The sequence below is a fragment of the Pseudophryne corroboree genome, chromosome 4, assembly GCF_028390025.1.
Source record: "Pseudophryne corroboree isolate aPseCor3 chromosome 4, aPseCor3.hap2, whole genome shotgun sequence".
NCBI classification, from domain to species: domain Eukaryota; kingdom Metazoa; phylum Chordata; class Amphibia; order Anura; family Myobatrachidae; genus Pseudophryne; species Pseudophryne corroboree.
In genome coordinates this window covers 852563816-852707994 of record NC_086447.1, presented here as the reverse complement: position 1 = coordinate 852707994, position 144179 = coordinate 852563816, and positions in this window count along the sequence as shown.

Here is a 144179-nt window from a genome sequence, read left to right as displayed (position 1 = left end):
AAATACAGGAACTGATCTGGCAATAACTCCATCATCGTCCAGTCCAAAACACATCAACTGACCTCCTGTGTGATCAGCAATGGGTTATCTAGTTTTTGGGGAGGGAACTTACTCATTCATGATGAGTCACTAGTCTCTTTGTATATGCTAAACAGGTTCAGCCTTGGGGACGTCCAAAGGGGCTGGCCGGAGCTTCCTGTCCACTACCTGTTTGGAATATCTATTGTTCTAATAAAAGTGATTTTAGCTTTTATACATTTAATCATAATTATTTGTTGCAATGTCCTACAACTTAATAACAAGTATCAAATGAATCTACACATTAATCTGGTTGCTTTAATAGTAAATATGACAGGTCTATCTTGCTTCGTTCAAATAATACACATACATGACATTACTTCAGTATATAATTTTAAATCATCATGATGTCTGGCGCTTGATATTATTATTATTATGTACTGTATGAAATAAGTGTCGAATCCATCTCTGTGGCATGTCCGTGTAAATGTGTGTGTTACCATATATTGATGTGCTCGCTGCACGTATTTGCAAGTATAGCAACTCATAATGTGTGTAGTTTGTATGTTCTTTTTATGTAATATTTTTGACTTCGACAGTCCACCCTTTGGCAGCAAACAATTACTGCCATCAATTATTAACATAAGAAAAAAAATATTTCATACAATAATCGGTGACCAAGACACAAGTATGTATGCATTTCGCAAATCAGACACTTGACTATATTTGGGGAAGACAGGGAGGAGGACGAGACATCCTCTATATGCACTCGGCGGTCACGGGACCACTGGTTGGGTGTGGGACAACATTCAACCTATAGAGTATGCTGGGACAGTGCTTTGGCCTATAATGTCTGATTTGCGACGAACATTTCACATATACATGTACCTACGTCTTTGTACACTGATGTTTGGATTCGATTGAGGTTCTGCTGGGTAGATGGAGAAGACACAAACAAATCGTGACAGTGACATATAAAATTTTCATGATCTACATATTCCTAACATTTTCTGAACATTGTTTCCATTTCTGGAACGTATGCTAGGTCTGCTTAATCATTGAACAAGGGTTATAAGTAGTGTCCTTCCTAAATAACATAAACCTTCGGAGTTAGGGGAGAGCCACTCATAAACCTTTCTTCCACATATATTAATGAGCTCTTTATCTGCAATGTGTGAATAGCCATTGTCTGATTGTTCCTGATTACCTCTGAACTCCATAAATACTAGAACTTTGATTTTTCTCTGACTTTAACAAACTGATCGGCTAATCCTGGGATCCTATAAGGAAATCACTCCTTCCTCCAGAACCGGTTCCAGTCCCAAACTTGACTCCTCATAAAAAAAAAAACCTCACAAAGATAGAATATCCTGAAAGAAAATGTTTGTCAGCGGGAAAGAGAGAAAAGAGAAATAGAACAAAACAACTCTTGTTCATAACAAATCAATTACAATGACTGGTCTTTCTGCAATCCTTTAGTACGCTCAGGTAGTGTTCAACAGTGCCGCCTCTCAGTCTTCACGGAACAGAGTCTCTGGTGATACTTTTGCGATCTCACTCCATTTACGAGTTCCTTCCCGACTACCGACTTTCCTGCAATGGGAATCGTGGACCCAAGTCTCTCTCTCTGCTTCTTTCACTGGGATAGTGCTGTCAACAAAACTTGGTATGGTCCTTCCCACCTGTCTATTAGGCAACCTGAGCGTAATAACAATCACACAGTCTCTTGGTTCACAATCAAGACAGTTAGTATTTGGCATACCAGCAATCAACAGTTTCAAGTTCTTTTGTCAAGTTCTCAAATGCTGGCTCATCTCAATAAGGTACTGTACTGTCACCTCATTGGTGTATTTCTGATCATTGTGCGGATCAATCATGACATGAGGTTGTCTTCCAAAAACAACCCAAAAAAAAGATACAAATACCAAAACAAAAACAAAAACAAATTTCGAAGAGGGTGATTCATTGAGTGAAGATCTGGGAGTGGTTCCGAAGCTACAGAATACTAGTGGCAGTATCTATGATCACAATAGTACAATTTCAAGCTTTGCTCCTACTTCTAGGGGTACCATTATCTACACACAAATTTCTGCGCAATTTTTTCTTTGCGGTAAACACAGCAGCATCCGTGATGGCAGGAAATGCCTCTACCCAGTTTGAGAAAACATCAGTGCACACCAATAAATAACAATAATTCCTAAAGGGTGTTAACTGTACGAAGTCGATTTGTATTTCCTGAAAAGATCCGTCTACAGGAGGGATATGGGATGGCTCTGTTGGTATTGCTTTACCAATATTCTTCCTCAAGCAAGCAAGACAGGTCATTGCTGTCTTACCTGCATGAGAATAGAATCCTGGCGCACACCAGTAGGCTCTCATCAGCCTGCACATACCCTATTTGCCTAGATGAGTCAGACCGTGTGCAACCTCAGCTAGACTTGGAAGGTATGCTCTGGGGGCTACTGGCTTACCGTGTCCACCTGTCCACAGTCCTGAGGACTCCTGGCCATACCCCTTTGTCCTCCAGACTGCCTTTTCCTGTAGGGAACACAAATTTTTTGTATCTTAATTTAACTGTTGTGTGTTTGCAATGTAGAGTACCATGAGCATAACTCAAAAAAAGAAAAAAGAAACATCTCTAGAGGAGAGAAAGAAGAAGAAAATTAAAAAGAAAATGTCAGGTTTGCCATTAACCAACAGGCATATCAGTGTCTATACAAAATTTCCCTTCACCAGTATTCCCATTCTCCACCCTTTGTGCATGACAAGGCACACTGCAGTAATACTGGTGTTATGTGCTGTTGAGATATACTGGGTTTGGGCAGAACTCTGAAGGACCTAGCATGTGGAGTTTGAACTGTAATTGGGTCCATGTATTGTACCACCCTGTGTGAACGCAAAAGATGAAGAGGAAACTGTAGAGAAACAGAATAGAGGTTGGTGACATGAGTTTGTAGAGGTGAAGAAGATTTTATAAAAATTTGACAACTGGATTGGGCACTACGGGGAAGTGATTCTCTACTTGGTCTACTCCCCTTAAAAAAATTCTGTGTTTGTCGTATCGCTGTTGGGACTATCCCAGCCATCAATCCAGTGTCCTGTCCATCCTAAGTTCATAGGGAACCCGGTATCTGTGAGATAATTTCCTCTACCTGTGATGGACATGCATCTAGAACAGTAGAATGCGACATTAGTCTTCGTGGGTGTCTAACATACTTTGTACTTCCTGAGCGGGAGCACAGTATATGTATATCATATCTAACAAAATTAAGTTAATCAGGGGCCATTTCTGCTATGAAAAAGAAGTAAAAGTTTAGAGGCCCCATCTTAACCCCAGCAAGTTTTGTCAAAGGGTAATGTTGCATTTATTTTGTTCTTCCCATTAGCCGAATCTGTGTTTTCTATATCGCTTATGATTCCTTACTATATGTACCCTGTTCCCGTCTACGTGTTTAATAATGTGGCTTGTGTTTTCTGTCTAGGGGATCTATATTGACTATGTGTCCTACTACTCCTACAATCTCTGGCAAAATGCCCTTCCTTCCTACAAGTGTAACATATTATTGACCATTAGGGATCTGGGGTTTGGACTGATGGGTCTTTCCTGTATGTGCCAGTATACTTACCGTCCTCAACCTCTCCACCTGTTGTTCTCTGCGCCTAGCACTATTCTTGTGATGTTCAATAGCACACTATCTAAGATTAGCTACTGTGACCCCTTTCCAATTTTGCAAAGAAGTCTGCACCCTGACACTCAATGCCTTATTCAGCCCGTCCATTTGCACAGAGACAGCCACCTCCCATTTGCCGAATTAGTGTTTACCAGTGGTCTTATCCAGATGGAGAGTTTCTATTACTGCAAGAGACAAAAACAAAAAGTTTAACAAGCTTCAAGGTCATGCAAAGTATTCATTCAATCCTCATCCCGTATTAAGGGTCTGTACATGTTCCAACAAACATTTCCGAGCTCATCTTGACTAGGGGCATTACTAGGAATGAATACTTCTTATATGGTAACTGAAAGAAATGCGCTGGGGTTACCTTGTCCCTGTCCGCTTTCCTACTGGCAAATACTAATGTGCGGACAGGTTTTTCTCCATTTCTGACGTTACTTTCTTGATTTTTTTGTTTTATTTCTTTTTTTTTTGTTTTACTATATATGTACACGAATAATACCATACTTACCTGTTCCACTGGTCTCAGCCACTTCCCCCACAGGCTACTGCTCTTCTTTTACCGGTTGGATACTCCTCTGGGTGCATGAGAAATAGCTGACAACAATCAGGTCACCTTCTCCTCCTAAATAAAACTTCAACATTCATTAGTACATATATAGGTTACAGTCATATTTTTCATACTTTTATTATTTTCTATAGTTTGTATGCTGGCCATAACTGCTTCCACATCTACATATGGCGGTGTACTTGCATTCTCATTTTTTTTCTTCCTACCTGTTTATTGTTGCTACAAGTTCAAACAGTTCTTATATTTCCATTCTTGTCTTATATGACTTTGGTTAGACATACCACCTGCAATACCTTAGGATCAAACTCACCAACCCCTCTTGCTGCCACAGGTTTAAACAATTTGTATGGCTGACCCTTTGTTTTCGGGATTTTATCAGACATATTCTTATCCTTAAGTTCTGCAATACCTCTGGTTCAAAGCTTCCCACCTTAGGGAATGGTACCCTATCTTTGTCAGTCATACATAACCATTCATTGCAAAAAGCCTCCGTGTGTGAACCATACTTTTCACACATAATAAACCTTGCTGACCCTCTCGGTCGCAATTCTCACCTTCTCTGTCCCGAGTCTGACCTTCTCGGTCCCAACTCTTCTTCAGCCTGAACCCTAGCTACCAAACGCCCACTGCTTGTGCAATTGGATCCCATCGCGGACTTTTTGCCAATAAATGCAATCCCCAATGCACACCGCAAATAGATGGTGAAAGACACCTAGCGCTTTCACTCGCTCCTTCTCCGCTGAGTACCACGACTCACTCCAATAGTGAACACCGCGAACCCAGTGAGGCACACCGCGTACCCAGTGAGGCCCTATTGGTTTCTATTTACTGGAAGTGTTAGGAGTGACTTACCTTTTCCAGTAAATCTGCCGCTGGAGATTTTCCTGAGAGAGACCAGCGAAAACTCCTATACACTTTTTTATACACAAATCACGCTTGCGTATGCTCTGTACAGCACTAATGATACCGCGATTTTATGCAAAAGCTCGTAAAAGGGGTATCAAGTTGCGCTATGTATCGCACCCACAAGCGTGCGGTCCAATCGCACAGCGTATAGGTACTTGTTACCTATCTGCCATACAACCATGGGTCAATGTACAAACTGTGACCCTCAGCTCAGAGCGTAACAAAAAACCTTTTTACTTCAATACTACACAATGCACAATTCCCTATTACGCTCCTCTGCAAATCTCCTCACGATTTGCGTATTAAACCTTAAACTAACATGAGTCAGCTGCCTCACGCCACCAAGCCTCCACTTACTTGATGTACCACACTACGGGATCCCGAATTCCCTGGGTTCAATATCCACTCACTCCTACGTTCGCTCACTCAAATACACTTTGGTTTTCTGTACAGAAAATTTCAATTCATTCAGAAAGGCAGCTTTACCCCAGAGGCAATACAGTTTAAACAAAAGTTTTATACTAATCTGCTTTAGAAACCGGGTAGTTTTGTGCTATTGTAATAAATGTCTACTATCCCATCTTTGATCTAAACGACACTATTGTGTAATTTGTACTTAGCGCCCGCATTCTTACGCACTTTGCGTACACACGCGACCGTGCGTGTCTCTTACGCTGCGTGTGCAGTCCTGTACTTTGTCCGAGACACATGTACAAAACCCTGCGTCCGCAATAAAACAAATCACACAGCTCTATAAATGTGAACAATACTAATTACTATTGCCCACTAGACACAAATTGTTCTGTATAAACTTTTATGCAGACCTGCGTTTGTGTCTTTACACTTACTTCCTTAAAATACTGTTATTTCTCTGACGTCCTAGTGGATGCTGGGAACTCCGTAAGGACCATGGGGAATAGCGATCCGCAGGAGACTGGGCACAAAAGTAAAGCTTTAGGACTACCTGGTGTGCACTGGCTCCTCCCCCTATGACCCTCCTCCAAGCCTCAGTTGGATTTTTGTGCCCGAACGAGAAGGGTGCACACTAGGGGCTCTCCTGAGTTGCTTAGTGAAAAGTTTAGTTTTAGGTTTTTTATTTTCAGTGAGACCTGCTGGCAACAGGCTCACTGCATCGAGGGACTAAGGGGAGAAGAAGCGAACTCACCTGCGTGCAGAGTGGATTGGGCTTCTTAGGCTACTGGACACCATTAGCTCCAGAGGGATCGAACACAGGCCCAGCCATGGAGTCCGGTCCCAGAGCCGTGCCGCCGGCCCCCTTACAGAGCCAGAAGCAAGAAGAGGTCCGGAAAATCGGCGGCAGAAGACATCCTGTCTTCACCAAGGTAGCGCACAGCACTGCAGCTGTGCGCCATTGCTCCTCAGCACACTTCACACTTCGGTCACTGAGGGTGCAGGGCGCTAGGGGGGGCGCCCTGAGCAGCAATAAAAACACCTTGGCTGGCGAAAATACATCACATATAGCCCCCAGGGCTATATGGATGAATTTTAACCCCTGCCAGATTACACTGAAAAACGGGAGAAAAGGCCGCCGAGAAAGGGGCGGAGCCTATCTCCTCAGCACACTGGCGCCATTTTCCCTCACAGCTCCGTTGGAGGGAAGCTCCCTGGCTCTCCCCTGCAGTCACTACACTACAGAAAGGGTTAAAAAAGAGAGGGGGGCACTAATTAGGCGCAGTATAAACAATACAGCAGCTATAAGGGGAAAAACACTTATATAAGGTTATCCCTGTATATATATATAGCGCTCTGGTGTGTGCTGGCAAACTCTCCCTCTGTCTCCCCAAAGGGCTAGTGGGGTCCTGTCCTCTATCAGAGCATTCCCTGTGTGTGTGCTGTGTGTCAGTACGTTTGTGTCGACATGTATGAGGAGGGAAATGATGTGGAGGCGGAGCAAATTGCCTGTAATAGGGATGTCACCCCCTAGGGGGTCGACATCTGAGTGGATAAACTGCTGGAAGGAATTACATGACAGTGTCAGCTCTTTACAAAAGACAGTGATTGACATGAGACAGCCGGCTACTCAGCTTGTGCCTGTCCAGACGTCTCATAGGCCGTCAGGGGCTCTAAAGCGCCCGTTACCTCAGATGGCAAATACAGACGCCGACACGGATACTGACTACAGTGTCGACGGGGAAGAGACAAATATGACTTCCAGTAGGGCCACACGTTACATGATTGAGGCAATGGAAAATGTTTTACACATTTCTGATAATACGAGTACCACCAATACGGGTATTATGTTGAGTGAGGAAAAACTACCTGTAGTTTTCCTGTATCTGAGAAATTAAATGAGGTGTGTGATGAAGCGTGGGTTTCCCCCAATAAAAAACTGATAATTTCTAAAAAGTTATTGGCATATATCCTTTCCCGCCAGAGGTTAGGGTGCGTTGGGAAACACCCCCTAGGGGGGATAAAGCGCTCACACGCTTGTCAAAACAAGGGCTCTACCCTCTCCTGAGATGGCCGCCCTTAAGGATCCTGCTGATAGAAAGCAGGAGGGTATCCTAAAATGTATTTACACACATACTGGTGTTATACTGCGACCAGCAATCGCCTCAGCCTGGATGTGCAGTGCTGGGTTGGCGTGGTCGGATTCCCTGACTGAAAATATTGATACCCTAGATAGGGACAGTATATTATTGCCTGTAGAGCATTTAAAAGATGCATTTCTATATATGTGTGATGCACAGCGGGATATTTGCCGACTGGCATCAAGAGTAAGTGCGCTGTCCATTTCTGCCAGAAGAGGGTTATGGACACGACAGTGGTCAGGTGATGCGGATTCCAAATAGCATATGGAAGTATTGCCTTATAAAGGGGAGGAGTTATTTGGGGTCGGTCTTTCAGACCTGGTGGCCACGGCAACAGCTGGGAAATCCACGTTTTTACCCCAGGTCGCCTCTCAACATAAGAAGACGCCGTATTATCAGGCGCAGTCCTTTCTTTCCCATAAGGGCACGTGGGCAAAAGGTTCCTCATTTCTGCCCCGTGACAGAGAGGGAAACGGCTGCAGAAATCAGCCAGTTCCCAGGAACAGAAGCCCTCCCCCGCCTCTGCCAAGCCCTCAGCATGACGCTGGGGCTTTACAAGCAGACAGGGAGGCAGTGTTGGAAGCCATTCACGAGCTGTATTCCCAGCAGGTGATAATTAAGGTACCCCTCCTGCAACAGGGAAAGGGGTATTACTCCACACTGTTGTGGTACCGAAGCCGGACGGCTCGGTGAGACCGATTTTAAATCTAAAATCTTTGAACACTTACATACAGAGGTTCAAATTCAAGAGAAGGGGACTACATGGTGTCTCTGGACATCAAGGATGCTTACCTTCATGTCCAAATTTACCCTTCTCTCCAAGGGTACCTCAGGTTTGTGGTACAGAACTGTCACTATCAGTTTCAGACGCTGCCGTTTGGATGGTCCACGGCACCCCGGGTCTTTACCAAGGTAATGGTGGAAATGATGATACTCCTTCGAAGGAAGGGAGTTTTAGTTATCCCTTACTTGGACGATCTCCTGATAAGGGTAAGATCCTGGGAACAGTTGGAGGTCGGTGTAGCACTATCTCAGGTAGTGTTGCGACAGCACGATTGGATTCTCAATATTCCAAAATCGCAGCTGGTTCCGACGACTCGTCTTCTGTTCCTAGGGATGATTCTGGACACAGTTCAGAAAAAGGTGTTTCTCCCGGAGGAGAGAGCCAGGGAGTTATCCGAGCTAGTCAGGAACCTCCTAAAACCGAGCCAAGTCTCAGTGCATCAATGCACAAGGGTTCTGGGAAAAATGGTAGCTTCCTACGAAGAAAACCATTCGGCAGATTCCACGCAAGAACTTTCCAGTGGGACCTGCTGGACAAATGGTCCGGGTCGCATCTTAAGATGCATCAGCGGATAACCCGGTCACCAAGGACAAGGGTGTCCCTCCTGTGGTGGTTGCAGAGTGCTCATCTTCTAGAGGGCCGCAGAGTCGGCATTCAGGACTGGGTCCTGGTGACCACGGATGCCAGCCTGCGAGGCTGGGGAGCAGTCACACAGGGAAGAAATTTCCAGGGCTTATGGTCAAGCCTGGAGACATCATTTCACATAAATATCCTGGAGCTAAGGGCCATTTACAATGCTCTCAGCTTAGCAAGACCTCTGCTTCAAGGTCAGCCGGTGTTGATCCAGTCGGACAACATCACGGCAGTCACCCATGTAAACAGACAGGGTGGCACAAGAAGCAGTCAATGGCAGAAGCTGCAAGGATTCTTCGCTGGGCGGAAAATCATGGGATTGCACTGTCAGCAGTATTCATTCCGGGAGTGGACAACTGGGAAGCAGACTTCCTCAGCAGGCACGGCCTCCACCCGGGAGAGTGGGGACTTCACCCAGAAGTATTCCACATGATTGTAAACCATTGGGAAAAACCAAAGGTGGACATGATGGCGTCCCGCCTAAACAAAAAATTGGACAGGTATTGCGCCAGGTCAAGGGAACCTCAGGCAATAGCTGTGGACGCTCTGGTAACACCGTGGGTGTACCAGTCAGTGTATGTGTTCCCTCCTCTTCCTCTCATACCAAAAGTACTGAGAATTATAAGACGTAGGGGAGTAAGAACTATACTCGTGGCTCCGGATTGGCCAAGAAGGACTTGGTACCCGGAACTTCAAGAGATGCTCACGGAGGACCCGTGGCCTCTACCTCTAAGAAGGGACCTGCTCCAGCAAGGACCATGTCTATTCCAAGACTTACCGCGGCTGCGTTTAACGGCAGGGCGGTTGAACGCCGGATCCTGAAGGAAAAAGGCATTCCGGATGAAGTCATTCCTACCCTGATCAAGCCAGGAAGGATGTAACCGCAAAGCATTATCACCGCATTTGGCGAAAATATGTTGCGGGGTGCGAGGCCAGTAAGGCCCCGATGGAGGAATTTTCTTCCAGAAAGAACTGACTTCAGTTCCTGAAGTTCAGACGTTTTGTAAAAGGGGTACTGCATATACAGCCTCCTTTTGTGCCTCCAGTGGCACCTTGGGATCTCAATGTAGTTTTGGGGTTCCTAAAGTCACATTGGTTTGAACCACTTGAATCTGTGGAGTTAAAATATCTCACATGGAAAGTGGTCATGTTGTTGGCCCTGGCCTCGGCCAGGCGCGTGTCAGAATTGGGGGCTTTATCCTGTAAAGGCCCTTATCTGATCTTCCAGACAGGGCGGAATTGAGGACTCATCCTCAATTTCTCCCTAAGCTGTTTTCAGCGTTTCACGTGAACCAGCCTATTGTGGTACCTGCGGCTACTAGGGACTTGGAGGACTCCAAGTTGCTGGACGTAGTCAGGGCCCTGAAAATATATGTTTCCAGGACGGCTGGAGTCAGAAAATCTGAGTCGCTGTTTATCCTGTATGCACCCAACAAGCTGGGTGCTCCTGCTTCTAAGCAGACTATTGCTCGTTGGATTTGTAGCACAATTCAGCTTGCACATTCTGTGGCAGGCCTGCCACAGCCAAAATCTGTAAAAGCCCATTCCACACGGAAAGTGGGCTCATCTTGGGCGACTGCCCGAGGGGTCTCGGCTTTACAACTTTGCCGAGCAGCTACTTGGTCAGGGGCAAACACGTTTGCTAAATTCTACAAATTTGATACCCTGGCTGAGGAGGACCTGGAGTTCTCTCATTCGGTGCTGCAGAGTCATCCGCACTCTCCCGCACGTTTGGGAGCTTTGGTATAATCCCCATGGTCCTTACGGAGTTCCCAGCATCCACTAGGACGTCAGAGAAAATAAGAATTTACTTACCGATAATTCTATTTCTCATAGTCCGTAGTGGATGCTGGGCGCCCATCCCAAGTGCGGATAGTCTGCAATACTTGTACATAGTTATTGTTACAAAAATCGGGTTATTGTGGTTGTGAGCCATCTTTCCAGAGGCTCCTCTGTTATCATGCTGTTAACTGGATTCAGATCACAGGTTGTACGGTGTGATCGGTGTGGCTGGTATGAGTCTTACCCGGGATTCATAAATCCTTCCTTATTGTGTACGCTCGTCCGGGCACAGTATCCTAACTGAGGCTTGGAGGAGGGTCATAGGGGGAGGAGCCAGTGCACACCAGGTAGTCCTAAAGCTTTACTTTTGTGCCCAGTCTCCTGCGGAGCCGCTATTCCCCATGGTCCTTACGGAGTTCCCAGCATCCACTACGGACTATGAGAAATAGAATTATCGGTAAGTAAATTCTTATTTTCAAATTTACCTATATAGCAACAAATGTATCCTATTTCACACAGATCTATAATGACTCTAGCAATAATCAATAACTTAAATGATATGATTCAGATTGCATAACTATCTTGCATAACATACACTGATATAAATATACACATAAGTATAATAATATTATATATATGTACCATTCACTGGTCTCCTATGAGACACCTTACCTCTTATTTGCATATCAAAGCTATTTGCTTTTCCACTGCTAAGAAAAAGCAGTTACACAGGTTAATTTGCATTTCAATGGCTATCCTATAGCAAGCAGATTCTACAAGTCTTGGAAGGAAAAAGAGAAAAAACAAAACCCTTTCTTTCCTTTTTCTATCTGTGTGCAATTTTTTTTTACCAAGCCAAGCATTTATCTCACCATTTACTCTCACTAGGCCCAACTGAAACTATTTGTAATTGACTAGGGCATGGGTTAAATAAATGCATTGGTAACTCATAAATGGAGTTTGATGTGACCAAGGAAACTGATTGTTCTGAGCAGAGTGAAAATCAGCTATTTAGAAAATTACCTTCCTAAAATGGCCACTGCTCCTCCCCCTTCCACATCCATGAGGTTTACACAAAATGGTGGACAGGCCATGTGGTTAGTCAAAAATGGAGTACAGACCATGCGGCTTCCTTTTTTACAAAGAAATCACACATTATACAAGCACCAGAAGTTATTTTAGGCCTGAGTTAAAAAAAAACAACTATATCAAGGCTATGCAGCAACTTTTAAATGTACTTTTACCTACTTAACAGATAAACAATCCAATCTGAATCAAACACAATATGACTTATTTGAACTTTGTTTTGCATCAATAAAAATAAATTTTAGCATCTTAAATATTATGAGAAACGCATTGTCCCTTGAAATTTCATATCATTGGCTTACTGATATCACAACAATACACGTGGATGTTATTTTCATCAGCGTCGCGTTGCGTCCATCGGAGCCGGTCGATTACAGCCGTGTTTGTAATGTACAGTGCATCATTAAGACCCTGATATTCCGTAAGAGCCCCCATCTGTGAATGCCAAATTGCTTTCTCACAAATATTTAAAATGCCCACTCTAATATATACTGCAGATGCCAGGCGCGTCTTATTACCATATACAATAAAAGTGCACTGTACATCGCAAAACACTGCATCCCATAAGAGAAAACAATACACCCACACATTATCTGCGTTCCAAAGCTCATTGATGTATATATTTGTTATTAAAAGAATATGGATTCAATATATATTACAATGTACAGTATACCTATAGTTACATGGTTACACTCACACAGTAAGCAGTTAAAACATACAGTTACATACAGTTACATACATTTACATACAGTTACAGGAAAGCGATACAATTACCATATCTTTCAATGCATCCTCCTCTTAATATCTCTCTCTCTCTCTCAGCAAATAAATACAGGAACTGATCTGGCAATAACTCCATCATCGTCTAGTCCAAAACACAGCAACTAACCTCCTGTGATCAGCAATGTGTTATCTAGTTTTTGGGGAGGGAACTTACTCATTCATGATGAGTCACTAGTCTCTTTGTATATGCTAAACAGGTTCAGCCTTGGGGACGTCCAAAGGGGCTGGCATGAGCTTCCTGTCTACTACCTGTTTGGAATATCTATTGTTCTAAAAAAGTGATTTTAGCTTTTATACATTTAATCATAATTATTTGTTGCAATGTCCTACAACTTAATAACAAGTATCAAATGAATCTACACATTAATCTGGTTGCTTTAATAGTAAATATGACAGGTCTATTTTGCTTCATTCAAATAATACACATACATGACATTACTTCATTATATAATTTTAAACAATCATGATGTCTGGCGCTTGATATTATAATAATTATGTACTGTATGAAATAAGTTTCGAATCCATCTCTGTGGCATGTCCGTGTAAATGTGTGTGTTACCATATATTGCTGTGCTCGCTGCGCGTATTTGCAAGTATAGCAACTCATAATGTGTGTAGTTTGTATGTTCTTTTTATGTAATATTTTTGACTTCGACAGGGGGTTAGGGAGAGGAGGGAACCCCCCTTACTCACTCCTGTTGGCTTCAGAAACTTTGGGATCCCGTTGTCTGTATTACGACAGCTTCGATCACACTCGTCGGCAAATCCTACTGTTCCCATATCCCGTCTTCTTACATCTTCTCCTTAGACCTATATTTCTTCTACTCTCTACTCAGCCCATACGTACAGAACATCAGGTACACAAAGCAGCTTCCAGTTCCCCTAGCCATATAATAAAACCTTCCTGATATCTGAAAATGTGCTGATTTTTTTGTTTAAAAGTATATTCAAATAATTAGAGATGTGCGGCTGGCACTTTTCATGTTTTGGTTTTGGTTCTAATTCTACTTTTGTGTTTTGGTTTTGGCTTGGTTTTGCCAAAACCACCCTTTCGTGTTTTGGTTTTGGATTTGGATGATTTTTGAAAAAAACATAAAAACAGCTAAATACACAGAATTTGGGGGTAATTTTGCTCCTACGGTATTATAAACCTCCATAACATTTATTTCCACTCATTTCCAGTCTATTCTGAACACCTCACACCTCACAATATTGTTTTTAGGCCTAAAAGTTGCACCGAGGTGGCTGTATGATTAAACTAAGCGACACAAGTGAGCGGAACAAATGCCTGACCCTTCTAGGAGTGGCACTGCAGTAGCAGACAGGATGGCAGATTTAAAATATAGGCCCCAAACAGCACATCATGCAAAGAAGTAAAAGAGGTGCAATGAGGTAGCTGGATGACTAAGCTAGGTGACACAAGTGTGTGGCACAATTACCTGGCCCTTCTAGGAGTGGCAATGCAGTGGCAGATAGGATGGCAGATTTAAAAAAATAGGTCCCAAACAGCACATCACGCAAAGAAGAAAAAAGTTGCACCGAGGTAGCTGTATGACTAAGCTAAGCAACACAAGTGGGCGGCACAAACACCTGGCCCATGTAAGAGTGGCACTGCAGTTGTAGACAGGATGGCACTTAAAAAAATTAGGCCTCAAACAGCACATCATGAAAAGATGAAAAAGAGGTGCAATGAGGTAGCTGTATGACAAAGCTGAGCGACACAAACAATTGGCCCATCTAGGAGTGGCACTGCTGTGTCAGACAGGAGGGCAGATATAAAAAAAGGCCCCAAACAGCACATCATGCAAAGATGTAAAAGAGGTGCAATGAGGTAGCTGTATGACTAAGCTAAGCGACACAAACAATTGTCCCATTTAGGAGTTTCTCTGCAGTGTCAGACAGGAGGGCAGATATAAAAAAAGGCCCCAAACAGCACATCATGCAAAGATGAAAAAGAGGTGCAATGAGGTAGCTGTATGACTAAGCTAAGCAACACAAGTGTGTGGGACAAACAACATGGGACGTGCTGGAATTTGCCCAGATGTAATATACGCACAATATTGGTGGCACATGAGAGCGTACCTCTAAACCACACACGGCAAAACCTGTAAAATTAATTTGGATAATAATAACCCTTTTATTTGGAGCTATTATAATAATATGCAGCACAGACGAGCATACCCCTATACCACACAGGGAAAACCCTGTAAAAATTATTTGGATTAAATATTAATAACCCCTTTATTTGGAATAAATAATATACAGCACAGGACAGCACCACTGAATTTATATGGCAGCACCACTGGACTGGATATATACAGAATTATATGGATTTATATGGAATTATACGGCAGAATCACTGGAATTATATGGCAGGATTACTGTAATTATGCGGCAGGATTACTGGAATTATATGCCAGTACCACTGGAATTATACGGCAGAATTACTGTTATTAAACGGCAGGATTACTGGAATTATATCGCAGGATTACTGGAATTGTACACCAGTACCACTGGAATTATATGGCAGGATTACTGTAATTATACATCTTGATTACTGTAATTATACGACAGGATTACTGTAATTATACACCAGTACCACTGTAATTATACAGCAGGATTACTTTAATTATACGGCAGGATTACTGGAATTATACGGCAGTACCACTGGAATTATACGACAGGATTACTGGAATTATACGCCAGTACCACTGTAATTTGCGGCAGGATTACTGGAATTATACGGCAGGATTACTGGAATTATACGACAGTACCACTGGAATTATACAGCAGGATTACTGGAATTATACACCAGTACCACTGGAATTATACTGCAGGATTACTGGAATTATACACAAGTACCACTGTAATTATATGGCAGGATTACTGGAACTATACGCCAGTACCACTGGAATTATACAGCAGGATTACTGGAATTATACGGCAAGATTACTGGAATTATACGGCAGGATCACTGGACATATACGGCAGTACCACTGGAGGATTACTGGAATTATACGGCAGGATTACTGTAATTATACACCAGTACCACTGGAACTATATGGCAGGAATACTGTAATTATACACCAGTACCACTGGAACTATACGGCAGGATTACTGTAATTATATGGCAGGATAACTGGAATTATACGACAGTACCAATGGAATTATATTGCAGGATTACTGGAATTATATGGCAGGATTACTGGAATTATACGACAGTACCACTGGAATTATATGGCAGGACTACTGGAATTATACGGCAGGATTACTGGAATTATACGCCAGTACCACTGGAAATATACGGCAGGATTACTGGAAATTTACGCCAGTACCACTGGAATTATATGGCAGGATTACTGAAACTATACGCCAGTACCACTGGAATTATACAGCAGGATTACTGGAATTATACGGCAGGATTACTGGAATTATACGACAGTACCACTGGAATTATACAGCAGGATTACTGGAATAATATGTCGGTACCACTGTAATTTGCGGCAGGATTACTGGAATTATACGGCAGGATTACTGGAATTATACACCAGTACCACTGGAACTATACGGCAGGATTACTGTAATTATACGGCAGGATAACTGGAATTATACGACAGTACCAATGGAATTATATTGCAGGATTACTGGAATTATATGGCAGGATTACTGGAATTATACGACAGTACCTCTGGAATTATACGGCTGGACTACTGGAATTATACACAAGTACCACTGTAATTATATGGCAGGATTACTGGAACTATACGCCAGTACCACTGGAATTATACAGCAGGATTACTGGAATTATACGGCAAGATTACTGGAATTATACGGCAGGATCACTGGACATATACGGCAGTACCACTGGAGGATTACTGGAATTATAAGGCAGGATTACTGGAATTATACACTAGTACCACTGGAACTATATGGCAGGATTACTGTAATTATACACCAGTACCACTGGAACTATACGGCAGGATTACTGTAATTATATGGCAGGATAACTGGAATTATACGACAGTACCAATGGAATTATATTGCAGGATTACTGGAATTATATGGCAGGATTACTGGAATTATACGACAGTACCACTGGAATTATATGGCAGGACTACTGGAATTATACGGCAGGATTACTGGAATTATACGCCAGTACCACTGGAAATATACGGCAGGATTACTGGAATTATACAGCAGGATTACTGGAAATTTACGCCAGTACCACTGGAATTATATGGCAGGATTACTGGAACTATACGCCAGTACCACTGGAATTATACAGCAGGATTACTGGAATTATACGGCAGGATTACTGGAATTATACGACAGTACCACTGGAATTATACAGCAGGATTACTGGAATTATATGTCAGTACCACTGTAATTTGCGGCAGGATTACTGGAATTATACGGCAGGATTACTGGAATTATACACCAGTACCACTGGAACTATACGGCAGGATTACTGTAAATTATACGGCAGGATAACTGGAATTATACGACAGTACCAATGGAATTATATTGCAGGATTACTGGAATTATATGGCAGGATTACTGGAATTATACGACAGTACCACTGGAATTATACGGCTGGACTACTGGAATTATACGGCAGGATTACTGGAATTATACGCCAGTACCACTGGAATTATATGGCAGGATTACTGGAATTTTACGGCAGGATTACTGGAATTATACGCCAGTACCACTGGAATTATATGGCAGGATTACTGGAATTATACAGCAGGATTACTGGAATTATACGCCAGTACCACTGGAATTATATGGCAGGATTACTGGAATTTTACGTCAGGATTACTGGAATTATACGCCAGTACCACTGGAATTATATGGCAGGATTACTGGAATTATACACCAATACCACTGTAATTTGCGGCAGGATTACTGGAATTATACGCCAGTACCAATGGAATTATATGGCAGAATTACTGGAATTATACAACAGGATTACTGGAATTATACAGCAGAATTACTGGAATTATACAGCAGAATTACTGGAATTATACGGCAGGATTACTGTAATTATATGGCAGGATTACTGGAATTATACGCCAGTACCACTGGAATTATACGCCAGTACCACTGGAATTATATGGCAGGATTACTGGAATTATACACCAGTACCACTGGAATTATACTGCAGGATTACTGGAATTATACACAAGTACCACTGTAATTATACGGCAGGATTACTGGAACTATACGCCAGTACCACTGGAATTATACAGCAGGATTACTGGAATTATATGGCAAGATTACTGGAATTATACGGCAGGATCACTGGACATATACGGCAGTACCACTGGACATTTACGGCAGCACAGGGTCACCACCACTGGACAGATGCAGGACAATACACCACCACTGAACGGATGCAGCACAACACAGCACCCTATACAGCAGCACTGGACATATGGCAGCAGAGGACACCACTGTGACTGGTCACTGGACTGACTGATGCACAGGACACTACTACTGGTCTGATGCAGGACAACACAGCAACACTTTAAGGGACAGCAGCAGCACTGGACATATGCCATCAGAGGACACCACCACTGTGACTGGACTGATGCAACACAACACACCACCACGGAACTGATGCAGCACAACACAGCACCACTGGATAGCACTGGACATATGGCAGCAGAGGACACAACACTGTGACTGGACAGATGCAGCACAAGACACGGACACTGAGGACACTGAGAAAATGGAGACACGTCCTCTCTCTACACTCTCCAATGCCGGAGTGAAAATGGCGGCAATGCGGCGAATCTGACAGCGGGATGATGACGTTTTGCCTCGTTCTGGTTTCCTAGTCAGGCGGGAAAACCTGAGCCTGACTCGGTCGGGCTTGGAGCATGGAGTCCGGTAGGGTTCAGTTCTCTAAAAACCGAACCCGCTCATCTCTACAAATAATGAAGCTGATTTTAACTAGATTAGTTTGATGCTGCTATTAACAACGGGGCAGGTACTGCAGTAGTGCAAATACTGCCATGAAATATGTATTGTGATACTCCCCTCTCTGGAAATTCTGCATTTGCCCCGCATACATACCCAATTGTGATGTAATTTAAAAAAAAAAAATTTGTGACATGAAGGTGGTTTTCCTCCTCTCAAAAAGACTTGTTATTTTCCACATATTAAGAAATGCCAGAAAAAAAACAATTGGTCTAATCATTCAGTGGTGCATTTTATAGGGGAAAGTACATTTTTCTCGACACAATACGACTAATGTAATAATAACATTTAAATAAAATGGGTTCTCATTTTCATAATTGATCTAACTTACCTACTTCTAAGGTCTCTCTGTGAGAAGCCTAGAGAGGAGATGCTGCTGGCCACTTCGGGGGCAGGCAGGGATGTCACATGATTAGGCCCCACCCCAGTCACACAAAAGGCCATTATTTGCAAGTCAAATGGGTGGGAGTGGGGCTAAATGATGAAATATAATGTTATTTAGCCCCGTCCCTACATAAAGAGCCATTGTCCCAATGACATTGTCCCAATGTATTAAGCTTTACAAAGTGATAAAGTGGAGACAGCTAAAGAGTGATAAATGACCATCCAATTATCTTTCTAAACAGTCTGTTACATTGCAGTTAGGAAAATGATTGGCTGGTCATTTATCACTCTTTGTTCTTCTCCACTTCATCACTTTTTAAAGCTTACTACAATTGGGCCACAATTTCCAGAATAAATTCCTTATGCTGCTTGCTACAATAGATCATCCTCTCCTCCTCCGCACACTCCAAAACGTTGGCCTCTCTAGCACCGTCCTTGACTGGTTTACCTCTTACCTCACTAACCGCTCCTTCTCTGTGTTTGCCTTCGGCACCACCTCACACCCTTCCATCCTTCCTGTTGGTGTCCCTCAGGGCACCTGTCCTAGGCCCTCTACTGTTCTCCATGTACACCTCTTCCCTGGGTGTGCTCATTAACTCCTTTGGCCTTCAATACCACCTCTATGCTGATGACTCACAACTCAACCTGTCATCTCCTGATCTGTCCCCCTCTGTCCTCTCTCAAGTCTCCAGCTGCCTCTCTGCCATCTCCTCCTGGATGTCTGAGCATTCTCTGAAGCTCAACATGGACAAAACTGAACTCTTTATCTTTCTCCCAGCCAAAACAACACTCCCTACAAATACAGTATCTCTATCACTGTTGACAACACAATGATCTATCCTGTTCCCCAACTCCGCTTCCAGGGCGTCACTTTTGACTCCTACCTCTCCTTTGCTCCCCACATCCAAGCCCTGGTGCAATCCTGTCGGTTCCAGCTACGCAACATTACTCGCATCAGGCCATTTCTCTCCCAGAGTGCAACTAAACTTATCATCCACTCACTGGCCATCTCACGACTCGACTACTGCAATGTTCTCCACACTGGCCTCACTTGCTCCCATCTAGCTCCCCTTTAATCTGTCCTCAACTCCGCTGCTAGGCTCATCTTCCTCTCCCGCCGCTCCACATCTGCCACTCCCCTTTGACAAAATCTACACTGGCTCCCATTCCCCTACAGTATCCTCTTTAAACTCCTCACCCTCACATACAAGGCCATCTCTAATTCCACTGCTCCCTATATCTCCAACCTCCTCTCCCTTCATACTCCCTCCCGCTCACTACGGTCGGTCAATGAACATCATCTCTCCTCTGCCCTGGTCACTGCTTCCCATGCATGAGTTCCAGATTTTGCCCATGCTGCACCCCTTCAGTGGATTGCGCTCCCCCGCTCCATCAGACTCTCCCTGACCTTGCAAAGCTTCAAACGGGCACTGAATACCCACCTATTCATCAAAGCGTACCCCTCTGATGCATAACCTAGTCCTTAGGCAGCTCCTCCATCCCCCTGCCCCATGCCTTGAACATCTCTGCTTTGCTTACATACTGCCACCAGGCTTCATCCCGCTTGCTTGCACCTCATGTCATCTGTCTTTCACTCCTCCCCACTAGATTGTTAGCTCTTCAGAGCAGGGCCCTCTTTCCTCTTGTTGTCAAAGCCCTCTTCTCGACACATTTCACTCGCAGCTCTTACATCTAAGCTGTATTATGTTTTGAGAATTGTGCTGCTCTTTGTTACCTGTACTCTATTTTTGTTATTTATTTATTGTAATGCTAAGTTTTGTCTCCCTGTACTGTCCGTTGTACGGCACTGTGATACTCTTGTGGCGCCCTAAAAATAAAATGTAATAGTAAATAATAATAGGAAGTGCACAGGATGTGGGAGATTTGGACACTTTTTCATGGGCGTGACAAATCGTGAGTCTCCCGCAAGGCAACTATGTCTAAAGTGTACCTAGCATATAATTTAGTAGGTAGTAGATACAGAGGTGTAGCAAGGTGTCATGGTGGCTGGAGCAAGGTATGTTCCAGAGCCCCCCCTCCCCTGTACTGAATTGGTGGCATGGCCACCAGGGCCAGTTCTAGACCTTGTAGCACCTAGGGCAAAAGTTTCCTTTGGAGCCCCCCAAAAACACACATACTGTATACACACCACCAGGTCAAACATAGTGCGCGCCAAAGGCGCGCGTCAAAAAATAGGAGCATGGCTTCATAGGGAAGGGGCGTGGCCACAGTTATGCCCCCTGTAGTTATGGACCCAGTAGTTCTGCCCCCTGTAGCTGTGCCCGGAGTAGTTGTCCCCCCTGTAGCTGTGCCTCCTGTAGACTTGCCCCTAGTAGATGTGCCCATTTTAGCTGTGCCCCCTGTAGCTATGCCCCTGTAGATTTGCCCTGACAGAAACAACCAGGAAAATATAGAACAAATTATTAGACAACTAGAGTTGTGTTTCCCCACTGAGTGCAGAAAAATTTTCTCCATAAAATAGAGGGAAAATGAAATGACATCTGAATACATCTGAATACTACCATCAGGACCTGCACATAATAGATAGATACATGGGGGTATCAGATACAGGGAACGATGCGAATAACAGGAAGGTAGCTGTTTCTGTATTAATGGACGGACTCAATAAGACAGTAAGGGACAGGGTACAAACATCTTTGCCTAATTGGAAAGGGGTCACAGTAGCTTGTCTTAGAGAGTGCGCAATTAAACATCACCAGAATATTGTTAGGCGTAGAAAACAACAGGAGGAGAGGCTGAGGATTGAACTTATACAGGCCCTTACACCAAAGTCTCATCAACCTAAACCCCAAAACACGGATAGTAAGAAAGGACCTAGGATATGCTACACTTGTAGGAAGGAAGGGCATTTTTCCAGAGATTGTAGGTATAGTAGAACACATAGCCAATATAGACCCCTAGACAGAGAAAACAAGCCACGTTATTAAACACATAGACGGGATCAAGGGACATATAGTAAGGAATCACGAGCCATATAGAGAACACAGATTCGGTTACTGGGAAGAACAGAATAAATGCAACTTTACCCTTTTGACAGAACTTGCTGGGGTTAGGAGGAGGCCTCTAAACTTCTGCTTCTCTCTCTAGCAAAAGTGACCTCTTCGTAACTTTACAGGAGTTTTGTTAGAGATGGTATACATATAGAGTGCTCCCACCCAGGAAGCACAAAATATGTTAGATACCCACGAAGACTAATGTTGCATTTCGCTGTTCTAGATACATGTCCATCACAGGTAGAGGAAATTATCTCAAAGATACCGGGTTCCCTATGAATTTAGAATGGACAGGACACTGGATTGATGGCTGGGATAGTCCCAGTAGAGATATAACACACATAGAATTTTTTTTTTTGGGGGGAGCAGACCGATTAGAGAATCATTCCCCTTAGTTCCCAATCCAGATGTCAAATTTTGTAAAATCTTCTTTGCCTCTACCAACTTATCTTTTACTAAACTCTATGTGATTTGTCCTCAAAGTTTCCTCTCCATCTCTTACGTCCACCGACAGAGTTACAGTTCAGACGCCACAGGCCTACTCGGTCTTTTCAGAGTTCTGCCCAAACCCAGTATATCTCACCAGCATAGGAACACCAGTATCAGTGTGCCTGGTCATGCACAAAGGGTGGAGAATGGGAATACTGGTGAAGGGAGACTGTGCATAGATACCGATATACATGATGGTGTGACAGCCTGATGGTGAACGCAAATCTGACAAATTTTCTTTTTATTATTTCCCCTCTCTTTTCACTTTCCACAGATGGTTTACCTCATATAACTGATAATACACAACAATTAAACACATTGAAATGCAAGATTTATGTTCCCTACAGAAAGGTCGCTAACCCAGAGAGAACTCATGACAAAGAGCAGAGTGTAGAGAACATCGTATCACTGGAGTGTCTGTTCCGGGAAAGCTGAGAGTCAGGACTGTTGAGACGGCACCTGAGCGCGGAGAACAACAAGACCAGAGGCGGTTGTCGTACCAGTTTTTCTTTTTTTTCTCCATCTCCCCCTACACTCCTTCTCTTCTTCTCTTTCTCCCCTCTTCTTGTCTCCCTTCTCTTCCCTTAACAAGATGGACCTACCCCAAGAGACTGCGTTTCGGGTTTTCCTGTTAATCCTGTTGTTGACCAGGACAGTCTGTTTCGGTGAGGGTCCCAGAGAGGTCGAGCAAGGACCTGGAATGGGTTCTGATGGCGAAGATGGATTTGTAGAATCTTAAGAGCGACACATTACTCGAGCAAAGGCGAGTATCAGAAAGTGCTCTGGTAGTCAAGGAGCTCGGAGGCACTGTGAAGGGTTATTGTCTGAGGAAAATTGCATTTGTAGGAATTATGAGAATATAGTTGAAGATGGGTGCATCCAGAGATGTCAGTCCAACCTTAATATCGACATGGACCGTCATCCGTTGAGTGATTACCACTCACTAGTGGGTAAGGTCTTAAACCAGACAGAATGCTGGGTGTGCTCACAAGTACCTCAAGGTCAGAGCAAGTCAGGATTAGTACCATACCCTTTAGCAATAGATGAGGTACTCGAATTACGGGGTGGGTGACCGGTGGACAAGAAATTCAATATTTCTAGGCCCCCTAGTTTGAAGCTCCACCAGTATCAAGTAGATAGATCCTTATTATGTTTCAATATTTCCAATTACCGAAAACCGGGAAATTGGGAAGTGGAATAACCAGACAATGACCTTTTCACACAGAGCTGATAGGATACCCATAGACCCTGAACTTGTACGCCAAATAGCCAACAGTGGAAGGTATTTTTGGTATAGGTTTACTCGAGAAAGCAAGACCGTGTGGGTTGGAAAAGTATCACCAGGGTACTGTGCTCATATCATCCAGTCCGATACTTGTACTGAGCAGATGGGAGAACTAGGGATTGGGTTTTTCACTTGGAAAGTTTGTAATATGGTAATGTCGTATTCTGTCCCCTATGTTCTCCCCGATGATGCCTATTTCATATGTGGGAGGAAGGCGTACAAGTGGCTTGCCCCAAGCTCAGAGGGATTGTGTTATATTGGAAGAGTACTGCCAGAGGTCATGACCATAACCCATGATAAGATGAAAGATGTTCACCGCAGTGCTCAGGCTCCTTATTCTCATACTCACTATGAACACATCGTCAAGAGACACCTCATAGATAGGACAGAGCACGCAGCCTCTGATTTGATCCACGAATCCACCGGGATTCAATTCCTTCTCGCATTAGACATCACCCGTACTGCCAGAGGAATTATAAATTATACGTATATCCATGCGCTAGCGAACTTGATAGATAATATCACTGAGATGTATGACGACACCTTCAGGTATACGGGAAGGGAGTTACAAGCTTACAAGAAGGAACTGATTTAGCACAGGATGGTCCTAAATTATATCACAGCCATGACGGGTGGGTACTGTGTTACTCTGGCAACTCAATATGGTGTGAAGTGCTGTACATATATCACGAACAGCACTGACGACCCCACGGAGATCATCGATCAAAAGATAGATGATATCTTGCAGTTGAAGTGGGAGTTCCGGAGGAGATACAACCTTACCCTGACCGCTGTGGGTAATGAGCTGACCAGCTGGGTCTCATGGTTGAACCCACGAAATTGGTTCTCAGGATTAGGAGAGTGGGCTCAAAATGTTATTATGAGTGTAGGGAAGTTTCTCCTTTGTATCCTGGGAGTCGTCATAATTATTGGCTTGATATTTAGGTGTGTTCGAATTCTGACGCGGTGCAAGCACGGCACAAATTTGATGAGTCTAAGGAGCGAGGGCATTGTTATAGCAGCAGATTTAATTTACGACCCATCCATAGAGACAGTGTTATGACAAGGATTGTAAATTAATTCCATGGCCTGTTTCTTTCACCCGTTTTTCTTTTGTCTCCCCCTCTGCCCAGATACACCCATCTGGAAAAAGACATTAGCCCTACCCAAGAATGTTTATGTAAATGTTTATGTGAATGTATTTTAGATATGTGTCTTATTTTCATCTCTACAAACTTCAGTTAATGACACACATAGTCAACAGGTGATATCCACACATACTAGCACTCACATATGTTCCCCCTCCATGTATCATCAACTAAATGTGCACCCCATTTGTTGGAACAAGAAGCCGAAAAGAGCACGGTAGTGTTTGTAGGCCCACTTACAGACCCTTAATACGGGATAAGAAGGATTTAATGTATACTTCGCAATACCTCGAAGCTTATCTAGAACATATACGGCACAATGATACATGCCCCTCAGACATGGATTCATACATACATGCTTTTTACTATCCCACTAGGTCATACATTTCCCACCTACAACTCTTCCCGAATCATCCAAGCTTTTGTATATATTGTATAGGTAATATTTTTTTTCCTGTTTATTGATTAGTTAGTGGCAGTTATTGATGACTGCCAAAGGATGGACTGTTGAAGTCAGAAAATATTACAAAACACACATTACATACAAACACCACATAGGTGGCCTCCGTGTGCGTGCGTGTTCGGCTGTGCGTGCACATATTCGCAAATTGCTTATGGTCGCTCCCGCGGTCCTGTGCATTAGAGCGTGGTATGAGTAATTACAGTGGAATTTGTACTCTCATGGAAAAGCCACAAAGACATATCATAAATCTAAGATATATATTGTATAAATCCCACACTGTCTGCTTTTTCTTCTAAATACTAGCATGAAGATCAGTCACACATAAATTAAAACTCCCAGAGACTAAAATACAATGGCCTTATTTACACTAAGCAATGAAATTCTATGAAGAAGGCAAACACCTTTGTTTACTAGGATAGCCGAGTTTCTATTTAAAACAATGAGTACTGGATTGTCATTGTCTCACCTGAAGACAAAAACAAACGAAGAGACAATACCCAGGAACCGAAGCGGTTAGAAAATCAATTAACAATAGCTAACCAAAACACAAACCAGACATTTAGAAATCTAAGATATTAAAATTCATAGTCTAAACTCTTGGATATGTATGTGTTTGTATGTATGTATATATATATATATATATATATATATAATTCCTAACAAATTGGGCTAGCAGGAGTATGTGTGTGTGTATATATATGTGTATATATATATATATATATATGAGTATATGGATATATGTGGATATATGTATATCTTGAGGATTGAATTAGATAATCATATCATGTGTGGGATCATATTGTTCAGAGTCACGTAAACATTAATCTGGTGGGAATAAGAACATTATTATATATTACCACATTAAGTTATTAATAATACCAGATTTATGTATGATTAATGTGATGGGTTTAACTGGTCATGGGGCGGGAACTCAGATGCAAACAACAGAAACCACATCTCAAGTCCTAGTCATCGCCCACTTCTTGAGCTGACCAATGGTCCCCGGTGCACAGGATATGTCCCACCCCCAAACCAATAGAAGAAGAGGACACAGTGTCTATTGTATTATGTTTTGATCTACTGTATAAAGAGCCAGCTGCAGGCCAGGTCACTATCACAGACTCTGAAGGTCATCACCCGTGATGACCGAGGACCGGACCGGGTAGCGCAAGCGATTCCAATCACGTATGTACATTGACTGTAGCCATTTACTCTGTTAAATTGTAGTGTATTATTTGTATTGTAAACCCCCTTTCAGCAATAATCCACTGTGGTGTCGGAACCCAGCGGTAAAATCACAATTGGTGTCGTGTCTTCATTGCCCTGCTAAGGTTTAAAGTGTTTTATCATTGCATTACATTACTGCTAAGGTTTAAAGTGTTTTATCATTGCATTGCATTACTGTAAAGGGTTAAAGTGTATCTCTGGGTGTGCGCACGCTGTTTGTACTTTGTACCCCCAGCGCGGCGTTTGTACGCCAAGTCCGTACAGTGATACGGGTACTCCGTACGCAAACAGTGTATAAAGTACGTAGCGTGTGGACTAAGGTTAGCGGCCGCAGCGGCTCCATGGTAAAGTGTATTCTAAGTGTGTGTAAGGTATAGCTTTCATTCCTGTAAGATAATCAACATTATCATTGTGCCCCCTGTAGCTGTGCCCCCAGTAGTTGTGCCCCCTGTAGCTGTGCTCAGAGTAATTGTGCCCCAGTAGTTGTGCCACCTATAGCTGTGCCCAGAGTAATTGTGCCCCCTGGTTTGTGCCCCCTGGTAGCACCGCTTACAAAGAAAAACAACAACAAAAAAACAATACTCACCCCTGCTCAGCTCCTGTGTCCCGACTGCTGCTGCTCTGTCTCCGCAGTCCCTCTGCATCTGGCCGTGTCTCCGCCGGTCTGAAGTCATGACGTCAGACACCCGTGCGTGTGAGGTCACCACGTCACACGCAAGGGAGCATGGAGGGGAGCCCGGAGGGAGGGAGAGAACTGACACAGCTCAGGCTCTCAGCTGTCGCCCTCCCTACGCCTCTGAGTAGATAAATATATAATAATGTTACACAAGAAACAATAGTAGATTACATTCTAGAGGGGATGTTGGTAAACACAAAGAGGGGGCGAGAGAGTGTATCTGCATTGCAGCCTAATTAGACAGCCTGAGGTATTATATTTGACAAAAGTCAGGTGTGTGCTTGGCTGGAAAGTGAGTACTGAGGAGAGGAAGGATAGAATGTCATGCAGACATGTACAAAGATGAAATATAAATTTACATCGGAGACACACAAACAGTTCCATACATTTATTTACCTGGTGTCTATTCAGATACAGTATCTGTAAAATGTACGTTGTGTTTAGGTGACATGTCCACTTTAAATTAACCTATTTTTGTAGATATTATCAGGGCCATTCATATATAAAAGTAACACGAGATATAACAGATATCTCTGGCTTACCTTTCAGCCCCGATCTGGCCCCGCTGTCCCCAAACAATTGTATGGGGGGGGTCAAAATTCCACAAGCTCCAAAATAAAAACAAATCTTCAGAGCTTGCCAATAGGAACATTTGTCTTCAGATGGTGCTGATTCCTGCACCCCATCTCCTCTCTGTAGGAAAGAGGTCTGTGTTATGAAAAGGGATCCTTTTGGATCCCTCCGACCCTATTTGTCTCCCTCCTCTTGATGCCACCTTCTTCGTGTGCATGCGTGTACCCCAGTATATGCATGTGAACTAGCACTGATGATTCACACGTTTCACTGCTACAATACCAAAGTAGCGGTGATAGGAATAGTAGATCCAGCTGATTTTTTAGAAGTTGAATGGCTCCGTTGCTGTAGGATACACCGCCAGAGGCAGAGATGGGAGTCAGCCGTCCCTGGGCACCGTAATACTGGCTACCTCCTCCCCCCCACCCCTCCCTGCAGGCAGCACCAGCAACATGCTATAAATGGAAAGAGGAGGGACCTGCGACACCCTACACCCGCAGCCTACAACCCGCAAACACCCCCAGCTGCAACCCACGACCCGCGGCCTGCAAACCCCCTCCACACATAAGTCACAACCCGTGGGTCACAGGGGGGTTTGCAGCTTACAGGTGGGGGGTTGTGGGGCCACCATTAATGAAAAAAGTAAAAAGCATGCCTAAACAAGAGGGGGGGGGGGTGCTACTGTGTCGCCCCCAGTAGCTGCCGCCCCTAGGCACGTGCCTCATGTGTTTAGTGGGGCATCCGCAACTGTCTGCGGCTGCAATGAATATGCCCCTAAGACATAAATTAAGCTAACAAAGCAATATTTAGTATTACACAAATGTTGATCTTTATAGAGTATATATAAAAAAAATAATGTTCATTTAAAATAATTAACACAATAACCAGCAACCATTTTTAAAGCCTATAACAAAATCATTTTGATGCAAAAAAATGTAGACATATATCTCAAGACAGGAAAACGTTTTCATCTTTGCAGCACAGAAATACCTACTGGATAAAGCAATTATTGTCTAAGTTACATAATAATACAGATCCATGTCTTGTGAGTCTACATTGTAAGAGAAATGTAATGGTTTGAAAAGAATAAATGTCAAAACTATAACGTCTGCTCTACGTTTCTCTTAGTTTTGCCGTTTAGAATCCGTTTTTTCCTAAACTACATTCTTGGCTTTAACGCTCCGGTAAATTCATACAAAGTTGGCCAAATGTTGCACAGAAAGAAAAAAAACTGCCAATGATAAATTTATGGCGGTAAGTGTAATTGATTGAGCTCATTTCCTACTTACGATGAACATATAAAAGATTAATAGTGAAACCCAATGCTCATTGACAGACAGTACGTGGCTTCAGCCTAAGCTTGCAGTATTTCTTCTCACTTTTTTCATTACCAGTGTGCCCAAAGGAAAATTACTACAAAGGTCACTGCAGTAGAAGACAGTGCCTCATACTTCCCAGCCCCAGCAGAACATACAGCCTTGCCATTTAAGAGACAGCAGGCTTTAACAATAATCCTGATGCAAGCATTAACTCTAATCCGGCTGCCACTATAGCTATTGATTTTCTGTTGTATTGTTCTTTGATTTCCATTTTGGTTATTTAATGAAAGAATGATGGATTTTTGACCTTCAGCGTGTGCGTTGGCAGGACTGGTATTTGATAATGTCCTGTGATGTGGTGCAGGATCCTCAGGGTCTTGGGTTTTCTGTATTAAACTCAAATTTGTAAACCGTTTGCAAAACACAGATTACAAGCACTTCGCTTTCATCGCTAATGAGGGTTAACTCAGGTTAAGAGCTAAATTAATAAAGGATTTAATAGGCTAAATAAAGTTTTTCAATTAATTTCTTTATAACATACATCATTTATTCCACGTACTGTATGTTTTATCTGTTGCAGGCGACAGGACCTGGCATGTGGTATGTGGGGGTCATTCCGAGTTGTTAGCTCGCTAGCAGATTTTAGCAGCATTGCACACGCTAGGCCGCCACCCTCTGGGAGTGTATCTTAGCTTAGCAGAATTGCGAACGAAAAATTAGCAGAATTGCGAATAGAAATTTCTTAGCAGTGTCTGAGTAGCTCCAGACCTACTCACAGATTGCGATCAGCTCAGGCTGTTTCGTTCCTGGTTTGACGTCAAACACATGCCCAGCGTTCGGCCAGCCACTCCCCCGTTTCTCCAGACACTCCCGCGTTTTTCCCTGACACGCCTGCGTTTTTCTGCACACTCCCAGAAAACGGCCAGTTTCCGCCCAGAAACACCCACTTCCTGTCAATCACACTCCGATCACTTCAACGATGAAAAATCTTCGTTCGGACGTAAGTAAATCTATTAAGTTTTGTGCTAAAATACTAACCGCATGCGCACTGCGTACCATGCGCATGCGCATTTTTGCCTTAATCGCTCCGTTGCGAAAATCGGCAATGAGCAATCAACTCGGAATGACCCCCAGTGTCTCACATCATTATTCCTGTGAGAGTAGCTGGGAAAGTTTTGAAGTACAGTATAGATTGCTCATGCCTGGATAAATATGGTTGGCATTTATCTCCAGTTGCACCCTAAATTGTATTCATAGCCTTCTGGGTTTTTTTGCATTTAGGTCACAGACAGAATCTAATGTTAGGCGCCGTAGATGTGCCTAGGGGCAGAAGATACTGAGAGGTGGCTGTAACCCTGCACACTGCATACGGGTGTGTTAAACAGAAAAGGAAAGTGAATGATAACTGATAAGTGTGTATGACAGGAAAGGACTGTGCTAAGATAAGCTGCTCGATCACAGGCACAGTTACACTATGTAGGCGAGGAGGAGGAACAGCTGGGATCCCTGGGTCAGTTATAGATCTCTCCCCCCTCCTATCTCTCTTCTCTGGTCAGAAAGTTCCTTCGATATGAAACCTGATACTCCTGTGACTCTGCTTGCAATGCATACTGTCCTGCTAACATTCTGACAGCCTGGTTCCGCTGCTGCACAAGAGGGAGATTTAATGATGTCAGTGTGCTCCAGAAAACCTCCCTCCAAACCCTTAATCTAGCTATGCTCTGGTGGTGCATAGGTCAGACTCTGAAGTCACAGTCACATGACTGCCAGTACCCTGTAGACACGACTTGAACTGCTGCAACTGTAAGGAGCAGCTAAGTCAGTGCTGAACCATCAGGGACAATGGGGGTAATTCCAAGTTGATCGCAGCAGGATTTTTGTTAGCAGTTGGGCAAAACCATGTGCACTGCAGGGCAGGCAGATATAACATATGCAGGAAGAGTTAGATTTGGGTGGGTTATTTTATTTCTGTGCAGGGTAAATACTGGCTGCTTTATTTTTACACTGCAAATTAGATTGCAGATTGAACACACCACACCCAAATCTAACTCTCTCTGCACATGTTAAATCTGCCTCTCCTGCAGTGCACATGGTTTTGCCCAACTGGTAACAAAAATCCTGCTACGATCAACTTGGAATTACCCCCAAATGTGTCAACAGTCTAACTAGTGAAGTGCACCGGAAATTTTTCGGGTTTTGTGTTTTGGTTTTGGATTCGGTTCCGAGGCCATGTTTTGGATTCGGACGCGTTTTGGCAAAACCTCCCTGAAATTTTTTTGTCGGATTCGGGTGCGTTTTGGATTCGGGTGTTTTTTTATAAAAAAACCCTCACAAACAGCTTAAATCATAGAATTTGGGGGTCATTTTGATCCCATAGTATTATTAACCTCAATAACCATAATTTCCACTCATTTTCAGTCTTTTCTGAACACCTCACACCTCACAATATTATTTTTAGTCCTAAAATTTGCACTGAGGTCGCTGGATGACTAAGCTAAGCGACCCAAGTGGCCGACACAAACACCTGGCCCATCTAGGAGTGGCACTGCAGTGTCAGACAGGATGGCACTTCAAAAAAATAGTCCCCAAACAGCACATGATGCAAAGAAAAAAAGAGGCGCAATGAAGTAGCTGTGTGACTAAGCTAAGCGACCCAAGTGGCCGACACAAACACCTGGCCCATCTAGGAGTGGCACTGCAGTGTCAGACAGGATGTCAGATTTAAAAAATAGTCCCCAAACAGCACATGGTGCAAAGAAAAAAAGAGGTGCACCAAGGTCGCTGGATGGCTAAGCTAAGCGACACAAGTGGCCGACACAAACACCTGGCCCATCTAGGAGTGGCACTGCAGTGTCAGGCAGGATGGCACTTCAAAAAAATATTCCCCAAGCAGCACATGATTCAAAGAAAAATGAAAGAAAAAAGAGGTGCAAGATGGAATTGTCCTTGGGCCCTCCCACCCACCCTTATGTTGTATAAACAGGACATGCACACTTTAACGAACCCATCATTTCAGCGACAGGGTCTGCCACACGACTGTGACTGCAATGACTGGTTGGTTTGGGCCCCCACCAAAAAAGATGCAATCAATCTCTCCTTGCACAAACTGGCTCTACAGAGGCAAGATCTCCACCTCCTTCTCATCGTCTGATTCCTCACCCCATTCACTGTGTACATCCCCCTCCTCACAGATTATTAATTTGTCCCCACTGGAATCCACCATCTCAGGTCCCTGTGTACTTTCTGGAGGCAATTGCTGGTGAATGTCTCCACGGAGGAATTGATTATAATTAATTTTGATGAACATCATCTTCTCCACATTTTCTGGAAGTAACCTCGTACGCCGATTGCTGACAAGGTGAGCGGCTGCACTAAACACTCTTTCGGAGTACACACTGGAGGGGGGGCAACTTAGGTAAAATAAAGCCAGTTTGTGCAAGGGCCTCCAAATTGCCTCTTTTTCCTGCCAGTATACGTACGGACTGTCTGACATGCCTACTTGGATGTGGTCACTCATATAATCCTCCACCATTCTTTCAATGGTGACAGAATCATATGCAGTGACAGTAGACGACATGTCAGTAATCGTTGGCAGGTCCTTCAGTCCGGACCAGATGTCAGCATTCGCTCCAGACTGCCCTGCATCACCGCCAGCGGGTGGGCTCGGAATTCTTAACCTTTTCCTCACAGCCCCAGTTGCGGGAGAATGTGAAGGAGGAGCTGTTGACGGGTCACGTTCCGCTTGACTTGACAATTTTCTCACCAGCTGGTCTTTGAACCTCTGCAGACTTGTGTCTGCCGGACAGAGAGATACAACGTAGGTTTTAAATCTAGGATCGAGCACGGTGGCCAAAATGTAGTGCTCTGATTTCAACAGATTGACCCCCCGTGAATCCTGGTTAAGCGAATTAAGGGCTCCATCCACAAGTCCCACATGCCTAGCGGAATTGCTCTGTTTTAGCTCCTCCTTCAATGTCTCCAGCTTCTTGTGCAAAAGCCTGATGAGGGGAATGACCTGACTTAGGCTGGCAGTGTCTGAACTGACTTCACGTGTGGCAAGTTCAAAGGGTTGCAGAACCTTGCACAACGTTGAAATCATTCTCCACTGCGCTTGAGTCAGGTGCATTCCCCTTCCTTTGCCTATATCATGGGCAGATGTATAGGCTTGAATGGCCTTTTGCTGCTCCTCCATCCTCTGAAGCATATAGAGGGTTGAATTCCACCTCATTACCACCTCTTGCTTCAGATGATGGCAGGGCAGGTTCAGGACTGTTTGCTGGTGCTCCAGTCTTCGGCACGCGGTGGCTGAATGCCGAAAGTGGCCCGCAATTCTTCGGGCTACCGACAGCATCTCTTGCACGCCCCTGTCGTTTTTTAAATAATTCTGCACCACCAAATTCAATGTATGTGCAAAACATGGGACGTTCTGAAATTTGCCCAGATTTAATGCACGCACAATATTGGTGGCGTTGTCCGATGTCACAAATCCCCAGGAGAGTCCAATTGGGGTAAGCCATTCTGCGATGATGTTCCTCAGTTTCCGTAAGAGGTTGTCAGCTGTGTGCCTCTTATGGAAAGCGGTGATACAAAGCATAGCCTGCCTAGGAATGAGTTGGCATTTGCGAGATGCTGCTACTGGTGCCGCAGCTGCTGTTCTTGCTGCGGGAGGCAATACATCTACCCAGTGGGCTGTCACAGTCATATAGTCCTGAGTCTGCCCTGCTCCACTTGTCCACATGTCCGTGGTTCAGTGGACATTGGGTACAACTGCATTTTTTTGGACACTGGTGACTCTTTTTCTGACGTCTGTGTACATTTTCGGTATCGCCTGCCTAGAGAAATGGAACCTAGATGGTATTTGGTACCGGGGACACAGTACCTCAATCAAGTCTCTAGTTCCCTGTGAATTAACGGTGGATACCGGAAACACGTTTCTCACCACCCAGGCTGCCAAGGCCTGAGTTATCCGCTTTGCAGCAGGATGACTGCTGTGATATTTAATCTTCCTCGTAAAGGACTGTTGGACAGTCAATTGCTTACTGGAAGTAGTACAAGTGGTCTTCCGACTTCCCCTCTGGGATGATGATCGACTCCCAGCAGCAACAACAGCAGCGCCAGCAGCAGTAGGCGTTACACTCAAGGATGCATCGGAGGAATCCCAGGCAGGAGAGGGCTCGTCAGAGTTGACAGTGACATGGCCTGTAGGACTATTGGCTTTCCTGTCTAAGGAGGAAATTGACACTGAGGGAGTTGGTGGTGTGGTTTGCAGGAGCTTGGTTACAAGAGGAAGGGATTAAGTGGTCAGTGGACTGCTTCCGCTGTCATCCAAAGTTTTTGAACGTGTCACTGACTTCTGATGAATGCAGTCCAGGTGACGTATAAGGGAGGATGTTCCTAGGTGGTTAACGTCCTTACCCCTACTTATTACAGCTTGACAAAGGCAACACACGGCTTGACACTAGTTATCCGCATTTCTGTTGAAATAATTCCACACTGAAGAGGTGATTTTTTTTGTATTTTGACCAGGCATGTCAATGGCCATATTCGTCCCACGGACAACAGGTGTCTCCCCGGGTGCCTGACTTAAACAAACCACCTCATTATCAGAATCCTCTGTGTCAATTTCCTCCCAAGCGGAAAAAGAAAGTTTTCACACATGAAAGTAGCGCTCACCAAGTAACATGCAAGAATGTATAAATATAATCAGCTAGTATAAAATGCATTCACCCTTAATTGAATGGTATTCCTCATAAGCTGGTAAATGGAGGATAGAGATTCACTCTAGGAGATCCTTGTATCATACACCAATATTCGAAATGGAATTGATGATATCCCAGAGAGACCTGAAAGATAAGTGCCTCTTTCCCCAGTATGAATGGGCATGAAATACGAGGCACCATTAAACACAGACCATGGTGTAGTACTTTTGGTAAAAACACGCACTGGTTTTAATGCACAGATAAAACTTACAAGAAGTTAAAAGAACAAAAGCATGTCATATAAGACTCCATAGGATAACACAGATGGTATATCACCCAAAGATTCCTTGCAGCTACAGCAGGTGGTAATGGAAGATGTGCACAGTCTCTCCGAGTGGCTAATAGCATGCAGGGTAACAGGAGGTGATTGTGTCCAGATGTCCCAGGGTCAGTCACAAATTAAAAGCAAGAGCCACGCTTAACGCGTATCGGACCAGATGTCCTTCATCAGAAGCGTGGTTTACTGGCTCCATGGTAGTGCTTTTAAACTTTACTAAATGCTGATCCCAGCTGTCTCCAATCGTCATCCACAGATCGCGCTCCGAACAGCGCACATGCATGATGATTACCGGAAACCAGAAGTCGTCGGTGCGGGTCAACTGCGTTCCACATACCCGGAAGTCGTCAATTCGGCATCCCTTTACCATGCACCGTGGATATCCTTGCTGTTCACATGCGTTCCACTGACCAGGAAACGCACAGGACCATCGTCCAATCCTCCTATCGAACCGTTCCTTTGCAGTAAAGTCTCATATCAGATATAATGACAAAGTCCCGGACTAGTATAAATCCATATACATAATACATATAAAAAAGAAAAAAATAGCGGCAATTACCAGTGGTATATACACAGATCTAGAGTAAAAGACAGAGTAAAAAATAGGTGCTGAAATGAGTGAACGAACTAGGTTAAAAAACATTTTAATTCAAATTCACCGTTCAGTCCCCTTGGACTAAGGGTACCTAAACGGTGTATTGATTTCATCTCCGCTTGAGAGAGTCTCTTGTCTAAGTCCCTAGTTCTCCATTTCTGTTGTATTACTTGTATGCCTGTATACATGCTCGGCCCACCTCACCTTGGCACTCCTTCCTGTTTTGCCAACGTAGGCAAGGCCGCATACACATTCGAGCACATATATGATATTTTTTGTATGGCACGTAATAAAATCCCTAATGGGATATGAGGTGTATTTTCTTGACTTGAGTATCTATATCCATAAGGGTGAAGTTCAGTCTAAAACTTATAGGAAAAAAACAGATTCCAACAGTTTCATTGACAGAACAAGTCAACATCATGCTAACTGGCTGGATGGGATACCATTCAGCCAGTTCACACGAGTCAAGAGAAACTGTTCGGATATAGTGGTACGTGATCAGCAATTGGATGAACTTACAGACCGATTATTACAAAAGGGGTATACACCAAATATTCTTGAATCAGCCAGAAAAAGGGTAGATAAGGTAGATAGGTCTCAATTGCTGGCAATTAAGGAGAAACCTACTAATTCTGATGACAGATTTAAATGGGCCTTTGTCAGTCAGTATAGTAGGTCTTTCAAAGGTATAGAAAAAGTGTTCATTAATAACTGGAACATTCTTAAACAGGATACGGTGATTGGTGACTTGTTGCCAGATAGACCCACTTTCATTTATAGGAGGTCTCAATCTCTGAAGAACCAACTTGTAAGGACTAGCCTTGATATGGAATTGATACAGAGTGTAAGAACTAAAGGCTTTCATCGTTGTGGTGATTGCCTAATGTGTAAGACTGTTAAGGCCCCAGTGAGAAAATTCACGGAATATACGGTTAATGGCCGTACATATCCCATTAGGGATTTTATTACGTGCCATACCAAAAATATCATATATGTGCTCGAATGTGTATGCGGCCTTGCCTACGTTGGCAAAACAGGAAGGAGTGCCAAGGTGAGGTGGGCCGAGCATGTATATAATATTCGGAAGGGCCTCGAATCTCACAGTGTTTCCTCACACTTTAAAAGGATACGTAATTCCAATACAGGTGCATTAAGGAATTTTTGGGGCATACAAGTAATACAACAGAAATGGAGAACTAGGGACTTAGACAAGAGACTCTCTCAAGCGGAGATGAAATCAGTACACCATTTAGGTACCCTTAGTCCAAGGGGACTGAACGGTGAATTTGAATTAAAATGTTTTTTAACCTAGTTCGTTCACTCATTTCAGCACCTATTTTTTACTCTGTCTTTTACTCTAGATCTGTGTATAGACCACTGGTAATTGCTGCTATTTTTTTCTTTTTTATATGTATTATGTATATGGATTTATACTAGTCCGGGACTTTGTCATTATATCTGATATGAGACTTTACTGCAAAGGAACGGTTCGATAGGAGGATTGGACGATGGTCCTGTGCGTTTCCTGGTCAGTGGAATGCATGTGAACAGCAAGGAAATCCACGGTGCATGGTAAAGGGAAGCCGAATTGACGACTTCCGGGTATGTGGAACGCAGTTGACCCAACCACCTCCTGTTACCCTGCATGCTATTAGCCACTCAGAGAGACTGTGCACATCTTCCATTACCACCTGCTGTGGCTCCAAGGAATCTTTGGGTGATATACCATCTGTGTTATCCTATGGAGTCTTATATGACATGCTTTTGTTCTATTAACTTCTTGTAAGTTTTATCTGTGCATTAAAACCAGTGCGTGTTTTTACCAAAAGTACTACACCATGGTCTGTGTTTAATGGTGCCTCGTATTTCATGCCCATTCATACTGGGGAAAGAGGCACTTATCTTTCAGGTCTCTCTGGAATATCATTAATTCCATTTCGAATATTGGTGTATGATACAAGGATCTCCATGAGTGAATCTCTATCCTCCATTTACCAGCTTATGAGGAATACCATTCAATTAAGGGTGAATGCATTTTATACTAGCTGATTATATTTATACATTCTTGCATGTTACTTGGTGAGCGCTACTTTCATGTATGAAAACTTTCTTTTTCCATTGTTACATTCCTGAAGTGTGGGGTACACCTCTCTTTGCACTTGATGTAGCTGCACTCCAAGTCCTATTGCGCACATCATTGAAAACATCTGTTATAATCTCTAATTTCCTCCCCAGCGCCAGCATCACCCATATCCTCATCCTGGTGTACTTCAACAGTGACATCTTCAATTTGACTATCAGGAACTGGACTGCGGGTGCTCCTTCCAGCACTTGCAGGGGGCGTGCAAATGGTGGAAGGCGCAAGCTCTTCCCGTCCAGTGTTGGGAAGGTCAGGCATCGCAACCGACACAATTGGACTCTCCTTGGGGATTTGTGATTTAGAAGAACGCACAGTTCTTTGCTGTGCTTTTGCCATCTTAACTCTTTTAAGTTTTCTAGCAGGAGGATGAGTGCTTCCATTCTCAGGAGAAGCTGAACAACTGGCCTTGAACATAGGCCAGGGCCTCAGCCGTTCCTTGCCACTCCGTGTAGTAAATGGCACATTGGCAAGTTTACACTTCTCCTCAGACAATTTTGATTTAGATTTTTGGGTCATTTTACTGAGCTTTATTTTTTTTTATTTTACATGCTCTCTACTATGACATTGGGCATCGGCCTTGGCAGACGACGTTGATGGCATTTCATCATCTCGGCCATGACTAGTGGCAGCAGCTTCAGCACGAGGTGGAAGTGGATCTTGATCTTTCCCTATTTTACCCTCCACATTTTTGTTCTCCATTTTTTAATGTGTGGAATTATATGCCAGTAATATATCAATAGCAATGGCCTACTACTATATATACTGCGCACAACTGAAATGCACCACAGGTATGGATGGATAGTATACTTGACGACACAGAGGTAGGTAGAGCAGTGGCCTACTGTACCATACTGCTATATAGTATATACTGGTGGTCAGCAAACTGTGCAAAACTGAAATGCACCACAGGTATGGATGGATAGTATACTTGACGACACAGAGGTAGGTAGAGCAGTGGCCTACTGTACCGCACTGCTATATAGTATATACTGGTGGTCAGCAAACTGTGCTAAACTGAAATGCACCACAGGTATGGATGGATAGTAGAGATGAGCGCCTGAAATTTTTCGGGTTTTGTGTTTTGGTTTTGGGTTCGGTTCCGCGGCCGTGTTTTGGGTTCGACCGCGTTTTGGCAAAACCTCACCGAATTTTTTTTGTCGGATTCGGGTGTGTTTTGGATTCGGGTGTTTTTTTCAAAAAACCCTAAAAAACAGCTTAAATCATAGAATTTGGGGGTCATTTTGATCCCAAAGTATTATTAACCTCAAAAACCATAATTTCCACTCATTTTCAGTCTATTCTGAATACCTCACACCTCACAATATTATTTTTAGTCCTAAAATTTGCACCGAGGTCGCTGTGTGAGTAAGATAAGCGACCCTAGTGGCCGACACAAACACCGGGCCCATCTAGGAGTGGCACTGCAGTGTCACGCAGGATGTCCCTTCCAAAAAACCCTCCCCAAACAGCACATGACGCAAAGAAAAAAAGAGGCGCAATGAGGTAGCTGTGTGAGTAAGATTAGCGACCCTAGTGGCCGACACAAACACCGGGCCCATCTAGGAGTGGCACTGCAGTGTCACGCAGGATGTCCCTTCCAAAAAACCCTCCCCAAACAGCACATGACGCAAAGAAAAAAAGAGGCGCAATGAGGTAGCTGACTGTGTGAGTAAGATAAGCGACCCTAGTGGCCGACACAAACACCGGGCCCATCTAGGAGTGGCACTGCAGTGTCACGCAGGATGGCCCTTCCAAAAAACCCTCCCCAAACAGCACATGACGCAAAGAAAAAAAGAGGCGCAATGAGGTAGCTGACTGTGTGAGTAAGATAAGCGACCCTAGTGGCCGACACAAACACCGGGCCCATCTAGGAGTGGCACTGCAGTGTCACGCAGGATGGCCCTTCCAAAAAACCCTCCCCAAACAGCACATGACGCAAAGAAAAAAAGAGGCGCAATGAGGTAGCTGACTGTGTGAGTAAGATAAGCGACCCTAGTGGCCGACACAAACACCGGGCCCATCTAGGAGTGGCACTGCAGTGTCACGCAGGATGGCCCTTCCAAAAAACCCTCCCCAAACAGCACATGACGCAAAGAAAAAAAGAGGCGCAATGAGGTAGCTGACTGTGTGAGTAAGATAAGCGACCCTAGTGGCCGACACAAACACCGGGCCCATCTAGGAGTGGCACTGCAGTGTCACGCAGGATGGCCCTTCCAAAAAACCCTCCCCAAACAGCACATGACGCAAAGAAAAAAAGAGGCGCAATGAGGTAGCTGACTGTGTGAGTAAGATAAGCGACACTAGTGGCCGACACAAACACCGGGCCCATCTAGGAGTGGCACTGCAGTGTCACGCAGGATGTCCCTTCCAAAAAACCCTCCCCAAACAGCACATGACGCAAAGAAAAAAAGAGGCGCAATGAGGTAGCTGACTGTGTGAGTAAGATAAGCGACCCTAGTGGCCGACACAAACACCGGGCCCATATAGGAGTGGCACTGCAGTGTCACGCAGGATGTCCCTTCCAAAAAACCCTCCCCAAACAGCACATGACGCAAAGAAAAAAAGAGGCGCAATGAGGTAGCTGACTGTGTGAGTAAGATAAGCGACCCTAGTGGCCGACACAAACACCGGGCCCATCTAGGAGTGGCACTGCAGTGTCACGCAGGATGGCCCTTCCAAAAAACCCTCCCCAAACAGCACATGATGCAAAGAAAAAGAAAAGAAAAAAGAGGTGCAAGATGGAATTGTCCCTGGGCCCTCCCACCCACCCTTATGTTGTATAAACAAAACAGGACATGCACACTTTAACCAACCCATCATTTCAGTGACAGGGTCTGCCACACGACTGTGACTGATATGACGGGTTGGTTTGGACCCCCCCCAAAAAAGAAGCAATTAATCTCTCCTTGCACAAACTGGCTCTACAGAGGCAAGATGTCCACCTCATCATCATCCTCCGATATATCACCGTGTACATCCCCCTCCTCACAGATTATCAATTCGTCCCCACTGGAATCCACCATCTCAGCTCCCTGTGTACTTTGTGGAGGCAATTGCTGCTGGTCAATGTCTCCGCGGAGGAATTGATTATAATTCATTTTAATGAACATCATCTTCTCCACATTTTCTGGATGTAACCTCGTACGCCGATTGCTGACAAGGTGAGCGGCGGCACTAAACACTCTTTCGGAGTACACACTTGTGGGAGGGCAACTTAGGTAGAATAAAGCCAGTTTGTGCAAGGGCCTCCAAATTGCCTCTTTTTCCTGCCAGTATAAGTACGGACTGTGTGACGTGCCTACTTGGATGCGGTCACTCATATAATCCTCCACCATTCTTTCAATGGTGAGAGAATCATATGCAGTGACAGTAGACGACATGTCCGTAATCGTTGTCAGGTCCTTCAGTCCGGACCAGATGTCAGCATCAGCAGTCGCTCCAGACTGCCCTGCATCACCGCCAGCGGGTGGGCTCGGAATTCTGAGCCTTTTCCTCGCACCCCCAGTTGCGGGAGAATGTGAAGGAGGAGATGTTGACAGGTCGCGTTCCGCTTGACTTGACAATTTTCTCACCAGCAGGTCTTTCAACCCCAGCAGACTTGTGTCTGCCGGAAAGAGAGATCCAAGGTAGGCTTTAAATCTAGGATCGAGCATGGTGGCCAAAATGTAGTGCTCTGATTTCAACAGATTGACCACCCGTGAATCCTTGTTAAGCGAATTAAGGGCTCCATCCACAAGTCCCACATGCCTAGCGGAATCGCTCCGTGTTAGCTCCTCCTTCAATGTCTCCATCTTCTTCTGCAAAAGCCTGATGAGGGGAATGACCTGACTCAGGCTGGCAGTGTCTGAACTGACTTCACGTGTGGCAAGTTCAAAGGGCATCAGAACCTTGCACAACGTTGAAATCATTCTCCACTGCGCTTGAGACAGGTGCATTCCACCTCCTATATCGTGCTCAATTGTATAGGCTTGAATGGCCTTTTGCTGCTCCTCCAACCTCTGATGCATATAGAGGGTTGAATTCCACCTCGTTACCACTTCTTGCTTCAGATGATGGCAGGGCAGGTTCAGTAGTTTTTGGTGGTGCTCCAGTCTTCTGTACGTGGTGCCTGTACGCCGAAAGTGTCCCGCAATTCTTCTGGCCACCGACAGCATCTCTTGCACGCCCCTGTCGTTTTTTTAAAAATTCTGCACCACCAAATTCAAGGTATGTGCAAAACATGGGACGTGCTGGAATTTGCCCATATTTAATGCACACACAATATTGCTGGCATTGTCCGATGCCACAAATCCACAGGAGAGTCCAATTGGGGTAAGCCATTCCGCGATGATCTTCCTCAGTTGCCGTAAGAGGTTTTCAGCTGTGTGCGTATTCTGGAAACCGGTGATACAAAGCGTAGCCTGCCTAGGAAAGAGTTGGCGTTTGCGAGATGCTGCTACTGGTGCCGCCGCTGCTGTTCTTGCGGCGGGAGTCCATACATCTACCCAGTGTGCTGTCACAGTCATATAGTCCTGACCCTGCCCTGCTCCACTTGTCCACATGTCCGTGGTTAAGTGGACATTGGGTACAACTGCATTTTTTAGGACACTGGTGAGTCTTTTTCTGACGTCCGTGTACATTCTCGGTATCGCCTGCCTAGAGAAGTGGAACCTAGATGGTATTTGGTAACGGGGGCACACTGCCTCAATAAATTGTCTAGTTCCCTGTGAACTAACGGCGGATACCGGACGCACGTCTAACACCAACATAGTTGTCAAGGCCTCAGTTATCCGCTTTGCAGCAGGATGACTGCTGTGATATTTCATCTTCCTCGCAAAGGACTGTTGAACAGTCAATTGCTTACTGGAAGTAGTACAAGTGGGCTTACGACTTCCCCTCTGGGATGACCATCGACTCCCAGCAGCAACAACAGCAGCGCCAGCAGCAGTAGGCGTTACACGCAAGGATGCATCGGAGGAATCCCAGGCAGGAGAGGAATCATCAGAATTGCCAGTGACATGGCCTGCAGGACTATTGGCATTCCTGGGGAAGGAGGAAATTGACACTGAGGGAGTTGGTGGGGTGGTTTGCGTGAGCTTGGTTACAAGAGGAAGGGATTTACTGGTCAGTGGACTGCTTCCGCTGTCGGCCAAAGTTTTTGAACTTGTCACTGACTTATTATGAATGCGCTGCAGGTGACGTATAAGGGAGGATGTTCCGAGGTGGTTAACGTCCTTACCCCTACTTATTACAGCTTGACAAAGGGAACACACGGCTTGACAAATGTTGTCCGCATTTCTGGTGAAATACTTCCACACCGAAGAGCTGATTTTTTTGGTATTTTCACCAGGCATGTCAACGGCCATATTCCTCCCACGGACAACAGGTGTCTCCCCGGGTGCCTGACTTAAACAAACCACCTCACCATCAGAATCCTCCTGGTCAATTTCCTCCCCAGCTCCAGCAACACCCATATCCTTCTCATCCTGGTGTACTTCAACACTGACATCTTCAATCTGACTATCAGGAACTGGACTGCGGGTGCTCCTTCCAGCACTTGCAGGGGGCGTGCAAATGGTGGAAGGCGCATGCTCTTCACGTCCAGTGTTGGGAAGGTCAGGCATCGCAACCGACACAATTGGACTCTCCTTGTGGATTTGGGATTTCGAAGAACGCACAGTTCTTTGCTGTGCTTTTTCCAGCTTGAGTCTTTTCATTTTTCTAGCGAGAGGCTGAGTGCTTCCATCCTCATGTGAAGCTGAACCACTAGCCATGAACATAGGCCAGGGCCTCAGCCGTTCCTTGCCACTCCGTGTGGTAAATGGCATATTGGCAAGTTTACGCTTCTCCTCCGACAATTTTATTTTAGGTTTTGGAGTCCTTTTTTTACTGATATTTGGTGTTTTGGATTTGACATGCTCTGTACTATGACATTGGGCATCGGCCTTGGCAGACGACGTTGCTGGCATTTCATCGTCTCGGCCATGACTAGTGGCAGCAGCTTCAGCACGAGGTGGAAGTGGATCTTGATCTTTCCCTAATTTTGGAACCTCAACATTTTTGTTCTCCATATTTTAATAGGCACAACTAAAAGGCACCTCAGGTAAACAATGGAGATGGATGGATACTAGTATACAATTATGGATGGACTGCCGAGTGCCGACACAGAGGTAGCTACAGCCGTGGACTACCGTACTGTACTGTGTCTGCTGCTAATATAGACTGGATGATAATGAGATGTAGTATGTATGTATAAAGAAGAAAGAAAAAAAAAACACGGGTAGGTGGTATACAATTATGGATGGACTGCCGAGTGCCGACACAGAGGTAGCTACAGCCGTGGACTACCGTACTGTACTGTGTCTGCTGCTAATATAGACTGGATGATAATGAGATGTAGTATGTATAAAGAAGAAAGAAAAAAAAACCACGGGTAGGTGGTATACAATTATGGATGGACTGCCGAGTGCCGACACAGATGTAGCTACAGCCGTGGACTACCGTACTGTACTGTGTCTGCTGCTAATATAGACTGGATGATAATGAGATGTAGTATGTATAAAGAAGAAAGAAAAAAAAACCACGGGTAGGTGGTATACAATTATGGACGGACTGCTGAGTGCCGACACAGAGGTAGCTACAGCCGTGGACTACCGTACTGTACTGTGTCTGCTGCTAATATAGACTGGATGATAATGAGATGTAGTATGTATAAAGAAGAAAGAAAAAAAAACCACGGGTAGGTGGTATACAATTATGGATGGACTGCCGAGTGCCGACACAGAGGTAGCTACAGCCGTGGACTACCGTACTGTACTGTGTCTGCTGCTAATATAGACTGGATGATAATGAGATGTAGTATGTATGTATAAAGAAGAAAGAAAAAAAAAACACGGGTAGGTGGTATACAATTATGGATGGACTGCCGAGTGCCGACACAGAGGTAGCTACAGCCGTGGACTACCGTACTGTACTGTGTCTGCTGCTAATATAGACTGGATGATAATGAGATGTAGTATGTATAAAGAAGAAAGAAAAAAAAACCACGGGTAGGTGGTATACAATTATGGACGGACTGCTGAGTGCCGACACAGAGGTAGCTACAGCCGTGGACTACCGTACTGTACTGTGTCTGCTGCTAATATAGCCTGGATGATAATGAGATGTAGTATGTATAAAGAAGAAAGAAAAAAAAACCACGGGTAGGTGGTATACAATTATGGATGGACTGCCGAGTGCCGACACAGAGGTAGCTACAGCCGTGGACTACCGTACTGTACTGTGTCTGCTGCTAATATAGACTGGATGATAATGAGATGTAGTATGTATGTATAAAGAAGAAAGAAAAAAAAAACACGGGTAGGTGGTATACAATTATGGATGGACTGCCGAGTGCCGACACAGAGGTAGCTACAGCCGTGGACTACCGTACTGTACTGTGTCTGCTGCTAATATAGACTGGATGATAATGAGATGTAGTATGTAAAAAGAAGAAAGAAAAAAAAACCACGGGTAGGTGGTATACAATTATGGATGGACTGCCGAGTGCCGACACAGAGGTAGCTACAGCCGTGGACTACCGTACTGTACTGTGTCTGCTGCTAATATAGACTGGATGATAATGAGATGTAGTATGTATAAAGAAGAAAGAAAAAAAAACCACGGGTAGGTAGTATACAATTATGGATGGACTGCCGAGTGCCGACACAGAGGTAGCTACAGCCGTGGACTACCGTACTGTACTGTGTCTGCTGCTAATATAGACTGGTTGATAATGAGATGTAGTATGTATGTATAAAGAAGAAAGAAAAAAAACCACGGGTAGGTGGTATACAATTATGGATGGACTGCCGAGTGCCGACACAGAGGTAGCTACAGCCGTGGACTACCGTACTGTACTGTGTCTGCTGCTAATATAGACTGGATGATAATGAGATGTAGTATGTATAAAGAAGAAAGAAAAAAAAACCACGGGTAGGTGGTATACAATTATGGATGGACTGCCGAGTGCCGACACAGAGGTAGCTACAGCCGTGGACTACCGTACTGTACTGTGTCTGCTGCTAATATAGACTGGTTGATAATGAGAAGTAGTATGTATGTATAAAGAAGAAAGAGAAAAAAACCACGGGTAGGTGGTATACAATTATGGACGGACTGCCGAGTGCCGACACAGAGGTAGCTACAGCCGTGGACTACCGTACTGTACTGTGTCTGCTGCTAATATAGACTGGTTGATAATGAGATGTAGTATGTATGTATAAAGAAGAAAGAGAAAAAAACCACGGGTAGGTGGTATACAATTATGGACGGACTGCCGAGTGCCGACACAGAGGTAGCTACAGCCGTGGACTACCGTACTGTACTGTGTCTGCTGCTAATATAGACTGGATGATAATGAGATGTAGTATGTATAAAGAAGAAAGAAAAAAAAACCACGGGTAGGTGGTATACAATTATGGATGGACTGCCGAGTGCCGACACAGAGGTAGCTACAGCCGTGAACTACCGTACTGTGTCTGCTGCGACTGGATGATAAATAATTATATAAAAAATATATATATATCACTACTGCAGCCGGACAGGTATATATTATATAATGACGGACCTGCTGGACACTGTCTGTCAGCAGAATGAGTTTTTTATAGAATAAAAAAAAAAACACCACACAAGTCACACGACGAGTGTTTAACTTTTTCAGGCAATCACAATATAGTATACTATACTGGTGGTCAGTGTGGTCAGGTCACTGGTCAGTCACACTGGCAGTGGCACTCCTGCAGCAAAAGTGTGCACTGTTTAATTTTAATAATATGTACTCCTGGCTCCTGCTATAACCTATAACTGCTCCCCAGTCTCCCCCACAATTAAGCTGTGTGAGCACAGTCAGATATTATACATAGATGATGCAGCACACTGGGCTGAGCACACAGATATGGTATGTGACTGAGTCACTGTGTATCGTTTTTTTCAGGCAGAGAACGGATTATATTAAATAAAACTGCACTGGTGGTCACTGGTCAGTGGTCAGTCACTAGTAAACTCTGCTCTCTCTAGTACTCCTAAGCTCCAGTAAATCAAGTGTCTCTGTCTCAATCTCACTCTCTCTCTTCTAATCTAAATGGAGAGGACGCCAGCCACGTCCTCTCCCTATCAATCTCAATGCACGTGTGAAAATGGCGGCGACGCGCGGCTCCTTATATAGAATCCGAGTCTCGCGATAGAATCCGATCCTCGCGAGAATCTGACAGCGTCATGATGACGTTCGGGCGCGCTCGGGTTAACCGAGCAAGGCGGGAAGATCCGAGTCGCTCGGATCCGTGTAAAAAAAGCTGAAGTTCGGGCGGGTTCGGATTCCGAGGAACCGAACCCGCTCATCTCTAATGGATAGTATACTTGACGACACAGAGGTAGGTAGAGCAGTGGCCTACTATACCGTACTGCTATATAGTATATACTGGTGGTCAGCAAACCATGCAAAACTGAAATGCACCACAGGTATGGATGGATAGTACACTTGACGACACAGAGGTAGGTCGAGCAGTGGCCTACTGTACCATACTGCTATATAGTATATACTGGTGGTCAGCAAACTGTGCAAAACTGAAATGCACCACAGGTATGGATGGATAGTATACTAGACGACACAGGTAGGTAGAGCAGTGGCCTACTGTACCGTACTGCTATATAGTATATACTGGTGGTCAGCAAACTGTGCAAAACTGAAATGCACCACAGGTATGGATGGATAGTATACTTGACGACACAGAGGTAGGTAGAGCAGTGGCCTTCTGTACCATACTGCTATATAGTATATACTGGTGGTCAGCAAACTGTGCAAAACTGAAATGCACCACAGGTATGGATGGATAGTATACTTGACGACACAGAGGTAGGTAGAGCAGTGGCCTTCGGTACCGTACTGCTATATATTATATACTGTTGCTCAGCAAACTGTGCAAAACTGAAATGCACCACAGGTATGGATGGATAATTTACTTGACGTCACAAAGGTAGGTAGAGCAGTGGACTACTGTACCGTACTGCTATATATATAGTTATACTGGTGGTCAGCAAAATTCTGCACTGTCCTCCTACTATATACTACAATGAAGCACAGATATGAAGCGTTTTTCAGGCAGAGAACGTATAATACTGGTGGTCACTGGTCAGCAAAACTCTGCACTGTCCTCTTAGTATATAATACTGCTGGTCCCCAGTCCCCACAATAAAGCAATTAGCACACTGAGCACAGATATTTGCAGCACACTGAGCACAGTCAGATATGGAGTGTTTTTCAGGCAGAGAACGTAGATATTTGCACTTGCAGTACACTGAGCACAGATATTTGCAGCACACTGAGCACAGATATTTGCAGCACAATTTGCAGCCCACTGAACATAGAAACTGAGAGGACGCCAGCCACGTCCTCTCACGATCATCTCCAATGCACGAGTGAAAAATGGCGGCGACGCGCGGCTCCTTATATAGAATCCGAATCTCGCGAGAATCCGACCGCGGGATGATGACATTCGGGCGCGCTCGGGTTAACCGAGCAAGGCGGGAGGATCCGAGTTGCTCGGACCCGTGAAAAAAAAAGGTGAAGTTCGTGCGGGTTCGGATCCCGAGGATCTGAACCTGCTCATCACTAATTCTAACCTGTCAACATTTAATCACTGTCTACATGACATATCTTGCCATACTCCACAAAAATACAGATGTTGTCATGGTCATCCCACCCGTGATTATTTGCAATTGCAGGTTGTTTGCCGCGACCAGTGTACACACGGCTATGTATGGGCACGTGCATACACACACCCACCCACTTCCAATGGGAATGCATTGTGCATATGCACTCATGAATATTCATGAGCGGTTGCGAATAGTCACTGCCATGCTCTTGCGCGCGTACAAATATATTGCGGCACAGCTGAGCGAGGATCCATCTGTAGCATTTCACTTGCAGTTTCAAAAATGACTCTTTTCATGTTGCAAAAAAAAAAAAAATTGAATGATTACAATATTTACCTTTACCTGATACTCATATATAGGGGTAAGTAGTAAAAGAAAAAAAAATGTTTTACTACTACTGTAAAATGAACATACAGTTAAGCTCTAAAAGCCTCAATATGGAGGGTACATGTTTTTGATTGTTTAAAAAGTGATCTCCCAAGGAGAAAAAAAGCAGCTTAAAATGTTTAAATATTTCTAACATCTGTTGGAAATTATCACTACAGTGAGAAAATGAAGGATTATTTGGTGCCGCTATTCTCTTTGTACCTTTGAAAGAACACGTTATTACATTTAAATAACGGGGGTTTGTGTTGTTGTTGTTGTGTAAATCTGTATGTCTTTTGAGGTTTGCAAATCTAAGAGCTCATTTATCGTAGTTTTTATTAATGATCTCTATGTTGAAATTACAATACACTGTTTATTATTACTGGACTCAGTATGTATTCTTTCAGTTCATTTGTTTTACAACGTTAAATGGATTATCCACATACTGTGCTCTTTTTTCCCATTCTTTGATCTAGGTTACTTTAGCAGGAGGCATTTGCTTTATTTACATTATGATAGCTACAAACGGGATACATTCACCATCCCGATGGACGTGATGCTGGTGGTCATGTGAATCCGGACACCACTTGGGAAACTGGCACCGAAAGACCAACCACTGACATACCAAAGATAAGTATGAGGGAGACCTTTAGGGTTAGGGCCCGGGGGGGCGGCAGTTACAGTTAGGCAGAAGGGCGGGTTAGGATTAGGCACTAGGGGAGGGGTTAGCCCAAGCCGCCATCACCCCAAGGGCTAGCACTAGCCGTCATCCCCGGGGAGGGTTAGTCTTAGCTGCCACCCCTGGAGAGCTAGGGATAGGGTAGGGGGTAAAAATATTTACCTCCTGCACCATCGGGAGCTTCAATGTTGGGATGCTGGTGTCGGTCATGTGAACGCCGGCATCCTGCCTACCGGGATAGCATGCCACACCCCTAGAAACAGCTGACTACTTCCATTGCATGTTCTAGCCCACCATACTGACCACTGTCAGGAGTTGATCGCTTCCACTCTATAGCCAGCACTGTTTGTAGCCTTGTCCACCATGCTGACCGCTGACAGGAGCTGATTGCTTCCACTTGATAATGTCGATATTATCTTAAACCATAAAGCTATACCTTTACACACACTTTTATATGGAGCCGTTGCGGCCGCTAGACTTAGTACACACGCTACGTACTCCGTATGCTATTTGCGTACAGAGTCCCTTACCTTGTACGGACTTAGCGTACAAACGCCGCGCTGGTGTACAAAGTACACACAGCGCGCACACACTCTTGATATACTTTAAACCTTATCAGTAATGCAATGCAATGATATTATTACACTCTAAACCTTATGCAGCAAGGCACTGCAATGATGTTACACCTTAAACCTTATGCAGTGCTGACGGTACAAAGTACCCGCAGCGTGTACACACCTTATCAATACACTCTTAAACCTTATACAGTTAGGTAATGTAATACACTTTAAACCCTAGCAGGGAAAACAAGACACAACACCAATTTGTAGTTAAACACTGGGCTCCGACACCTCAGCGTATATATCTGGAAGGGGATAACAATACAATTTATACACTACAATACAACAGGGTAAAAGGCTACAGTCAATGTACATACGTGAGAATATTCGCTTGCGCAACCTGGTCCAGTCCTCCGCTAATAAGGTAGATAGCGTTAAGAGTCTACTGACCGGCCGGGCAGCAACAGGCTTTTATACACTACTTCCAAAAGCAATACAATGGATACTGTAATCCCTTTGTCCATTGGACACAGAGATGCATCTTTACATTACAGGAGAGGTCATAGGTTGATTTGAAAAGGTGGGCGATGTCTTTCTCAACTGCTCTTGTGGGTGGTCTCCTCTGGATTCCCGCCGCATACATAATATACAGTAAATACAGTTTAAACCTATTATCTACTTCTGCACATAACCATACGCAGAAACATGCGATCTTCCTCTAACCAACACCGGAATGTTACCCTTAAAATACCCTACAGCTGGATACTAGACATCACCTTATAACTTTAGTCTGTCCCTTCCTATCATGAAAAGGCGAATCCCTTAGTCCTGGAATCATTTAAACTGTTGATACTTGCTGATGTGGTGCAGGGGAGCTATGTGTACAATGTGCACTATTTGTATATAAATATGTGATGTTTTGATAACCCTCTATGCGCTCACAAACTCCGCCGTAAATACCCATACCACGCACAGGACCGCGGGAGCAACCATACGCAAATTGCGGATATGTGCACGCACGGCGGAACAAGTGCACGCGCAGCGGGCATGTGTGTGTGGTTAGTACGTGATGTGTGTACTGGAATATTTTTCGACTTTGACAGTCCACCCTTTGGCAGTCAACAATAATTGCCACTATCTAAACACTAAACAGAAAAATATACAATACAATATCTACAGAGTTGGATGGTAGGAGGAGAGGTGTAGGCGGCAAATGTATGACCTAGTGGGATAGTAAAAGCATGTATGTATGAATCCATGTCTGAGGGGCATGTATCATCGTGCCGTATATGTTCTAGATAAGCTTCGAGGTATTGCGAAGTATACATTAAATCCTTCTTATCCCGTATTAAGGGTCTGTAAGTGGGCCAACAAACACTACCGAGCTCTTTTCGACTTCTTGTTCCAACAAATGGAGTGCACATTTAGTTGATGATACATGGAGGGGGAACATATGTGAGTGCTAATATATGTGGATATCACCTGTCGACTATGTGTGTCACTAACTGAAGGTTGTAGAGATGAAGATAAGACACATATCTAAAATACATTCACATAACATTTTCGTAATCATTCTTGGGTGTAGTCGATGTCTTTTCCGGATCGGTGTATCTGAGCAGAGGGGGAGACAAAGGAAAAACGGGTGAAAGAAACGGGCCATGGAATTCATTTGCAATCCTTATCATAACATTGTCTCTATGGATGGGTCGTAAATTAAATATGCTGCTGTAACAATGCCCCCGCTCCTTAAACTCATCAAGTTTGTGCCGTGCTTGCGCCACATTAGAATTCGAACACACCTAAATATCAAGCCAATAATTATGACGACTCCCAGGATACAAAGGAGAAACTTACCTACACTCATAATAACATTTTGAGCCCACTCTCCTAAACCTGAGAACCAATTTCGTGGGTTCAACCATGAGACCCAGCCAGTCAGTTCATTACTCACAGCAGTCAGGGTAAGGTTGTGTCTCCTTCGGAACTCCCACTTCAACTGCAAGATATCGTCCATCTTTTGATCGATGATCTCGGTTGGGTCATCAGTGCTGTTTGTAATATACGTGCAGCACTTCACACCATATTGAGTTGCCAAAGTGACACAATACCCACCCGTCACGGCTGTGATATAATTGAGGACCATCCTATGCTGGATCAGTTCCATTTTGTAGGCTTGCAACTCCCTAACCGTATACCTGAAGGTGTCGTCATACATCTCAGTGATATTATCTATCAAGTTCGCTAGCGCATGGATATACCTATAATTTATAATTCCTCTGGCAGTACGCGTGATGTCTAATGCAAGAAGGAATTGAATCCCGGTGGATTCGTGGATCAAATCAGAGGCTACGTGCTCTGTCCTATCTATGAGGTGTCTCTTAACGATGTGTTCATAGTGAGTATGAGTATAAGGAACCTGAGCACTGCGGTGAACGTCTTTCATCTTATCATGTGTTATGGTCATGACCTCAGGCAACACTCTTCCAACATAACACAATTTCTCTGAGTTTGGGGCAAGCCACTTATACGCCTTCCTCCCACATATGAAATAGGCATCATCGGGGAGAACATATGGGACAGAATATGACATTACCATATTACAAACTTTCCAAGTGAAAAACCCAATCCCTAGTTCTCCCATCTGCTCAGTACAAGTATCAGGCTGGATGATATGAGCACAGTACCCTGGTGATACTTCTCCAACCCACATGGTCTTGCTTCCTCGAGTATACCTATACCGAAAATACCTTCCACTGTTGGCTATTTGGCGTACAAGTTCAGAGTCCATGGGTATCTTATCAGCTTTATGCGAAAAGGCCATGGTTTGATTATTCCATGTCACCTCCCAATTTCCTGGTTTTCGGAGATTGGAAATGTTGAAACATAACAAGGATCTATCTACATGGTACTGGTGGAGCTTCAAACTAGGGGGCCTAGAAATATTAAATTTCTTGTTTACCGGTCTCCCACCCCGTAATTCGAGTACCTCATCTATTGCTAAAGGGTACGGTACTAATCCTGACTTGCTCTGACTTTGAGGTACTTGTGAGCACACCCAGCATTCTGTTTGGTTTAAGACCTTACCCACTAGTGAGTGGTAATCACTCAATGGATGTTGATATTAAGGCTGGACTGACATCTCTGGATGCACCCATCCTCAACTATGTTCTCAAAATTTTTACAAATGCAATTTTCCTCAGCCAATAACCCTTCACAGTGCCTCCGAGCTCCCTGACTACCAGATCGTTTTCTGATACTAGCCTTTGCTCGAGTGATGTGTTGCTCTTGGAATTCTACAAATCCGTCCTCGCCATCAGAACCCATTCCAGATCCTTTCTCGACCTCTCTGGGACTCTCACCGAAACAGACTGTTCTGGTCAACAACAGGGTTAACAGGAAAACCCGGAACGCAGTCTCTTGGGGTAAGTCCATCTTGTTAAGGGAAGAAAAAGGAAACAAGAAGGGGTAGGAAAAGGGAAGGAGAGAAGGAGGGTAGTGGGAGATGGAGAAAATAATAAAAAAAGAAAAACTGGTGCGACAACCGCCTCTGGTCTTGTTGTTCTCCGCGCTCAGGTGCTGTCTCAACAGTACTGCCTCTCAACCTTCCCGGAACAGACATTCCAGTAATACGATGTTCTCTACACTCTGCTCTTTGTCACGGGTTCTCTCTGGGTCAGCGACCTTCTTACAGTGGGACGAGTGGACCCAAGTTTCTCTTTCGGCAACCTTTAATGCTGTCGTGCTGGTTAGTAAGACTTGGTACGGTCCTTCCCACCTGTCAATGAGGCAACCTGAGTGTAGAAAATTTCGAATCATTACATAATCCGCAGGTTCAATGTCATGACAATTACTGTTTGGCAGGTCAGGAATCACCAGCTTTAGATTTTTGTTTTGATTCCTCAGCTGTTGGCTCATCTTAACCAAATATTTTACAGTCACTTCATTATTGTATTTCAAATCATCCTGGGGGTCTATCATTACATGGGGTTGTCGACCAAAAAGAATCTCAAAGGGTGATAGGTTAAGGGGGGACCTGGGAGTGGTTCTGATGCTGTACAATACTAGTGGCAAAGCTTCTGGCCACAACAATCCAGTTTCAGCCATCACTTTGCTCAGCTTATTCTTAATAGTGCTGTTTACTCTCTCCACCTTCGCACTCGCCTGTGGGCGGTACGGAATGTGCAGCTTGCTATTAATTCCCATCAGTTTGTACATAACCTGAAAGACTTCACCTGTAAAATGGGTACCCCAATTGCTTTCAATTATTCTAGGGATACCATATCTACACACAAATTCCTGCACAATTTTCTATGCAGTGAACGTAGCAGTATTTGTGGCAGCAGGGAACGCTTCTACCCAATTGGAAAACACATCAATACAGACTAACACATATTTTAAATTCCTACAGGGTGGTAACTGTATGAAATCAATCTGTATTACCTGAAAAGGGCCGTCTGTCGGCGGGATATGAAATGGTTCTGTTGGTATTGACTTTCCAATATTCTTTCTCAAGCAAATAAGACATGTCATTGCTCTCTTACCCGCATGAGAAGAGAATCCTGGCGCACACCAGTAGGCTCTCACCAGCTTACACATACCCTCTTTACCCTGATGAGTCAGACCGTGTGCCGCCTCAGCTAAGCTTGGAAGATATGCTCTGGGGGCCACTGGCTTACCCTGTCCATCTGTCCAGAGTCCTGAGGACTCCTGGCCATATCCCTTTGACCTCCAGACCGCCTTTTCCTGTGGAGAACACAAATTTTGCATTTTACTTAATTTTTGTGTGTTGATGGTGTTGAATATCATCAGTGATGTGATATCTGTTTGTATGGGGGTGCTGGCTGCTGATTTAGCAGCTTCGTCTGCCCGGCTGTTACCAAGTGAGATTGGATCTTGGTTGTAAGTATGTGCTTTGAACTTGATAACAGCCACTCTGTCTGGTTCTTGTATTGCTGTTAGAAGCCTTTTTTTGTGGGATGCATGTGCTACAGGTGTGCCAGCTGCCGTCATGAAATTTCTGAGGCGCCATAGGGCCCCGAAATCATGCACTACTCCAAAGGCATACCTAGAATCTGTGTATATATTGGCTGACTTACCCTTGGCCAATTCACACGCTCTGGTTAGGGCGACCAGCTCAGCAACTTGTGCTGAGTGCGGTGGGCCCAGGGGTTCAGCTTCTATGATACCTCTGTCATCTACGACTGCGTATCCAGTACACAAGTCTCTTGAGTCCGTCTGTCTGTGGCAACTACCGTCAGTGTAAAAGGTAAAATCTACGCCTTCCAGTGGGTTGTCACTAGTGTCAGGTCTCGCGGTGAAAGTCTGGTTCAGATATTCCATACAATCATGCGTGTCAATATCTGCACTAAAACCTCCTTCACCATCATTCTCATCCTCCACCCTTTGTGCCTGTCCAGGCACACCTGGCAGATAAGTTGCAGGATTTAGTGCGCTGCATCTCTTTATGGTGATGTTTACAGGGCCATTAGTGCTAATTCCCACCTTGTAAACCGTGCTGATGAGACATGTCTGGTTTTAGCGGAGTTCAGTAAGGCTGACACTGCATGAGGCGTATGGACTGTCAGGTTGTGTCCTAACACTACGTCTTCGCTTTTACTCACTAGCAAAGCTATCGCTGCAACACTTCGCAAGCATGTGGGGAGAGATCGCGCTATGGTGTCCAACTGTGCACTGTAGTAAGCTACCGGCCTGCTGGCATCACCATGTCTCTGGGTTAGGACACCTGCCGCACACCCAGCACTTTCCGTACAGTACAATTCAAAGGGTTTCCCATAATCTGGCATGCCTAATGCAGGTGCCTGTGATAGGCACTATTTGAGTCTCTCAAATGCCAGTTCGGACTCATGTTTGTGCGAGATCCGATCTGGTTTGTTCGAAGAGACCATTTCTTGCAAAGGTAAAGCCAGTATGGAGAACCCTGGGATCCAGTTTCGGCAGTACCCACACATTCCAAGAAAAGTGCGGATCTGTTGCTGGGTTTGTGGCAGAGTCATGTTGCGAATCGCCTGTATTCTATCAGCGGTAAGGTGTCTAAGGCCTTGCGTCAAGTAATGTCCCAAATATTTTACCCTGGTCTGGCACAACTGCAACTTATACTTTGAAACCTTGTGTCCCGTATTAGAAAGGTGAAACAGAAGCTGTTTCGTATCTTTCAAGGACGATTCGAGTAAATCAGAACACAGCAGTAAGTCATCTACATACTGTATTAATACTGATCCGCTCTCAGGTTGAAAGGATTGTAAACAGTCATGCAGAGCCTGGGAGAAAATACTTGGGCTGTCAATGAAACCTTGGGGTAGGCGAGTCCAGGTGTACTGTACTCCCCTGTATGTGAATGCAAACAGGTATTGGCTGTCAGGGTGCAGAGGGACAGAAAAGAAAGCAGAACAGAGGTCAATGACAGTGAAATTTTTTTGCAGTAGGGGGAATTTGCATGAGGATGACAGCTGGATTTGGCACTACTGGGAATTGGCTCTCAACTATTTTGTTTATCCCTCTTAGATCCTGCACTAGCCTGTAACCCCTCCCCCCACTCTTTTTTACAGGGAATATGGGACTATTGGCAGTGCTGGATGTCCTGACTAGGATTCCCTGTTGTAGCAAGCGCTCTATGACTGGGTACACTCCTAATTCCACCTCTGGCTTCAGAGGATACTGTGGGATTTTTGGAGCTATCCTACCATCTTTTATTTGCACTACTACGGGAGCTACATTCGCCATCAATCCAGTGTCTTGTCCATCTTTGGTCCAGAGGGATCCCGGTATTTGTGAGATCATTTCCTCCACCTTGGATGGGCACCTGTCTATACCAGCAGAGTGTGACATTAGCCATTGTGGGGTGTCTAACATATCCTGCACTTCCTGAACGTGATTCTCGGGTATATCCAAGAAGACACCCTCAGGAGTACAATATATGACACACCCCATTTTACACAATAGATCTCTCCCAAGTAGATTAGTCGGAGCCGATGCAGCTAACAAAAAGGAATGCTTGGTCTGCAAAGGCCCTATCGTAATCTCCGCAGGTCTACTCAAAGGGTAGTGTTGTACTACTCCTGTTACTCCCATTGCCGAAATTGTTTTACCCGTGGTTTTTATACCTACAGTTGAATTTAACACTGACCTGGCCGCCCCTGTATCTACAAGAAAAGGTAGTGATCTACCAGCTACATCAACTGTGACCTCAGGTTCACTGCCAAGGCTAGCAATCAACTTCACTGGCTGCAGACTACAGGTGTGGCCCTACCCCTATTGTATATTGTGACCCTCCCGCAGCGCGCTGGCAGCTACAATATGTGAGGGGGGTAGCTGAGAATTTTCAGAGGTCTGCCAGTCCCTCCTAGGTGGGTACCACCTTGTTTCCCCTGCATGCGGCTCATAACTTCTCCTATGCGATCCCTGATCCCTATCATGTGTATTATAATGTGGTATATATCCTGGTCTAGGGGGTCGATATACCTTATGTGTGCCTTTATAACTGCAATTCCGTGCAAAATGTCCTTCCTTCCGGCAGTTATAGCATACTACTACATGCGACTTACCATCAGGGGTCTGGGGTTTTGGCTGATGCGGTTTGGATGTAAGGGAATTTATACTTACTTAGCTTATCCCCCTGTGACTCCCTGTGCTTAATGACGTTCCGATCGTGCTCGATAGCGGACTCTCTTAATGCAGCCACCGAGATACCTCTCCAGTTAGGTAGAGTGGTTTGTACCCTTGTTCTTAATGTCTCTTTTAACCCGTCCATTAATACTGACACAGCTACCTCCCTGTGATGTACATTGTCCTTAATGTCCTCGATCCCAGTATATCTAGCCATTTCCTGCAGTGCCCGGTGGAAATATTCAGATGCCGTTTCACCTTCTTTTTGTCTTATGGAAAAGATTTTATTCCATTTGACAACAGTAGGGAAATATACTCCTTATTGCAGATTGATCTGTCGTACATTCTCCTGAGTGTACTCATCAGTGAGAGGTACTTCTGCATCTAATTTACAATCAGTAATACATTTTGCGGGGTCAATATTGGAAGGTAAACATACTTGTAGCACTGTTCGCCAATCTTTGTTTGTGGGTTCGGTGGCGTAACCTAATTCTTTAATAAACCTCTGGCATGCGACTAGATCCTTTCTGGGATCGGGAAATTCAGACATAATTGTCCTCAATTCTATCCGGGACCAAGGACAATGCATAGCAATGTTCCTGATGGGAGTGACTCCCTGAGCGTCAGTCTTCCCATTGGGGACTGCGATCACCCTGACAGGATTTAATTCAATTACATCATTCTGAGTTGACTCCACAATCTGAGGTGCTATTGTCTCTGCATAATGTATGGTACCGTACTTAGCTGTGGACACGACCTCACTTATCCCTCCGCTAGGGGGCCTTACAACTGATCTTACTGGTTGGGCCGTGCCCACCTGAGTGTTCTGTATGGTGGCTGCTAGAGAGAGTGCCGATATCGTGCTGGGCTCATCTTCTTGCTTATAGTCCTGAGGAAAGTTTAAAATGGGATACAACTTGCACGGGTTAGCATTAGTACATTTATCAACTATACTCTTATCAGGTACCAATATGCCATTGTCTGTAGCCACTTTCTCCCCTACAATATACGGTGGTGGTGGTGCGGTTGCCATCATTTTCCTGCTAGGTTTGGAACCTACTGCGTAAGCTAGTTCCCTTTGCATATCGCCCTCTTGCTGCCATAAGTTTAAACAATCTGTATGTCTAATCCTTTGTTTTCTGGATTTTATTAGACATATTCTACTCCTTAAATTCTGCAATACCTCTGGTTCAAAACTACCTATCCCAGGAAATGATGCTTTATCCCCCACAGTCATTCATGTCCATTCATCACAAAAGGTCTCAGTATGGGGACCATACTTCCCCCACATTACCAACCGAGCTGACCCCCTGGGTCTCAATTCTGCTGTCTGAACCCTGACTGAGGAACGTCCCTGTGTTGTGCACTTAGCTCCCATTGTGGACCCTTTTAACACGGGAAAATTTCCTAAAATGCTCCAAACACAGTAGTCTAACGGTGGAAGTCCTCAAAGTTCTTCCACTAACTTCTTCTGCTCCGAGTACCACAGATCCGCCCTTTTTAGCAGACACATGTAGCCAATGCAGGCCCTACTTCGGCCTATATCCCCTGGGCCTTTAGGAGTAACTTACCATACCCAGTGAATATCTGCCTAAAAGACAATTTTTACACAAATCACGCTTGCATGTGCTCTACACAACGCGTATGATGACGAGATTTACGCACAAATATGCAAAACTTCGTATCACGTTGCACCACATATTGCTCACACAACCGTGCGGTCCAATCATACTGCTTATATACACTTGCTATCTATAAATTGTAGGATCACTGGAGTCTTCACACTGTGCTCCAAAACAGCCGGAGTGTAATACCAGGAAAACAACACCTTTAAAAAGCTTTATCACACTCCGTTGCACGTATTCACCTAGACCGTGCTCACCAAGTTCACCAAGTTTCACCGAGTTCACCAAGCGGGGTTCAATACATTCACACCTTTTTCAGCCCACACTAACACTCTATAGTTTTCTGATCAGAAAAATATCCTTTCCTGTTAACTGATAGCTTTCCCCAGAGGTAATACAGTAGAAAAGGTTTTATTTAAACTAAATTTTGGAAACCGAGCAATTTGTGCTAATGTAGCGTGGCTACTGTTCCACCCCTAAACTAAACAATGCTATTGTGTAATTTGTACTTAGTGGTCATACCCTTACGCACGTTGCGTAAACACGCGACCATGCGTATGTCTTTACGTTGCGTTTGCAGTCCCGTACTTTATCCGAGACACGTGTACAAAAACCGTACGTCCGCAATAGTACAAATCCCACACTTCTATAAATGTAAGCGATATTACCTATAATCGTTTACTTAACACAACACAGTTTCTTTCTGTATAAACCTGTTTAACTAGGCCAGACTGTATTTGTGTTTTATGTTTACTTCCTTAATATTTATTTTATATTTTAACTAAATAGCAACAAATTTCTCCGTACAGGTCTAAATGAATCTAGTAATCAGTATTTATGGCAACAATGCGAGCAGGTATACAAATACAAAGTACAGGTGTATGCATGTGTTGTGTGCGCATTTGGCGCCAAACAGAAATTCACAGACCTTTAAAAAAAATGAATAGCTTTGCGTATTTACTTTACGGGTCCCACCAGCATCCTTACAAACCATGCAGAGCAGACGCCATCTAATCAGCAATAACTTAGGGTTTCCAGTGTATTCTACGGCCAGGAAAAGGTTCACGTAGGATACCCTTCCGCCCTTTGCTGATAGATAAAGTCTGCTTTAACCTGCTAGGCTGCGGGTATGAGGAAAAACCGGACGATGCCCCCAATTGATAATGTCAATATTATCTTAAACCATAAAGCTATTCCTTTAAACACACTTTTATATGGAGCCGCTGCGGCCGCTAGACTTAGTACACATGCTACGTACTCCGTACACTATTTGCGTACAGAGTCCCGTACCTTGTATGGACTTAGCGTACAAATGCCGCGCTGGGGGTACAAAGTACACACAGCGCGCACACACTCTTGATATACTTTAAACCTTATCAGTAATGCAATGCAATGATATTATTACACTCTAAACCTTATGCAGCAAAGCACTGCAATGATGTTATTACACTCTAAACCTTATGCAGCAAAGCACTGCAATGATGTTACACCTTAAAACCTTATGCAGCGCTGACGGTACAAAGTACCCGCAGCGTGTACACACCTTATCAATACACTCTTAAACCTTATACAGTTAGGTAATGTAATACACTTTAAACCCTAGCAGGGAAAAACAAGACACAACACCAATTTGTAGTTAAACACTGGGCTCTGACACCTCAGCGTATATATCTGGAAGGGGATAACAATACAATTTATACACTACAATACAACAGAGTAAATGGCTACAGGCAATGTACATACGTGAGAATATTCACTTGCGCAACCTGGTCCAGTCCTCCGCTAATCAGGTAGCTAGCATTAAGAGTCTTCTGACCGGCCAGGCAGCAACAGGCTTTTTATACACTACATCCAAAAGCAATACAATGGATACTGTAATCCCTTTGTCCATTGGACACAGAGATGCATCTTTACATTACAGGAGAGGTCATAGGTTGATTTGAAAAGGTGGGCGATGTCTTTCTCAACTGCTCTTGTGGGTGGTCTCCTCTGGATTCCCGCCGCATACATAATATACAGTAAATACAGTTTAAACCTATATTCTACTTCTGCACATAACTATACGCAGGAACATGCGATCTTCCTCTAACCAACACCGGAATGTTACCCTTAAAATACCCTACAGCTGGATACTAGACATCACCTTATAACCTTAGTCTGTCCCTTCCTATCATGCAAAGGCGAATCCCTTAGTCCTGGAATCATTTAAACTGTTGATACTTGCTGATGTGGTGCAGGGGAGCTATGTGTACAATGTGCACTATTTGGATTAAATATGTGATGTTTTGATAACCCTCTATGCGCTCACAAACTCCGCCGTAAATACCCATACCACGCGCAGGACCGCGGGAGCGACCATACGCAAATTGCGGATATGTGCACGCACGGCGGAACAAGTGCACGCGCAGCGGGCATGTGTGTGTGGTTAGTACGTGATGTGTGTTCTGGAATATTTTTTTACTTTGACACATTCTATAGCCGGCACTGTTTGGAGCCTTGCCCACCATACTGACCACTGTCGGGAGCTGATTGCTTCCACTCTATAGCCGTCACTGTTTGGTGCCTTGCCCACCATGCTGACTACTGTCTGGAGCTGATCGCTACCACTGTATAGCCGTGACTATTTGTAGCCCTGCCCACCATGCTGACCGCTGTCCGGAGCTGATTGCTTCCACTCTATACCAAAAAAGAAGAAAAAGAGACTCTCGTTTTTTGGGGGGCACTCATTGAAAGATATTACATAAAATATAACTTATTGATTATCATTAAAAAAATGTTGCCACAAACCAAGACTAGGACATGAACACATAAATACCAGAATTCACAAAAAAACAAAAAACAACAAAAAAAACATGCCTAAATTTACGCATGGTATGAACACACCGTGGGGAGATACACGTGACCTGGTCAGGGTCAATGTTATTGATCCTGACAATAGTTCCTGCTATAATAAGCATTGACAGTCCTCTAACAAGAGGAGACTAATTGTAGGATGATATAGTCGGCTGAAACAAGAAGCGGTAGCCCTATAGATAGTTTTACCATACATTTCAGCCTGTTGTAATGGATGCTACTGGCGTAGAATATAAGTAACAATAACAGTGTTGATTAGTATGTGTCCAAACTTCATAGCACATACAATCTCCCCATCGATTGCATATCATATGTTCCCTTAGAGAGGTAGTAGCGAAAAAATCTAATCATTATTCAAGATCTAGGATATAAATCTCCATAATATGAGTAAAAACTGATCCTCTTATTGTCTTAGTGCAAATACTATTGATTTTCTCAGTGCAGTGTACCGGTAAGCCTATTATTAGTAGAATTGGTAATTTCTTGGTAAAAAATGTCCACTGTATATAACACCCTGATCCGCGTCCCAGGTATTGGCAGGTTATTGCTGATTGAATTTGTTGTCTGGGCAGAAATATCTAGTATGCCTCAAGAACACACTGTAGCAATAAATGTATCAATCTTGCTCCTCATATGTAACCATCATATTAATATTCAGAAATCAGTATAACAGGGTATACATCTAACATATCCTCTAATACGTGTATGTAAAAAGATGGCTTAAAGAGGTAAGGAGCATATGAATGAGCTGGTACAAATTGCAGAAAAGGGGAATAAAAGGCATTCCTATCATTGATGCAGTGGGGTGGCTTCTGTTTACTGTGTGACATGCATTAATACAGTAAATGAGCGTGTCCCATCTGCACCTAAGGGTTGGAAAAAGAGAGAATGCTTCTGCTTTTGAAAAGATCACTCTCGGGCACCCTTATGTAACAGCGCAGGGGGTCCTCTGAGTTCTCCTTATGACAATGAGAGAGCATCAAAAAAAGATTTAAGAAACATAGTATCAATAAGATGAAAATAAAGAGCACCAATCCCCTTTTGAATGTATGCTGCTTCCTTGCATATGTGTATACATTGATGCCAGGTGAGTGGTACCTTCCTTATGCCTATAGTGCCTGGAAGAAAGTAGTTAGGTGACAGTGCTGGGACCCTAAAGGTAGTAACGGTCCTGATGCCGCAAGGTATTGCAGGACCCGTTACCCACCATGCGGTCCCGCCGGCTGTCACTCGAAATGAAAAGTACGCGTGGATGTCAGTGTGTTCGGCTCCGGCTGCACTGCACTGAGCCTCAGACAGCTGTTTCGCTTTCCGGCTTCCTCAGTGAGACACCCTGTAACCGGGTGCCGGTGTTGTTTAAAACTAGGTGATGTCCAATCAGGAGCGGGGGTGTGTGGCTATCAATTAGGCCTGTGCTAGTACCTGATGAGACCTGGTGTGTGCATTATGTCTCAGGTGTCAGTATTCTAGCATCGTCTCCCATTCCCTATGAATTGGGAACACAATTCTCTGGAGACGTGCTAAGTATAGATTCTATTAGTACCCAATGGTCTCTATTATTCAAGTATAAATAGACACCTGGCAATAATATGAAAATATAACCATATAACAATAAGTTAAAAGGCTACATGCAAAAAATGAGAATGAGAAGGCAGTACAAAATTAATTAACAGAAAGGGAAAGAAGAAATAAAATTTACTGCTGATGTGATTATATGAAAATGCAAAAAGGTGGAACACTATATAGAACTATGAGGGATATATACTTGTATATGTATATGGATGTAGATTAGATATCTCGAAAATCCTCATATGATATTAAAATGATTATACGGGTCACATCAGATGCGTAAGTGAATTAAATATTATAAACCTTTTGTCAATGTGATTGTAAATTATGCAGGTTATAAACATTAGAAATCCTCCATATCCATGGCACCCTAACAACACAGATAAATATGTAGAGAAATGAAATAGTGGTGGTAGTAAAGGATAAAAATGAATATAAATAAACATAATAATAATAATAATAGTAATAATAATAAATCATAAATGAAAGCATGATGATGATAAGGAAAAAGAAAGAAAAAGAAAAAAATGAAAGAAAAAGAAAAAAAGTATTAATAATAAGAGAAAATATGAATGTGTAATGAATAAATAAATATGATAATAGAAATAGGGAAAATAGTAATGAAAATGAAAATAATAATAATAAATATAGATATAAATGTAAAAATAAATAAATAAAAATAAAAAATAATATAAAAAATAAAAATAGAAATAAATATAATGAAAAATAAAAAATGAAAATAATGATAATAATAAAAATAAAAATAGATAATAAAAATAGTAATGATAATGGAATGACATAAGCCCAATTATATTGGAGTTACATTGTACTTCTGTGGGGTGAAAAAAATAATAATCATATAAATAAATAAGATACTGGGCGACTGTAAAAAATATATATGTAATATGCGTATCGGTGAGTTAAGGCCCGCTGTAAGTGAGGAAGATAGTAACATGGGCACCATATAATACCTAAGAAGGTGGGATATGGTTTGTATATTTCAACTGTATAGTGAATAATTATACAAAGTTAAACACTCCATCGATGGGAGAAATATGTGATGTTGAGTGTTAACAGGAGGAGAGTCAACAAAAAAAAAAACAAAGACAAATAAAGTGTGTCTATTAAAAGACATTATAGTTTATCATCTCATTCAAGCCATGAGGGCTCACTGTGTTTAGTCTATACATCTACTTGCTTTCCTTCCGGAGTAGTTCTTTACTGAAATCTCCACCACGTGTTCCAAGTCTGCAACATTCCAAACCAAAGGCCTGTAATCCTTGTGTTTGTCCATCATGATATCTGATGAAATGTCTAGCCACTGACGTGAGTTTTTTATGTTTGGCTAGGTCTGAAGCGGCATTCCTTATATTGCGCACATGCTCTAAGATTCTTTGTTTAAGTACGCGGGTTGTCATACCCACATATCTTAAATTACAGCTACATTGCAGACAGTGTACCACTCCCATGGTGTCACAGTTGATGAACTGTTCTAGTCTGATATTGTTGCCAATTCTATCCCTTATCTGATCCTTTCTGATGATAAGAGTACAGGCTTTACAATTACCACATGGGTATGTACCTTTCAATGGGGTCTTTTGAGTCGGATTCCTGACAAAATAGCTTTTTACCAGTTTGTCCTTTAAGCTACTGGCCCTTCTCCAGCTAAAGGAAGGTCTGTCTCCAAGAACTTTCTGCAGGTCCTCATCCATAAGTAAAACCTTCCAATGTCTCTGGACCAGTGTCTGTAGTTCTCACCATTCATGACAGAAATTAGTAACGTATCTCACTACCATAGATTCAGTCTTCTTTTGATCTTGTGGGAAGATAAGGGTTTCCCTCTCAATCTGGGATGCATGATATTTTGCCGATTTCATAAGTTTGTTACTATAGCCCCTTTCCCAAAGTCTGACTGTTAGTTCTTTACTTTTGTCCAGATATGTTTGTTTTGTAGAACAATTCCTCCTAAGTCTAAGAAATTCACCCTTAGGTAAGTTCTTAATTGTGAAGGGGGAAATGGGCACTGCTCTTAAGTAAGAGACTGTTCGTCGCTGTACTTTTCCAAAATAACTCTGTCTGAAGATATCCCTCTAAATTCACACTGAGATATAGATCCAAGAAGATTGCTTCTTGTTTGCTAATAGCATGGGTCAGCTTAAGATTATGGTCATTCTTGTTAAGTTTGTCTGTGAATATAAGTAAATCTTCCTGGCCCTGCCAGATCATGAAAATGTTGTCTATATACCTCAGCCACATTATTACTTGGCTGGTATACTCATCATTGTTGTCATTGAATATGTACTCTTTCTCCCACCATCCGAGAAACAGGTTAGCATATGTGGGCGCACATGCCGCACCCATCGCTGTTCCTCGGACTTGGAGATAGTATTTATCATTGAACGTAAAATGATTATTTTTGAGTACAAACTCCAATAGGTCCAGCAGGTACTGTTTGAAATCGTCCATGCCCTCAATGTGCAGAAAGTATCTAATTTCTTGTATTCCATCCTCATGTCTAATGCTCGTGTATAGCGACTCGACATCAAGTGTGACAAGATACTGATCACCACTAAGTTGAATGTCGTGGATTTTCCGTAGAACATCCCTAGTGTCCTGTACATAGGATGGTAATGTATGTACGTGGTGTCGAATGCACTGATCTGGAAAAATGCTCCCCAGTTCCAACAGGCCCTCAATGCCCGATACTATGGGCCTTCCAGGGGGGTTGTCAAGGTTCTTGTGTACCTTGGGCAGCATATAAAACGTAGGGGTTTGGGGATGTTCCACTTTAAGAAAAGCATGTTCCTGTTTACTGATAATACCTTTCTCCCGGGCCCCATTGATAAATCTGTTGTATATGATCTGATAATTATCCGTAGGGTTGAAGAGCATCTGGCAATAGCATGTAGTGTCTGTCAGTTGTCTCTGCGCTTCCTGCATATATAGTTCTTTTGGCCAAAGTACTATATTTCCACCCTTGTCCGAGGGTTTAATCACGATGTTGTCCCACTCTTGGATTTCTTTGAGTGATCTCCTTTCCTCTGATGTTAGATTATCCTCAAGTATCCTAGTTTTTCTTGTTTTTTTTATATAAATCATCCATATCCTTGGAAACAAGATTTAAAAACACCCCAACTTCTGGGCAGATGTTTTCCTGTGGGGTAAAGGTACTTTTCTTCTTACAAATGTTCTGTCCGCTACCATATATTTCAGCAGAATTACTCTGTTCAGCAGACAGTTCTTCCAAGATATCAAGTGCTGTTACTTCCTCATCAGTGAAAGCAGTGGTGACTGATGTTAATGTGGTGTCAGTAGTACTCTCAGTCATCCTTGCTCCTGTTATTTGTGAAGATATTGGATCTTTCTTTGGTGCAAAGAATTTTTTTAGGAGTAATTTCCTGCCAAAAAGACGGAGGTCCTTCTCCCATTGGAACCTGTCCAGGGATGTATTGGGTGAAAATGTCAATCCCTTGCTTAAAACCACCATTTCAGTGGGGGATAATTCCCTCATGGATAAGTTGATAATCTTGAGGTTCCACTCTATAGCCAGTACTGTTTGTAGCTTTTCCCACCATGCTGACCACTGTCAGGAGCTGATTGCTTCCACTCTATAGTCGGCACTGTTTGTAGCCTTGTCCATCATAATTCTAGCTCTTGATAAAGTTCTCAGGCACTTCCAATAAAATAAAGACCAAAATTCACTGCCCAAAGTATAATTGCCAATATGTAACAAAAAAAGCAGGTTCAATGTGTATGACTTTGTATCACTGCTTATACTTGCTTTGAGATTTAGATGGTGTACACAGAGCCTAATAGAGACCCAATTGGTCCCTAGGCAAATTACTGGTTTTAGCCCCTTTTACAGTATGCACTTAATTTGTCATAAAAACAAATAAAAATGGTTTAGTGTAATTTCCCACCCCTCTGTGGCCACAGGGCTCTAGGAGGAAGCTTAGGTTGCCTTATGAATCATCCAAGATTGGGTGTTCATGTACTGTATGGTAAAAATAAAAATTGAGTAGATATATGGGATATATTTGCTAACGTGGTACTTAACAGTAGTGGGTAAATTTATTAAAGTTCTAAAACTATAGGAAAATCTCTAGAAAAGCACCATTTTAAAAACAGCCACATTACAATATCTAGATGAAGAACAGAAGAAACTTGTTTGGTTTATAGATGGACCTACCAGTTTATAGAGGGACCTTCACATGTACTGTACGTCAAATAGGCAGAAGCCAGACAGCTCATCACTGAAACTGATGATGGAGGTTCCAGTCTGTGAGCTGTTTTTGGAAGAAACTATAGGCCCCTTATCCTGTACCCAGACAGCTGGGCAATCTTTAGGGATTAACAGCATGAATGTTTACAAGACAATTGGTAGGTGGAAGACAAACCTTTCTGGGGAGGTCCTGATCTGTGGGAACATGTTTAGAGTAGACTCATTGGGCCTAATTCAGACCTGATCGCTCGCTAGGGGTTTGTTACAGTCCTACATTCACATAGTCGCCAACCACTGGGGAGTGTATTTTAGCTGTGCAAGTGTGCAAATGCATGTGCAGCCGAGCGGTACAATAACAGTTTGTGCAGTTTCTGAGTAGCCCAGGACTCACTCAGCCACTGCAATCACTTCAGCCTGTCCGGGCCCAGAATTGACGTCAGACACCCGCTCTGCAAACCCTTGGTAATGCCTGCGTTTTTCCAACCAGTCCCTGTAAATGGTCAGTTGCCGCCCACAAATGCTTTTTTCCTGTCAATCTCCTTGCGAATGGCCGTGCAAATAGATTCTTCGCACAAACCCATCACTGAGCGACGATCCGCTTTGTACCCGCACAACGCACCTGCGCATTGCGGTGCATACGCATGCTCAGTTCTGAACTGATCGCAGTAGTGCAAAACGCTAGCGAGTGATCAGGTCTGAATGAGGCCCATTGTGAACACACTTTTGCAGATCATCTGACCCAGGTGGACCTGTTACTACAAGTTGAAGATGAATTGTTGAATTTGTTACACTGGGCACATGCCTAATTGGGGTAATGATGTGCACAAGGTACTTATAGCTGGGCTCGGCAAAAAAATGCCTCTCACCCAGCTGATAGCAAGAATTACTGGTCAAAAATGTGAGACAGCTTAATTACATGGTTGGCCTGAATAGAATGGCAAATGATCAAAAAAGAAGTGATAGCACATTGGTTAGTTCTCGATTTCCTAACAGCCAAGGAGTCTGCCATGTACATGGTATGAGGTATAGCTTGTTGCAATTATACTAACCAAACATATGATATATCAGAATCAGAATCAACATTATTGGCCAGGTTTACTCACGTATACTAGGAATTGTTTGTGGTGTACAATGCTTCACCAAATAACAACAAAGAAGGGAAATACATCACATAATACATAAAATAGCATACATGCACACATGACATACATTACTACAAGAACACTGTATACAGTTGCATCTCAGTTCATTGCGCCAGACATGTTAGACATAATTTAGTAAATGAGCAGCTAGCGGAAATACATTTTTTTTGGTTCTAGTACACTTGGCGAGAATGGACCTGTAACGCCTGCCTGATGGGTGCAGCTCGTCTGCCACGATTTTCCCTGCACGTTTCTTAACCCTGGATAGGTAAAGGTCCTGGACAGATGGGAGGATGGCTCCAACTATCTCCTCTGCAGTCCTCACTACCCTCTGTAACCTCTGTTTTTATATATATATATATATATATATATATATATATATAGATGGGGTGTTCAATTAGTTTCTGAATAGACAAAAATATATTATATTTACTAACAAAGTGGACAATACATTTTGTCAAAGTGTTCGCCAGAGGAGTCTATGTAAAGTTTCATGCACTCAAACCACTTGGTGAAGCAGCTGGACCAGTCCGAAGCAGGTATGTCTCCACTGTAGCTTCCGATGACTCAAAACAAATCCCACGCATCTTGTGTTTGATTTGTGGGAGCATGAAGAAGTCGCAGGGGGTCGAGATTGGACTGTATGGTGGATGACCAAGCTCCTGGATGCATTTATGGGCCAGAAAATCCACCTCTTTCCTGGACCTGAGGGCAGGTGCATCGACATGATGGAGAAGTGCACCACGAATGTGGGTTCTTGGACAGTGTCTGGAAATGGCTTCCAGCACTTGCAGCAGGCGTTGGTTTGCGTACCAGCCACCAATGATGGTGCACTGTTGTACATGTGTTAAGGTAGCTAGCTACATGACCAGTTTTGACCACTAAAAAAAACACCACCATCTGCTTGGTCATAATGAGCTCATGTTGGAACTTCTGTAGCGGTGCACCTCCAACTGGGGTCCACCGAGCCATCTGTTGTTTGGTCTCAGGGTCAAAACTGTAGATCTAGGATTCATTGTCACTGATAATCTCCCAAACAGAGTTTAAGTGACCACCATAAAACCTTGCCAGCATGCTACGGCAACAAGTCATCCTTCTGTTCTAGAGTCAGCTGCTGGGGCATCCAGTGTGCAGAAAGGTTGCTCAGGCCAAGCTTTTCTTGGAATATCAAGCAGACGGATCCTGATGAGATGCCTACCTGTATCTCCTTCTCTAACTGGGATACAGTCACCCTGGCGTCAACTTGAGAATGGCCCGCACGACAGCAATGTTGATCTCTGTGACGGTGGATGCGGTTCCAGGGAAACTTGGTGCTTCCTCCCCAAAAACACCTCTCAGTTGGACAAGATTCTCCTCGAGGAAGTGAAGGAAGTGAGAATGCTGACTTGTACGGTATGCAGTGCTGCTTACATACGGTTCTGTGTCTTGACATTTCAAAAGAACTTTAGTCAGAAATTACTGTTCAAAACCAGATTGTGTCTACTCTACATGTGCCCTGCACATCCAGAAACGTATTGCATGCTCCTTGTGTTGCTATTGAAGATCATTAAAATGAAGTACAGGATTTGAAACAAAAATTTACTACACAACTCCATGAAGATAGTTGGCTATCACCCTGCAAACTGATTTCTGGATGGAAAGGGTGGTTAACAGGTACGGTATACTATGTGCCATAGATTATGATGTGTTGGTTATAATATGCACCAGGCTTATTATGAAATTATTGTTTGCTGTGAACAGATGTTGCAAATGCACTGTGTAAATGCTGTCTTTAAAACAACAGGGTATTTATAATGATGGTGATTAGTGCTATCTTTAATGAATGTGATAAGACTTAAAAGTGGAATGATACATGTAGCAGTTAATGACAGTAGAATGTGACCCTTGCCCCATATTGACCATTTGTGTATGTTTTGTATATTCAAGCTATGAGCTTTGAAAGATTCCATGGGATAAAATATGTAATATCAACACATTAAAGTCAAGTGCACACTGGCCTCTAGGTCCTGGGGGGCCCACACCGCACACCCAGCACCCATATTATTATACTAATCTTTCTGGAGTCCTGCAGTTTTGCCAGCGCTGGAGAAATAACTCACTGGGAAAATGTCCCATTTCCTGGTGATTTGCTTATGTGCAGTAGAGATGTCCCCCGGGATCAAGGCTTGGGTGCCATGTTTCCGGAGACCTGGGCATGTGCAGTAGACTCTGGCATAAAGCCTTAATGCGGGCACCCTCCCTCTCTTAAAATGGCCCTCGTAGAATAATAGTTGTATTATTTTATCCATAATTAAGCAAATGCTGCATTTATTCCTAATTACAAAAAAATAACATTCTTAAATAAGAAATGTTATGCTGTTTATTGCAATAAGTGTAGTTTAGAGGGAAAAAGTATTGGCATACAGTACTTTTCATTCTGCATTACATGTTGCTTGGCATTGCTATTGAAAGTATGTATTTGCTGTAGTCAGGTTATATTGCCTACAGACAGGTAGTTCTGTTCTTATAGAAGCTCAGCAGTGTATGGCAAGGGTTATTGCATGCAGAGAAGCAAACCCCTGTATAAAGTTATTAAAAAGTCACATGGGATAGCCAATTTGCATATTTGCCCATAGCAAGGTGTTTAAAACTCTCCAGAACATTTTGGATTATTCATTGTTTAAGGCTGCCGCTACATTGCCTGACAAGCTGAGCAGGAATTTTTATTCTGCCTGATCTATAACAAGAATAAAATACAGCATATCAAACCATGCAGATCCCATAACTAGAGTCAGTGTGGTTTTTAGTTGTCCTTAAGGTTTTGCTTAAAACTCTCATTTTTAATTATTTTAGTTATAATGCAGAAAATTGACAGTCTTTATTAGATGTATCTAACAAAATGGCTACTCTGGGATACCTAGACTCAGGATATATAACAGATGTGAAAATATGCCTGTTCAGAGGTGAAATAATATAGCACTTCTTAACTTGGCACAGAATGTACGATGCATTTGAGTCTCCCTTTGTTTCATTTGTCCACTACATCACCAGGTGCTCTGCAAAATATAAATAGTGCTTCGCCCAATCTCGTCTCTCTCCTGGACAGGATTACCTGGCCCTCACTACAGGAGTGTTCTGGTGAATCTATAAGGGTGACAGGTGTGTGGTGGCCCTGAGTCAAGGTTGCTCAGCATGAAAGTACAAGGTAGAACCAGGTTAATGCCAGCATAATTATTCTGTCTAATCTATGACAATAGGAGACCAGTGACATATTTACACAGAGATTACTGGAAATATGGTGTAGCCCCCATATTTCTGAAGGAATCACTGGAACTATGGTTCATAGGCAGAAGATAGCAAGGGCTCATTAAAGTATTCTGTCCATGGTCATGTACCATCTTTCTGGGGGGATTTGGTCTGTTCAAAAACATGCACATGGGACCTCTCATTTGTTATAATACCTCTTCGTGAGGTATATCTTAATTGACCTGAGACTAAGTTGGCCCAGATGGCTTGACTTTCTTCCTACACAGTAGTTGAACATTTAGACTGCACTGTGCTTGCTCCTGGGTTGGCTTCTCCCGGCTCTCAAGCTCTGTGAGTTGGAATAACCCTGCACAGGAGACAGCATAACACACTGGACAAATGATCTCTTGTAGGTCAGCTGTAATGAAATATAACTCCATTTTGTTATTGTTTTTTTCACTTACTATATGCTGCAAAATATAGAATGATTACTGTGTAATGAAGGGGAAAAAACAGAGGAAAATCCCCTAACTATAGTTTTTGGGCATTTAAAAAAAAATAAAAATCTTAGAAAATGATATCAATATAAACATCAAGAAAAGAATGTGAGCTGAGCCAAGAGTTTGTTATACTATACAGTGGTTCCCAAAATGGGCACTGCAGAACCTGCTTTACTTTAAATAGTCTTTATTTGGAAAAATCTTCGGTTTCTACAATAAAAATCCATAATAAAGAGCAACATATAATAAAGATAGTAACATAGTAACATAGTAACTAAGGTTGAAAAAAGACAATTGTCCATCGAGTTCAACCTATTTGTGGTCTCCTATGCAGTCTTATTATAGGACTAGTTATTTTTATGTTAGGACTAGTTATATTAACTATAATGCATGCCTACACACTATAACCCTGAATATCTTTATCCAATAGGAATTTATCTAACCCATTCTTAAAGGTGTTGACTGAGTCCGCAGTTACTACTCTCTCAGGCCGGGAATTCCAGACACGTATTGTCCTTACTGTGAAAAAACCTTTTCGCCTCAATGTGCGGAAACTCCTCTCCTCTAACCTAAGCGAGTGACCACGTGTCCTCTGTGCTGATCTTATAGAAAACAGGTCCCTCCCAAGCTCTGTGTATTGACCCCTTATATATTTGTAGATGTTGATCATGTCCCCTCTTAGTCGCCTCTTTTCCAATGTAAACATGTCTAGCCTTGCAAGCCTTTTCTCGTTTTCCAGCGTCTCCATGCCCTTGATTAGTTTGGTCGCCCGCCTCTGAACCTTTTGTAGCTCCAGGATATCCTTTTTGTAATATGGTGCCCAAAATTGCACACAGTATTCAAGATGAGGCCTCACTAGTGATTTATATAATGGGAGTATAATACTCTCGTCCCTTGCATCAATTCCCCGTTTTATGCATGCTAATATCTTATTAGCCTTCTTTGCTGCATTCCTACTTTGGGTACTGCTGCTTAATTTGTTATCTATATGAACCCCTAAGTCTATTTCCAGTACAGAATCCCCTAATATTACCCCATTTAGTATATAGGTGTTATTTTTAGTTTTGCCCCAACAGGGCATTACCTTACACTTGTCTGTGTTGAATCTCATTCTCTATTTTGCTGCCCATGCTTCCAGTTTAGTTAAGTCATTCTGAAGAGACTCAGCATCCCCCTCCGTATTTATAACCTTACACAATTTGGTATCGTCTGCGAAAATTGATACCATGCTCTCTAGACCTACTGTTAGGTCATTGATGAAAATGTTGAACAAAAGAGGTCCAAGTACAGACCCTTGTGGCACACCACTTAGTACTTTAGTCCAATTTGATAATGATCCATTGACCACAACGCGCTGCTCCCTATTATCTAACCAATTATACCCCTTTTACACTCGCATGAAAATCCCGGGATATTGCACGTGAACGCGCATCATCCCGGGATTTTTGTCAGTGTGAAAGGGTACAGGGACAATTTCCCGGGTCGAGCATCCCGGGATTTCAACCCTGGTCTCGACCAGGGTTGGTCCCGGGACCGTCCCGGGAAGCTGGGCAGTGTGAAAGGGCCCGTCCTGGGATTCACTACTCGGGACTGTTAAAAGGCCTCCGATTGGAGCTTTCATGGGCTCAGAAAAGATGATGTCATCTTTCAGAGCCCTGGGGAGCGTCCTTGATGCGTGTGAGGAAGGCAGCATGGCGACCTGGGCAGACCAGGAGGTTAGAGAGTTGCTGAGCATTAGGGAAGAGGAGGAAATAATGAGGCATATCACAGGCACAGTTAAAGATGCAGTGATTTATAAAAACATCTCCAAGATGCTGGAAGCCAGGGGAATCATCCGCACACAGCAGCAAGTGTTAAACAAAATGAAAACTCTTAAAAAGCAGTTTCTGAAGGTGCATGACAACAACAGGAAAAAGAGCGGTGTTGGCCGTATCGACTGGCAGTACTATGACATCTGTGCCAATATCTTTGGAAACACAGCTATATGCAGTCCGGTGAGTCTGTCTTCCAGTTCACAGTACACTGCTACAGAGGGCACTCCAGAAGAGACACAGACAAGCAGTGACGTCTGTCCGTCATCCCCGTTGTTAATTGACGACACACCTGAGGACAGCGACACATCCTCCCAGCCGTCCATAAACACATCCAGAAACGACGACAGCATAACTGCAACCATTGAAGACGTCGTGGAAGCTCAGACCAGTGACAGTGGGACTGTACAAAGTGCCGTCACCGTCACCCCAACTTTACAGAAAAACAGTAAGTACATGTTTAGAAAATAACACTCATAGCACAAATCCACAATTGTTAATCATCCGGTTATGTGTGTAGTATGAGTGGCCAGTGTGACGGCAGCGTGGCGAGCGCAAATGAGCCCCTTGCAGGATCACTGCGCTCAGCACGCTGCTGGCACGGTGTCACGCTTTGCAATTTCTGCCCCCACCCAGGGGGGCTTTGCATTTTTATAAATAGTTCAATGTTGCAGAGTAGCCTTGTGTAGGTGGATTAATGCCACAAACACATGTTTGCTAACGCTGCTATTTTTATATACGCTCATTTTGTATTTCTTCTCTTCACAGTTTACACCGTACCGCCTAGAACAGGCATGTCCAAACTGCGGCCCTCCAGCTGTTGTGAAACTACATATCCCAGCATGCCCTGACACAGTTTTGCTGTCAGAGAATGCTAAAGCTGTGTCAGGGCATGCTGGGATGTGTAGTTTCTCAACAGCTGGAGGGCCGCAGTTTGGACATGCCTGGCCTAGAAGGAAGAAACTGAACAGAGCAGAGCAAGTGGCTAAAGCCATGTCAAATGTCCTTGTCGAGCAACACCGAGAGATGGACGCTACAATGTCCGCACAGGAGGATGCAAGGCTCGACAGGTTTCTAGAGGCAGAACGCCAAATGCATGATGCATTTCTTTCCCAAGTCATGACAATGCAGGAACTTATGAGTAGAGAGCAGTATGACCGGCACAGGGAATTACACCAAATGAACATGGCGTTCTATGAGCGTATGACCAATACCTCAAGAGCACCAATCCAACACCATAACTCACAATACCCTGAGCAGGGTTTTTCATCATTTAATCCTGGCCCATACTATGCCCCAAATACTGCACCATCTAGTGCGCAAAGCACAGAGTTTACTGTATTGCGCAATTTGCCGTGAAACACAGTGAATTTCTTATTGTTGTTATTTGTTGTTAAATAACCACAGTGTGGTCATTGTTTATGCACAACTGTTTGTGCCTTCTTTAATTTTTTTTCTATGTTCTGTTTTGTATAGTGTCTACATTAAAGCACTTTTTATTTATTTTTTACACAGTAATAATATACTGCAGGGACACTGTGGTTTATGGTGTTGTATCTACAAGCCTACCAGTGTTTTTTTTTTTATGCCAATCAAAACTTGTTTGCAAATCTATGCATAACATTCCCATTTGTGCGTAACAGTAGACCATGTTTTCAGTGTTTTCTACATTGTTTCTGCATATATACAAAGTTTGTGGCAATGTGGTTTTTTTGGAAAGTCATAAATATTGAAACCAAAGATCAAAGGTGGAATACAAAATAAAAAAAACGTAATTCACCAAACATGTTGTGCTGATTCTTAAACACTATTGTACCAGTGCTGCAAGGTTGGACGTAATAGTGTGGCGTATTTGTTCTGCAGCGGAGTTTGAGGCAGTCCCAAACAAAGCACCTTCCACATGTGGGTTTATAACCTCAGGGTCCTGCACAGTCCACTCAGGAAGGAATAGCTCATTTTTCAGTTCACAGATGTTGTGCAGTATACAGCACGCAGCTACTACATTAGGCATATTCTTTAGGTCCACATCATTGCGCTTCATCAAACAACGCCATCTTCCTTTTAACCTGCCAAAGGCGTTCTCAACCACCATCCTTGCTGAACTCAGGGTGTGAGTATAGGTTTGTTGCTCTGGGGTTAACTGGACCTGTTGGGTGTAGCCTTTCATAATCCAGGGGCGTAAAGGGTATGCAGCATCCCCGATGATGTGGACAGGGATCTCCACCCCATTCACAATCTTTGCACACTCTTTGGGGTACAGCCAGCCTCCCTGCTTCTCCTCTACAATGTTGTACAGGTCAGAATTGGCAAGAACTCGGGAGTCATGAGATCGGCCTGGCCAGCCAATAAACACATCTAGGAAACTAAAGAACAGTAAAATTGAAAAAAGTTAGAATGTAAAACTCACACATGCAACTCATCCCACCATCCCAAAAATAAACACTTACCAATATTTGTGGTCCACAACAGCCTGTAATATGATGGAGTGCCAGCCCTTCCTATTAAAATAGTCAGCATGGTTGTCACGTGGATCAATCGCTCCTCCACACTGCGGATAGCCTCGCTTCACAAATCCTTTTATGGTATCCTGTAAGCGCTGTCCTTGTGGTAGAGATATGAAGCGCTTGTATAAGGTAGATACAATTGCTTTAGTCACCTGGTGGACTATGACACAGCAGGTGGAGATCGCAACACCGAACAAGCATGAGACTGAGCGGTACTCTCCTGGGGTAGCATACCACCACAATGCAATAGCTAATCTCCTGCGTGCCTCGATGGGTCTCCTAAGCCTGGTGTTCTGCATGTCAAGTGCTGGGGTAAGTAATTCCAGGATGTAGTTAAAGGTTGCACGAGACACACGGAAGTTAGCCATCCACTCCTCATCCTGGTAAGCTTCCACGGTCCTCATATAGGCTTCTCCATGCCGGCGATCTCTGGACCAAAATGAGCGGTTAGGGCCCATACTCACGCTCAGGATGGTACTCATCCTGGATGATATGAGGGCTCTCCTCCTGCGCAAATATTGGCGGCGACTAGCAGCCCTATCCAGCATAAATTGCGCCCTCCTCCTCCTCATAAAATATATGTGCAGTATACTGCACAGTGTGACAAGCTGCATCATGCTGTCAGTGGCTGTATGAAACATCTGCAAAGCAGAAAGAATCATGAGCTCAGGCATACACACTGGTACTCCGTCGGCCATGACTGCAGCAATGGTGTGAGCAGGCACCACCCCTCCCTTTGTTGACTAGTGTGACCTCATCTATGTGAGCCAGAAAAGGCCATTTCTAATGACATGCATATGCATTTGCAGGGATATCCCGGGATCAGTGTAAATGGGGCTGTCCCGGGTCGATCCCAGGTCTTAGTGCAGTGTGAAAGGGGTCAGTCCCGGGAAGGCATCCTGGGACGCATCCCGGGAAGCATCCCGGGAGTGACCCGGGAGTGCGAGTGTAAAAGGGGTATTACTGACCAAGTGCATATTGTGCTCCCTAGCCCTATTTCTTGTAGCTTGTAGATAAGACCCATGTGTGATAAATGAGAATCAAAGAGAAAAAAAAATTAAACAACTATTTATTATCTATATATAAATGCGAAAGTCCTGACTCACTGACTGACTGACTGACTGACTCATCACTAATTCTCTTACTTCCCGATATGTTAGGAAGCTGAAATTTAACATAGGTATTCTTCATGTGGGAAATAGGAAAACTATGTTATTAGAATTTTAATAAACCTCCCCTAAGTGGATGAACAGAGGGTTGACATAATAACATCATAACCAATGCGTGGCTTAGATAATGCCCAAACGGACAATCGAATCAAAATTTGGATTGCACCTCCAGTGTGTAGAATTTAATTAACTACAAAAATGTTCCTGTCACTTTTTTTCTGTATCTGCTATGAGTGCTCATCAGGTAACGCCAAGAACCATGGATTAATATTTACTTACATTAAGACGTCTCAAATTTACATCACCATAGATTTACCAGATTTTTAACACTCATTTATATTTACAACCGTGAAAATCAAAAACTCCTGTGTGAAGTATATGTAGAACAGCTACTATGTTATATTTTAATGTTATATTTTGCAGGACTGTAACTAGATGTGGGTCGATGGTGCACCATCCGCATCCACCCAGATTGGCCATCGCCAGCTGCAGCACTGCCTGCTATAACATATAAAAGTAGCGTTGTGCCCGGCTCCTCTGCCAGAAGCACAGCTGCTGCCGACTGATATATATTATAGCCGACAGTGCTGCAGAGATTATCTCTGTCTCCCTGACCCATGTGTTGCAGCTCCGTCCCGTTCCTCACCCCTCATCCATAATACACCTCCTCCCGGCAGGGAGCCGTGCATGGGATGCCCGGAGCCGGAGGCAGAGAGGTGGCAGCTCCAGCAGCAGCTCTGATTCCATAGTGTACTACAGCTACAGCTATCACCAGCACAGGGACATCCCCCACTGCCGCCATGGCTGCCTGCACTCCAGCCATCATCACATAGGTACCAAAGTTGTGTGTCTCTCACTCCCTCTCTCTCTCTCCTCTCTCCCCCTCCCACCCCTCTCTCTCCTTCCCAACACTCTATCTCTGTCTCTCTACCTGCCACCTTTCTTTATCTCACCCTCCCAACCCTATCTCTCTCCCCCTTTTTCTCTTGTGACTCTACCTGGCGTAATGTACAAAAGGGGACTCTACCTGCAGTAATGTGTAAAAGGTAGCTCTGCCTGGCATAATGTGTAAAAGGTGGCTCTACCTGCAGTAATGTGTAAAAGGGGACTCTACCTGCCGTACTGTACAAAAGGGAGCTCTACCCTGCCTAATGTGTAAAAGGGAACATTGCCTACCATAATGTGTAAAAGGGGGCTCTACCTGTATAATATGTAAAAGGGGACTCTACTTGGTGTAATGTGTAAAAGGGGGCTCTACCTGGTGTAATGTGTGATAGGGGCTCTACCTGGTGTAATGTGTAAAAGGGGGCTCTACCTGGTGTAATGTGTCATAGAGGCTTTACCTGGAGTAATATGTAAAATGGGGCTTTACCTCACATAATGTGTGACAGGGGCTCTACGTAATATAATGTGTAAAAGAGCCCTACCTGGTGTAATGTATAAAAGGGGACTCTACCCTCCATGATGAGTAAAAGGGGACTCTACTTGCCGTAATGTGTAAAAGGGAGCGCTGCCTGCCGTAATGTGTAAAAGGGGGCTCTAACTGCCGTAATGTGTAAAATGGGGCTCTACTTGCCGTAATGTGTAAAAGGGGGCTCTACCTGCCGTAATGTGTAAAGGGGACTCCAAGTGATGATGCATCTGGCCCTGAACTGATTGTGAGTTGCCCCTTGTATAGCATTATGTTATTTCTACTTTTTTTTAAATAAATTTATAGATTTTGTGTTCCCCCTTTATTAGGCTTAAGTGATTGCGTGCCTCCCCTTTTATAAAGCTTGATGGGTTTTGTGCCCTTTACACATCCCTAACTTCCATCTTACTTACCTTCATGGCTACTCTTCTTTTGCATCTGTCTCCCGGCCGGACGGCTACTCTTTTCACTTTGGGCAATTTATAATATCTTGGCCACAGTCTCGTCTGATCATGCCAATGCGCACTATGGCCCTCATTCCGAGTTGTTCGCTCGCTAGCTGCTTTTAGCTGCATTGCAAATGCTAGGCCGCCGCCCTCTGGGAGTGTATCTTAGCTTAGCAGACTAGCGAACGAAAGATTAGCAGAACTGCTACTAAATAATTCCTTGCAGTTTCTGAGTAGCTCCAGACCTACTCCTAGATTGTGATCAGCTCAGTCCGTTTAGTTCCTGGTTTGACGTCACAAACACGCCCTGCGTTCGGCCAGCCACTCCCCCGTTTCTCCACCCACTCCTGCGTTTTTACTTGGCACGCCTGTGTTTTTTAGCATGCTCCCTGAAAATGCCATGTTGCTGCCCAGAAACACCCACTTCCTGTCAATCATACTACGATCACTCGAGCGTTGAAAAAACGTCGCTCGATCCTGTGTAAATCTACTAAGTTTTGTGTTAAATAACTAAGCGCATGCGCGCTGCATACCATGCGCATGAGCATTTTCTCCAAATCGCTCAGTTGCGAAAAACGTCAACGAGCGAACAACTCAGACTGACCACCAATGTTTTTTTCAAAAGCGGGTAAAAAAGGCTAACAAAACTGTGACATGCAGGGCAAAATATAAACTGTTCTGAATTGATCAATTTTTGAGGTTGCCAGATATGCCCTTGTGGGCCAGTTTAAATCTAAACTATAGTTTTTGGGCATTTAAATTTTTTTTTAGTAGAAAATGATATCAATATAAACACCAAGAGAAGGATGTGATCCGAGTCAAGAGTTTGTTAAACTATACAGTGGATTCCAAAATGGGTACTGCAGAGCCATGCTTTACTTTAAATAGTCTTTATTTGAAAAAACAGGTTTCTACAATAAAATCCATAATAAAGAACAACATATAATAAAGACAAGTGATAAACAAAAAGAAATAATAATTAAACCATTATTTAGTATCTATATACAGTATATAAATGCGAAAGCCCTCACTGACTGACTGACTGACTGACTGACTGACTGACTGACTCATCACTAATTCTCTTACTTCCAGATATGTTAGGAAGCTGAAATGTAACATAGGTATTCTGCAGGTGAGAGATAGGAAAATGACATAATTAGAATTCTAATAAACCTCCCCTAAGGGGATGAATAGGCGGTTGACATAATGACACCATTACCGATGTGTGGCTTCGATAATGCCCAAATGGACAATCGGATCAAAATTTGGATTGCACCTCCAGTGTGTAGAATTTAAAAAACTACAGAAATGTTCCTGTCACTTTTTACTGTATCTGCTATGGGTGCTCCTCTGGTAACACCAAGAACCATGGATTAATATTTACTTATATTAAGACATCTCAAATTTCTATCGCTATAGATTTACCAAATTTATATTTATATTTATATATAATATAATTTATATATAATATATATTTATATTTATATTTACAACAGTGAAAATCAGAAACTCCTGTGAGAAGAATGGGTAGAAAAGCTAGTATATTATATTTTAATGTTATATTTTGCAGGGCTGTAACTGGGTGTGGGTGGATAGTGCTTCACACACAGAGCATTTGCGCTGTGGGCGCACCATCCACACCCTCCCGGATTGGCCACCGCCAGCTGCAGCACTGCCTGCTATAACATATAAAAGTAGTGTTGTGCCTGGCTCCTCTGCCAGACAAACAGCTGCTGCCAACTGATATATATTATAGCCGACAGTGCTGCGCAGACAATCTCTGTCTCCCCGACCCATGTGTTGCAGCTCCGCCACGCTCCTCCCCACTCATTCTTAATGCGTCTCCTCCCGGCAGAGAGCTGTGCAGGGGATGCCCGAAGCCAAAGGACAGATTCATGGCAGCTCAAGCAGCAGCAGCTCTGATTCCATAGTGTACTGCAGCTACAGCTGTCACCAGCACAGGGACGTCCCCCCGCTGCTGCCATGGCTGCCTGCTCTCCCCACCATCATCACATAGGTACCGCAGTGTGTGTGTGTCTCTCACCCCCACTCTCTCTCCTCTCTCCACCTCCGATCCCTCTCTCTTCTTCCCACCACTATACTGTATCTCTGTCTCTCTACCTGCCACCTTTCTATCTTTCTCCCTCCCAACCCTATCTCTCTCCCTCTCTCTCTCTCTCTCTCCTGACTCTACCTGGCGTAATGTACAAAAGGGGACTCTACCTGCCGTAATGTGTAAAAGGGAGCTCTGTCTGCCAGACTGTATAAAAGGGAGCTCTACCTGGCGTAATGTGTAAAAAGGTGCTCTGCCTGCTGTAATGTGTAAAAGGGGGCTCTACCTGCTTAATGTGTAAAAGGGGATGCTCCCTGGCATAATGTGTAAAAGGGGTCTCTACCTGGCGTAATGTGTGATAGGGGACTCTACCTGCTGTAATGAGTTAAAGGGTACTCTACCCGCCGTATTGTGTAAAAAGGAGCTCTGCCTGCCGTAATGTGTAAAAGGGAGCTCCGCCTTTCGTAATGTGTAAAAGGGGGCTCTATCTGCCAAAATGTGTGAAATGGGGCTCTACCTGCCGTAATGTGTAAAAGGGGGCTCTACCTGCCATAATGTGTAAAAGGGGACTCTTTCTAGAATAATGTGTGAAAGGGGCTCTACCTGGCATAATGTGTGATAGGGGCTCTACCTGGAGTAATGTGTAAAATGGGGCTTTACCTGGTGTAATGAGTAAAAGGGGACTCTACCTGGCATAATGTGTGACTGGGGATCTATGTGGTATAATATGTAAAAGGGGCTCTACCTGGTCTAATGTGTGTAAGTGGTGCTACTGTGCATCGTAATTTGAATAATGAAGACTACTGTGCAGCGTAATATGAATTGGTATTATTTTATCATCACACCTCTTCCCATGAAGCCACGCCCCTATATTTTTGTCACTGGCCCATTTTTGAATATGGGGAGGGGGGCAGTGTTGGTTCTTTCACACAGCGCTAAAATGTCTAAATACGGCACTGATATTTTGTATGAATTAGAGATGAGCGGATTCGGTTTGTCGAGATCCGAACCCCCCCTAACTTCATGTGGTTTACACGGGTCCGAGGCAGCCTCGGTTCTTCCCGCCTTACATGCAAAACCCGAACGGGGGAAAACGTTGTCATTCCGCTGTCGGATTCTCGCAAGATTCGGATTCCATAAAAAGAGCCACGCGTCACCGCCATTTTCACTCGTGCATTGTAGATTGTAGGGAGAGGACGTGGCTACGTTCTCTGCCTGAATAGCCCAATGTCAGCTAAATATCAGCTTAATATCTGTGCTCAGTATCAGTGCTGCATTGTGGTGACCAGTATATAGTAGTACAGCACAGTAGTCCATTGCTGTATTTTGCTGCCCAGTGTCAGTTCTATTATCCTGAACAGTGCTTAATATCTGTGCTCATTATTACCATTGCTGCATTGTGGTGACCAGTATATAGTAGTACAGTACAGTAGTCCAGCGCTGTTCACACTGCCCAGTGTCAGTTCTATTATTCTGAACAGTGCTCAATATCTGTGCTCATTATTATCATTGCTGCATGGTGGTGACATCTCATCAGTATATAGTAGTACAGTACAGTACAGTAGTCCAGTGCTGTTCACGCTGCCCAGTGTCAGTTCTATTATCCTGAACAGTGCTCAATATCTGTGCTCATTATTATCATTGCTGCATTGTGATGACTACTGACCAGTATATAGTAGTACAGTACAGTAGTCCAGTGCTGTTCTCGCTGCCCAGTGTCAGTTCTATTATCCTGAACAGTGCTCAATATCTGTGCTTATTATTATCATTGCTGCATTGTGGTGACCAGTATATGGTAGTACAGTACAGTAGTCCATTGCTGTATTTTGCTGCTCCTTGTCAGTTATAGAATCCTGAACAGTGCTCAATATCTGTGCTCATTATTATCATTGCTGCATTGTGGTGACCAGTATATAGTAGTACAGTAAAGTAGTCCAGTGCTGTTCTCGCTGCCCAGTGTCAGTTCTAGTATCCTCATCAGTGCTCAGTATCACTGGTCAGTGTCAGTGCTGCATTGTGGTGACCAGTATATAGTAGTACAGTACAGTAGTCCAGTGCTGTTCTCGCTGCCCAGTGTCAGTTCTATTATCCTCATCAGTGCTCAGTATCACTGGTCAGTGTCAGTGCTGCATTGTGGTGACTAGTATATAGTAGTACACTACAGTAGTCCAGTGCTGTTCTCGCTGCCCAGTGTCAGTTCTAGTATCCTGAACAGTGCTCAATATCTGTGCTCAGTGTCAGTGCTGCATTGTGGTGACCAGTATATAGTAGTACAGTACAGTAGCCCATTGCTGTATCTTACTGCTCCGTGTCACTTCTAGTATCCTGAACAGTGCTCAGTATCACTGGTCAGTGTCATGTCAGAACAAAATGTTTTGGAGGTTGTGGAGGTGTCTTCCTCAGAGGAGTCTGTACCAGGTACTCAGGATTGCCTTGAGTGGTTTCATCCCATTAGGATGGAGACAGAATGGCTGGATAGCCTAGGAAATAAGATTCCTCAGAGTTCATTAGGGCATACTCTTTTAAGTTGCTGGAAAAAAGCTACGAAGAATGCTCTAGATATGGATCAGTCCATTTCATCTAGGACCCCCTCAGCTCCTGATACACAAGTCTTGCAGGCCAACGCGGACATCGATGCCGACACAGAAGTTAGAGGGGGGCACTATGATAGATTGGAATATAAAATTCAGCAATTTATCAATGACATTAGGGATGTGTTAGAAATACCTATACAAATAGAGGAAAATTCTTGTATGTTAACTGCAAAATCATTAGTGACATTCCCTGTTTCGGAGGAGTTGAATACCCTATTTGAAAAATCCTGGTTAAACCCAGAAGAGGTTTTTCACATCCCCAATAAAGTACTTAAGACATATCCCTTTCCTGAGGAGGATAGAAAGAGATGGGAGATTCCTCCCATAATGGACATTTCGGTGTCCAGGCCCTCAGGGGTAATTACATTACCTGTACCAGGCTCGGCCTCGTTAACGGAGCCGACTGACCGCAAGATAGAGACAACTCTAAAATCCATTTACACGGCTACTGGAGCCGCCCTTAGGCCCACTATTGCATGCACTTGGGTAGCTAGGGCTATGTTAAAATGGTCAGACAATTTAATAGAAGACCTTGATACAATCCATAGGGATGATGTTGTCTTGATTCTAGGTCACATAAAGGATTCGGCTAAATTCATGGTGAAAGCCATGAGGGACATTGGGCTGATGAATTCTAGAGCATCCTCCATGGCAGTAGCGGCTCACATAGGTCTCTAGATCTGCCAATGGAACGCAGATGCCGAATCCAAGAGGTACCTCCCCTTCGCAGGTGAGACACCGCTTGGGGACACTCTGAATACAAATCCTTCCGCAGCACCACCTGTGAGAAGACGTAACTCTGCTTCTCTGATGCAGCCCCCTTGGGCTACCAGACCGAGAAAATTCGTGAGGGCCTACTTCTGCACGAGGCTAGGCCATAGAAAGAGCAGAAAGTCTGCACTTTCTACAGGTGCACGGGTTCAGAGGTTGGATTCTACTCCCTTAGCATCCTCAGCGTGACGCGGAAGGTCTCCCATGTGGGGGTCCACTGGGGGGGATCTCATCTACATCACTACAGGGGAGCCTTAGCGATTATTATTATATCCCGGGTAATAAAAATTATTACCCAGGGTTAGAAACTGGATTCAGGAGTTTCCCCCTGGCTGTTTGTTTAATCAGCCCTGACAATTGTTAGGACAGTGGGTTTGTCCCTGTCATATAAAAAAAAAAGTTTTTTTTAAAGTGCCATCATGTCTGACACTTCCGTATATGTCCAGTGGTACTGCCATTTGATATAATTCCCGACATTACTGCCATTTAATTCCAGTGATTTTGTTATTTTCTTCCAGTGATTTGGACCAATAATACCATTGATTAGAACAAATAATTCTTGTGATAATGGCTTTTAATTCCAGTGCTTTTGTCATTTTCTTCCAGTGATTTGGACCAATAATACCATTGATTAGAACGAATAATTCCTGTGATACTGGCTTTTAATTCTAGTGATTTTGTCATTTCCTTCCAGTGATTTTACCAATAAATAATACCATTGATTAGAACGAATAATTCCTGTGATATTGAGGTGTTTGTGTCGCTTAGCTTAGCCATCCAGCGACCTTGGTGCACCTCTTTTTTTCTTTGCATCATGTGCTGTTTGGGGACTATTTTTTTAAGTGCCATCCTGTCTGACACTGCAGTGCCACTCCTAGATGGGCCAGGTTTTTGTGCCAACTACTTGGGTCCCTTAGCTAATACCCCTTTTACACTCGCAGAAAAATCCCGGGATATTGCACGTGAACGCGCATCATCCCGGGATTCTTCTCAGTGTAAATGGGTACAGGGACAATTTCCCGGGACGAGCATCCCGGGATTTTATCCCAGGTCAAAAGCAGGGTTGGTCCCGGGACCGTCCCGGGAAGCTGGGTAGTGTGAAAGGGTCCGTCCCGGGATTCACTATCCCGGGACTGTTAAAAGGACTCGGATTGGAGCTTTCTTGGGCTCAGAAAAGCTGATGTCATCTTTTCTGAGCCCAAGGCCATTTCTAATGACATACTAATGCATTTGCAGGGATATCCCGGGATCAGTGTAAATGGGGCTGTCCCGGGTCGATCCCAGGTCTTAGTCCAGTGTGAAAGGGGTCAGTCCCGGGAAGGCATCCTGGGATGCATCCCGGGAAGCAACCCGGGAGTGACCCGGGAGTGCAAGTGTAAAAGTGGTATTAGTCATCCAGTGACCTCGGTGCAAATTTTAGGACTAAAAATAATATTGTGAGGTGTGAGGTGTTCAGATTAGAATGGAAATGAGTGGAAATTATGGTTATTGAGGTTAATAATACTATAGGATCAAAATTACTCCCAAATTCTGATTTAAGCTGTTTTTGAGGGTTTTTTTTTTTTTAAAACACCCCGAATCCAAAACGCACCTGAATCCGACAAAAAATCTTAAGCGAGGTTTTGCCAAAATGCGTCTGAATCCAAAACACGACCGCGGAACCGTATCCAAAACCAAAATACAAAACCCGAAAAATGTCCGGTGCACATCTCTAGTATGAATTATATTGTGCATATATGGCGAGACAAACAGCGAAACTCGTGTTAGTTGTTTAGCTTAGTACACTATGTATGATCAAAAAAAGTAATGCATGTCTGTGGAAATTCAGCATGTTATTGAATAATTCAAATTTTTATCCTGAGAGATTTACTTTTACAAACAGGATTGAGTGAAGGGTGTGAGAGCGTAAGGCTGGATGTTAGACGTTTTAAGCATGTAATATGCAGATACTGTCAATATTGAGTAATTTAAGTCATAACTTATATTTTGGCAGTAATTTATGAAACTAGCTGGAAAATTTTGAGTTACTACAATATGCACAAAGTATACAGCAAACAGCTGTGCTAACCTGTTTACTTAAATGGATATTAGTTAACAAGAGTGTCACTTACTGTAAATATTGCATACAGTGATTTAATAATATCTACCACAATGCTGTTGTTAATGCATGAAGCTACTCTTTCTGGGTCTTGATGCATGCAGCCCCATAAAAACCTATGGAGACTTATATTCTGTGGCACAGCAGCAGATAGCTGATATTTGCGATGGACCCAAATAATATATATGGGGATCCATAAGGGATGTGGTCAGAGCCGTAACTAGGTGTGTGCCGAAGGTGCCTGGCACACAGTGCAAATGCGCTGTGGGCGCACCGTTCGGCAACCTCCACAGGGCTACTACCCACCGCTATCTGCAATGTTGCCCGCTGTTACGTACAGTATATTGTGGTGCGCTCGACTACTTCTTTGCTGAGCAAACCACTACATACGGAACATACTAGCTATACACAGCATGCAGCATTGCAGCTCCGCCTCCTCCCGGCTTACCAAGTCTCAGGCGCGCATATCATGTCACCCGTCCCTCAGTGACAGACAGCCGCCAGCGCCGTTGAGCGGCGCAAAGACTGCCTGGTGGCTGTCCAATGGAACAGGAGGCTGCAGCCTGTGGCTTAGACACTGGTCGGCATGCAGGCTGCAGAGAAGGAAGGGGCGGGAGGACGGGAGTGCACAGTCACAGAACAGGAGGAAGTCCAGAGAGAGAACGTGCTGCAACAAGTGCAATACAGCACTTCTATTGGTCGCTTCAACTGCCAGCAGCACACCGCAGCAGCGCATCTCGGCGATGGGAGTGACCTCAAACACCGGTGAGCTGCATCCTGCCTCCCTGACTAATGGGGGGGAGGTTGTGGGACACTGGCTGTCGTAGAAGTGTAAAAAGTGGGACTGTCTGCCATATTGTGTAAAAAGGGGGACTGTCTGCCGTAATGTGTAAAAAAGGGGGACTGTCTGCCGTAATGTGTAAAAAGGGGACGCTGTCTGCCGTAATGTGTAAAAAGGGGGCGCTGTCTGATGTAATGTGTAAAAAGGGGACGCTGTCTGCTGTAATGTGTAAAAAAGGGGACGCTGTCTGCCGTAAAAGTGTAAAGGGGGACTGTCTGCTGTAATGTGTAAAAAAGGGGGACTGTCTGCTGTAATGTGTGTTAAAAAGGGGGCGCTGTCTGCCATAATGTGTGTTAAAAAAGGGACGCTGTCTGCCGTAATGTGTAAAAAAGGGGATGCTGTCTGCCGTAAAAGTGTAAAAAGGGGGACTGTCTGCCGTAATGTGTGTTAAAAAGGGGGACTGTCTGTCGTAATGTGTAAAAAAGAGGATGCTGTCTGCCATAATGTGTAAAAAGAGGACGCTGGCTGTCGTAAAAGTGTAAAAAGGGGCACTGTCTGCCGTTATGTGTAAAAAAAAAAAAGGGGGACTGTCTGCTGTAATGTGTAAAAAGGGGACGCTGTCTGCCGTAATGTGTAAAAAGGGGACACTGTCTTCCGTAATGTGTAAAAAGGGCTCTACCTGGTGTGGCGCTACTGTGCGGCGTAATTTGAATAATGGAGACTACTGTGCACCGTAATATGAATTGGTATTATTTTGTGGCCACACCCCTTCCCCATGAAACCACACCCCTATATTTTTTGCACGCGCCCTATTTTGAATATGGGGAGGGGGGCAGTGTTGTTTCTTTCACACAGCGCTAATATGTCTAAATACAGCACTGATATTTTGTATGAATTATATTGTGCATATATGGCGAGACAAACAGCGAAACACGTTTCAGTGGGGGGGGGCTGATGCCATTTCTCGCACACAGCGCTAAAATGTCTAGTTACGGCACTGGATGTGGTAGCCATTTTTGGAGGCTTTACCACAATTTTATGTTTGATACATCTTGCCCTCAGTATGATTAGTGAGAAATGTAGAATTTACAGTATGTATACACCAAAAACTGGTCACAAATAATCAGGGGCATTTGACTGTATCTATGAGATGGCCACTCTAAAAAAAAAAAAGCGACATTTGGCATGCCGGATACAGTATTTGAGATAATGAAAAAAGTATTTAATATATTTTAAAAATCTCCTCCCCTTTATTAGAATTTATTGATTGTAACTCCCCCCTTATATAGCATTATGTTATGTCATTTCTACTTATTTAGATAACTTTATAGTGTTTATTGTGTCACCCCTGGCCTTTATTAGGTTTGAGTGATTGCATGCCTCCCTCTTTATATAGCTTGATGCGTTTTGTGCCCTTTCCACATCCCTAAACTTCCATCTTAAGTACCTTCATGGCTACTCTTCTTTTGCATCTATCTCCCAGCCTGACGACTACTCTCTTCACTTTGGGCAATTTATAATATCTTGGTCACAGTCTCGTCTCGTCATGCCAATGCACACTTTTTTTTTTTTCTTCAAAAGGGGGTGAAAAGGCTAACAAAACCATCACATGTAGGGCAAAATATAAACTATTCTGAACTGATCAATTTTTGAGGTTGGCAGATATGCCCTTGTGGGCCAGTTTAAATCTAGCCACAATTTGAATAAATACATGATTTCATATGTAATATTAATCAACGAAAGAGAAACATACTCTACACAGTGTTTTAATACATTTTTCATGTTTTACCATGTTCTCATCAGACACGACATTGTCATTTCTCCTCTTGGTTGCCATGTAAACCCCTGCGCCATAGTGTGCTGACAAACAGGTATCAATTCCTGATATGAGAATGTATGATAGAGTGACCTGGGCGCCCCCTTTCAGTGGCTGGGTGCAGAAGTAATTACTGATGATTCACTTTTTTAACCCGTATAATCAGTAGAGATGAGCGCCTGAAATTTTTCGGGTTTTGTGTTTTGGTTTTGGGTTCGGTTCCGCGGCCGTGTTTTGGGTTCGAACGCGTTTTGGCAAAACCTCACCGAATTTTTTTTGTCGGATTCGGGTGTGTTTTGGATTCGGGTGTTTTTTTCAAAAAACACTAAAAAACAGCTTAAATCATAGAATTTGGGGGTCATTTTGATCCCAAAGTATTATTAACCTCAAAAACCATAATTTACACTCATTTTCAGTCTATTCTGAATACCTCACACCTCACAATATTATTTTTAGTCCTAAAATTTGCACCGAGGTCGCTGTGTGAGTAAGATAAGCGACCCTAGTGGCCGACACAAACACCGGGCCCATCTAGGAGTGGCACTGCAGTGTCACGCAGGATGTCCCTTCCAAAAAACCCTCCCCAAACAGCACATGACGCAAAGAAAAAAAGAGGCGCAATGAGGTAGCTGTGTGAGTAAGATTAGCGACCCTAGTGGCCGACACAAACACCGGGCCCATCTAGGAGTGGCACTGCAGTGTCACGCAGGATGTCCCTTCCAAAAAACCCTCCCCAAACAGCACATGACGCAAAGAAAAAAAGAGGCGCAATGAGGTAGCTGTGTGAGTAAGATTAGCGACCCTAGTGGCCGACACAAACACCGGGCCCATCTAGGAGTGGCACTGCAGTGTCACGCAGGATGTCCCTTCCAAAAAACCCTCCCCAAACAGCACATGACGCAAAGAAAAAAAGAGGCGCAATGAGGTAGCTGACTGTGTGAGTAAGATTAGCGACCCTAGTGGCCGACACAAACACCGGGCCCATTTAGGAGTGGCACTGCAGTGTCACGCAGGATGTCCCTTCCAAAAAACCCTCCCCAATCAGCACATGATGCAAAGAAAAAGAAAAGAAAAAAGAGGTGCAAGATGGAATTGTCCTTGGGCCCTCCCACCCACCCTTATGTTGTATAAACAAAACAGGACATGCACACTTTAACCAACCCATCATTTCAGTGACAGGGTCTGCCACACGACTGTGACTGATATGACGGGTTGGTTTGGACCCCCCCAAAAAAGAAGCAATTAATCTCTCCTTGCACAAACTGGCTCTACAGAGGCAAGATGTCCACCTCATCATCACCCTCCGATATATCACCGTGTACATCCCCCTCCTCACAGATTATCAATTCGTCCCCACTGGAATCCACCATCTCAGCTCCCTGTGTACTTTGTGGAGGCAATTGCTGCTGGTCAATGTCTCCGCGGAGGAATTGATTATAATTCATTTTAATGAACATCATCTTCTCCACATTTTCTGGATGTAACCTCGTACGCCGATTGCTGACAAGGTGAGCGGCGGCACTAAACACTCTTTTGGAGTACACACTTGTGGGAGGGCAACTTAGGTAGAATAAAGCCAGTTTGTGCAAGGGCCTCCAAATTGCCTCTTTTTCCTGCCAGTATAAGTACGGACTGTGTGACGTGCCTACTTGGATGCGGTCACTCATATAATCCTCCACCATTCTATCAATGTTGAGAGAATCATATGCAATGACAATAGACGACATGTCCGTAATCGTTGTCAGGTCCTTCAGTCCGGACCAGATGTCAGCATCAGCAGTCGCTCCAGACTGCCCTGCATCACCGCCAGCGGGTGGGCTCGGAATTCTGAGCCTTTTCCTCGCATCCCCAGTTGCGGGAGAATGTGAAGGAGGAGATGTTGACAGGTCGCGTTCCGCTTGACTTGACAATTTTGTCACCAGCAGGTCTTTCAACCCCAGCAGACTTGTGTCTGCCGGAAAGAGAGATCCAAGGTAGGCTTTAAATCTAGGATCGAGCCCGGTGGCCAAAATGTAGTGCTCTGATTTCAACAGATTGACCACCCGTGAATCCTTGTTAAGCGAATTAAGGGCTCCATCCACAAGTCCCACATGCCTAGCGGAATCGCTCCGTGTTAGCTCCTCCTTCAATGTCTCCAGCTTCTTCTGCAAAAGCCTGATGAGGGGAATGACCTGACTCAGGCTGGCAGTGTCTGAACTGACTTCACGTGTGGCAAGTTCAAAGGGCATCAGAACCTTGCACAACGTTGAAATCATTCTCCACTGCGCTTGAGACAGGTGCATTCCACCTACTATATCGTGCTCAATTGTATAGGCTTGAATGGCCTTTTGCTGCTCCTCCAACCTCTGAAGCATATAGAGGGTTGAATTCCACCTCGTTACCACTTCTTGCTTCAGATGATGGCAGGGCAGGTTCAGTAGTTTTTGGTGGTGCTCCAGTCTTCTGTACGTGGTGCCTGTACGCCGAAAGTGTCCCGCAATTCTTCTGGCCACCGACAGCATCTCTTGCACGCCCCTGTCGTTTTTTAAAAAATTCTGCACCACCAAATTCAAGGTATGTGCAAAACATGGGACGTGCTGGAATTTGCCCATATTTAATGCACACACAATATTGCTGGCGTTGTCCGATGCCACAAATCCACAGGAGAGTCCAATTGGGGTAAGCCATTCCGCGATGATCTTCCTCAGTTGCCGTAAGAGGTTTTCAGCTGTGTGCGTATTCTGGAAAGCGGTGATACAAAGCGTAGCCTGCCTAGGAAAGAGTTGGCGTTTGCGAGATGCTGCTACTGGTGCCGCCGCTGCTGTTCTTGCGGCGGGAGTCCATACATCTACCCAGTGGGCTGTCACAGTCATATAGTCCTGACCCTGCCCTGCTCCACTTGTCCACATGTCCGTGGTTAAGTGGACATTGGGTACAACTGCATTTTTTAGGACACTGGTGAGTCTTTTTCTGAGGTCCGTGTACATTTTCGGTATCGCCTGCCTAGAGAAGTGGAACCTAGATGGTATTTGGTAACGGGGGCACACTGCCTCAATAAATTGTCTAGTTCCCTGTGAACTAACGGCGGATACCGGACGCACGTCTAACACCAACATAGTTGTCAAGGCCTCAGTTATCCGCTTTGCAGCAGGATGACTGCTGTGATATTTCATCTTCCTCGCAAAGGACTGTTGAACAGTCAATTGCTTACTGGAAGTAGTACAAGTGGGCTTACGACTTCCCCTCTGGGATGACCATCGACTCCCAGCAGCAACAACAGCAGCGCCAGCAGCAGTAGGCGTTACACGCAAGGATGCATCGGAGGAATCCCAGGCAGGAGAGGAATCGTCAGAATTGCCAGTGACATGGCCTGCAGGACTATTGGCATTCCTGGGGAAGGAGGAAATTGACACTGAGGGAGTTGGTGGGGTGGTTTTCGTGAGCTTGGTTACAAGAGGAAGGGATTTACTGGTCAGTGGACTGCTTCCGCTGTCACCCAAAGTTTTTGAACTTGTCACTGACTTATTATGAATGCGCTGCAGGTGACGTATAAGGGAGGATGTTCCGAGGTGGTTAACGTCCTTACCCCTACTTATTACAGCTTGACAAAGGGAACACACGGCTTGACACCTGTTGTCCGCATTTCTGTTGAAATACCTCCACACCGAAGAGCTGATTTTTTTGGTATTTTCACCTGGCATGTCAACGGCCATATTCCTCCCACGGACAACAGGTGTCTCCCCGGGTGCCTGACTTAAACAAACCACCTCACCATCAGAATCCTCCTGGTCAATTTCCTCCCCAGCGCCAGCAACACCCATATCCTCCTCATCCTGGTGTACTTCAACACTGACATCTTCAATCTGACTATCAGGAACTGGACTGCGGGTGCTCCTTCCAGCACTTGCAGGGGGCGTGCAAATGGTGGAAGGCGCATGCTCTTCACGTCCAGTGTTGGGAAGGTCAGGCATCGCAACCGACACAATTGGACTCTCCTTGTGGATTTGGGATTTCGAAGAATGCACAGTTCTTTGCTGTGCTGCTTTTGCCAGCTTGAGTCTTTTCATTTTTCTAGCGAGAGGCTGAGTGCTTCCATCCTCATGTGAAGCTGAACCACTAGCCATGAACATAGGCCAGGGCCTCAGCCGTTCCTTGCCACTCCGTGTCGTAAATGGCATATTGGCAAGTTTACGCTTCTCCTCCGACAATTTTATTTTAGGTTTTGGAGTCCTTTTTTTTCTGATATTTGGTGTTTTGGATTTGACATGCTCTGTACTATGACATTGGGCATCGGCCTTGGCAGACGACGTTGCTGGCATTTCATCGTCTCGGCCATGACTAGTGGCAGCAGCTTCAGCACGAGGTGGAAGTGGATCTTGATCTTTCCCTAATTTTGGAACCTCAACATTTTTGTTCTCCATATTTTAATAGGCACAACTAAAAGGCACCTCAGGTAAACAATGGAGATGGATACTAGTATACAATTATGGACTGCCTGCCGAGTGCAGACACAGAGGTAGCCACAGCCGTGAACTACCGTACTGTACTGTGTCTGCTGCTAATATAGACTGGTTGATAAAGAGATGTCTATGTAACTATGTATGTATAAAGAAGAAAGAAAAAAAAACCACGGTTAGGTGGTATACAATTATGGATGGACTGCCTGCCGAGTGCAGACACAGAGGTAGCCACAGCCGTGAACTACCGTACTGTACTGTGTCTGCTGCTAATAATATAGACTGGTTGATAAAGAGATGTCGTAGTAGTATGTATGTATAAAGAAGAAAGAAAAAAAAACCACGGTTAGGTGGTATACAATTATGGACGGACTGCCTGCCGAGTGCAGACACAGAGGTAGCCACAGCCGTGAACTACCGTACTGTACTGTGTCTGCTGCTAATATAGACTGGTTGATAAAGAGATGTCTATGTAACTATGTATGTATAAAGAAGAAAGAAAAAAAAACCACGGTTAGGTGGTATACAATTATGGACGGACTGCCTGCCGAGTGCAGACACAGAGGTAGCCACAGCCGTGAACTACCGTACTGTACTGTGTCTGCTGCTAATATAGACTGGTTGATAAAAAGATGTCTATGTAACTATGTATGTATAAAGAAGAAAGAAAAAAAAAACACGGTTAGGTGGTATACAATTATGGACGGACTGCCTGCCGAGTGCAGACACAGAGGTAGCCACAGCCGTGAACTACCGTACTGTACTATGTTTGCTGCTAATATAGACTGGTTGATAAAGAGATGTCTATGTAACTATGTATGTATAAAGAAGAAAGAAAAAAAAACCACGGTTAGGTGGTATACAATTATGGACGGACTGCCTGCCGAGTGCAGACACAGAGGTAGCCACAGCCGTGAACTACCGTACTGTACTGTGTCTGCTGCTAATATAGACTGGTTGATAAAGAGATGTCGTAGTAGTATGTATGTATAAAGAAGAAAAAAAAACCACGGTTAGGTGGTATACAATTATGGACGGACTGCCTGCCGAGTGCAGACACAGAGGTAGCCACAGCCGTGAACTACCATACTGTGTCTGCTGCGACTGGATGATAAATGATATAAAAAATATATATATATCACTACTGCAGCCGGACAGGTATATATTATATATTATATAATGACGGACCTGCTGGACACTGTCTGTCAGCAGAATGAGTTTTATTTTTATAGAATAAAAAAAACAACAACACACAAGTGAAGTCACACGACGAGTGTTTAACTTTTTCAGGCAATCACAATATAAGTATACTACTAACTATACTGGTGGTCAGTGTGGTCAGGTCACTGGTCAGTCACACTGGCAGTGGCACTCCTGCAGCAAAAGTGTGCACTGTTTAATTTTAATATAATATTATGTACTCCTGGCTCCTGCTATAACCTATAACTGGCACTGCAGTGCTCCCCAGTCTCCCCCACAATTATAAGCTGTGTGAGCTGAGCAGTCAGACAGATATATAATATATATAGATGATGCAGCACACTGGGCTGAGCCTGAGCAGGGCACACAGATATGGTATGTGACTGAGTCACTGTGTGTATCGCTTTTTTCAGGCAGAGAATGGATATATTAAATAAACTGCACTGTCTGGTGGTCACTCACTATATAATATTATGTACTCCTGGCTCCTGCTATAACCTATAACTGGCACTGCAGTGCTCCCCAGTCTCCCCCACAATTATAAGCTGTGTGAGCTGAGCAGTCAGACAGATATATAATATATATAGATGATGCAGCACACTGGGCTGAGCCTGAGCAGTGCACACAGATATGGTATGTGACTGAGTCACTGTGTGTATCGCTTTTTTCAGGCAGAGAACGGATATATTAAATAAACTGCACTGTCTGGTGGTCACTCACTAGTAAACTCTCTGCACTCTCTACACTTCTACAGTACTCCTCCTAGTCCTAAGCTCCAGTAAATCTCTCTCTCTTATAATCTAAATGGAGAGGACGCCAGCCACGTCCTCTCCCTATCAATCTCAATGCACGTGTGAAAATGGCGGCGACGCGCGGCTCCTTATATAGAATCCGAGTCTCGCGAGAATCCGACAGCGTCATGATGACGTTCGGGCGTGCTCGGGTTAACCGAGCAAGGCAGGAGGATCCGAGTCTGCTCGGACCCGTGAAAAAAACCATGAAGTTCGGGCGGGTTCGGATTCAGAGAAACCGAACCCGCTCATCTCTAATAATCAGTAAATATCTCAAAATGAATGTCATCCAATTATAAAAATGACAATAAATTTAATACACTGAGATAAAACAAACATGCATAAAATATTTCTAAGGACAAATGTCCCAAACTCAGAATGAAATCGTACCCATAGGGTAGCAAAGGAGCCGCAGGTGGTATATACGGCAGGGTGGTCCAGACTTCACCCTGCTCTGGCTCCTAAGCTTACCAGTGGAAGTCTATCCGCAAACGTCCTGGATCCGGAAGTGTGGATGTCCAATAGCCAAACGTGTAGATGTCCAATAGCGGGCTATTGGGTACGATTTCATTCTGAGTTTGGGACATTTGTCCTTAGAAATATTTTATGCATGTTTGTTTTATCTCATTGTATTAAATTTATTGTCATTTTTATAATTGGATGACATTCATTTTGAGATATTTACTGATTATACGGGTTAAAAAAGTGAATCATCAGTAATTACTTCTGCACCCAGCCACTGAAAGGGGGCGCCCAGGTCACTCTATCATCCATTCTCATATCTGTTTCATTTGGGGGTAAGGGAAACCCCTCAGTGTGTCCAAGGCAGCACCAAAAACTTTCAGCGCCCAACGAGTTACTCCAAATTCCATATTTGCATAGGTATCAATTCCTGCATCTTCCCTACATCCGAACCTCCATTTTGCTGTCAATCACCTGACATTCAGTTCACCACTATCCACTTCACATTATGTCACATGACCATCACATCGAATCCCTGCACAGAACTTCCTATTTAAACCCCAGACCGAGTATCACACATTGCCAGTATAACTTGTTGTGTGATGGTTCCCAGTTTAGGATTGTGCCTGCAGCTATTTATACTGCCCTTTGGTTCAAGCTGTTGTCTTCCTGCTCTGTACACACCAAAAAGTTTTCATTCTGGTCATCTTTCAACAGTTCCCACTGCCTAATATGCTATGCTAAGCTGTTTCTGAACTGTTCTGCCTCTAGCAGTGCCCACTGCCTTAGTTATTTAACAGTTCCCATACTATTCACCTGCAGTTCATACTGCAGTACAGCTTTTCCTTCTATAGCAAGTGCTTACCATCACTGCCTGCTGTTCACACCACTCAAAATCTAAGCGCAACTTTTCCTGCCATGACAAGTACTCTCCAGCAGCACCTGCAGTTCACACTAGAGATGAGCGCCTGAAATTTTTCGGGTTTTGTGTTTTGGTTTTGGGTTCGGTTCCGCGGCCGTGTTTTGGGTTCGAACGCGTTTTGGCAAAACCTCACCGAATTTTTTTTGTCGGATTCGGGTGTGTTTTGGATTCGGGTATTTTTTTCAAAAAACACTAAAAAACAGCTTAAATCATAGAATTTGGGGGTCATTTTGATCCCAAAGTATTATTAACCTCAAAAACCATAATTTACACTCATTTTCAGTCTATTCTGAATACCTCACACCTCACAATATTATTTTTAGTCCTAAAATTTGCACCGAGGTCGCTGTGTGAGTAAGATAAGCGACCCTAGTGGCCGACACAAACACCGGGCCCATCTAGGAGTGGCACTGCAGTGTCACGCAGGATGTCCCTTCCAAAAAACCCTCCCCAAACAGCACATGACGCAAAGAAAAAAAGAGGCGCAATGAGGTAGCTGTGTGAGTAAGATTAGCGACCCTAGTGGCCGACACAAACACCGGGCCCATCTAGGAATGGCACTGCAGTGTCACGCAGGATGGCCCTTCCAAAAAACCCTCCCCAAACAGCACATGACGCAAAGAAAAAAAGAGGCGCAATGAGGTAGCTGTGTGAGTAAGATTAGCGACCCTAGTGGCCGACACAAACACCGGGCCCATCTAGGAGTGGCACTGCAGTGTCACGCAGGATGTCCCTTCCAAAAAACCCTCCCCAAACAGCACATGACGCAAAGAAAAAAAGAGGCGCAATGAGGTAGCTGTGTGAGTAAGATTAGCGACCCTAGTGGCCGACACAAACACCGGGCCCATCTAGGAGTGGCACTGCAGTGTCACGCAGGATGTCCCTTCCAAAAAACCCTCCCCAAACAGCACATGACGCAAAGAAAAAAAGAGGCGCAATGAGGTAGCTGACTGTGTGAGTAAGATTAGCGACCCTAGTGGCCGACACAAACACCGGGCCCATTTAGGAGTGGCACTGCAGTGTCACGCAGGATGTCCCTTCCAAAAAACCCTCCCCAATCAGCACATGATGCAAAGAGAAAGAAAAGAAAAAAGAGGTGCAAGATGGAATTGTCCTTGGGCCCTCCCACCCACCCTTATGTTGTATAAACAAAACAGGACATGCACACTTTAACCAACCCATCATTTCAGTGACAGGGTCTGCCACACGACTGTGACTGATATGACGGGTTGGTTTGGACCCCCCCCAAAAAAGAAGCAATTAATCTCTCCTTGCACAAACTGGCTCTACAGAGGCAAGATGTCCACCTCATCATCACCCTCCGATATATCACCGTGTACATCCCCCTCCTCACAGATTATCAATTCGTCCCCACTGGAATCCACCATCTCAGCTCCCTGTGTACTTTGTGGAGGCAATTGCTGCTGGTCAATGTCTCCGCGGAGGAATTGATTATAATTAATTTTAATGAACATCATCTTCTCCACATTTTCTGGATGTAACCTCGTACGCCGATTGCTGACAAGGTGAGCGGCGGCACTAAACACTCTTTCGGAGTACACACTTGTGGGAGGGCAACTTAGGTAGAATAAAGCCAGTTTGTGCAAGGGCCTCCAAATTGCCTCTTTTTCCTGCCAGTATAAGTACGGACTGTGTGACGTGCCTACTTGGATGCGGTCACTCATATAATCCTCCACCATTCTATCAATGTTGAGAGAATCATATGCAGTGACAGTAGACGACATGTCCGTAATCGTTGTCAGGTCCTTCAGTCCGGACCAGATGTCAGCATCAGCAGTCGCTCCAGACTGCCCTGCATCACCGCCAGCGGGTGGGCTCGGAATTCTGAGCCTTTTCCTCGCACCCCCAGTTGCGGGAGAATGTGAAGGAGGAGATATTGACAGGTCGCGTTCCGCTTGACTTGACAATTTTGTCACCAGCAGGTCTTTCAACCCCAGCAGACTTGTGTCTGCCGGAAAGAGAGATCCAAGGTAGGCTTTAAATCTAGGATCGAGCACGGTGGCCAAAATGTAGTGCTCTGATTTCAACAGATTGACCACCCGTGAATCCTTGTTAAGCGAATTAAGGGCTCCATCCACAAGTCCCACATGCCTAGCGGAATCGCTCCGTGTTAGCTCCTCCTTCAATGTCTCCAGCTTCTTCTGCAAAAGCCTGATGAGGGGAATGACCTGACTCAGGCTGGCAGTGTCTGAACTGACTTCACGTGTGGCAAGTTCAAAGGGCATCAGAACCTTGCACAACGTTGAAATCATTCTCCACTGCGCTTGAGACAGGTGCATTCCACCTACTATATCGTGCTCAATTGTATAGGCTTGAATGGCCTTTTGCTGCTCCTCCAACCTCTGAAGCATATAGAGGGTTGAATTCCACCTCGTTACCACTTCTTGCTTCAGATGATGGCAGGGCAGGTTCAGTAGTTTTTGGTGGTGCTCCAGTCTTCTGTACGTGGTGCCTGTACGCCGAAAGTGTCCCGCAATTCTTCTGGCCACCGACAGCATCTCTTGCACGCCCCTGTCGTTTTTTTAAAAATTCTGCACCACCAAATTCAAGGTATGTGCAAAACATGGGACGTGCTGGAATTTGCCCATATTTAATGCACACACAATATTGCTGGCGTTGTCCGATGCCACAAATCCACAGGAGAGTCCAATTGGGGTAAGCCATTCCGCGATGATCTTCCTCAGTTGCCGTAAGAGGTTTTCAGCTGTGTGCGTATTCTGGAAAGCGGTGATACAAAGCGTAGCCTGCCTAGGAAAGAGTTGGCGTTTGCGAGATGCTGCTACTGGTGCCGCCGCTGCTGTTCTTGCGGCGGGAGTCCATACATCTACCCAGTGGGCTGTCACAGTCATATAGTCCTGACCCTGCCCTGCTCCACTTGTCCACATGTCCGTGGTTAAGTGGACATTGGGTACAACTGCATTTTTTAGGACACTGGTGAGTCTTTTTCTGACGTCCGTGTACATTCTCGGTATCGCCTGCCTAGAGAAGTGGAACCTAGATGGTATTTGGTAACGGGGGCACACTGCCTCAATAAATTGTCTAGTTCCCTGTGAACTAACGGCGGATACCGGACGCACGTCTAACACCAACATAGTTGTCAAGGCCTCAGTTATCCGCTTTGCAGCAGGATGACTGCTGTGATATTTCATCTTCCTCGCAAAGGACTGTTGAACAGTCAATTGCTTACTGGAAGTAGTACAAGTGGGCTTACGACTTCCCCTCTGGGATGACCATCGACTCCCAGCAGCAACAACAGCAGCGCCAGCAGCAGTAGGCGTTACACGCAAGGATGCATCGGAGGAATCCCGGGCAGGAGAGGAATCGTCAGAATTGCCAGTGACATGGCCTGCAGGACTATTGGCATTCCTGGGGAAGGAGGAAATTGACACTGAGGGAGTTGGTGGGGTGGTTTGCGTGAGCTTGGTTACAAGAGGAAGGGATTTACTGGTCAGTGGACTGCTTCCGCTGTCACCCAAAGTTTTTGAACTTGTCACTGACTTATTATGAATGCGCTACAGGTGACGTATAAGGGAGGATGTTCCGAGGTGGTTAACGTCCTTACCCCTACTTATTACAGCTTGACAAAGGGAACACACGGCTTGACACCTGTTGTCCGCATTTCTGGTGAAATACCTCCACACCGAAGAGCTGATTTTTTTGGTATTTTCACCTGGCATGTCAACGGCCTTATTCCTCCCACGGACAACAGGTGTCTCCCCGGGTGCCTGACTTAAACAAACCACCTCACCATCAGAATCCTCCTGGTCAATTTCCTCCCCAGCGCCAGCAACACCCATATCCTCCTCATCCTGGTGTACTTCAACACTGACATCTTCAATCTGACTATCAGGAACTGGACTGCGGGTGCTCCTTCCAGCACTTGCAGGGGGCGTGCAAATGGTGGAAGGCGCATGCTCTTCACGTCCAGTGTTGGGAAGGTCAGGCATCGCAACCGACACAATTGGACTCTCCTTGTGGATTTGGGATTTCGAAGAATGCACAGTTCTTTGCTGTGCTGCTTTTGCCAGCTTAAGTCTTTTCATTTTTCTAGCGAGAGGCTGAGTGCTTCCATCCTCATGTGAAGCTGAACCACTAGCCATGAACATAGGCCAGGGCTTCAGCCGTTCCTTGCCACTCCGTGTCGTAAATGGCATATTGGCAAGTTTACGCTTCTCCTCCGACAATTTTATTTTAGGTTTTGGAGTCCTTTTTTTTCTGATATTTGGTGTTTTGGATTTGACATGCTCTGTACTATGACATTGGGCATCGGCCTTGGCAGACGACGTTGCTGGCATTTCATCGTCTCGGCCATGACTAGTGGCAGCAGCTTCAGCACGAGGTGGAAGTGGATCTTGATCTTTCCCTAATTTTGGAACCTCAACATTTTTGTTCTCCATATTTTAATAGGCACAACTAAAAGGCACCTCAGGTAAACAATGGAGATGGATACTAGTATACAATTATGGACTGCCTGCCGAGTGCAGACACAAAGGTAGCCACAGCCGTGAACTACCGTACTGTACTGTGTCTGCTGCTAATATAGACTGGATGATAAAGAGATGTCTATGTAACTATGTATGTATAAAGAAGAAAGAAAAAAAAACCACGGTTAGGTGGTATACAATTATGGACGGACTGCCTGCCGAGTGCAGACACAGAGGTAGCCACAGCCGTGAACTACCGTACTGTACTGTGTCTGCTGCTAATAATATAGACTGGTTGATAAAGAGATGTCGTAGTAGTATGTATGTATAAAGAAGAAAGAAAAAAAAACCACGGTTAGGTGGTATACAATTATGGACGGACTGCCTGCCGAGTGCAGACACAGAGGTAGCCACAGCCGTGAACTACCGTACTGTACTGTGTCTGCTGCTAATATAGACTGGTTGATAAAGAGATGTCTATGTAACTATGTATGTATAAAGAAGAAAGAAAAAAAAACCACGGTTAGGTGGTATACAATTATGGACGGACTGCCTGCCGAGTGCAGACACAGAGGTAGCCACAGCCGTGAACTACCGTACTGTACTGTGTCTGCTGCTAATATAGACTGGTTGATAAAGAGATGTCTATGTAACTATGTATGTATAAAGAAGAAAGAAAAAAAAACCACGGTTAGGTGGTATACAATTATGGACGGACTGCCTGCCGAGTGCAGACACAGAGGTAGCCACAGCCGTGAACTACCGTACTGTACTGTGTCTGCTGCTAATATAGACTGGTTGATAAAGAGATGTCTATGTAACTATGTATGTATAAAGAAGAAAGAAAAAAAAACCACGGTTAGGTGGTATACAATTATGGACGGACTGCCTGCCGAGTGCAGACACAGAGGTAGCCACAGCCGTGAACTACCGTACTGTACTGTGTCTGCTGCTAATATAGACTGGTTGATAAAGAGATGTCGTAGTAGTATGTATGTATAAAGAAGAAAAAAAAACCACGGTTAGGTGGTATACAATTATGGACGGACTGCCTGCCGAGTGCAGACACAGAGGTAGCCACAGCCGTGAACTACTGTACTGTGTCTGCTGCGACTGGATGATAAATGATATAAAAAATATATATATATCACTACTGCAGCCGGACAGGTATATATTATATATTATATAATGACGGACCTGCTGGACACTGTCTGTCAGCAGAATGAGTTTTATTTTTATAGAATAAAAAAAACAACAACACACAAGTGAAGTCACACGACGAGTGTTTAACTTTTTCAGGCAATCACAATATAAGTATACTACTAACTATACTGGTGGTCAGTGTGGTCAGGTCACTGGTCAGTCACACTGGCAGTGGCACTCCTGCAGCAAAAGTGTGCACTGTTTAATTTTAATATAATATTATGTACTCCTGGCTCCTGCTATAACCTATAACTGGCACTGCAGTGCTCCCCAGTCTCCCCCACAATTATAAGCTGTGTGAGCTGAGCAGTCAGACAGATATATAATATATATAGATGATGCAGCACACTGGGCTGAGCCTGAGCAGTGCACACAGATATGGTATGTGACTGAGTCACTGTGTGTATCGCTTTTTTCAGGCAGAGAACGGATATATTAAATAAACTGCACTGTCTGGTGGTCACTCACTATATAATATTATGTACTCCTGGCTCCTGCTATAACCTATAACTGGCACTGCAGTGCTCCCCAGTCTCCCCCACAATTATAAGCTGTGTGAGCTGAGCAGTCAGACAGATATATAATATATATAGATGATGCAGCACACTGGGCTGAGCCTGAGCAGTGCACACAGATATGGTATGTGACTGAGTCACTGTGTGTATCGCTTTTTTCAGGCAGAGAACGGATATATTAAATAAACTGCACTGTCTGGTGGTCACTCACTAGTAAACTCTCTGCACTCTCTACACTTCTACAGTACTCCTCCTAGTCCTAAGCTCCAGTAAATCTCTCTCTCTTATAATCTAAATGGAGAGGACGCCAGCCACGTCCTCTCCCTATCAATCTCAATGCACGTGTGAAAATGGCGGCGACGCGCGGCTCCTTATATAGAATCCGAGTCTCGCGAGAATCCGACAGCGTCATGATGACGTTCGGGCGCGCTCGGGTTAACCGAGCAAGGCGGGAGGATCCGAGTCTGCTCGGACCCGTGAAAAAAACCATGAAGTTCGGGCGGGTTCGGATTCAGAGAAACCGAACCCGCTCATCTCTAGTTCACACTCCTCTAGTACCAAGAACAACTTTTCCTTCTACAGCAAGTGCTCACCAGCACCACCTGCTGTTCACCACATAACTGCTAAGCACACCCCGGATCTCACAACAAGTGCTCTCCAGTATTAACAGCAGCTACCACCGCTTAACATCAAGTGCCCATGCACTCACCACAACCCAGTCCAGCAGTCCCTACTGTCTGGGGGAGATGTACTAAGCAGTGATAAAAGTGAGCCAGTGGAGAAGTTGCCCATGGCAACCAATCAGCATTGACAAAACATTTATAATTTGCATACTACAAAAATATATAGAGATGCTGATTGGTTGCCATGGGCAACTTCGCCACTGGCTCACTTCTCCACTTTTATCATTGCTTAGTACATGTCCCCCTCTGCCACCTATCTTCTCTTCCAGGTTGAATCCCAACAGGTTTCATTCCTAATGTACTGTACTGTACCTGCACTTCCTACTAAATTCTTTGCTTCACTTCTCCGTTGTCCTGTCCGTCCCCATGAGGAGGACTGTCATCCGTTAACCTAGTTTCATTCACACCAGCAATAGTCAGTCTCGCTTCGAGGTCCCAGTTGCAGGTTCCATAAATTCCATAAATTTGACAAACTTTTTTTATGAATTTTGTAAGAGTTACTTCAGTTTTTAAAATGACATTATTAAAAGTTAAGTATAAAAGTAATGAACATGCAAGGTCATTAGCGTACCCAAGGGGTAATTCAGAGTTGATCGCAGCAGCAAATTTGTTAGCAGTTGGGCAAAGCCATGTGCACTGCGGGGGGGGGGGGGGGGGGCAGATATAACATGTGCGGAGTTAAATTTGGGTGGGGTGTGTTCTAACTGAAATCTAAATTGCAGTGTAAAAATAAAGCAGCCAGTATTTACTCTGCACAGAAACAAAATAACCCACCCAAAACTAACTCTCTCTGCACATGTAACATCTGCTACACCTGCAGTGCACATGGGGGGTCATTCTGACCTGATAGATCACTGCCGTTCATCGTAGCGCAGCGATCAGGTCAGAAATGCGCATGCGCGCATGGCTGACAGCCGACGGCTGCCGTTGCCTTGCGCAGGGCCGGTGCAAGGTTTCTCAGCACCCTAGGCAAATAGTCAGCACCCCCCCCCCCCCCCCCCTGCCAAAATACAGAGCTCTCAGGTAAAATTTAGGGATAGGATATTAGGGTTGTTTTAGCAGTTTGTGTTAAGGCAGGGGATCCCAAACGTGGTGCTCAAGGCACCCCAACAGTCCAGGTTTTAGGTATATCCATGGCACGGCACAGATGGTTAAATCAAATTGACTAAGGTGCTAATCAAGTCACCTGTGGCCAAGCATGGATACATTTAAAACGTGTGTGTGTGTGCAGGCCTTCAGTGTAGTTTACCACCCCTTATACACATTTTGCACCACAATAGTGGGACCCCTTATACTGTCTAGTACTGGTGCCCCTTTCACATTATACCACACACTTTGAGCCGAAAATCACATTATACCACACAGTATGAGCCGAAAATCACATTATACCACACGGTATGAGCCGAAAATCACATTATAGCACACGGTATGAGCCGAAAATCACATTATAGCACACGGTATGAGCCGAAAATCACATTATAGCACACGGTATGAGCCGAAAATCACATTATAGCACATAGAATGAGCCGATATTCACACTATAGCGCATGGTATGAGCCAAAATTCACATTATACCACACAGCATGAGCTGAAAATCACATTATAGCACACAGTATGAGCCAAAATTCACATTAGAACACACAGTATGAGCCAAAATTCACATTAGAGCACACAGTATGAGCCGAAAATCACATTAGAGCACACAGTATGAGCCGAAATTCACATTAGAGCACACCGTATGAGCCGAAATTCACATTATGCCACATGGAATGAGCCGAAATTCACATTATGCCACACACATATCTACATACTCACAGCCACATACAGTATACTACACACACGCATATATAATATATTTACACACACAGCCACATTTACACACATACACTGTCCCTACCCTGACACTCTCCTCCATCAGTTACCCTCTGCTCACCAGTTGCCGGGTAGCCGGGGGTATCAGCATACTTTCTCCTCAATGAATTCTCCTCAATGAATAACCACCCGTGGAACGCAAACGTCATAATATGGGTGTGATTTATAGGGCTGATAAATCGGAATGACAGTCCGCCTACTTATGATGTCCTTTGGTTGTGCTTAAATTATAACCTCTTTGTATGGGAACTAGTGTCTGACTTCCTGTTTGCGTTCCGGGTGGGCACTTCCGGCCGTGTGACGTTTGCGTTCCACGGACCGGAAGTGCTCCGCTCCGGGACTCGGCGGGTGTCAGAGATGGGTTGCGGTGGCCCCATCGTCTCCTACTTGCTGATTGTGAGTTTGGCTGTTTGTGCTCCCTGATAGGGGCGAGTGTGGTGTTCTTTATCCTTTGAATGGGTGGTTATTCATTGAGGAGAAGCTTTGTCCCTGTTTGATGACATCATAATGCCTTTTGGCGCCGTTTTTCAAGTGGTGAGGGTATTTAGGGCCAGTCAGGCAGGATCAGCGTTATTGCTGGATGTCTGGATTTCTGCTCATGGATGTTAGAAGCTGTGATTGATGTACAGTGCCTCCTGAGGAAGGCCCTTGCTTGGGCCGAAAGCGCTTGAGGAAATTCTTGTCATTATGCTGATTATGTAAAGTATACCATTAATAAATGAACAGTTGTTTATAGTAAAAAAGTCTGGAGAGTGCCCCCTCTGATTTTTATCTACATATTTGGATACCGTGGTATTCGAGTGGACACCCCAGCGTTTGCATACTATGAGGATGTGAGTGCTACCGTTTGTTGGATCTATATATAAATATATATATATATATATTTATATATATATATATATATATATATATAGATTAGATAGATAGATAGATCAGAATTGATACTGCAGCAGTCGGAGTCGTTTAAAAAGAGCAAAGTGTAGTAAAAAAAAATGTACATCACATAGTCCAACGTTTTGGGGTGTCTAACCCCTTTTTCACACCTTGACAAAGGGGTTAGGCACCCCGAAATGTTGGACTATGTTATGTACATTTTTTTGACTACACTTTGCTCGTTTTAAACGACTCCGAGTGCCGCAGTATCAATTCAATATACTATCTTCCTCACTGAGGGCACCGGGGCCAATCAACATCTAAAACGGAGTGCTGGGCTGATTGTAAAATATATATATATATATATATATATATATATATATATATATAAATATATATATATATATAAAATATGGAATACATATATATTGGCACTTAGGATGCCAAAATACCGTCAGCGGCATCCCAGAGATTAAAATCCTGACACTTACTAATTAAGTAAACTAACCCTGATCCCTTACCTACCCCCCCCCCCCACCCCCAAACCCTAATACACCTTTCCAGCAGCCTGACCCTAATTGTCCCCCCTCCCCCCCCAGCTTACTCCTAACCCTAACCACCCCCTTCCTGCAGCCTAAACCTCCCCAGGTGTGCCTAACCCTCCCCCCACAGCCTACACCTAACCTAAACTATACGTCCCACACGGCGGTCACGGTTTAATAGGGTATGGCTCAATCCCGGCTGCACGGAGGACACAGGTGCAGGCCAGGGAGAGCAGACACTGGACGCTGCCAGGAAGCGATTGGCCGTCCTGCCCTGCACTGCTACTCACTTCTCGGCAGCATGAGGATGAGTTGCGACTCGAGGTGAGGACAGGCGGAGGGAGGCGGACGGGGGCGGACGGAGGCGGGCGGAGGTAGGCGGAGGTGGGGAAGGCCGAAGCCCTCTCCACGTCGGGTGAAGGTACCGCCGAACCCCCCCCTGCCCCCACCCCGCTCCGCTCGAGCAGCTTTGTTGTCTCCGGCGCAAGAGGGAGAGGGATAGCTTACCTGACACTGAGTCAGTGGGTAGCGGTTGCCTGACATCCCAGTTTTTTTTTTTTTTTTGCTGCACCCAGCGCCGCCTTTCAAGTGATGCCGCCCATAGGCAGCTGCCTAAAGCTGCCTAATGGTGGCGCCGGCCCTGGCCTTGCGATTGCCTCTGCCTGATTGACAGGCAGAGGCGGTCGCAGGGAGGGGGGGGAGGGGCGGCACGGCGGCATTTGGCCACCATTTTGCGGGGTGCGGGCCGCAGCAGCTGTGTGATGTCACACGCAGCCGCTGCGAGCCAGGCAGCGACAAGTAGCTCCCTGGCAAGCACACAAAAGCTGCGCTAGCCGGGAGCTACTCCTGAAGTACAAAAGCATCGCCGCTGTGCAATGCTTTTGTACTTCAGCGATGGGGCAGGGCCTGACATGCTGGGCGTCCCCCGGCATGTCAGTGTGGATGATCGTAGCTGTGCTAAATTTAGCACAGCTACGATCAACTCTGAATTACCCCCATGGTTTTGCCCAACTGCTAAAAATTTGCTGCTGCAATCAACTCTGAATTACCCCCCCCCCCCCCCCCCAAACACAAGATCTGCTACTTCTTTTCTTCTTTTAGTCTATTTAAGCCCCTAACCAGCATAGCCTATATGAGCCCCCAACCAGCATAGTATTGTGACACATAGTACTGGCCACAGGGTGTTCAGCACTGTTTTAGATGTATTTATTACCATTAGAATCAATCTCACACACTTCTGTTAAGATATTTGTGCTATGATTATAAATAAGACATATACTGTGTTTCCTTTGCTTCTGATATCTAATTCATTATCATGATTTCTCAGTATGTACATGTTCATACATAGAGATCACCTGCATGGTCTTAATTACATACTTTGATGTTTTTCTCATTGGATATTTTGAATAGTATGTATGAGCCATCTGTCAGTTCTCTGGTTCCTACAGTATTCCTTTGATGTATGGCTATTTTCAGGTGCCCTGTTGCTAGGTATATTGCTAAGACCAGGGACAGCACACATATATCAAATATTGGTATTTTTTATTTAATATTGACCTTTTTATTTTGCATAACTTCTGCATCAATGTGTTACATATCTTTCTGCAACAGCAGCAACATTTCCATCTTTGGAAAGTGCAGGACTGTAATGTAAATATGAGCAACATTTTCAACCAGTTTCAATGGAATATTCACCTTATTTTACATTGTGTAATGGTTAGCATTATTGCCTCACAGCACTGACTTCATTGGTTCAGTTCCCACTCTCACAGTTGTATATATTCCTGTGCTTGCATGGATTTCCTCCGGGACTCATGATTCCTCCCATTGTCCTCCCCACTCCCCAAAAAAAGAAAAAAATAATATATAGATACAGATTCAAAATCAACGATGGTTTATGGCCAATGTAGAATACTTTTGCCATTGATGGGGGAAAACCAGATGGTTTCCCTCCATCGATGGAAAGGCATAACCAAATATTATTTTTTTTTTTTAATGAGGTGTAGGGGCACGGAGCATAGCTCCGACCCTTGATACCCGCAAAGCTCCGCCCCCATATTTTGATTGGCACATGGGCCAAGCAATGAAAAAACAGGAATGACCATCGATAGTGGAAACAATCGATGGTCAGTCGCTGCATAGTTGCCTGCCATCGATGGATATTTGCCATATTGCCATCGATGGTTATATGCCATATTGCCAGCGATGGTAACCATCAATGGCATCTACACCGACGGCCATCCCTAAGATAGATAGATAGATAGATAGATAGATAGATAGATAGATAGATAGATAGATATACTGGTAGGTGACCAACCAACGACCGTGGAACGCAGGTGACACGCAGCCGGAAGCCGGAAGAACCGAAACTGGAAGCCGCGTATCGCAACGTGTGAGCGTCCCCTGCAGCTCCGGGCATGCTATCCAGCCCGGGTGTTTTTTGCGGCCAGACGAGGCGGACACGACCCAACGGCATAGCCGATGAGCCTCAGGATCTCCGCACCGAGAAAGCCGCTGCACAGCGGCCGTTATCCAACACTGGCCAGTGAGTGAACTATACCCATGCTCATGGGAAGGTAAATCTGATGTGGAAACACCTGGTTTTAAGATTTAGTTCTGCAATACACAACTGGACATGCTGTAAACAGCTATATACTGATGAAGTATTGACGAGTTTTCTAAAGCTAAGAACTGCTTCTGTTACCATCTAACATTTCATTGAGTTTAATGGACTACTACTAATCAGTGGCTACTAACCTCTTACATATGCATGCAAACATCTATATTATTAACCAGCATTTTGTGCTAATAAATAGGATGTCTCGAGTTACTGTATAAGGACACGTGTCCAGAGGCGGATTGGCCATAGGGTCCACAGGGAAGATTCCCGGTGGGCCGGCGCACCCGCGGGGCCTGTTTTGTTTGAGGACATGTGGTCCTATTTATAATGAATAAGATGACAAACAATTTGCATATATGAAAATGACTTTTCCACTTAGCCTGTGATTGCAGATGATCTAGTGTATGCTCTGTCTGCCTGCTTGGCTGACATATAAGATTGAGTGAATAGTGATTGGGATACGGTTGGTGTAATAAGCAAGAAAATATATCTTTCTAAAGAATGATATAGTTTCCTAAATTCTAAGGGTGTATCATATAATGTGCTCATAATATCTGGAAAGTCTTGGGGAGGGTGCTGCTGCCATGGCCCATGGCTAGACCTTACACCTCTGGTGCTGCCCATGTGGGGCCACTAGTACAAATTTTTCCAGGGCCGCTTTTTGTTCCCAATCCGCCCCTGCACGTGTCCATTGTAATATTCCAATTGTTTTTATGTTGTGAATAAATTTACAGCTATCTTTTAACACTGTATAAATAAATTATTGTGTTTACAAAACCAGCAGCTAAGATCAATTACTTTGTAGTGCGCCCACAATACAATTTTTTTCCTTTTTAGCTGTGTAGTTAATACTGGTGGATGCCCAAATCCTCCATTTGTGGGCTGCTAGAAAGGTATTCATCCAAACCTCACTCTATTAAGTGAGAGGTTTTTTTCTTTTTTAAATAGCGCCCACTTTTTCTACTTCTGGTAGGTTAATTGGCTCCAAACAAAATTAACCCTAGCGTGAATGTGTACATGTGGTAGGGAATTGATAGATTGTAAGCTCCACTGGGGCAGGGACTGATGTGAATGGCCAAATATTCTCTGGAAATCGCTGCGGAATATGTGTGTGCTATATAAATAACTGGTAATAAATAAGTGTTCCCTGTGAATTAACCCGATTATTTCTCTTGTTCTGCCAGGATTAATAACGTATAAGCCAATATAAATGATACAAATTTATCATAATACTGTCAAGGCTCCTTTCAATTAAGGCTATAACACAGAGGTTCTCAAACTTGGTCCTCGGGGGCACACACAGTGCATGTTTTGCAGGTAACCCAGCAGGTGCACAGGTGTATTAATTACTCACTGACACATTTGAAAAGGTGCACAGGTGGAGCTAATTATTTCACTTGCGATTCTGTGAGGAGACCTGCAAAACATGCACTGTGTGTGCCCCCGAGGACCGAGTTTGAGAACCTCTGCTATAACAGGTCTAGTTGGGTGTGGCTCACAAGCCAGTTCTGTAGAGATGTTCCCCCGTATCTGGGAGGTGAGAAACATTTAACTGCAATGTAATGGTGTGCTTAGCATATATGTTAGTGTGGGGACTTGCAGAATATTGGGGTCACTTGATTACAGACTGCAAGCTTAAATGTTTTCATAAATATATGAACAAAACCCCCCATGCTTTTATTTGCTAGACAAACAAATATGAATGGTATTATTATTAATGCATACTTGCCTACCTGACCCCCTCCATGAGGGAGAAAATGCTCTGTTCCTGGACTTTCCTGGTAATGTATGATTGCCATCAGCTGTGGGGAAATACGTTTCTTATCAATTAACTAGCTCACCACAGGTGATGACAATCATACATTACAAGGAAAGTCCAGGAACAGAGCATTTTCTCCCTCATGGAGAGGGTCAGGTAGGCAAGTACGTATACATAGCATCAATAGCATAAGTCTTTCTGTTAATTATCTTGTAATCAGTATTATAACTAGGCTTACCATACCAGGGCCGTAACTGGGGGAGCCTCGGGGGGCATGCACTCTGGGCACAGTATTTGAGGGGGCGCCAAGGAGTTACAGAGGAGCAGTTTTTTTTTTCCCCGGCAGTGCTATGCTGCTCCAGTGAGACAGCAGACAGCTCCCAGGGCAATGTATCTGACCCACATGTCTACCCGCATCTGGCTCCGATGCTGTGCGGGCGAGCTCCAGTACCTGGGATCTCTCCTATGTCGACTACTGTCTTAAACGCTCTTCTTTACCATGCAGTGATGTGACTAGAGTGCGGTGCACCGTACAAGCTATAGAAGCGCACTGTGCTCCCAGTTAGCAGTATCAACCTCCACTTTGCCTCCCAGATGGGGGGATTTGGTGTAGCTTATAGGGGGGTGTAGTGCAGTGATGTAGTGTACCATATAGGGTATGTAGTGTAGTAATGTATTGCAGTATATAGGGGCATGTCTCCCAACATGACCCCCTCCAGGAGGGACACAATGCTCTGCTTCTGGACTTTTCTCTTAATTTATGATTGTCAGCACCTGTTTTGAATAGGTGAATGGATGAGAAAGGTGTTTCACTACAGGTGATGGCAATCATAAATTAAGAGGGAAGTCCAGGAGCAGAGCATTCTGTCCCTCCTGGAGAGGGTCATGTTGGGAGGTATGCGGATGTGGTGTAGCATATAAAGGGATGTGGTGTAGTGATATAGTGTAGCATATAGGGTATGTTGTGCAGTGTATAGGGGCATGTAGTGTAGAGATGTAGTTCAGCGTGTAGGGGATGTAGTATAGTGATGTAGTGCAGTGAATAGGGGAATGTAGTGCAGTGATGAAGTGTTATGATATAGTGCAATGTATGGGGACAGACACAGAGGAGCATTTTTGATAATCTGATTATTTTAGTCTGATAGGGTTTTTTTTATGGCGGGGTGCAAATTTCTGCCTTGCACCGGGTGACAAAAAATAAGAATTTACTTACCGATAATTCTATTTCTCGTAGTCCGTAGTGGATGCTGGGGACTCCGTCAGGACCATGGGGATTAGCGGCTCCGCAGGAGACAGGGCACAAAAGTAAAAGCTTTAGGATCAGGTGGTGTGCACTGGCTCCTCCCCCTATGACCCTCCTCCAAGCCTCAGTTAGGATACTGTGCCCGGACGAGCGTACACAATAAGGAAGGATTTTGAATCCCGGGTAAGACTCATACCAGCCACACCAATCACACTGTAAAACCTGTGATCTGAACCCAGTTAACAGCATGATAACAGCGGAGCCTCTGAAAAGATGGCTCACAACAATAATAACCCGATTTTTGTAACAATAACTATGTACAAATATTGCAGACAATCCGCACTTGGGATGGGCGCCCAGCATCCACTACGGACTACGAGAAATAGAATTATCGGTAAGTAAATTCTTATTTTCTCTAACGTCCTAAGTGGATGCTGGGGACTCCGTCAGGACCATGGGGATTATACCAAAGCTCCCAAACGGGCGGGAGAGTGCGGATGACTCTGCAGCACCGAATGAGAGAACTCCAGGTCCTCCTCAGTCAGGGTGTGCCCCTGACCAAGTATCAGCTCGGCAAAGTTGTAAAGCCGAGACCCCTCGGGCAGCCGCCCAAGATGAGCCCACCTTCCTTGTGGAATGGGCATTTACATATTTTGGCTGTGGCAGGCCTGCCACAGAATGTGCAAGCTGAATTGTACTACACATCCAACTAGCAATCGTCTGCTTAGAAGCAAGAGCACCCAGTTTGTTGGGTGCATACAGGATAACAGCAAGTCAGTTTTCCTGACTCCAGCCGTCCTGGAAACTATATTTTCAGGGCCCTGACAACATCTAGCAACTTGGAGTCCTCCAAGTCCCTAGTAGCCGCAGGTACCACAATAAGCTGGTTCAGGTGAAACACTGACACCACCTTAGGGAGAAACTGGGGATGAGTCCGCAGCTCTGCCCTGTCCGAATGGACAATCAGATATGGGCTTTTTTTGAGACAAACGCCGCCAATTCTGACACTCGCCTGGCTGAGGCCAGGGCCAACAGCATGGTCACTTTCCCTGTGAGATATTTCAAATCCACAGATTTGAGCGGTTTAAACCAATGTGATTTTAGGAATCCCAGAACTACGTTGAGATCCCACAGTGCCACTGGAGGCACAAAAGGGGGTTGTATATGCAGTACTCCCTTGACAAACTTCTGGACTTCAGGAACTGAAGCCAATTCTTTCTGCAAGAAAATCGACAGGGCCGAAATTTGAACCTTAATGGACCCCAATTTGAGGCCCATAGACACTCCTGTTTGCAGGAAATGCAGGAAACGACCAAGTTGAAATTTCTTCATGGGGCCTTCCTGGCCTCACACCACGCAACATATTTTCGCCACATGTGGTGATAATGTTGTGCGGTCACCTCCTTCCTGGCTTTGATCAGGGTAGGAATGACCTCTTCCGGAATGCCTTTTTCCCTTAGGATCCGGCGTTCAACCGCCATGCCGTCAAACGCAGCAGCGGTAAGTCTTGGAACAGACATGGTACTTGCTGAAGCAAGTCCCTTCTTAGCGGTAGAGGCCATGAGTCCTCTGTGAGCATCTCTTGAAGTTCCGGGTACCAAGTCCTTCTTGGCCAATCCGGAGCCACGAGTATAGTTCTTACTCCTCTACGTCTTATAATTCTCAATACCTTGGGTATGAGAAGCAGAGGAGGGAAGACATACACCGACTGGTACACCCACGGTGTTACCAGAAACGTCCACAGCTATTGCCTGAGGGTCTTTTGACCTGGCGCAATACTTGTCCAGTTTTTTGTTCAGGCGGGACGCCATCATGTCCACCTTTGGTCTTTTCCAACGGTTCACAATCATGTGGAAGACTTCCCGATGAAGTCCCCACTCTCCCGGGTGGAGGTTGTGCTGAGGAAGTCTGCTTCCCAGTTGTCCACTCCCGGAATGAACACTGCTGACAGTGCTATCACATGATTTTCCGCCCAGCGAAAAATCCTTGCAGTTTCTGCCATTGCCCTCCTGCTTCTTGTGCCGCCCTGTCTGTTTACGTGGGCGACTGCCGTGATGTTGTCCCACTGGATCAATACCGGCTGACCTTGAAGCAGAGGTCTTGCTAAGCTTAGAGCATTGTAAATTGCCCTTAGCTCCAGTATATTTATGTGGAGAAAAATCTCCAGACTTGATCACACTCCCTGGAAATTTTTTCCCTGTGTGACTGCTCCCCAGCCTCTCAGGCTGGCCTCCGTGGTCACCAGCATCCAATCCTGAATGCCGAATCTGCGGCCCTCTAGAAGATGAGCACTCTGTAACCACCACAGGAGAGACACCCTTGTCCTTGGAGATAGGGTTATCCGCTGATGCATCTGAAAATGCGATCCGGACCATTTGTCCAGCAGATCCCACTGAAAAGTTCTTGCGTGGAATCTGCCGAATGGAATCGCTTCGTAATAAGCCACCATTTTTCCCAGGACTCTTGTGCAATGATGCACTGACACTTTTCCTGGTTTTAGGAGGTTCCTGACTAGCTCGGATAACTCCCTGGCTTTCTCCTCCGGGAGAAACACCTTTTTCTGGACTGTGTCCAGAACCATCCCTAGGAACAGCAGACGTGTCGTCGGAAACGGCTGTGATTTGGGATATTTAGAATCCACCCGTGCTGTCGTAGAACTACTTGAGATAGTGCTACTCCGACTTCCAACTGTTCTCTGGACCTTGCCCTTATCAGGAGATCGTCCAAGTAAGGGATAATTAAGACGCCTTTTCTTTGAAGAAGAATCATCATTTTGGCCATTACTTTGGTAAAGACCCGGGGTGCCGTGGACAATCCAAACGGCAGCGTCTGAAACTGATAGTGACAGTTCCGTACCACGAACCTGAGGTACCCTTGGTGAGAAGGGCAATTTGGGACATGGAGGTAAGCATCCTTGATGTCCAGGGACACCATATAGTCCCCTTCTTCCTGGTTCGCTATCACTGCTCTGAGTGACTCCATCTTGATTTGAACCTTTGTATGTAAGTGTTCAAAGATTTCCCATTTAGAATAGGTCTCACCGAGCCGTCTGGCTTCAGTACCACAATATAGTGTGGAATAATACCCCTTTCCTTGTTGTAGGAGGGGTACTTTGATTATCACCTGCTGGGAATACAGCTCGTGAATTGTTTCCAATACTGCCTCCCTGTCGGAGGAAGACGTTGGTAAAGCAGACATCAGGAGCCTGCGAGGGGGAGACGTCTCGAATTTCCAGTCTGTACCCCTGGGATACTACTTGTAGGATCCAGGGGTCCACTTGCGAGTGAGCCCACTACGCGCTGAAACTCTTGAGACGACCCCCCACCGCACTTGAGTCCGCTTGTACGGCCCCAGCGTCATGCTGAGGACTTGGCAGAAGCTGTGGAGGGCTCCTGTTCCTGGGAATGGGCTGCCTGCTGCAGTCTTCTTCCCTTTCCTCTATCCCTGGGCAGATATGACTGGCCTTTTGCCCGCTTGCCCTTATGGGGACGAAAGGACTGATGCTGAAAAGACGGTGTCTTTTTCTGCTGAGATGTGATTTGGGGTAAAAAAGGTGGATTTTCCAGCTGTTGCCGAGGCCACCAGGTCCGATGGACCGACCCCAAATAACTCCTCCCCTTTATACGGCAATATTTCCATGTGCCGTTTGGAATCTGCATCACCTGACCACTGTCGTGTCCATAAACATCTTCTGGCAGATATGGACATCGCACTTACTCTTGATGCCAGAGTGCAAATATCCCTCTGTGCATCTCGCATATATAGAAATGCATCCTTTAAATGCTCTATAGTCAATAAAATACTGTCCCTGTCAAGGGTATCAATATTTTCAGTCAGGGAATCCGACCAAGCCACCCCAGCGCTGCACACCCAGGCTGAGGCGATCGCTGGTCGCAGTATAACACCAGTATGTGTGTATATACCTTTTTAGGATATTTTCCAGCCTCTCAGCTGGCTCCTTGAGGGCGGCCCTATCTGGAGACGGTACCGCCACTTGTTTTGATAAGCGTGTGAGCGCCTTATCCACCCTAAAGGGTGTTTCCCAACGCGCCCTAACTTCTGGCGGGAAAGGGTATACCGCCAATAATTTTCTATCGGGGGAAACCCACGCATCATCACACACTTCATTTAATTTATCTGATTCAGGAAAAACTACAGGTAGTTTTTTCACACCCCACATAATACCCTTCTTGTGGTACTTGTAGTATCAGAAATATGTAACACCTCCTTCATTGCCCTTAACATGTAACGTGTGGCCCTAAAGGAAAATACGTTTGTTTCTTCACCGTCGACACTGGAGTCAGTGTCCGTGTCTGTGTCTGTGTCGACCGACTGAGGTAAATGAGCGTTTTACAGCCCCTGACGGTGTTTGAGACGCCTGGACAGGTACTAATTTGTTTGCCGGCCGTCTCATGTCGTCAACCGACCTTGCAGCGTGTTGACATTATCACGTAATTCCTTAAATAAGCCATCCATTCCGGTGTCGACTCCCTAGAGAGTGACATCACCATTTCAGGCAATTGCTCCGCCTCCTCACCAACATCGTCCTCATACATGTCGACACACACGTACCGACACACAGCACACACACAGGGAATGCTCTGATAGAGGACAGGACCCCACTAGCCCTTTGGGGAGACAGAGGGAGAGTTTGCCAGCACACACCAAAAACGCTATAATTATACAGGGACAACCTTTATATAAGTGTTTTTCCCTTATAGCATTTTAATATATATATACATATCGCCAAATAAGTGCCCCCCCTCTCTGTTTTAACCCTGTTTCTGTAGTGCAGTGCAGGGGAGAGTCTGGGAGCCTTCCCACCAGCATTTCTGTGAGGGAAAATGGCGCTGTGTGCTGAGGAGAATAGGCCCCGCCCCCTTTTCGGCGGGCTTCTTCTCCCGTTTTTCTGAGACCTGGCAGGGGTTAAATACATCCATATAGCCCCCAGGGGCTATATGTGATGTATTTTTAGCCAGAATAAGGTACTATCATTGCTGCCCAGGGCGCCCCCCCCAGCGCCCTGCACCCTCAGTGACCGCTGCTATGAAGTGTGCTGACAACAATGGCGCACAGCTGCAGTGCTGTGCGCTACCTTATGAAGACTGAAAAGTCTTCTGCCGCCGTTTCTGGACCTCTTCACTTTTCGGCATCTGCAAGGGGGTCGGCGGCGCGGCTCCGGGACGAACCCCAGGGTGAGACCTGTGTTCCGACTCCCTCTGGAGCTAATGGTGTCCAGTAGCCTAAGAAGCAAATCCATCCTGCACGCAGGTGAGTTCACTTCTCTCCCCTAAGTCCCTCGTAGCAGTGAGCCTGTTGCCAGCAGGACTCACTGAAAATAAAAAACCTAACAAACTTTTACTCTAAGCAGCTCTTTAGGAGAGCCACCTAGATTGCACCCTTCTCGGCCGGGCACAAAAATCTAACTGAGGCTTGGAGGAGGGTCATAGGGGGAGGAGCCAGTGCACACCACCTGATCCTAAAGCTTTTACTTTTGTGCCCTGTCTCCTGCGGAGCCGCTAATCCCCATGGTCCTGACGGAGTCCCCAGCATCCACTTAGGACGTTAGAGAAATCCTAGTTTCGGCCCTGACCATAATATCCCTTTATAATGCGACACTAATGAATTGCAAAGGTTCTGTGGCTGGCTGACTTTAAGTCTGCATTTCATCTGGTTTTAGTCAGCCACAGAACCTGTCTAATTCAAGAGCATCCTGGTTTAAAGGTATAGTACCTAATTCTAACTAGTAACCAGTTGGAGTACCAATATAAGTATTCAGCTGAATTTTAAAGCACAGTTTCCAAGGGTCACATTTTTTTTTTTACTTTGCACTAGCCACCATCAACCCTAGATATTCCACTTGTACAGATTTGCTATTACTAGTGGAGAGCAGCCTAGTGACCATTTGTAATGTGAAAGTGCAGATTTAATTGTTCCCCATTAACTGAAATTAGCAATTTCTCTGTTTTTGCCTTACGCTATAGAATACGTTTTATGACTCGTGCTTCAAAACGTAAAATACTTCCATGACAAATTGATTATTTGATAGGGTAGGATGGGTAACAGTGGAATTGTTTACACAGTAGATGCTCTGTTGGCTCACTGTTCTTTCAAATCCTATCTCATCCATTGTGTTACAGTAGATCAGTTCCAGGAATTATATTAATTCCATGGTCTCGGTATTTCATGCAAAGTTAATTCCCTTTATTGTGTTCAAGGACTGTATTGTATTTAGTTCCTGCAATTTGTTAAGCGTCTTGAGTCCGTTTGGAGAGAGTTATATAAATAAAAATATTATTATTATTATTATTATTATAATCATCATCATCATCATGCTGCAAAATAGCTTTTCTGGCCAATATAATAATTTTGTGCACCTGCTTAACAAAATCGGTTATATGCCTGTACAGGCTGAGTGTCTAATTCAGACTTGATCGCAGCAGCAAAATTGTTCTCTAATGGGCAAAACCATGTGCACGGCACTGCAGGGGGGCAGATATACCATGTGCAGAAAGAGTTATACTTGGATGGGTTATATTGCTTCTGTGCAGGGTAAATACTGGCTGCTTTATTTTTACACTGCAATTTAGATTTCAGTGCACATGGGGGGTCATTCTGACCCGATTGCACCCTGCAGTTTATCGCAGCGGTGCGATCTGGTCAGTACTGCGCATTGCAGTGCGCCGGCGCGTGACAGATGACCCAAGGCCGTCAATGCCTAGCGATCGCCTATGCCTGATTGACAGGCAGAGGCGGCAAATGGGCAGGAGGGGGCTGAACGGTGGCGTTAAGCAATGCAGGCACGGCTGGACCGTTGGGGGGTGGGCAGCTGTGGCTGCATGATGTCACATGCAGCCGCTACGACCCGGGCAGTGAAGAGGTTCTCCCGATCAGCCACAGGAGCTGCGCTGGCCGGGAGGTACTCCCACGGGGGGAACCCGGCACTGACATGTGAAGCGGACTAGCCCTGTGCTAGGCGTCCCCCCACATGTCTGAGTGCCTGATCGTAGCTGTGCTAAATTTAGCACAGCTACGATCAACTCAGAATGACCCCCATGGTTTTGTCCAACTGCTAACAAATTTGCTGCTGCGATCATATTCTGAATTACCCCCATGGTTGTTCCCATTAGCTAACAATTTTGCTGCTGCGATCAGGTCTGACTAAGGCCCTGAAACTCCCATATGTGAAAATCCGATCCAAAATCCAAACATTTTTAAAAGTGACTGAGATAGTAGCACCTTCCTTTTTGATGGTTCAATGTATGCAAACTCAGTTTTGTGCACAAAATTATTAAACATATTGTATAAAATTACCTTCAAGCTGTGTGTATAAGGTAGAGATGAGCGCCTGAAATTTTTCGGGTTTTGTGTTTTGGTTTTGGGTTCGGTTCCGCGGCCGTGTTTTGGGTTCGAACGCGTTTTGGCAAAACCTCACCGAATTATTTTTGTCGGATTCGGGTGTGTTTTGGATTCGGGTGTTTTTTTCCAAAAACACTAAAAAACAGCTTAAATCATAGAATTTGGGGGTCATTTTGATCCCAAAGTATTATTAACCTCAAAAACCATAATTTACACTCATTTTCAGTCTATTCTGAATACCTCACACCTCACAATATTATTTTTAGTCCTAAAATTTGCACCGAGGTCGCTGTGTGAGTAAGATAAGCGACCCTAGTGGCCGACACAAACACCGGGCCCATCTAGGAGTGGCACTGCAGTGTCACGCAGGATGTCCCTTCCAAAAAACCCCCCCAAACAGCACATGACGCAAAGAAAAAAAGAGGCGCAATGAGGTAGCTGTGTGAGTAAGATTAGCGACCCTAGTGGCCGACACAAACACCGGGCCCATCTAGGAGTGGCATTTTTGTTCTCCATATTTTAATAGGCACAACTAAAAGGCACCTCAGGTAAACAATGGAGATGGATGGATTGGATACTAGTATACAATTATGGACGGGCTGCCGAGTGCCGACACAGAGGTAGCCACAGCCGTGAACTACCGCACTGTACTGTGTCTGCTGCTAATATATAGACTGGTTGATAAAGAGATAGTATACTCGTAACTAGTATGTATGTATAAAGAAAGAAAAAAAAACCACGGTTAGGTGGTATATACAATTATGGACGGGCTGCCGAGTGCCGACACAGAGGTAGCCACAGCCGTGAACTACCGCACTGTACTGTGTCTGCTGCTAATATATAGACTGGTTGATAAAGAGATAGTATACTCGTAACTAGTATGTATGTATAAAGAAAGAAAAAAAAACCACGGTTAGGTCACTGGTATATACAATTATGGACGGGCTGCCGAGTGCCGACACAGAGGTAGCCACAGCCGTGAACTACCGCACTGTACTGTGTCTGCTGCTAATATATAGACTGGTTGATAAAGAGATAGTATACTCGTAACTAGTATGTATGTATAAAGAAAGAAAAAAAAACCACGGTTAGGTCACTGGTATATACAATTATGGACGGGCTGCCGAGTGCCGACACAGAGGTAGCCACAGCCGTGAACTACCGCACTGTACTGTGTCTGCTGCTAATATATAGACTGGTTGATAAAGAGATAGTATACTCGTAACTAGTATGTATGTATAAAGAAAGAAAAAAAAACCACGGTTAGGTGGTATATACAATTATGGACGGGCTGCCGAGTGCCGACACAGAGGTAGCCACAGCCGTGAACTACCGCACTGTACTGTGTCTGCTGCTAATATATAGACTGGTTGATAAAGAGATAGTATACTCGTAACTAGTATGTATGTATAAAGAAAGAAAAAAAAACCACGGTTAGGTCACTGGTATATACAATTATGGACGGGCTGCCGAGTGCCGACACAGAGGTAGCCACAGCCGTGAACTACCGCACTGTACACTGGTTGATAAAGAGATAGTAGTATACTCGTAACAACTAGTATGACTGACTATGACGGTATAAAGAATGAAAAAAAAACCACGGTTAGGTGGTATATATTATAATACAATTATGGATGGACGGACTGCCTGCCGAGTACCGACACAGAGGTAGCCACAGCCGTGAACTACCGCACTGTACACTGGTTGATAAAGAGATAGTAGTATACTCGTAACAACTAGTATGACTGACTATGACGGTATAAAGAATGAAAAAAAAACCACGGTTAGGTGGTATATATTATAATACAATTATGGATGGACGGACTGCCTGCCGACTGCCGACACAGAGGTAGCCACAGCCGTGAACTACCGCACTGTACACTGGTTGATAAAGAGATAGTAGTATACTCGTAACAACTAGTATGACACTATGACGGTATAAAGAATGAAAAAAAAACCACGGTTAGGTGGTATATATTATAATACAATTATGGATGGACGGACTGCCTGCCGACTGCCGACACAGAGGTAGCCACAGCCGTGAACTACCGCACTGTACACTGGTTGATAAAGAGATAGTAGTATACTCGTAACAACTAGTATGACACTATGACGGTATAAAGAATGAAAAAAAAACCACGGTTAGGTGGTATATATTATAATAATACAATTATGGATGGACGGACTGCCTGCCGACTGCCGACACAGAGGTAGCCACAGCCGTGAACTACTGCACTGTACACTGGTTGATAAAGAGATAGTAGTATACTCGTAACAACTAGTATGACTATGACGACGGTATAAAGAAAGAAAAAAAAATACCACGGTTAGGTGGTATATAATTATACAATTATGGATGGACGGACTGCCTGCCGAGTGCCGACTGCCGACACAGAGGTAGCCACAGCCGTGAACTACCGCACTGTACTGTGTCTGCTGCTAATATAGACTGGTTGATAAAGAGATAGTATACAACAATATACTACTATACTGGTGGTCAGGCACTGGTCACCACTAGTCACACTTGCAGTGGCACTCCTGCAGCAAAAGTGTGCACTGTTTAATTTTAAATTAATATAATATTATGTACTCCTGGCTCCTGCTATTACAACCTGCAGTGCTCCCCAGTCTCCCCCACAATTATTATAAGCTTTTATACATTGATGTGCAGCACACTGGGCTGAGCTGAGTGCACACAGACTGAGTCACACTGTGTGACTGCTGTGTATCGTTTTTTTCAGGCAGAGAACGGATATAGCAGAGAACGGATATATTAAATAAAAGTTAACTTAACAACAACTGCACTGGTCACTGTGGTAAACTCTGTCTGCACAATCTCTCTCTCTCTCTCTCTCTTCTAATCTATTCTAATGGAGAGGACGCCAGCCACGTCCTCTCCCTATCAATCTCAATGCACGTGTGAAAATGGCGGCGACGCGCGGCTCCTTATATAGAATCCGAGTCTCGCGAGAATCCGACAGCGTCATGATGACGTTCGGGCGCGCTCGGGTTAACCGAGCAAGGCGGGAAGATCCGAGTCGCTCGGACCCGTGAAAAAAAAAGTGAAGTTCGTGCGGGTTCGGATTCAAAGAAACCGAACCCGCTCATCTCTAGTATAAGGTGTATATAAAACAAATGCATTTCGTGTTTAGACTTGGATCCCATCCCCAAGATATCTCATTATGGTAGGCAAATATTCCAATATACAGAAAAATCCTAAATATTTCTGGTTCCAAGCATTCGCATATGGGATACTCAACCTGTACAACATAAATTGTGTTACCTGCTAAGATATATTTTGTTCATACTGTACGATTGAGTATGTAGACAATTTATACTGTTGACAGGTGGCATCTCATTCTACAGGGTTTTAAAAACAAATCAGTATGAATATCTGTCACATTAAACGTCAGTTTTCACTTAAATAAAGGTAGCACGCCTGAGCTTCAGATTCACATGTGCTATATATATGTTATTTCCCCTATGGCCAGATTTTTTGTCTATTAAATCATATCATGTCACAACAGCTACAGTATAATGTTAGTGCACCACATTAATCTAAAGGAAAGTTGTAGTTAATCTATTACTCTACTACTCACAGCAGTTACTGATATAACTATTAGCCTAATACTCAAGGCAGCAACTGCTATAACTACCTTCTTATCCTGTGTTCACATAAAAAAAAATATATATATATATATATTTTACAGTGTAAGACAGATAGGATCACTTTCATATGTATTAAATCAGCTAGGAAACCGGATAAAGCTATCTAGTCTTGTGCAGCCAGAAAATTCACATTTTATTGAATTAATTCCCTGTACTTGCTGCTCCTAAATTCTACTTTTGGAGACCGGTGACTCCGTTATTGCACTGCGGTATTGTTCACAGAGTTCATTTATGTTCTGTAACTACTGTATATAATAAGGGAGAAATTTAGGGGTCTATTTACTAAGCCTTGGGCTGAGATAAAGTACCAGTCAATAAGCTCCTAACTGTCATTTTTCAAACACAGGCTGTAACATGAAATTTAAGAGCTGATTGGCTGGGACTTTGGAGTCTATTGAATAAGCCTTGGATGGAGATAAAGCAGCTGGAGATAAAGTACCAGCCAATCGGCTCCTTGCTGTCATTTTTCAAACACAGCCTGTAACATGGCAGTTAGAAGCTGATTGGCTGGGACTTTATCTCTGTCCACTTTATCTCCATCCTTGGCTTAATAAATAGACCCCTCAATCTCCATCAAATTTATCTCCATCCAAGGCTTAGTAAATAGACCCCATAATTAGTTACAAACCACCTACCTGAAAGTCTTCTGCTATACTACAGTAGCAGCAGAAAGGCAGAAGTATTCTCAACGCAATGTAGTCAAAAGGTCGAGAGTAACAATGTTTAAAGTTATAATGTAGACACCACAATGTCGACCGTTATGATTTTGACTTTGCAAAAATGTTGATAGGCAACATGCTGACATTCACAGAATGTTGACAGGTGAATTGTGGATATTGTCAGAAATTCAACATTAGGGTTAGTCTGCGGCTGGGAGAATTAGGGTTAGGTAGTTAGGTACTTGTGAAGAACCACAAATACCAATATGTGGGGAGGCTTGCTACGACCTGTAGCTCCACCAGTACAACACAATGGCCCTCATTCCGAGTCGTTCGCTCGGTATTTTTCATCGCATCGCAGTGAAATACCGCATAGTGCGCATGCGCAATATTCGCACTGCGACTGCGCCAAGTATCTTTGCTATGAAGATAGTATTTTTACTCACGGCTTTTTCATCGCTCCGGCGATCGTAATGTGATTGACAGGAAATGGGTGTTACTGGGCGGAAACACGGCGTTTTATGGGCGTGTGGCTGAAAACGCTACCGTTTCTGGAAAAAACGCAGGAGTGGCCGGAGAAACGGGGGAGTGGTTGGGCGAACGCTGGGTGTGTTTGTGACGTCAAACCAGGAACGACAAGCACTGAACTGATCGCACAGGCAGAGTAAGTGTGGAGCTACTCTAAAACTGCTAAGTAGTTTGTGATCGCATTATTGCGAATACATCGGTCGCAATTTTAAGATGCTAAGATACACTCCCAGTAGGCGGCGGCTTAGCGTGTGTAACTCTGCTAAATTCGCCTTGCGACCGATCAACTCGGAATGAGGGCCAATATTTTTACTTTTACACATATTTTATGGACTATCAAGTCGGCATTCACAGCCCTGGCCTTTGGGTGCCCTGGAGGCGGGGACACCTTTACTATGGGGTCCCCACTCCCCCAGGGAACCCCTGGCCAGGGCTGACTAGTTGGGAGGGTAATGCTACTTCTGTAGAGGCCAGTATAAACTTGTCCCCAGCTGTGTTATTACCTGCTTGGCTAGCGGAGCCAGTAGGGGCATATTTGTAATGAGTGCAGTGTGTGTGGTACACACAGGCCCCAGGGGCCAAAAACGCACACCCTGCACCCATTATTTGTAATACTTACCCTCCGGAGTCCCATGGCGAAGCAGCAGTGCTGCAGAAATCACTGGGAAAATGGCACTGCACCATTTTCCCAGTGTTTCGTGCATTCACAGTATGAAAATCTCTGGGAAAATGGCCACCGCACCATTTTCCCAGAGATCTGCACATGTGCTCTAGACACTTGGACAGCGCTAGGGTCCCCAGAGTCACAGTGTTGCCACTGGCTAGAGAGGAGGGGGTTTAAAAATAAGGGGAACCCTATGTCCTTTTTCTCCTTTTTTTTTAAACAAGGACCAGTCCAAGAGCCTTTTTTCACCCTGTGGTTTTAGTACCAGGACTGGTTCAAAGAGCCTGGAGCTGGTTATGCTCAGGATGTGATACCCAAAGCAGTCTATTTTTTGTTTTTTAACTTTCTTTAACTTTAAAACAGAGAAGCCCTGCATGGATCTGACTGATCTGTAGAGATGAGCAGGTTCGGTTCCCAGACAACCGAACCCACCGAACGTTACGCTCCGAGCCTGCTCCTCTATGCTGTAAAAATTCAAATGAGCTGTTGCTAAAATAAAAGCATACTGGTCCTGTATGATGTGAAAATAAAGGGGTGCTGGCCCTGTCTTGTATGCTGTAAAAATTCAGGGGTGCAGTTGCTAAAATAAAAGCACACTGGCCCTGTATGCTGTAAAGATTCAGGGGTGCAGTTGTTAAAATAAAAGCACACTGGTCCTGTGTGCTGTAAAAATACAGGGGTGCTTCTGTTAAAATAAAAGCACACTAGTCCTGTATGCTGTAAAAATTCAGGGGTGCAGTTGTTAAAATAAAAGCCCGGGGGCGTGGTCTGGCTGCTGATGGAAGCAGTCGCATACAGAGTGAGCTCCTGAGACCCGGGGCTTCTCTCTTTTTATAAACCTGTTCTCTGGGCTCCTTTGTACCCTCAGCGACTCCCCTGTTCCTCCTGTTCCCCCCTGCAGTGCCCCCGTTTGTGCCGCGGAGTCGGGAGTGGTTTTAACCGCTCCTGCGGATTGCGGCCTATGGGGCTCCCAAAAGCCGGGGCCTCGATTTCTTCCCCAGCCCAGCGGCAGCTCCAGCATCGCCCGGATCGGGCCGCGAACTTCTCCCGGACCTCAGACTACTACATTGCCGCCAGCCGCGGCTGGGAGATATTCCCCGCTACCCGCTGCCTACCTTCACTGCTGCCCGTGAGCCCCAGACATCACTGTGCGGGACGGAGCTGAAAGACGCCCGGCGGCCGTCTCCACTGCTCGGCTGCTCCCTGCTGTCTCTCCCCCGCTGGGCCCGGAAGTGAGCACGCACCTCGGATTTGTGGTTAGTGGGGCTCCAGCGGAGAGAGAGGGGTGATCGGGGGGCTGTGTACTGCACTGAGGTTTATATTGGAGGTATGGTAGTGACCTCTCTGCTGCCCACACACTGTTCCCAGCCCCGGTGCATTACCCACCTGAACCAGTTGGCTCCCTGCTGTTACCAGAGCCATAACAGAATTATTGCTGTTGCTGTTCATAGCAATTGGGCCACGGAGCCTGGGGAGTGGTGTTGCAGCCGTATACTCTCTGGTGCACGGCGTCCAGGATCCACACCCAGATCAGTTGTATAGTCTCATAACTATGTGTCTGCCTGCCTGATGCCGCCCTAAGACCACGTGGGGGCTCTTGCACGGCGACGGTCCACATGTTCTTATATTGCTGAGGTTCTGTGAAAGTGTAATGCTGCACTATCTTATTTGAAGACTGATCTCATGGTGAGAGGGATAAAGAAAAAAAAGGCCAAGACCAAGCCGGACGCGATCTCATCCCCTGCGAACCGTCATTCGTCGGATCTACGTCAGTTCTTAACTACTCCAACCTCAATCCCCGCTGCTTCTTCTATTGTCCCGGCTTCCCCGGATCTGCACGGTCTGGTAGACGACATGACGTCCTCTGGGACTCTGCAGCCTCCCCAGGCCCCCTCTCTGTCTGCGGAAATAAGCGAGATTTTATCTCATGTAAAATCACTTCCCACGAAGCAAGATTTTTCGGCCTTGGAGACTCGCCTGCTTTCCACCATCACTCAGGAAGTAACAGCGCTTCGACAAGACATGTCTCAAATTGCGACCCGTGTTGATGTTTTGGAACGCCATGAGTCATCTAGCTTGGATTCTCTGACTAAAGTTCGGGAGGTGCTATCCCATCAAAAGGACGATATCTCTTTTCTAAAATCACGTCAGGGGAGTCAGGGGCTTACCTGAGAGCGTTCAACAGGCCGACCTGACAACTGCTTTAACTACAATCTTTGGAGACCTTATTGACCTGGACCCGAACAAGGACATTATCTTTGATAGAGCTCACCGAGCCCTCCGTCCTCGCGGCTTGCCATCTGACAGGCCACGCGATGTGATTTGCAGGCTCCACTATTATGTCCAAAAAGAGGAGATAATGAGGTCGGCCCGTCGGCTGGACAGTATTGACTTTCAAGGAGACAAGATTCAGATATTTCCTGACCTCGCCTGGTCGACCTTGCAGCAGCGTCGAGCCTTGAAGCCTCTTACCGATTCTCTCAGGAATCTTGAACTGAAATATAGATGGGGCTTCCCTTTTTCCCTTCAGGTTTCTCATGGTGGCAAGGTCACGAGTCTCTCTAGACCTTCGGACTTACAGGCCTTCTTCACGACCTTGGGAATACCTCTGGTACCGTTACCTGACTGGGAAGCTTTTCACCACCTACCGGTCCTACCTGTTGTGCTCCCTCCAGACGACGCGTGGCAACAAGTGCGTTCCCCGCGGACGAGGGGAGCTACTTCTAGTTCACGTTCTTCTGAGCCTCCCTGAAGGGGAGATTTCGTCCCATGGGGATGTGAATTCTCCTGTTACTCATGTCATACACTAGGTTCTTTTCCTTAAATAGTGCTATGTGTTGCCCACACGTGAGATCGGTTTTTGTAACGTTGTAAAGTTGTAATGGTTTCATAGATGAGTGATGGGGTATCGTCGAAATGTTATTTTGTTTTTGTTCAAGCTACATTCATTATTTCTGCGATGATACTCATACACATAATTGCTCAGCTTTCATGAAACTTGGTTATATGGTTTAAAGACTATACGTGTATATATATATATATATATATACATATGTTTATATATTTTTTGTTTATATTTTTTTTTACTTTATTTTTCTCTATATGTTTCACCTGTGCCTGTGTGCACTCCTCGGTAATACTTAATATTTGTTTAGCTTCTATTTTGTGGATGGTCGCTGTCCTGGGCCCCCCGTATGACCCCATTATGCTGCATCCCCTGTTTCTTTGGACTGGGAGTCGGCAGGATTCCGCTCCTGTCCTTTTTGCAGCTGTCCTTTTTCTGGTATTGTCATCTCTGTTTAATATTATGGTACTTTGCGACGTGGTTTTCCACGCTGCATCTTCTTTTCTTCCTTTTTCTGCTTTCCCTCTCTTTCTATTTCCTTCCCTTGCTGCTCTTCCTTTCCCCCCTCCAGTGTCTGTCGTAGGGATGACTATTGTGAAGCTCTTAGGTCTGCCGTAATGATGGGGGTGAATGATTTACATGTCACTACCCTTAATGTTAAAGGGCTGAATGTTCCTGAGAAAAGGTCTAAACTCCTCAAATGGCTTAGAGATGAGAGAGTTGACGTTGCTTTTCTTCAGGAAACGCATTTTAAGATGGGACATGTGCCGTCCCTAAAAATGTCACTACTATCCTCATGTTTTCCTGTCTAATAATTCTGCCGGTAAGACATTAGGCGTGGCTGTATTATTGGCTCGCCACCTGCCTATCCTCAATGTTACCTCTCATAGAATAGCTGAAGGCAGAGGGTTGCTGGTGAAATGTGACATATACGGCCAACGCTTTTCTTTTTTCCACATATATGCTCCTAATGCTAAACAACCTTCCTTTTTGTCCTCGGTTTTAGATAATGCAGAGCCTCTTTTAGAGGGGGTGGTGGTGATGGGAGGCGACTTAAATTGGACCTTAGATCCCCTCCAGGACAATTCTAAAAAGATTTCTTGCAGGCCAGAGAGGGAGCACAGGGGGGTGAGACGCGCCTTGCTCGACCACCAGCTGATTGACACATGGAGACTGACACATCCTGCCGAGATAGATTATTCCTTTTTCTCACATCCACATCAGACATACTCTAGAATAGATTACCTGTTTCTGAGTCACCGACACCTACATCTCCTTTCCGATGCTTCTATAGGACAAATTGTGTGGTCAGATCATGCCCCAGTTGACCTCACATTACGCCTGCCTCCCAGTACACATCGCCAATGGTCCTGGCGTTTTAACGACACTTTTCTGCAGGACGCGGATTGTCGGTCTCGAATCGACAACGCCTTAGACTCCTATATTTGTACCAATGACCTAGATGACATTTCTAAAGTCTCTGTCTGGGAGGCACATAAATGTGTCATTAGGGGGGTTTGTGTCCAGATAGGATCTTTCCGCAAACGGCAGAGGGAGAAACTCCGGGGTGAATTATTGTCTAAGATACAATCACTCGGGCTTTTACACAAGAAATTCCAAACCCCACAACATTATGCTGATCTTGAAGCTGCTAGGGCCGATCTGAATAAGCTACTCTCTGACAGGGTCAAATTTTCTTATCGGAAGTGCCGTAGCAGATACTATCAATGGGGTAACCAACCCGGGAAATTACTGGCCAAAGCCCTTAGAGAGCAACGTGCTCTTACTTTTATTCATACAATTAAAAATAGTCACGGTCAGCCCCAACATGAGACACCTCACATTGCTAGGGCCTTTAGGGCATATTACTCCACTCTGTATAACCTTTCCGGTCCGACCGGTAGAGCGGATAAGTTGTCCCATCAAATAGCCATAGCGGACTACTTACGGGCCTTAGACTTCCCCACGCTATCCACAACAGAAGTAGAAGATCTAGATGCCCCTTTTTCTACTGAGGAGGTCAGTAAAGCCATTGAATCCTCTCCCAACGGCAAGAGTCCTGGCCCTGATGGGTATACCATTGCTTATTATAAAGCTTTCAAGGAGAAATTGGTTCCTCTACTCACGAGAGCCTTTAATACTATATCAGAACACTCGCCCTTCTCCCCGCAATCTCTTGAAGCCCATATTGCAGTTTTACCTAAAGAGGGTAAAGACCCCAGTCTTTGCTCCAGTTATCGGCCAATTTCACTATTGAATTTAGACATAAAACTTTTTGCCAAACTGATTGCAAATCGCCTTAAACTATTATTACCTGGTTTGATACATGGAGATCAGGCTGTATTTGTTTTAGGCCGAGAAGCCAGAGATAACACCTCTAAAGTGCTCAACATGATTCACTATGCTGGCCAGCTTTCGTCCCCCTCAATCATACTGTCGACCGATGCTGAAAAAGCGTTTGACAGGGTGGACTGGGACTTTTTGTCTGGCATACTGAAGCATCTAGGGCTCGGTAATACCTGTCTTCATAGAATCCTATCTCTTTATACTTCCCCGTCCGCCAAAATTAGGATTAATGGCTCCCTTTCTGATTCCTTTTCTATTTCCAATGGCACACGACAAGGTTGCCCACTGTCCCCATTGCTTTTTGTCCTTTGCATGGAAACATTAGCTCGAAGCATTAGGGCCAATTCAAATATTTCGGGTTTGCTGGTAAAGGGGACCGAATACAAATTGGCTTTATATGCCGACGATTTACTCGCTATAATTTCAAAACAAGTCACCTCTTTACCAAACCTGATGAATTTGAGAAGTTCGGAGCCCTCTCTAACTTCAAAATAAATTATTCCAAATCTATTGCCATGAATTTAACTACCCCTCCTGATGTAGTAGAGGGTCTGAAACATGCTTTCCCTTTTACTTGGCACGATCACAAATTAAAATATTTTGGGGGTGCTACTGTCCAATGATTTATCCAAATTGTTCTCCCTGAATTTTAGCCCCTTGTTGGCGAGGCTTCGCCTAGACTTCCAGAAATGGAAGAAATTAAGATTATCATGGTTCGGCAGGATCAACGTTGTCAAAATGAACGCCCTCCCTAGGATATTATTCTTTCTCCAGACCCTGCCAATACACATCCCCCTACTTTGGTTGCGAGACGTCCAGAATCTTATTTGCGCATTTGTTTGGGGATGCAAAACACCCAGGTTTAAACATGACATTTTATTTAGGAGAAAGCATCAAGGGGGGCAACAACTCCGACATATTTCTAACTACTACCATGCAGTACATTTGAATAGGATTCTGGAATGGTCGCGTGCTAAGGATCGCAAACAATGGGTTCTTCTGGAGGAGGGATGCCTTCCACATTATATCGAAATTGCACCTTGGCTTCCTATCCTCCCAAGGGTTACCCACCCCACGGTCTCCCCCACGCTTAAATTATGGGCCACGTTGAGATCTCAGATCCATATATCCTCCAAATGGTCCCCTTTAACCTCATTTCTCCATAACTCCGAATTTGTTCCGGGTCTCCACGGGACAGCTTTTGCTTCATGGGCAGAAGCCGGGATTTTCAGGGTCGGTCAGCTGGTGAGTTCGGGCAGGGTGCGCTCATTTTCAGATGTTTAGTCTCATTGGAACATACATAGTGCTGAGTTTTGGAAGTTCCTGCAGGTTCATCATTTCATAACATCTTCCAAGAACCTTTCTGATATAACTAGGGATCTCACCGGGTTTCGAAAAACTATGCATTTCTCCTAGCTCTCCCACACATACTATCTCACAAATTTATGCGCTTATCATGGAAAACTTTTTTCCGCAACCTCCTACGTTCATGGCTTCCTGGGAGAAGGAACTGCCAGGGCTACCTACACCGATCAAATGGGATTCCGTATTTCGTAACGCCCAAGCGAGCTCTTTATGCTTATCGACATTAGAGACCCTCTATAAACTCATATATAGGTGGTATAGGACTTCTCTGGTTCTTAATAAAATGTTCCCCTCCCTCTCGAATCTGTGCTGGAGATGTAGAAATGCCCCAGGGAGCTTTGTGCATATTTGGTGGGATTGCCCTCTTATAATTCCATTTTGGGCAGAGGTATTCAAGTGTTCTGAACTGATAGTGGGGAATGTGGTCCCGAAAAGACCCGGGATTTTGGCTTCTCAACCACACCTCCGCAGGGGCGCATTCCTATAAACATTCCATATTGAGACATCTTAGCAACGCAGCAAAAGCGGTTATTCCAACTCTTTGGAGATCCACCTCACCACCCTCGATTAAATTATGGTTTTCAAAGATCGATTACTTTTTAGACATGGAAGACCTTATCTCCTTCTCATCTGGGAAAACCATTAACTTCACAGCTATCTGGTTTCCCTGGTACGACTTTAAAGAATCTCCTGTATATCGGTCCTACATGGCTACATAACCCCCCTCATATTCCGTGTAAGGTGTCTTTCTAATATGTCTCAGATCCCTAATTGATAAAGTTCCCCCCCTTATCTTCCAAGGAACTCGTCCTTTCTGCGCAGACACTCTCACCTGCCTTTCCCCTTCACCTTTTTTTTTCTCTCTTCCTTCTTTTCCCTCTCTCACTTTCCTTTCCTATTTTCCTAAGCTGTTTTATTAAAATGTTCCCCCTCTAAATGTTCTGATGTTGTAAGTTATGCAGACAACTTATTTCCATACTTTGGGTGCTTCACACGTATTGTACTGACATATATGTTATTTGATGATTTTGTCCCCTCCTTTTGAAATGTATTGTTGTAATGATCTGTCTGCTGCCTTGCTTAATAAAAACAGTTTACGTAAAATAAAAGCCCACTGGCCCTGTATGCTGTAACAATTCAGGGGTGCAGTTTTAATAATAAAAGCACACTGGTCCTGTATGCTGTAAAAATACAGGGCTGCTGGTCCTGTCTTGTATGCTGTAAAAATTCAGAGTTGCAGTTGCTAAAATAAAAGCACATTGGTTATTTATGCTGTCGAAAATTCAGGGGTGCAGTTGTTAAAATAAAAGCACACTGGTCTTGTGTGCTGTCAAAATTAAGGGGTGCTGGCCCAGTCTTGTATGCTGTAAAAAATTCAGGCTGCTTCTGTTAAAATAAAAGCAGACTAGTCCTGTATGCTGTAAAAATTCAGGGGAGCAGTTGTAAAAATAAAAGCACACTGGCCCTGTATGCTGTAAAAATTCAGGGGTGCTGTTGTAAAAATAAAAGCACACTGGTCCTTTATGCTATGAAAATACAAGGGTTCTGGCCCATTCTTGTATGCTGTAAAAATTCAGGTGCTTCTGTTAAAATATGTATGCTGTAAGAATGCAGGGGTGCAGTTGTTAAAATAAAAGCACACTCCCTGTATGCTGTAAAAAGTCAGGGGTGCAGTTGTTAAAATAAAAGTACACTGGCCCTGTATGCTTTGAAAATACAGGTGTGCTGGCCCAGTCTTGTATGCTGTAAAAATTCAGGGGTGCTTCTGTTAAAATAAAAGCACACTGTTCCTGTATGCTGTAAAAATTCAAGGGTGCAGTTGTTAAAATAAAAGCACACCGGTCCTGCATGCTGAGAAAATACTGTGGTGCTGGCCCAGTCTTGTACGCTATAAAAATTCAGGAGTGCTTCTGTTAAAATAAAAGCACACTGTTCCTGTATGCTGTAAAAATTAAAGGGTGCAGTTGTTAAAATAAAAGCACACTGGTTCTGTATGCTGAGAAAATACTGGGGTGCTGACCCAGTCTTGTATGCTGTAAAAATTCAGAAGTGCTTTTGTTAAAATAAAAGCACACTGGTCCTGTATGCTGCAAAAATGCAGGGGTGCATTTGTTAAAATAAAAGCACACTGGCCCTGTATGCTGTAAATATTCAGGGGCACAGTTGTTAAAATAAAAGTACACTAGTCCTGCATGCTTTAAAAATACAGGGGTGCTTCTGTTAAAATAAAAGCACACTGGTCCTGTATGCTGTAAAAATTCAGGGGTGCAGTAGTTAAAATAAAAGCCCACTGGCCTTGTATGCTGTAAAAATGCAGGGGTGCAGTTGTAAAAATAAAAGCACACTAGTTCTGTATGCTGTAAAAATACAGGGCTGCTGGTCCAGCCTTGTATGCTGTAATAATTCAGGGTTGCAGTTGCTAAAATAAAAGCACACTGGTTCTGTATGCTGTAAAGATTCAGGGGTGCAGTTGTTAAAATAAAAGCACACTGGTCTCGTGTGCTGTAAAAATTCAGGGGTGCTGTTAAAATAAAGGCACACTGGTCCAGTATGCTGTAAAAATTCAGGGGTGCAGTTGATAAAATAAAAGCACACTGGTACTGTATGCTGTAAAAATTCAGGGGTGCAGTTGTAAAAATAAAAGCACACTGGTCCTTTATGCTGTGAAAATGCAAGGGTTCTGGCCCATTCGTGTATGCTGTCAAAATTCAGGTGCTTCTGTTAAAATATATATGCTGTAAAAATTCAGGGATGCAGTTGTTAAAATAAAAGCACACTCTCCCTGTAGGCTGTAAAAATTCAGGGGTGCAGTTGTTAAAATAAAAGTACACTGGCCCTGTATGCTTCGAAAATACAGGTGTGCTGGCCCAGTCTTGTATGCTGTAAAAATTCAATAGTGCTTTTGGCAAAAAATAAAAGCATACTTCCTGTATGCTGTAAAAATTCAAGGGTGCAGTTGTTAAAATAAAAGCACACTGGTCCTGAATGCTGAGAAAATACTGGGGTGTTGGCCCAGTCTTGTATGCTGTAAAAATTCAGGAGTGCTTTTATTAAAATAAAAGCACACTGGTCATGTATGCTGTAAAAATGCAGGGGTGCAGTTGTTAAAATAAAAGCACACTGGTCCTGTATGCTGTAAAAATGCAGGGGTGCAGTTGTTAAAATAAAAGTACACTGGCCCTGTATGCTTTGAAAATACAGGAGTGCTGGCCCAGTCTTGTATGCTGTAAAAATTCAGGAGTGCTTTTATTAAAATAAAAGCACACTGGTCCTGTATGCTGTAAAAATGCAGGGGTGCAGTTGTTAAAATAAAAGCACACTGGTCCTGTATGCTGTAAAAATACAGGGGTGCTGTGAAAATAAAGGGGCACTATTCTGTGTGCTGTAGCAATAAAGGGGTGCTGTCCAGTGAATAGGAGAACAACAATTTGGAGGAAAAAATCAGGAACCACTTCCAGTTCCTAGAACTAGTACTGAAGCTGCTGAAACCACCAGTCATGACATTGACGAAGCAATTCCATCAACATCGTCTGCTAAGGCCGATGCCCAGTGTCATAGAGGGCATGTAAAATGCAAGAAGTAAAAATTAATAATCAGAGAAAAAAATTATCTGATGAGAAACGTAAAATTGCCAATATGCCATTCACGACACAAAGTGGCAAGGAAAGGCTAAGACCGTGGCCTATGTTCATGACTGGTTGCTCAGCTTCTCATCAGGATGGAAGCCCTCCTCCCTCTTGAAAATTAAAAAAAATGAAGCTTGTTAAAGCACAGGAAAAAACAACTGTGCATCCAGAGATATCACAAATCCCCACCAGTCCAGTTGCTGATATTGAGATTGAGGATGTCACTGTAGATGTACACCAGGATGAGGGGGATATTGGTGTAGCTGGCACTGAGGTGGACGTTGACTGTGAGGATTCTGATGGTGATGGAATTTGTTTGAATAAGGCACCAGTGGAGACAGTTGTTGTCCATGGGATGAGAAAGCCCGTTGTCATGCCTGGGCAAGATACCAAAAAAGCCACCTCTTCGGTGTGGAATTATTTCTCCACAAATCCGGACAACAGGTGTCAAGCCGTGTGTTGCCTTTGTCAATACGTAACAAGTAGGGGTAAAGACATTAACCACCTAGGAACATCCTCCCTTATACGTCACCTGCAGCTCATTCATCAGAAGTCATTGTCAAGTTCAGAAACTTTGGGTAAGAGTGTAAACAATCCACTGACACCTAAATACCTTCTTCCTGCTATACCCAAGCTCCTGCAAGCCACACCACCAACTCCCTCAACGTCAGTTTCCTCCTCAGTCAGGAACATAAGTAGTCCTGCAGGCCATGTCACTGGCATGACTGATGAGTCCTCTCCTAACCAGGATTCCTCCAGAGGATCCTTGAGTGGGACGCCTACTACTGCTGCTGCCGCTGCTGTTGTTGCTGCTGGGAGTCGATCGTCATCCCAGATGGGAAGTCGGAAGACCACTTGTACTACTTCAGCTAAGCAATTGACTGTCCAACAGTCCTTTGCGAGGAAGATGAAATATGACAACAGTCACCCTGTAGCAAAGCAGATTACTGAGGCCATAACAACTATGCTGGTGTTAGATGTGCATCTGGTATCCGCCATTAGTGCAGTTGGATTTAGACAGTTGATGGACATACTGTGTACCCTGAACCAAATCCCGTCTAGATTCCACTTCACTAGGCAAGCGATTCCCGGACTGTAAAGGGACATTAAGAAAAGTGTCCTCAGTGTCCTGAAAAATGCGGTTGTACCCAGTGTCCACCTAACAACGGACATGTGGACAAGTGGAGCAGGGCAAACTAAGGACTGCATGACTGTGACAGCCCACTGGGTAGATGTATTGCCTCCTGCAGCAACAACAGCAGCAGCACCAGTAGCAGCATCTCACAAACGTCATCTCGTTCCTAGGCAGGCTACGCTGTGTATCACCGGTTTCCGTAAGAGGCACACTGCTGACAACCTCTTACGGAAACTGAGGAACATCATCGCACAATGGCTTACCCCTCATAAACTCTCCTGGGGATTTGTGATATCGGACAACGCCACCAATATTGTGCATGCATTACATCTGGGCAAATTCCATGTTTTGCACATACAATTAATATGGTGAATTGTTTGAAAAATGACAGGGTCGTACAGGAGATACTGTCGGTGGCTCGAAAAATTGTGGGCCAGTTTCAACATTCAGCGACGTCGTGCCGAAGACTGGAGCACCACCAAACACCCCTGAACCTGCCCTGCCATCATATGAAGCAAGAGGTGGTATCGAGGTGGTATTCAACACTCTATATGCTTCAGAGAATGGAGGAGCAGCAAAAGGACATTCAAGCCTATACATCCACCTACGATATAGGCAAAGGAGGGAGAATGCACCTGACTCAAGCACAGTGGAGAATGATTTCTGTGTTATTCAAGATTCTCCAACCCTTCGAACTTGCCACACGTGAAGTCAGTTCAGACACTGCCAGCTTGAGTCAGGTCATTCCCCTCATCAGGAAGCAGATGGAGAAATTGAAGGAGTAGCTAAGACAGAGCGATTCCCTAAGTATGTGGGACTTGTGGATGGAGCTCTTCATTCAAGGGTGGTCAATCTGTTGAAATCAGAGCAGTATATTTTAGTTACAATGCTCGATCCTAGGTCTAAAGCCTACATTGTATCTCTCTTTCCAGCAGACACAAGTCTGCAGAGGTGCAAAGACCTGCTGGTAAGAAAATTGTCAATTCAAGCGGAACGTGACCTGTCAACAGCTCCTCCTTCATTTTCTCCCACAACTTGGGCTGCGAGAAAAAGGATAAGATTTCCTAGCCCACCCGCTGAGGGTGATGCAGGCAGTCAGGAGCAAGTGTTGACATCTGGTCCGGATTGAAGGACCTGCCAACGATTACTGACATGTCTACAGTACTGTCACTACATATGATGCTGTCACCATTGAAAAAATGGAGGATTATATCGGTGACGGCATCTAAGTAGGCATGTCAGACAGTCCGTATGTATACTGGCAGGATATTTCGAGGGCCTTGCACAAGCTGGCTTTGTTTTACCTAAGTTGCCCCCCCTCCAGTGTGTACTCCAAAGAGTGTTTAGTGCAAACGGTAACCTTGTCAGCGATCGGCGTAGGAGGTTACTTCCACAAAATGTGGAGATGATGTTCATCAAAATGAATTTTAAATTCCTCCAGGAAGACCTTTACCAGCAATTGCCTCCAGAAAGTACACAGGGACTTGTGATGGTGGATGCCAGTGGGGACAAATTAATACTCTGTGAGGATGAGGATGCACACACTGAAAGGGGTGAGGAATCGGAGGATGAGGACGAGGACGACATCTTGCCTCTGTAGAGCCAGTTTGTGCAAGGACAGATTGATTGCTTCTTTTTTATTGGGGGGGATTAATTGCTTCTTTTTTTTGTGGGGGCCCAAACAAACCAATCATTTCAGCCACAGTCGTGTGGCAGGCACTGTTGCTGAAATGATGGGTTTGTTAAAGTGTGCATGTCCTGTTTATACAACATAAGGGTGGGTGGGAGGGCCCAAGGACAATCCCATCTTGCACCTTTTGTTTTTTTGCATTATGTGCTCTTTGGGGCCCAGTTTTTAATACTGCAATGCCACTCCTACGTGGGCCACATGTTTGTGCCCACCCACTTGTGTCGCTTAGCTTAGTCATACAGCGACCTTGGTGCAACCTTTTTGCCTAAAAACAATATTGTGAGGTGTTCAGAATAGACAGGAAATGAGTGGAAATGAAAGTTATCGAGGTTAATAATACCGTTGGATCAAAATTACCCCCAAATTCTGTGATTTTAGCTGTTTTTATGGGTATTTTTTTTCAAAAATCATCCAAAACCAAAACCAAAAACCGAAAGGGTGGTTTTGACAAAAACAATGCAGATCCAAAACACGAGTGGGGATCCAGATCCAAAACCAAAACACAAACCCAAAAAGTGTCCGCCGCACATCTCTACTGATCTGTGCAGGCTTCTCTAATCACGTGGCTAAGGGGGACGTCTGTTTGAAAAGTGAATTTTGATTGGAGTTTGCACTATTCACGGGTGTGTTTGCAATGTGTTTGCAGAAATGATTCTAGGTAAAATTCTGTTTTTCACTGATGTCTATGTGAAATCCACCCGAGTTTGGCCAATAGTGTACTTGGTGGACTATCCCTGTCCACCCGTGTTTTGTACTTCTATTTCACTTAACACTATCATATTACGTGTTTAGTCATTCTCTGAGATTGCAAATACCCCCGTGTTTGCCAACTTGGGGGATGGTAAATTTACTCCACTGTGTGTGACATAGGGCTAGATACTTAAAGGATCATATTTTGATTGTGATGCATCACGCCGCTAATCTCATGCATATCGGCATTTATTAACACTGTATGCATGAAGATTTCCGCAAAGGACAGCTCCCCTATAAGATCTGTGCTTTGCGGTGTGGAGACTTATGGGTTTATGAAGCCGGGGTCAGATCCTTGTACACCATTGTTTCCAGTGATTTCCAGGGAAATTAAAGCAAAAACGATATTGTTTGTTGGCAAAAGTCCTGTTTGCAGCTAACAGATATGAATTACACAGATTATTCCCCATATATTACATTTGGGCACCAAATTTGGCTTTAAGTGTAAGAATGAACATCATAATTGTTCCAGCTCTATTTGCAAGTTATGATTTCTGAGAGAAGACCACACCCATTTATTGAGGCCATGCCCCCTCGTCGGGAGCAAATGTGTGTTTTTTATATCTGTGAGTGGGGTGCATTTTATAAATGTTGATTGGAGGGGGGGGGGTATATTATTAAATCTCGCACTGGGAGCCAAATCGGCTAGAAACAGCCCTGATTATGTAGTTGCAGCTCTAATAATCCTATTACATATCATTGCTATTGTTGTTATAATTTGAGCCACTTTCCAAGACGAGGGGGGTTTCTGGGCAAACAGAACACCCCTCCCCCTGCGTTTGCCTACGCCCTTATTGTTTTTAGTATCCTCTTTGTCACAGTATCCGGTCTCTAGGTTGACAGTAACTAGGTCGACAGGGTTCTAGGTCGACAGGGTCTCTAGGTAGACATGTTCTAGGTTGACAGGTCAAAAGGTCGACATAAGTTTTTTTTAAAAAAATCTTTTTTTGAACGTTTTCATACTTAACGATCCACGCAGACTATGATTAGGAATAGTAAACTGCCGGAAGCGTGGCAAGCTAAGCGACCCATGCGAGGGGACACTGTGCACTAATTGGGGTTCCCGGTTACTGTACAGAGAAGACGACACCAAAAAAACATGAAAAACTCATGAAGACCTTTTGACCTGTCGACCTAAAGACCCTGTCGACCTAGAACCCCTGTCGACCTAGTTACTGTCGACCTTCCATATCCACACCCCTTTGTCACTGCACTGAATTTTTTGTTTTAATATTCTGATCCCTTGCAGATCAAAACAACTAAATAAATGCCCAAATGCTACACTGATTATAGCGGCAATATTAACATCTTTTCAAGGTCTGGGATAAGTAAACTATTATTTTTTGCTAACATCTCTTAATGGATTTCACACAGCTTTAATCTGGGCCCTGTAACAATATTGCTGTCACATCAAATAAGGCAAATATGACCTCACATTATAGACATAAATTAAACGGTGTCTGGAGAACTATCGATAATATCCAATCATCAAATGCTTTATCAGCAGAAAAATACACCTTTAAATATAAGAACCTAGCCGTAAAGACCACAAAATATTTCTAACGTCCAACTTGAGAGACATTTTCTGTTACAGCCAAAGTTACGGCTTATAACGTAACATATTTTATGGCCATTTAGGAAAGTACTCTATAAATTATTTCAGAAGCAAGGCTGCAGGAGACTGCCAAAATCACATATTTTCCATTTTCTCTGAGTTTAAACTGTTTCATTATTGATATACGGTCTAAAATGGGGTCACCAAATACAGCATTTTTCTTTACAATATGAAAGAAAAATGATTTATTCAAAATATCCTGCAGCCTTTAGAACTATTGTTTGACAGCATTTTCAGATTTAAGAAAAAAACACATCATCATTTTTAAAATTAAGTAAAAAAAGAAGTATTATTAAATGTTTAATTAAAGTGTCCACATTGTTACGTTTTATTGGCAGTAAATGTACAAAACTTGTCTTTTTGGGTATCTACACACACAGTAGCAACTCATTCTTATATATATATATATATATATATATATATATATACACACACACATATATAAAGAATGGGTATACATATATATATATATATATATATATATACTAGAGATGAGCGGGTTCGGTTTCTCGGAATCCGAACCCCCCCGAACTTCAGCCTTTTTACACGGGTCCGAGGCAGACTCGGATCTTCCCGCCTTGCTCGGCTAACCCGAGCGTGCCCGAACGTCATCATCCCGCTGTCGGATTCTCGCGAGGCTCGGATTCTATCGCGAGACTCGGATTCTATATAAGGAGCCGCGCGTCGCCGCCATTTTCACACGTGCATTGAGATTCATAGGGAGAGGACGTGGCTTGCGTCCTCTCCGTTTAGAGTAGAGTAGAGAGTAGAGAGTCTAGAGACACTTGATTTACTAATTTTGGGGAGCATATTAGGACGGAGTACTACTTGCTGATAGTGTGACCAGTGACCACCAGTTTAATTAATCCGTTCTCTGCCTGAAAAAAAACGATACACAGTGTGACACAGTCACATACCATATCTGTGCTCAGCCTCAGTGTGCCCTCAGTGTGCTGCATCATCTATGTAATACTGTATATCTGACTGTGCTGAGTGCTCACTGCTCACACAGCTTAATTGTGGGGGAGACTGGGGAGCAGTTATAGCAGGAGTACATATTTTAACAGTGCACACTTTTGCTGCCAGAGTGCCACTGCCAGTGCCCGTGTGACTGACCAGTGACCACTACTACTTGCTGATAGTGTCACCAGTGACCACCAGTTTAATTAATCCGTTCTCTGCCTGAAAATAAAATGATACACAGTGTGACACAGTCACATACCATATCTGTGCTCAGCCTCAGTGTGCCCTCAGTGTGCTGCATCATCTATGTAATACTGTATATCTGACTGTGCTGAGTGCTCACTGCTCACACAGCTTAATTGTGGGGGAGACTGGGGAGCAGTTATAGCAGGAGTACATATTTTAACAGTGCACACTTTTGCTGCCAGAGTGCCACTGCCAGTGCCAGTGTGACTGACCAGTGACCACTGACCACCAGTATATTGTGATCGTCGTGTGGTGTTTTTATTCTATAAACGCATTCTGCTGACAGTGTCCAGTATATACGTATATAATATATACCTGTCCTGCTGCAGTAGTGATATATATATATATATTTTTTATATCATTATCATCCAGTCTATATAAGCAGCAGACGCAGTACGGTAGTCCACGGCTGTAGCTACCTCTGTGTCGGCAGTCGCTCGTCCATCCATAATTGTATACCACCTACCTGTGGTGTTTTTTTTTTTCTATCTTCTTGATACTAGTAGCTTACTTTAGGAGTCTGCAGTGCTGAGCTGAC